Source organism: Meles meles, chromosome 9 (assembly GCF_922984935.1).
Source record: "Meles meles chromosome 9, mMelMel3.1 paternal haplotype, whole genome shotgun sequence".
In the NCBI taxonomy this organism is placed as follows: Eukaryota; Metazoa; Chordata; class Mammalia; order Carnivora; family Mustelidae; genus Meles; species Meles meles.
The window spans coordinates 36,923,376-37,031,881 of NC_060074.1; the positions used below are offsets into that span (position 1 = coordinate 36,923,376).

Below are 108,506 nucleotides of genomic sequence, written 5' to 3' on the forward strand. Positions count from 1 at the left end.
ATGACCTGAGGCGAAGGCAGTTGCTTAACCTACTGAGTCACCCATGCACCCAGTGATGTGTGTGTGTGTGTTTTTTTTTAATATTTTATTTATTTATTTGACAGGGAGAGAGGTCACAAGTAGGCAGAGAGGCAGGTAGAGAGAGAGGGAGAAACAGGCTCCCCACTGAGCAGAGAGCCCGATGCGGGGCTCGATCCCAGGACCCCGAGATCACGACCTGAGCCGAAGGCAGAGGCTTAAACCACTGAGCCACCCAGGCGCCCCGTGATGTGTGTTTTTAAATTGTATTTCGATTTTTTATAGACTCAAGAGCTTAGAGGGGATCTGACTGGTCATTGAATGCGTGTCCTTTTGCCAGACTGTGGTAGTCTATTCCTAATAGGAAAACAGTTTTATGAGCAAGATCTGTTTCCTTTACACCTAGAGCAAACTAGAGTTGACTTAATCCCCTATAGCCGTTATTCACTTGGAAGATACAAACTGAAATACAAATGACATTTTATGATTCAGATCATGAGTAGTACTTAAAAGGATTTAGATCTTTCAGAAGAATCTACTTCTTTCTTTCAGAGAAACTCCTAGATATAAAGGTGGGTTTAAGGTGTTGAAGCCAGTTCAAAGATAGAGTAGATCCTGCCTTAGAGTGGGGTGGGTTGTGTACAAGGAATTGTAATCCAAGGCCAAGTGTGATGCTTGCTGCAGCTGTTTCCAGCAGAGGTGGAGAGATAGTTCTCGAAAACACTCATAGTGGCTTCATAGCACTGAATCTCATGGCTTTCTTGCGAACTCTTCAGTGTATATTCTCTCTGCCTCTTTTGTTCTGTTTTGGACCAGAGCCAGAAAGTGGTAGAGGTCATTGTCCCTGCAATGTGAAGGTCAGCAATTGTTGTCTCTGCATTAATTTTCCTCATCTTTCGCCATAAGGCACACGTTTCTCAGGTGGACCCAGTACTGACAACAAAAAGATGGATCACAATTTAAGGAAAATATTTCTGTAGTTCAACTGAGTTTAGCAAATATTCATTTTTCATTCAAAATTCAAAATTCATTTTTCAATCTGAGGTTTCTGCCTTTGTTTTCAAATCCTTATAGGCCCTGCCTATACATTTCCCAATTATTCAGATAACCTAAATGAAGACCCATATTTTGCAATTAGATTACAGAGAGGAACATTCAAGAACTGAGGTGAAATGCAGGATGTGTGCCTTCCCAGTGCCCTTCCCATGCTTTCCAGTCCCTGTCACCAGAGCCCCCATACATGGATCCTGTGTGATTTTCTTGTGGATTTTGTGATAGCTTCATGTAGTGGGAATTATAGTGTGGACCACGCTCAGGAAGAAGAAGAGAGAGCTAAGTGTGTCGAGGAAAACCAGGAACCACACTGTGTACATGTGCCACATTGTGGATGCAACAGCAGCACATTTCTTTCATTCTGTGTGTCAACTTAGAATTTGAGGAAGCTCATCTCAGACCCTCTCCTCAAACCTTATCTTCTGAATTTCAAGGAGGAAAGGAACACTATCTTTTCAGGGGCTCCCTTTGGAGATTTTACTTGACATGGCTACTCAATTCATATATTGTTTGGTGATTTCATTGCATTTGGTCACTTCAGCCTATGTTTTTCAGGCTCTGCTCTGAGCGACAAGGAAATACTCCATGTGGACTCGTGGTGTTGGAGAAAGAATGTCCTTCTGAAGACAAACCACCAGGGCTTGTCTTCCCTCAACCCCAACTTCACCACCAGACCTAGCTGGGAGACCCCTGCCTCCTTTCTCTCTCAGCTCACTGCCAAACCAACCATGATGGATCAAGAATCTGTAAACCACAGAAAAGAGCCAGGGATCACTATGGGAAATTAATAGAAAGGGTGTTCAGGAACACATTTTATTGTGTGTATGTGTGGGCTCCTTCAGACAATGCTGAGGGGGTGGTATGAAAGTTTCCCAGTTTGATTATTTTGAATCTAATGCTCATCTTCTGACACTACATCTGAAAGTCTATTTTGTAGTTCGTAGTGGCTTACAGACAGACTTCCATGGCCCCTACATGGCTCCAGAAGAACTTCTGGAAGAGCTGCTTGGGAGGGTATGGATGCTTAGTGAGGTGGTGGCTGAATGAAAAGCACTCATGGACTACAGAGCTAATGGGCAAAGAGATGTGAGAGACTCAGGGCTTCCATTTATGTTGCCTGTTGGAGTAATTCTTAGGTATGAGGCCATGACAATCAGGATCAACATGCAGTAGAAAAAGACCCTAGGAGTAGACAAAAAGTGAGCATCATAAGCAATAAGCTTTAAAAGTGACAATGCTCTTAAGTGATCAAATGACTACGCAGGATCTGTATGAATATACATGCACTCAGACTGCTGTTGCTAAGATTCTATCAGAAGAGAGATTTGGGAAGAGTTTAGTTCATGACCTTCAGCTGCTAAGATAAAGGATGTGCCCCTGAGATCTTTGCTTCTTGATAGACCCACAATGGATTAGCCATTTACTAACCCATCTATATCTATTGCAAACAACTTATCTAGCTTTTTTTAAAAAAATATTTTATTTATTTGACAGAGAGAAATCACAACTAGGCAGAGAGGCAGGCAGAGAGAGAGGAGGAAGCAGACTCCCCGCAGAGCAGAGAGCCCGATGCGGGGCTTGATCCCAGGACCCTGAGATCATGACCTGAGCCAAAGGCAGAGGCTTTAACCCACTGAGCCACCCAAGCGCCCCAACTTATCTAGCTTTTGATTCACTGTTGTGTTCACCTATACACTACCTGCCTCATGTTGAGATTGAAATGCATTGTTCCCAAGGGACAGATAGTTTAGAGACTGGCAAAAAAACCAAACCAAAACAAAACAAAACAGGTCTTTGAGGCTGATTTAGTATAATTTATTAAGAAAAGAGTTGTTTTGAATTTACAGAATTGGCAATGCAATGGTAAAAACAGGACATAAATAAACACAAAGGCATTTCCAGAACACAAAACATTAGCTATCTTGATTCATTTTTGTCAAGGGCAATATTTGAAAGTTAATGGACAGAGGAGGCTGCCCATTTACTTCAGTTGGTGTTTATTAAAGGCAAAGAGGATAGAAACCACAGAACATAGGATTCCTACGGGCTGGTGACCAGGTTCAGGTGATGCTTGTGACTTAAAAGGCTGAAAGGAGCCGACAGAAAGGGAGGGGGAAGTCTTACCTACAGCATGGTTACCTGCAGCATCTTCCCCAGAGGCCGGCCAGCTGTCTAGCAGCAGCATTGCTTCTTGCAGCAGCACTTCTGCTGGCAACAGCCCTTCTGCTGGCAACAGCCCTTCCCACAGCCGCAGCCACACGACCCGCAGCCACACGAGCCACAGGAGCGGCGGCAGCAGCAGACCACGGGGGTGCTGCAGCAGCCCCCGCAGCAGCCGCAGCAGCAGGGGCAGCAGGCGGAGCAGCAGCCCACGCGGTAGCATCTGCAGGTGGTGCAGCTGCCACAGCCGCCACCGCAGCCGCCGCAGCCGCCGCAGCCACCGCCGCAGCCACCGCCGCAGCCGCCGCAGCCGCCACAACTTCCACAGCCACAGCACCCCATGGTGTCAGGAGAGAGGACTCAGGAGGGAGTAGAGAGGAGGAAAACTCAGGAGGTGAGAGAGGTCTGATGCCGCCTTCTGCTGGGGGAGCCCTTATATACCAGCACTGGGGGGAAAGCAGGAAGACACATGACAACTTCCTTGTCGCTATTTGGCTCTATTTACAGGAAAGAATCACATCTTCTCTTATTTGCTTCCCTTTTAGATATCTTTGTCTTCATCACGTTTAGTTTATTGTTTAAATAAAACCTTTATTCCAGTTTAACTTTGAAAAAAACCAGAAAGTTCTAGGGAGGCATCCTGGGAACCCGGAGTGTGGTGAAGCTCTCAACAGGAATGGGCTGAATCTCATCTTCCCACAATACCTGTGTCTGGGCCACACCCTGGGCCAGGTGATCTGTGAGCTCTCAGGGGCTGGCATGGTCCCTGAGCTCAAAGAGCTTGCAGTAGGAAGTAATCCTGGGAGCTGGGGATGTGGAAGGCCAGATGCCATCATTGCATTTGTTGACCAGTGAAAATTTCTGGAGCTGGAAACTTCGACTCCTTTCCTCTTCATGTGAAGCATACCAGTGTTCTTTCTCACACCCAGGTTCTAATGACTATTTTAAAACAGAAATAAATCCTCTTAAGAGTCATTTTAGTGATGTAAATGGACGAGGAATTAATTTTTAATTCTTGTTTTTGAATAGATAAGATCAGTTGATGTCTTCGCTAAGGAGTCTGACCTTGGAGATTTTGAAAGAAGGGTGGGAACTTTGAGGGGTGCAGGTACAGAGACCCAGAGATGCAAGGAGGGGCCCGATGTGGTGAGAAAAAGAGTGTGAAATATGGTGAAGTGTGCAGCCGTGGTCCTGGGTGGGATTGGAGGACTAGCGACCAACAAGGAGGTGATAGAAGCATAGACAAGAAAAACAAGAGCATCAGTGGGCTCCTCATCACGTGTGCTGTTGGAGAAGCCCTCTGGCCTCTCAGGGAGTTCTGCAGACCTTCATGGAGATTGTTGGTGGCCAACAGATGCCCCAAACTATGATTTATAACTGGCTTGCTGCCCAGAGCTTATTTTCCCAATCTGATGAGATTCTCCTTCAGGAATCCGAGTGAGAGGAAATGTTGTAAGGTCCCAGAGGCATGTTGGCATTGTTATTCATGATCTCAAACTATTTTTGAGGTTTGTAGACCAAAGCATGCATTTCAACCACCCAGCTGAGATGGGCTAGGTTTGGGGGATACAGTGGGGTAGGAGATATAGGAATAGGTTTGAGAGCTTTTAAGGAGGCACAATCACAGAATTCAGTGGAAGACCAGATATGGGGCTAAGAGAAAGAAGGGATTCAGAGCTTTTTAATGGATTGTCATCTGGATGGAGAAGACACAGTGGAGGAATGTAGCTTTTTTTGGTGGGGCTGGTGATTGGGTTGGGGAGATTATGCCTTGAGCCTGGGGCCTGGGACATGGCAGGAGCATGGAGCATGGAGGAGATTCTAAGTTGGAGGAAGGAATCTGGGAAATGCACATGGGAACTAAAGCCCTGGGTGTGGATGTGAGTACGAAGGGAGAGAGTGTAGCAGGAGAGACAGGAACATCAGGTCAAGATTTTCAATAGACAGCTTACAAGGTTGAGGAAGAAAAGAAGGTCATTTGGTTTAAAAACAGTCCACATCTCTTTGGAAATACAGCTGTGAATGTGTAACGTCACAAGAACTAATATGGCCCATTTAACGAGGTGTAAGTTTCATGAGAGTGATGTGAAAACCATTGGAAAGAAATGGCTTGTTCAATTTAGTTATTCATATGGACTCTACCTCTCTGAAGTTTCTGTTAGAGAGGGGTGGTTTCTGCTGATGATATGGAAAGAAACCCATTGAGGAGAGGCAGAAAAGGAGCGAGCAATAATTAAGCGCTTCTTTGTTCTAAATCTCAAAGGTCTGGGCGCCTGGGCAGCTCAGTTGGTTAAGCATCTGCCTTCAGTTCAGGTCATGATCCCAGAGTCCCGAGATCAAGTCCCGCATCTGGCTCCCAGCTCCATGGGGAGTCTACTTCTCCCTCTGACCTTTCCCCTCTCATGCTCTCTCTCACTCTCTCAAATAAATAAAATCCTTAAAAAATTTTAAAAAAAAATCTCAGCGGTTCATCTGTGTTTCTCTGGAAATGAAGACAACTCCAGAATGTTAGCATCTCTTTGCCTCTAAAATGACTTTAAGAAGAAAAGCTAAAATTAGAAAATGAACTGGGTCAAATATCACCCATAAGAACATAAACAAGGAATAGCCCTGGATGAGCTTCTTGTGGGAACTGCATTGGCAGCAATGAGGAAGGGCTGGGTCATGTGTCCTAGGTCACTCACTCCACCACCTTCCTCCTCAAGATGGTACATAAGGGGCTCCCCCAGCCGAAGGCGGCATCAGACCTCCCTCACCTCCTGAGTCTCCATCCTCACCTCTCCTGAGTCCTTACTCTCCTGACACCATGGGTTGCTGTGGCTGTGGAAGTTGTGGTGGCTGCGGTGGCTGCAGCAGTGGCTGCGGTGGCTGTGGCGGTGGCTGCGGTGGCTGCGGTGGCTGCAGTGGCGGCTGTGGCAGCTGTACCACCTGCAGATGCTACCGGGTCAACTGCTGTCCCTGCTGCACCGGCTGCTGCGGGTGCTGCTGCACTGTCCCCGTGGTCTGCTGCTGCCGCCGCTCCTGTGGCTGCAGCTCCTGTGGCTGTGGCTCATGTGGCCGCGGCTCGTGTGGCTGTGGGAAGGGCTGTTGCCAGCAGAAGTGCTGTTGCCAGCAGAAGTGCTGCTGCAAGAAGCAGTGCTGCTGCTAGTTGGTTGGTGCACAGGTGCTACCAGCACCCATCCACTTGGTAAGACTTCTGCCTTCCTGTTGCTCTTCTGCCACCTGATTGTCCTGAAAAAACCCTTTTCCTGTCTTTGGTGCCTTAAGTCCTTCCAATAGAAGAGTCCCTGAACTCAGAGATATCATCTAATGGAAGAAATATGGATGCAATGGAGCACCAGAGTAATTGCGCAAATTACTAATGAAATCATGATTCCGAATACTTGGTTTGATGGAAATATCCAGTGCCTTGCAGATTTGTCTTTGACCACTTTTTCCTGTCATCATGCATAGTCCTCCCCCACCCTGCCTTTTCTCCTTCCTAGTCATTACATAATAATCTCTAAATTTCCCTAATAAAATAAACACTAGAACCATAAAAGTGTTCTTTTTGTCTTTGTTGTGTTTGAGTGCATGGAATCCTGGTTTATTCTGAAACTTGAGAATTTACCTTTGCACAAAGTTTTTAAAACCCTTGTAGCTGTAGCAGGTTCAAAGCCCCAGCCAGGTCCTTGGCGACCACCATCTCCCTTCAGTGAAACTTCACTTGCCTGCCAGCCTCCTCCCTCCCTTACATCCTGGTGTGCCAACTCCCCGGGAGACACAGTCCCCGTGTACTGATATATGGGCATGGCCCTTCAGCAGGCATTAAACCCTATATGGGCATTCCCATCAGGACCCAAATACAGAATTTAATAATGGGCCCAAGACCATTTGGGCTTTCCATGGGGTCTCTTTTGTGTATCTAGTCAATCTTTCTCTTCTCCTCTTTCTGTTTTTTGGTGTATGCAGTTTTCTTCTTTCAATTGTTTCAGTAGGTAGTCAACATTTGATGATAACAGACATCTGAAACATTTCTAAATTTTTAAAATGCATTCAGTTGTCATAAATTCTGCCAGTGCCTCTGTCTTCTCAACTACATTCAGCAAAAGTAATACATGAAAAGAAGCCCTGGGGAAAGGGGGTTTTCGCTGCTTTTTCAAGGGGGGAATGTCTTTTCTTCCACTGCTTCAATTTCGTCCACAAGAGGATAACCTCTTTTCTTTTTCCTTCCCTTCCCCTTCTTTTCCTGTTCCTTTCTTTCTTCTCCTCCTCCCTCCTTGTCCTTTTCTTTCCTCTAATTATTTTCTACGGTTTTTTTTTTTCAACTGTTGAGATTCTGCTATTTTATTAGCAGTAGAGACCGTAGGCCAAGGAGATTTTGGATCACGATGGTTCAGTATTTTCACACATTGATGCATTTGTCCAAAAAGGGAAGAAGCTCTGCTGGATAACATGTTCAAATGAAATAAATTAACAACATCCCTGGGCTCAAAAACAAGATCTGCATCTCTGTGGACCAAACACAGAACAGAAATGCAGAATGCAAGTCTGCAGCCATGTCCTTGCTGGGATCTGGGTCTGGAAGTGGCCTGCAGACATGTGGAGGGTTGGAATATGATCACAGAGATCAGCTATTCCACACAGAGAGGGGATGATATAGCTAGGCTCACTTGAGATTTGGTGTGAGGGTGGGGCCCCTTCTGTCTTGAAAAAATCCTATGACTCTCTGCTGCCTAGGGTTCTGGCCTGTAAATTGATGTCCACCAGAGACATATGGATATAGTCCCAAGATCACTAATTGACTTAAATCATCCAGAGGCTTGAGAATAATCTATGATATCCCATTACACTATGGGATGAGGCTTGGATGTAGGGCAGGAGAATATAACAGCAAAACTTCTAGACAGGTAAAAGCCAAGGTGAGAGTTGAGGTAAGAAGAGAGAGTGAGAGAAATGAAAGTAGAAACAAAACACTTGGGAAGTTGGCAAAGTTTCAAAAACTCTTTGTAGTAGGAAGCTCTAACATGGTTCCCAGTGATCCCTGCCTCCTACTGTTCATACCCTTGTGAAATCAATCATTGTCCCTGGAGTACATGCTGGATATAGGGATTAAGGGACTAGTGAAGAGACTACCACAAAAGTGACAGGATGCCACATTCTTGATTAGGTTACAAAAATCTGTGACTTCCCTCTTTAAATTGATCCTTAATTTCTTGGCTTGCACACTTTGATGAAGTAAGCTGACATGTTGGAGAGGCCCACATGGCCAGGAACTGAGCACAGTCTCCAGTCAACAGCTAGCAAGGAGTTGAAGACTTCTGCTCAGTGGCCACGAGGAACGGAATCCTGCCAACAATTACATGAACTTTGAAATGCATTGTGCCCCAGTAAATGCCCTGCCTCCTTGAAATGACCACAGTCCAGTCAACACTTATCCTATGGAAGACCTTGAAGTAGAAGACTCAGCTAAGGTGTACCCAGATTTCTGACCCAGAAACTATGAGATAATAAATATGTGGTGTTTTAAGCCACAAGTGTTGGGGTAATTTGTTACAGAATACTAAATAACTAACACATTTGAAAACATCTAATGTTAGGAAAGGGCAACAAAATAAACTTGGAACATGAATTCATTTCAGATGAAACCGACTTTATAGAACTAACAATGTCTTTTTTTTTTAATTTTAAAAATTTATTTATTTTTTTCAGAGTAACAGTATTCATTGTTTTTGCACAACACCCATTGCTCCATGCAATACGTGCCCTCCCTATTACCCACCACTTGGTTCCCCCAACCTCCCACCCCCGCCCCTTCAAAACCCTCAGGTTGTTTTTCAGAGTCCATAGTCTCTCATGGTTCATCTCCCCTTCCAATTTCCCTCAGCTCCCTTCTCCTCTCCATCTCCCCATGTCCTCCATGTTTTTTGTTATGCTCCACAAATAAGTGAAACCATATGATACTTGACTCTCTCTGCTTGACTTATTTCACTCAGCATAATCACTTCCAGTCCCATCCATGTTGCTACAAAAGTTAGGTATTCATCCTTTCTTTCTTTCTTTTTTTTTTTTATAAACATATAATGTATTTTTATCTCCAGGGGTACAGGTCTGTGAATCACCAGGTTTACACACTTCACAGCACTCACAATAGCACATACCCTCCCCAATGTCCATAACCCCCTCCCCCTCTCCCAACCCCACCTCCCCCCAGCAATCCCCAGTTTGTTTTGTGAGATTAAGAGTCATTTATGGTTTGTCTCCCTCCCAATCCCATCTTGTTTCATTTATTCTTCTCCTGTCCCTCTAACCCCCCCATGTTGGATCTCCATGTCCTCATATCAGGGAGATCATATGATAGTTGTCTTTCTCTGATTGACTTATTTCACTAAGCATGATACCCTCTAGTTCCATCCACGTCATTGCAAATGGCAAGATTTCATTTCTTTTGATGGCTGCATAGTATTCCATTGTGTATATATACCACTTCTTCTTTATCCATTCATCTGTTGATGGACATCTAGGTTCTTTCCATAGTTTGGTTATTGTAGACATTGCTGCTATAAACATTCGGGTACACGTGCCCCTTCAGATCACTACATTTGTATCTTTAGGGTAAATACCAGTAGTGCAATTGCTGGGTCATAGGGTAGTTCTATTTTCAACATTTTGAGGAACCCCCATGCTGTTTTCCAGAGTGGTTGCACCAGCTTGCATTCCCACCATCAGTGTAGGAGGGTTCCCCTTTCTCCACACCCTCACCAGCATCTGTCATTTCCTGACTTGTTAACTTTAGCCATTCTGACTGTGTGAGGTGATATCTCCTTGTGGTTTTGATTTGTATTTCCCTGATGCCGAGTGACGTGGAGTACTTTTTCATGTGTCTGTTGGCCATCTGGATGTCTTCTTTGCAGAAATGTCTGTTCATGTCCTCTGCCCATTTCTTGATTGGATTGTTTGTTCTTTGGGTGTTGAGTTTGCTCAGTTCCTTATAGATTTTGGATACTAGCCCTTTATCTGATATGTCGTTTGCAAATATCTTCTCCCATTCTGTCAGTTGTCTTTTGGTTTTGGTAACTGTTTCCTTTGCTGTGCAAAAGCTTTTGATCTTGATGAAATCCCAACAGTTCATTTTTGCCCTTGCTTCCCTTGCCTTTGCCGATGTTCCTAGGAATATGTTGCTGCGGCTGAGGTCGAAGAGCTTGCTGCCTGTGTTCTCCTCAAGGATTTTGATGGATTCCTTTCTCACATTGAAGTCCTTCATCCATTTTGAGTCTATTTTCATGTGTGGTGTAAGGAAGTGGTCCAATTTCATTTTTCTGCATGTGGCTGTCCAATTTTCCCAGCATCATTTATTGAAGAGGCTGTCTTTTTTCCATTGGACGTTCTTTCCTGCTTTGTCAAAGATTAGTTGACCATAGAGTTGAGGGTCTATTTCTGGGCTCTCTATTCTGTTCCATTGATCTATGTGTCTGTTTTTCTGCCAGTACCATGCTGTCTTGATGATGACAGCTTTCTAATAGAACTTGAAGTCCGGAATTGTGATGTCACCAACTTTGGCTTTCTTTTTCAATATTCCTTTGGCTATTTGGGGTCTTTTCTGGTTCCATATAAATTTTAGGATAATTTGTTCCATTTCTTTGAAAAAAAAATGGATGGTATTTTGATAGGGATTGCATTAAATGTGTAGATTGCTTTAGGTAGCATAGACATTTTCACAATATTTATTCTTCCAATCCAGGAGCATGGAACATTTTTCCATTTTTTGGTGTCTTCCTCAATTTCTTTCATGAGTACTTTATAGTTTTCTGCGTATAGATTCTTAGTCTCTTTGGTTAGGTTTATTCCTAGGTATCTTATAATTTTGGGTGCAATTGTAAATAGGATTGACTCCTTAATTTCTCTTTCTTCTGTCTTGTTGTTGGTGTAGAGAAATGCAACTGATTTCTGTGCATTGATTTTATATCCTGACACTTTACTGAATTCCTGTACAAGTTCTAGCAGTTTTGGAGTGGAGTCTTTTGGGTTTTCCACATATAGTATCATATCATCTGCGAAGAGTGATAGTTTGACTTTTTCTTTGCCAATTTGGATGCCTTTAATTTCTTTTTGTTGTCTGATTGCTGAGGCTAGGACTTCAAGTACTATGTTGAATAGCAGTGGTGATAATGGACATCCCTGCCGTGTTCCTGACCTTAGCAGAAAAGCTTTCAGTTTTTCTCCATTGAGAATGATATTTGCGGTGGGTTTTACATAGATGGCTTTGATAATATTGAGGTATGTGCCCTCTATCCCTACACTTTGAAGAGTTTTGATCAGGAAGGGATGCTGTACTTTGTCAAATGCTTTTTCAGCATCTATTGAGAGTATCATATGGTTCTTGGTCTTTCTTTTGTTAATGTGTTCTATCACATTGATTGATTTGTGGATGTTGAACCAACCCTGCAGCCCTGGAATAAATCACACTTCGTCGTGGTGAATAATCCTTTTAATGTACTGTTCAATCCTATTGGCTAGTATTTTGGTGAGAATTTTTGCATCTGTGTTCATCAAGGATATTGGTCTGTAGTTCTCTTTTTTGGTGGGATCCTTGTCTGGTTTTGGGATCAAGGTGATGCTGGCCTCATAAAATGAGTTTGGAAGTTTTCCTTCCATTTCTATTTTGTGGAACAGTTTCAGGAGAATAGGAATTAGTTCTTCTTTAAATGTTTGGTAGAATTCCCCTGGGAAGCCGTCTGGCCCTGGGCTTTTGTTTGTTTGGAGATTTTTGATGACTGTTTCAATCTGCTTACTGGTTATGGGCCTCTTCAGGTTTTCTATTTCTTCCTGGTCCAGTTGTGGTAGTTTATATGTCTCTAGGAATGCATCCATTTCTTCCAGATTGTCAAATTTGTTGGCGTAGAGTTGCTCATAGTATGTTCTTATAATTGTCTGTATTTCTTTGGTGTTAGTTGTGATCTCTCCTCTTTCATTCATGATTTTATTTATTTGGGTCCTTTCTCTTTTCTTTTTGATAAGTCTGTCCAGGGGTTTATCAATCTTATTAATTCTTTCAAAGAACCAGCTCCTAGTTTCATTGATTTTTTTTTTTTTTTTTTTTTTGGTTTCTATTTCATTGATTTCTGCTCTGATCTTTATGATTTCTCTTCTCCTGCTGGGTTTAGGGTTTTTTCTTGTTCTTTCTCCAGCTCCTTTAGGTGTAGGGTTAGGTTGTGTACTTGAGACCTTTTGTGTTTCTTGAGAAAGGCTTGTATCGCTATATATTTTCCTCTCAGGACTGCCTTTGCTGTGTCCCACAGATTTTGAACTGTTGTGTTTTCATTATCATTTGTTTCCATGAATTTTTTAAATTCTTCTTTAATTTCCTGGTTGACCCGTTCACTCTTTAGAAGGATGCTGTTTAGTCTCCATGTATTTGGGTTCTTTCCAGCTTTCCTCTTGTGATTGAGTTCTAGCTTCAGAGCACTGTGGTCTGAAAATATGCAGGGAATGATCCTAATCTTTTGATACTGGTTGAGACCTGATTTGTGACCCAGGATGTGATCTCTACTGGAGAATGTTCCATGTGCACTAGAGAAGAATGAGTATTCTGTTGCTTTGGGATGAAATGTTCTGAATATATCTGTGATGTCCATCTGGTCCAGTGTGTCATTTAAGGCCTTTATTTCCTTGTTGATCTTTTGCTTGGATGATCTGTCCATTTCACTGAGGGGAGTGTTAAAGTCCCCTACTATTATTGTATTATTATTGATGTGTTTCTTTGATTTTGTTATTAATTGGTTTATATAGTTGGCTGCTCCCATGTTAGGGGCATAGATATTTAAAATTGTTAGATCTTCTTGTTGGACAGACCCTTGAGTATGATATAGTGTCCTTCCTCATCTCTTATTATAGTCTTTGGCTTAAAATCTAATTGATCTGATATAAGGATTGCCACCCCAGCTTTCTTCTGATGCCCATTAGCATGGTAAATTGTTTTCCACCCCCTCACTTTAAATCTGGAGGTGTCTTCGCGTCTAAAATGAGTTTCTTGTAGGCAACATATTGATGGGTTTTGTTTTTTTATCCATTCTGATACCCTGTGTTTTTTGATTGGGGCATTTAGCCCATTAACATTCAGGGTAACTATTGAGAGATATGAATTTAGTGCCATTATTTGTCTGTAAGGCGACTGTTACTGTATATTGTCTCTGTACCTTTCTGATCTACTACTTTTAGGCTCTCTCTTTGCTTAGAGGACCCCTTTCAATATTTCCTGTAGAGCTGGTTTGGTGTTTGCAAATTCTTTCAGTTTTTGTTTGTCTCGGAAGCTTTTGATCTCTCCTTCTATTTTCAATGATAGCCTAGCTGGATAAGTATTCTTGGCTGCATGTTTTTCTTTTTTAGTGCTCTGAATATATCATGCCAGCTCTTTCTGGCCTGCCAGGTCTCTGTGGATAAGTCTGCTCCCAATAAATATTTTGATCATTGTATGTTACAGACTTCTTTTCCCAGGCTGCTTTCAGGATTTTCTCTTTGTCACTAAGACTTGTGAATTTTACTATTAGGTGACGGGGTGTGGACCTATTCTTGTTGACTTTGAGGGGGGTTCTCTGCACCTCCTGGATTTTGATGCTTGTTCCCTTTGCCATATTAGGAAAATTCTCTCCAATAATTCTCTCCAATAGACCTTCTTCTCCCCTCTCTCTTTCTTCTTCTTCTGGAATCCCAATTATTCTAATGTTGTTTCATCTTATGGTGTCACTTATCTCTCGAATTCTCACCTCCTGGTCCCGTAGCTGTTTGTCTCTCTTTTGCTCGGCTTCTTTATTTTCTGTCATTTGGTCTTCTATATCACTAATTCTTTCTTCTGCCTCATCTATCCTAGCAGAGAGAGCCTCCATTTTTGATTGCACCTCATTAATAGCTTTTTTGATTTCAACTTGGTTAGATTTTAGTTCTTTAATTTCTCCAGAAAGGGCTTTTATATCTCCAGAGAGGGTTTCTTTAATATCTTCCATGCCTTTTTCGAGCCCAGATAGAACATTCAGAATCGTCATTCTGAATTCTTGATCTGACATATTACCAATGTCTGTGTTGATTAGGTCCCTAGCCTTCGGTATTGCCTCTTGTTCTTTTGTTTGTGGTGATTTTTTCCGCCTTGTCATTTTGTCCAGATAAGAGGATATGAAGGATCAAATAAAATACTAAAAGGGTGGTAAAGACCCCAGAAAAATGCGCTATAGCCAAATCAGAAGAGATCTCAAATTGTGGGGGGGGGGGGGGGGGGAGAAAGGGGATAAAAAGAGGTCCAGAAAAAAAAAAGGAAAAAAAATTAAAAAATAAAACAAATAAAGAAAAAATATAAAAAAGAAAGAAAAAAATATATATTTAGATAAACTAGTCAAAAAACATTAAAAAAGAAAAGGGTAAAAGTTTTAAAAAATTTAGCAGAAGAAGAAAAAAGAAAGAAAAAAAAATTGAAAAAAAATTGAATTAACCGCAAGACTAAAGAATCATGGGGAGAAAGCCATGAGTTCCCTGCTTTGCTTTCTCCTCCTCTGGAATTCCGCTGCTGTCTTAGGAATTGAACCTCCTTTCCTTGATAGATGAACTTCGTCCTGGCTGGATATTTTGTTGATCTTCTGGGGGAGGGGCCTGTTGTAGTGACTCTCAAGTGTTTTTGCCCGAGGCAGAATTGCACCACCCTTACCAGGAGCTCGACTAAGTAATCCGCTCGGGTTCACTTTTGGGAGCTTCTGTTCCCTGAACGCTTTCCGTAGAGTTCCGGAGGACGGGAATGAAAATGGCGGCCTCCTAGTCTCCGGCCTGGAGGAGCCGAGAGCTTGGGGTCCCACTCCTTAGCGTGACCCCAGAGGACAGCACCCAATCACTCCTGTATCCCCAGCCTCTAGCCGCGCTCCGAGCTCACCCAGCCCGTGACCAGTTCAAGGTAACCCCGAGCTGAGAGCTCCATCCTCGGCCTTGTCTCTGTAGCCGGCTTCTCCATTCTAATACCTGTGAACTCTGTGACACTCCGACACCCCCGATCCTTCTGTGACCCTGTGGGACCTGGGGCCACGCTGACCCCGTGTGGGCTTCACCCCGGTTTAGCCTCTGGAGCAATGTCCCTCAGTGGAACAGACTCTTAAAAGTCCCGATGTTGTGCTCTGTTGCTCCCCCGCTTGCCTGGAGCCGGCCCCTCCCCCTGCGGTCAATCTTCCCGTCGTTTTAGATTCACTTCTCCGCCAGTCCTATCTTTCAGAAAGTGGTTGATTTTCTGTTTCTAGAATTGCTGTTCTTCTCTTCGATCTCCTGTTGGATTTGTAGGTGTTGCAATGTTTAGATAAGCTATCGAGCTGATCTCCTGCTACCTGATGTAGTCTCAGCCTGCTACTTCTCCACCATCTTGACTCCTCTCCCTCCCTAACAATGTCTTTAAACAATATTTTTTGGATCCTTAAAACAATAAATAAGAGAATGACTTCCATTTAAAAATGAAGGATATATTGTGAAAATCAGGTAAAAACAAAATAATGGGTTGCTATCAAAATCCTGGGAACAAAAAAAAATATGAGTTGAAATAAAAACTCAAGCAACAAAATAAGACACTATCAAAGAGAGAATTTGTGATTTTCAAGATGGATATCAGGTGTTCGCTTAGCACACAACAGAGAGAAACAGTCCCAGAATAGAAATTGAAGTAGTCTGTCTTGACATGAAATCTAATCTGGGAAAAAGGTTTTGAAGACTTTCCCAGTAGGGCTGCTTCTTATGCCCAAGGATATCTTTCTACTACCATCAAACTTATTCATGTTGGACTTATATTCCAGATACATTTGGATGGATTAAATTTCAGGCAACTTTTACTCTACTAAAAATATTGGGATCCAAATTATCATGAAGCAGTGGTAGCATTTTCCACTACAACTATTACTGAATATTGAATTTCTTAAAATTAATTAGAACACTTTGGATCATACAGATCAAGTAAGAATTCAGTAAACAGTTTATCTTTTTCTTTTCTATGGATTACCAACTAGCCAACACCATAATTCTCTGTGAGTTAGACTATTATGACCACTGCTTTGACTCCATTGTCCATTATGGTAACAACACCCATCTTGTCTTTAGCAACTAAGTGCCTCCATATTAGCCCCTGTCTCCCTAGGATCCTTTGATCTCCATTGTATATAAGTATCCCAGTTCATTGGTGACAGTTCAGTTCCCACTTAAATTGTTGATTTGTAGAACAAAGCAAGCACAGAGTTCTTCTAGCATGCTGGGCTGTTCTCCTGAATGTATTCACACAGTTATGGTAGAAGGTGTGTCTTCTGGATCCTCCCAAGTTGGGTGAACAAATCCACATGATAAATCCACTCTAACATCATAGTTTCCTTAAGCTTTTGAACACCTTCTTCTAGAACATACCAAGGCAGTTCTGGCATTTCAGCTCATTTAGTGTGTTCCACCTGTGACTTCATGTTTCAGCTAACCAACCAAACTGGCAACCCATATCAACAAATTCTGCTTGATCCAACTTTATGTTCCTTCTACCATGATCCCACATCCTTAAGATCCATTCCCACACATATTATCTAGATTTCTGTTTATAAAAACTGGGAGAATCATATAGCTCTTTTGTAGCATAATGCATCTCCACACATTTTGTACTATCCCTTTTGGGGTCTGCTGAAACTTGAGTCTATTTATGGGTTTAGAGACGAAGAGGGGTACTGGGGGGTAGGTCTGAAACTCAGCAATGTCTTGCTACCTCAGTGGATGCCATTATAGGACTACCTCATTAGGCAGGGGTGGAAGGACAGCTTCTAATGGCAAAGACTTGGCTGATCTAGGGCTTAGATATCCCCAGCTTTATTGAGATCTGACCATGTGTCCCCATTCCAGTTTTCAGGATTCCATTCATTCCCAGTGAATGTCCTCACTTTATCAGAAGATACCCTGCAAGGTCAGGAATTCAATTTGCACTGTAAAGCAGCCAATGGCAGAATGAGACTCTTGGTTTGATTATCAGAAATCTGTGCTCTGTGGCTGCAGGAGATAACAGTTTATTTCAGGGAATATATTACAGCTTTCAGGTCATTAATGCAAGCACTCGAGCTGGGAATTTGAAGCCCTGGGCCCACCCTTTTTTCCTCCCTTATTTTCTCCAGTGCTGCCAGGAGTAACCACCCAATTCCATTTTTCTCTTTAGTTTAACTAAAATAGTCTAAGTTGACAAATACATGACAATTCAGAACATCACCTGCTATAGGTACTGCTGAATGTTGACCTCCCCACCCCCAAATTTAAGTTCATCTGGAACCTATAAATGTGACTTAATTAGGGTTGACCTAAATCCAATATGGTTGGCCTCCTTATACTAAGAGGAGACTTTGGACATAGAGACAAGGGTACATAGGGAAAACATCATGTGATAACAGAGGAATAGATTGGAGTGATGTGTCTACAAGCCAAGGGATGTTAAGAATTACCAGCAACTGCTCAAAGCTAGGAAGAGTCAAGGAAGGATCATTTCCTAGATATTTTCAGAGAGAAAGTATGGGTCCACCAACACCTTGATTTTAGACTTCTAGCCTCCAGAACTGTGAGAAAAGAAGTTTTTGTTGTTTTAAGTGACTCAATTTGTGGTCATTTGTTATAAGGAACATTATATTAGGAAACTAAAAAGTTTTGATTAAGAGTATCCAATGGTGACACTTATGCGTCTAAAACCACATCATGCTGTGACTACTAGTGCCTTCTTTATGATCGGAAACAGATTCACAGTGGCTTTAAATCTAACTAGATCAGAAAACAAGTTCCAGAAAACCCAGAAGCTATAAAGAAAAGTCTTTCTTAAAAATCTGTCCTCTACAACCACTCCTGGTATCAAAATCTGTATCAATCAGAATTCAGCCTGAGAAACAACCAGTGGAGATATGTATTAAAAAATTTATTTAAAGGAGTTGACTTACTTGATTGGGGGAGCTGGGGAGGCCAAGTCCAAAATTCACAGGGCAGGTCATCAGGACAGGTAGGCTAGAATTCTCAGGCATGTCCTCAGATGGAACTTCTTCCTCTGGGAAGGCTCAGTTCTGCTCTTAAGGCCTTCCAACTGATGGAATTGGGCCCATCCAGGTTATTTAGGGTAATCTCCCTTACTTAAAGTCAACTGATTATGAACTTTGATCACATCTACAAAATATATCACAGCAACACTTTGATTAGTACTTGTTTGAATAAATAAGGAACTTGAGAATCTAGTCAGGATGACACATAAGACTGTCACAAATTACAACAAACCTATCCATTAGTTTGAAAAGAATTGGTATCATTACAATATTCAATCTTTTCATGTAAGGTCATTGTAAAGTTTAATAAAAAAAGTTTTTCCTTATTTTTTTGGCCTAATTTTATAGGAATTAAGTGATTTCCCCCATTCTAACTTTTTTCATAGTATATAGTATGAGTATGAATATAGTATATGAGTATATACTATATATATATATACTATATATATATAGTATATAGTATATAGTATATAGTATATAGTATATATATATATAGTATATAGTATATATATATATATACTATATATATATAGTATATAGAATATGAGTATAGTATGAGTATGAATCATAATGGTTATCACATGTTGATCAATTACTATGTATCAGGCTTGCATGAGAAACTTTTTTATCTACTATTCAAAATCAAAACAAATTACACTTTTATAGGTTGGGCACAAAAAGCCAGTATATATCATTCACTCTGTGATATTTCATGTTTCTGCTCTTGGATGGTCCCATTTGTCTGATTTTCACGTTCTTTTGGGGTGGACTCAAAAGTATTAAAAATATTTAGGGTCCCAGTTGCTCACCAAGGCCATAAAGATGGCTGGTTTCAACTTGGTTGACTAGTTTTTGGTTGTATCCAGTTCATCAGCCCATAGCAGAGATTTTCATGCAGTGTTGATAAGGTTGATGATAATCCTGTCTTTTATGGTATCTTAATCTAGGACAAAAAATTAAAATGTCGTGTAGTGTAGCACCATATATTTTCAGAGTTGTCCACCCTTTGAATCCATGATAGGAGGGACCAGGCTAAAACTGTGTTACTGTGTTCATACCAGACATTGAGTTCTCCGGTTCACTTGGATTCTGACCAGTAGCAGTAGACCTACATTTTTCCTTTTCTCATTTGGCTGAACAGATTATGTAAATGCTTCTCACCAGGAAATTCCAGCAATAATAAAAAAATAACTCCCATAAATTAAAAACTACAAAAGAAAAATAAATTAATGAATGACATTAAAATGGGTATTCAACACTGAAGGTAAATACTGATGTTTTATTACTAGCTGGGAGATTTTAAATAGGTCATGGATTCTCTCTCTGCCTCCATTTTCTCAACTGTAAAATTAGAATAGAATAGAATAGAATAGAACTGTAAAATTAGAATAATAACAATATTTACACATTTGTTGTGAGGATTAAATGAGTTATTACATATAAGATATATAGAACAATACCCATGTAGTAGAATTCAATTAGTGTTAACTGTCTGTGCTTCTGAAACTCTCCATCTATATAAAGTATAGTCTTCCTTCTTGCTTGCCTTCTTTTTTCACATTCACATTTAGTGTATGAAATTGGGATTTTATTTTTTTCTTAGAATATAACATGCTTGACAGTATTCTATCCAAAAAAATAAAAAGAAAAAGAAAGAAGACAGCATATTTATTCAAAATATTGAAATGATACTAATAGATGTACAGAAGTTTAGAAATTGTATATGTTTCCAATGAATCGATGAAATGTTTAATCATTTTTAACGATTCTTCTTAGATATACAGATCAAGAGGTCTTAATTATGTTTTATCTTTTAAAAAATTTGACTGTATTTGCTTTTAAAATTTTTGTTTGCATGGTATGAGTTTTTCTTCCTTCCCCCCCTCCAAACTTCACATGTCTTTGTAATTTTAAATGTGTCTTCTGTAAATAGACTATAGTTGTAACCCTTTAAGAATCTAACCTGAAAATATATTTTTATTTTTTCCCCCTGGGTTGTTCAGCTTTGAATGCTTGATTTTTATTTTTGGAAAATTATAAACATTCATAAAAGTGGACAGGACAGTATCGAAATGCCCATGAATCCATGACCTGTTTTCATCAATCACCAACTCATAGTCACTCTTGTTTCTACAATTCCTCAATCACTTACCCTTTCCCCTCGCAGATTAATTTGAATCCAGTATCATATAATGTAATAAGTATTTCAACTTGTATCTTTAAAAAGAGGGACGCACAAAAGCGTCACCATGAATCATTAATACACCTAAAATATTAGCAATTGTTTAATGTCTTCTACTCAGTATTCAAGTTTCCCTGCTTGTCTCATAATATTTTTAGTTTCTAGGTATGAATCAGTATTCAAATAAGATCCACACATTGTGATTGATTACTGAATTTCTCAAGACACTATTGATCTTTTTTAAAAATTTTATTTGTTGAAAAACTAATTTCCCAGATGTTGGGTATTTTTGGTGATAATCCTGGGTGTCATGTAATGAGTTCTTTTGCTTCTCCTATTTCCTGTAAATTGGCGGTCCAACCTATGAGTTAATTTGTTATTTTAGTGACAACTAGCATATTTGTGTTTTTTGCCACCATATTTTTCCAATTTTTCATGCTCCTTAATTTTCCCCTCCTTTCTTGAGCTCTTTCGTGTGACTCTTTTTCCATAAACTATTTAATTCCTCTCTTCTGTATAAAGATTGCATAATCTACTTCTAATTTTTTTCATGGTTACACTTGAAATATTGACTCTTAAATAAACAAATCAGTAATGTATAAAGGTGATGGTGGTGGGAGTTGTCTGCCTTGGGTATGGGCAGTAAGTGGGGAGAATTCTGCAGAGAATTTTAAAACTATAATAAAACTGATTAAAAGTCTGTTGCATCTCATTATCATCATGCTGCAGCAATTTAAACAATGCTGGTGATGAAATCCGCCTCCCTACCAGATGGACTCCCAACCCGTTCTCTGCTTAGTGTGTCGCCCTAGCAGTTTCTAATCAATAATTCCTCCCCTCCTCCAGAAGAGCACAAAAATCCTGAGTTTTGAACATCCTCTACTGATATATACTATTGTTGTCCAGTACTTTGGGCATCTTTTTAAAAAACTCCTCAAGATATAAAATGTAAGTATTATTGTTTTATTTTTTACTTTCAAAGATTTTATTTATTTATTTCTTTATTTTGGAGAGGATGGGGAGGGGCAGAGGGAAAAGGAGGGAGAGAACATCTCAAGCAGACTCCAAGCTGACTGCAGAGTCCGACAGGGAGCGCCATCCCAGGACCCTGAGATCATGACTTGAGCTAAAATCAAGCGTTGGATGCTTAACTGACTGAGCCACCCAGATGCCCCTAAGTATTAATGATTAGTGTTTGTTTAGATTTACTCACATCTTTAGTTCTTTTTTCACATTCCTTCTTTTGGGAATACCTTCCTTTTGGGATAATTTTCCTTCTTCCTCAAATGCATACTTTAGAAATTGTTTTTGTAAAGTTTGTTGATGATAACACACTGATTCTATTTCCATTTGTCTGAAAATGTCCTTGTTTTACTCTTATTTTTATAACATAGTTTCTCTTTGTCTATGATTCTGGGCTGGCCATTATTCTCTGTAACACTTGAAGCCATTGCTTTGCTGGCTTCTACTGTAAGCTACTGACAGGTCCACTATCGACCACCTATAGCTGATTTCTCTTTCTCTAATTTTAAGATTTCTTTTTTCTTGGTTTTCTGCATTTAACCATAGTGTGCTTATATATGAATTTCTTTTTACTTACTCTTTTTGAGATTTTTGGGGCTTCTTTCTTAATTCTGAGAATACTTCTGGAAAATTCTCAGTGAATATTTCTTTTTTAGCATCTCTTTACTGCTTTTATTATCTCCTCAAGGAATTCCAGATAGGTATTTGTTAAAATTTCTCAGTTTTGTCTCCACGTGTGTTAATATTCCCACTTCCCTCTTTCTTTGCTGCATTCTTGGTGATTTTTTCCCCATTCAGCAATTTTTCCTATTATGTGTCTAACTTGCTCTTAACATATTTAAGTTTCTAATCTCATGAGTTCTATTTTTCCCAAATATTCACAAGCATTCATGAAGTACCTCATTCCATTCTCATGTTATTATTTTCCTTTGTGTACAAGCCTGTCAAACATCTTTATATTCTAATGCAATTCCTCTGTCTCATATCTTTGTCAGTCTGATTCTTTTTATTATTTCACTTGGCTTGCTCATGCTACTTTATATCCAGGCACGATTTTGAACTTTTAAAAAAATAATCTCATATTTGGTGGCATTTTATCTGTGGCATTTTTTTTTCTTTTGATTTCTGTATTGAAGGACAGTCTTTCCAGAGAACATTTGTTTTGATACGTACAGGTACCTGGGAGCCATTATCAACCAGGGCCATTTTAAACTAAATATTCAGCTGTAGGAAAAGAAAAAAAATGTTTAGCCTGTAGAAACTGGGCCCTAGAATTATGTGAGTGCTGGCTTATGAAAGCAAATTTCCAGGGTAAATTCCTCTGATACCACCCAGATTCATTTTCTTTGTTGGCGTTTCCCCCATAATTTCATGTTTTGTTTCTGCTTCACCACTCACGGAGGATATAGCTTTCCGGGTTGCCACTAAAACCAAAATTTCAGGTCGCTGGGAGAATCAGCAGATGCTTGAGCACATGAGAGATTCAGTGCTTCCTTATCTATCTGGTTTCCTGTTCTTGCTTTGACCTCTGCGGAGTGTTCTTATTTCTTACCAATTCAGCCATTTATTTTTTTTTTAAAGATTTTATTTATTTATTTGACAGAGAGATCACAAGTAGGCAGCGAGGCAGGCAGAGAGAGAGAGAGAGGGAAGCAGGCTCCCTGCTGAGCAGAGAGCCCCATGCGGGACTTGATCCCAGGACCCTGAGATCATGACCTGAGCCGAAGGCAGCGGCTTAACCCACTGAGCCACCCAGGTGCCCCAGCCATTTATTTAAAAAAAAATCTTAAATTTATATCCAGGAGTTTTAGGTGTTTTGTAATGTAAAGGACTTTTTCTGATATCCAGTTTATTGTTGCTTTAATGGAAATAAGCCTTTCTTATTTTAGTATTTCTTAAATTCTATAGCTCTTAATAGAAGTAAGTCTTTCTTAATTTAATATTAAAAAATACACTACACTTGTTCACTTTAAACTTCAAACAATGTGGACACTACCCTTCTTCTCCTTCTTCAAACACAAACCCTCAACCCCACTCCTCTCAAGGTATTTGCCTTCAGACCATTTTCACTAGAACAGAAAAGAAAACAAGACAATGTCTGAAGATCAGGACTCAAACTCATTGAAAATCTGTATAGGCAGTTATTTTGTTTGATAATTAAAATCTGGGCTCACCTTCAGTTACTCTTTAAGATTCCAAAATGGTTTATGAAATAGTGAAACCCAAATCCCACAGACCATACATCTCACATGTTATGAGTTAATGAATGCAGCCTGAAAACATTCATCTGAGCTATCTAGACTGGCCAACAGTCCATGCTTTAAATACATCAAAAAATCTCAGAATTGATATGGGAGGCTGCCCAGAATCCAAAGGAATCCCCATTCCATGCACTCAAAATAATAGCATCACTGTTTTACTTTTTGTGAGATAATCTTTCTGTTTAGAGTACCCCTTCCCTTATTAAGCCCTTTGGGGTTAAAACTAAAACTCCATTTTCATGATTCTAATTTTTATTTAATTTAAGGCAGCCAAAAGTACCAGTTATCCTAGCTAGATAATCTAATGGAGTATGTAATCAGGGATCCATCTTGTCCCTGAGTAGCTGAGTGCGGTGGCTTTCTGCCAAGAGATCTGGGGAGGATCATTTCTCATTTCTCCATGAGGACATGGAAGATAGAGCAGAGCAGCAGCTGTTGTTTCCATGACATCGAGGGGTCACTTTGTACCAGTGGCCTTCCCCTTTTCTTTTTCTTGTGTGCTTCCCCAACTTGCTGGTTACTTCCAAATATGACACTTTGGCATGTGAATGTTTTTTAACTGAAGGAGTCTGAGACACAGCAGGTGCAGGAAGGACTTTCTGACCTTCCTTTGGAGCAGGTTGTAAGAACAGAGTGTCTACACCCGGAGGAAAGGAACATCCTTATCTCCAAAGATAAAGGGACACAGAGAGGAATCTGAATGAACAGGCAGAGTGAAGTTCCCCCAATTTACTATTCTTAGTTCATATCTTTTTTGTCCTATCATATTTTTTTCATAAATTTCCACCCTTTATCAAATCTAGCATAAAAACATTCAGGTTCAACTATTACTTGGGGTCTTCACTTCCTTATGAAGGTTCCTATGTTACACAAAACTTAAATCAAATACATTTGTATGCTTTTGCTAATTTGTTTTTGTTACAGAGACGCAGCTGAGAACCAAACTGGGTAAAAGGAAACAGTATTTTTCCTCCCTGACAGGATCAAGAGTTGCTTTTCATGTTAAGCTTCAAAATCATCCAGGGAGGAGGCTGGTGAAAGTAATGAGATTCATGAATGGGAGTTGAATGAATGTCAACTCTCTAAATCAATAAAAAATTGATGATTACCAGTGTGGTCTCCATTCCAAAGGGCATCTCTGCAAACTGAAGGGTGGAACCAGGTGGGGAGTGAGAGGAATGCAGGTATGTAGTAACAGGTAACCAACCTGTGAGTAATTTGGGTGTTTTCATGTGAAACCTAACAAAGGGATTATTTTTTAAAGATTTTATTTGTTTACTTATTTTGGGGGGGGGGGTAGAGTAAGCATACAGGGGGAGGAGCAAAGGGAGAGGGTGAAGGGTATAATTTCCAGAAGATTATCTGCTGAGTGTAGAGCCTGATGCCAGGCTCCATCTCAAGACCATGAGATCATAACCTGAGCTGAAACCAAGAGTCAGATGCTTAACTGACTGAGCCACTCAGGTGCCCCTCAAAAGGATTATTTTTTAAAAAGTTAACCTTTTTGGATTTGTGTGATTCCTCACCCCCTCCCTCTAAAACTCCCTCATATTTACACCTACGAATTCCACCTATTTTTTAAAAACAAAATTCCCCCAGAAAATTATTTTATACATCAGTGTACCACAGTATGTTCTTATGCCTTCAGTAAAGCGATATTTTAAAGTTACTGCTTCTTACATAACTAGCTAAATTACTCCTTAGCTTTTTCTAGATGAGGTAAAAAGATTCCTTTAGCTGCTTTCATGGGCATTTTTGAGTAATATTCAAAGATATACGTGGAACCTCGTTTTAAGATCTCCCTGGTCCTTTTAAATTGAGACATCTATAAAAGCCTATGTTGGGATAACAGGCTGAGAAATAATGAGGAAATGAAGGAATTAGTTCAGGATGCCTCAATGCAGATTTCTTTCTACTGAATCTCTATGTCCTATGAAAATGCTGACTTAGGTTGTAGTTTCTATTTTTTAGATTCCAATCTTTTAAAATGGCACTTGAAATTATATTAAGAAGCTCATGGGGTATCATTAAGTGCATAACCAATGATAAATGGACATTTATGATTGAGACTTGGGAGTTATTAATCAATATAACTCTATATTCTTGGTTTTCTGAAGTTTAATCCAAGCGTATTTCATTAGATTCCTACCCAAAATCAATTTTAAGAAGCCTGCTTTTCAAACCCAGAAATCTGCAGTAACACTTTTTTGTCTGGGGGATATTTGACAGAAATAGGTGTTGTTTTCCCTTATGCCTTTGGACTGTATATTTTGTGCTTACCCTGCTCTGGCACCTGGGGAAACTAGTACTTTAGGAGTTGAGTTTTACTTTACCTAACTTACATGAAAGAATCTCAAAGAAAGTTGTTGTAGCATTGAGGATAGTGGCAGAGATGATAAGACAAGATAGAAATACAAAGAAAAGATTTTAGAGGCGTGCCCTGAATCTAGATTTCCCTTGGTTGAGAAGATAAAAGGATTTGGAAATCTTGGCTTATCAGCGGAAATAAAAATGAAGCTGGACTTTTTCTGCCAAACTTAATTTTCACCCCTGGCTTTGGATGTCCACGTGAACTCCCCTGAAAGATCAAAATTTATTGATTTTCCCACAAAGCTGTCATTTAAATCAGGTTACACAAAATAGTGCAAGGAGGAGGACAGACAGACTGACAGGGAATTTTCTTCTTACGTTCTGGGTTGCCTCCTTCAGTTCTAGGAATTCATTAATTTCAGATTAAGACTCAATGGATTTGTGGAAAAATAAAGGAGATATCTGGAGGATATTACTGCAGAAGTCCTCAGAAAAGGTAAGTGCATCCTAACAGTACTGACTCATGTGAGTAACTCTTGTTTCTTTCTATTAAGAAAGGAGAGAGATATATCTATGTATTGAGTACACTATGACCTGGGAATAGTATATTTTACAGGCAGGCATCTAATCTGTATAAGAACTCATGAAGTGGGTATTATGTTTTCCATTCTACTGAAGAGAAAACAGACATTAAAAAAAGAAATTACAGGAGGCACCCGGGTGGCTCTGTTGGTTAAGGGTCTGCCTTCAGCTCAGGTCATGGTCCCAGGGTCCTGGGATCGAATCCCATATCAGTCTCCTTGCCCAGTGGGGAGTTTGCTTTTCCCTCTCCCTCTGTGCTCTCTCAGGTAATAAATAAAATCTTAAAAAAAATTGTATCTCTAGGGGAAGAATGAGGAAGTGTGTGGCAGGTACAGATGAAATAAGATTGGCCATAAATTTGAGTGATGGATGCCTGGGATATCATGCCACTATTCTTTCTAGTTTTATAATAGAATTAATAGTTCTTAAGAAATCACTCATAAACATCAAGATTTATATCCATACTTTGTTGATTTCAGCCTTGTGCTCTCTTGATCACATCACATACCCAATGATTTCTAAAAAGCTGGAAAGCTGGATGATAAACTAGGAATTTAAATTTTATTTTAGAAAGTAACAACTGATCTCTTTATGTCCTCAAAAAGACCCGAGTCTATAGTATTCTTAGTTTTAATATTTATTCAGTGAAGGTATCTTTCCTTCTGTTAAACTAGTTTGAGATTAAAATAGATTTCTTAAATATTACTCATTCAATTGTGTATCCTGAAATGATTTCTTCTTCTTTTTGTTTTTAAAGAAGATGACTCAGTATTCTAAACATTTGCATTAGGTATGTGTAGAGACAGGTAAATCTACCATTTTGTCCATGAGACTGAGTAGGCTTATGAAATCTCTGAACTAAGCATGCATAAGATTGAACTTTAACCAGGGCAAGAAAAACCTTTAGCTGTGGGTAATGAGAACCACTTAAACTGGAATGACTTTATGTGTCTATTTTAGGTAATGCTTTCATTCTTTCACCTGCTCAATGAAAAGGTCACCTGTTTAATGAAAAAGTTTCCTAAGAAATAGAATGTATCTTAACTACATCGTATTTATATCTCTTAGTATAAAATTATTCCATTGAAGACGCCATGCTAAATGAAAACAAGCCAGAAATAAAAGGCTATGTCTCTATGATTCCATTCATATGACTTCTTAAAATGACAAAGTGATAGGGATTGAAAACCCATCAATGGGTTGGGGAGGTAGCTGGAGAGAAGCAGTTGACAGCAAAGGGGGGCAGGCATTGTCTGGCTGAAGGGGCAGTTCTTTATTTTCATGTGGTGGTGGCTACACAGCTGTGTGTTTGCCCAAATTAATAGAACTGTAAATAAATATTTTATATGTCAATTTATTTTATGAAAATTATATCTCAGTAAGTTCAATTACTGTGTGTAATATAAACATATGTATGTGTGTGTATAGTTTTCAAAGTATACCTCTGTGTCAGTGAGGGTACAGAGGCATGCCTTTACCTGGATGCTGACCGGAAGCCCCAGTCCCTGGTTGTCAACCACAGCTACAGTCATGACAGTTTGGATCACCAGGGCAATGAAGGTGTTGATTCCGAACACCAGGGCATAGCGTTCCACACTGAGATTAACAGCAACCTGAAATCTAAAAGTGTACAAATGGAAAGAGTTTTGAAAATCACATATATGGGCTTTTATTTTGTTTATTTTTTTTAAGATTTTTTTTTTCTTTTTTTATTCATTTGGGAGAGAGAGAAAGCAGAGAGAGCACACAAGTGACAGTGGGGAGAGGCAGAGCAAGAATGAGAAGCAGACTACTTGATGACTAGGGAGCCCTATTCAGGGCTTGATGCGGGGCTCGATCCCAGGACTCTGGGATCATGACCTGAGCTGAAGGCAAATGCTTAACCCACGGAGCCACCCAGGTGTCCACATATGTAGGCTTTTGAATACAGAGCAGAGAGTTGTGTTGTTTCCAAGATTTGTCTCCCCTCAGGCAGCCCAGGCTTTTGCTGAAGTTCTTGCTGAAAAGTTCTTCTAGCAGAAAAAGGAAGAAGGGTAAATGGAATAGTGAGGTGTTATATTTTTAACATTCCATGTGATGTGATATATTATAAGAACTTAAAACTAATTAACCTTCTCTAAAATTAAGCCAAATATTCCAAATGTTCTGCAACTAAGGAACACTGAACATTATTGGACATGGATATGGTTTAACAGTCACTCTTTAACCTTAATATATCAATGAGTAAATCACAAGTCAATTTGATGAGTTTTTACTTATTTGGATTCTCTTCTGGATCATTGGCTGTCTACATTAGCAGTTTCAGAGTCTAACAGATGAATTTTTCTCTGGAAAACTCACAAATTATTTGCTCTCACAGTTGGTTCAGTCTGGCTGTTAGTTCATTTTAAATAAATGATTTAGTCAGGCAAGACTGACATATATGCATTCAAATTCTTCCATCTAGTTTAACTAAAATATTTATAACCTGAATTTATTTAAAAATATGAAAACAAATGGAAAATTTTAAACAATTTTTACATCCTCTCCCCAAATCCTCACATTAAAAAACAAATATAAACATTTTAAAATTATGTGATTCAATTAAAATGTATTATTTCAGTGCAAAACATTACCAACATAACAAAACCCATAAATTATCCTAGATCCCACAAAGCGAATATAACATGTGGTCCAGGTGAGCCTTATAATTTCAGGAGTTTTTTGCTCAGCTAACTAATTTTCCTTTGGGGGGGAAAATGCTATACTAGATAGATGCTCTTAAAACCTAGATTAAATCAAATGGCAGATTCTCTTTTAGTATACAGATTATTCCAAGTTGGAATCTTGATTTAATCTGTACAGATTAAATTAATGTCTGTACAGATGATTAAATAAAGTATCAGTGATTACTTTGTTTTGGATAAGACCTTTATATGTGGTAGATTCAGATAGAGGCATAATGATGACATCACGCTCAGCGTGGCATTGAATGCTAAGCTTTTTCAGACTAAACCCAAAAATTATTGTCCCAGGTAACTGAAATGACAAGGAATCATACTATCTAAAACCCTTTTCAGAGCTCCTACTGGGTCATTTCTGCATAGGCATAAATCTACCATGCTGAGTACACTGCTCGGGGCTAATAAATTCTTGGGAACTGAATTGTATTCATGTTCTGTTAGGCAATTAACACTAAATACAGATAAGCCTGTAAGATAGTCTGTAATTTAAAGATAGAACCACTTTGAAATTTTATTTGATCATTTATGTTCCATATATTATGGCATTATGGGATTGAATTTACCCATTTACCCTGTATGTTAAAGGAAAGTCATAGGAACAATTTATAAAGCAAAGAAAAACATTGCTTTTTGCCCATAAAAAAATCCAATAGCCTAAAGCTTTTTTTAAAATGTTATATTATTGTATTTGTTCATAGTTTTTTTTTTTTTTAAAGATTTTATTTATTTGAGAGAGAGAGAACATGAGCAGGAAAAGAGACAGACGGAGAGGGAGAGAGAAGTGGACTCTCCGATGGGCAGGGAGCTCATCATAGGACTTGATTCCAGGACCCCAGAATCATGACCTGAGCTGAAAGCAGATGCCTAACAGACTGAGTCACCCAGGTACCCCTTGCTTATTGTTATTGTTGTTGTTTTCCAGAAATGCTAACAAAATGTTCATTATGAAGCAGGGACTTCATGGGCATATCAGTGCACGAGCATGATTCTACTTTCACTCCAACAGGGAATACTTAACTGGACCCAGATAACAGCGTTGATTAATATTAATTAAATTTATCACTTTTGTCATGAAACAGAAATATGAAGTAAATATCTTCTTTTGTAGAATAATCAGATTCTTTATATGAACTTCTTGTATCACATGATGGTTGAAACCATGGATGGTCAATCACCTTAGAATTTCTTCCAAATCTGAACTCTAACCCTTTGCATTAGAAATACACTTATCCTACACATGCTAAATTTATTTTAAAATTTTCTTAGAAGTTGGAGTAGTAAAAAGATGTAAGTGAGGTTACAGAGACTGGATTCACCTACAGAGAAAATGATATTCTATTAGTATTCTGAAGTTGGACATGAGAGTGATAATTTCATTTAGCACCAAATTTCGTGGATATTTGATGTCAAGTTCTCTTCCCCACCCCCGGTGAGTGTGTATCCTAACACTAAGATACTATTTGTTGAGTCCTGCCCAGTAATTAGGTAATTTAATTAATGTAACCAAAGTTAATTACATCTAAAACAATACCCCTTTTCACTAAGCTTATCAGTCATCTGACTGAATTGACAAATTAGATGAAAGATGATCATTGAGCTTTATGTAGAATGCTCTGAACATACTGTCTGGGAAAACCCTCACAATCAAAATATGAGTTCCATCTTCATGGCATCTCAGAATCTCAGCATTCTTACTATTCCTATAGTTTAACCCTCGCTTCCTCATGTCTATAATAAATCATTCTGAGAATTTCTCAAAACACCAAAACATTTGGGTTGTTTGTTTTTTCCTAAACCGTCTCATATTCTGACAGTTAATCTTACAATTTTTTTTCAAATTTTCCTATTTGTTTCTCAAATAGAGCAAATTGACTCGCTTCACAGTATGCAATAAATGTGCAGATGGCTGTGAACCAATCTGTTCTGAAATATTCAAGAATAATATACTTTTTACTTTTTCACTATGCGAAAGCTGTGGTCAACAACAGTAAAAATAACTCTGAAAAAAATATTTTTACTAGTTTGCAAGGTCTCCATCTTCCTAAATGTAGCCATTGGGCATTAAATCAAACTATTTTAGGTTTGACTTAAGTTCATTTTCCTAATCAAGAGTTAGACTGCTGAGAGTAAATGAAACCTTTCAAATAATTTCAAAATAAAAGTGGGGGAAGATAGAGATCTCCTTATCAGGATATTGATGGTCAGAAAAGACTAAAATAACAAAAAGAAAATAACAGGGCAAGCCAAAAATCATACTATTCTATAAAGAAAATGTAAGTATAGCAAAGTTGCTGAAAATCAAATAAAAATAGAAAATCTTAGAAACAGCCAAAAGCAAAATTATCATCACATTTAGAGGAAGAACAACAATGAAAATGACAACAAACTCCTTAAGGCAAGCTGGAAGACAATGGAATAATAATAAATCCTTAAAGTGTTGAATGGGGGAAAAACACTATCAACTTAGAATTCCAATCAGCAAAAATATACTTTAAAATGACATAAAAATATACTTTAAAATGACATATACTCATAAAATGACATTATGTCATATGTCAAATAAATATAATTTGAGCAAAATTGTCACCAGGTGGCTTGTACTAAAGGAAATGTTAAAACAAGTTTTCAGAGTGCCTGGGTGGCTTGGTTGGTTAAGTGTGCCTTCAGCTCAGGTCATGATCCTGGAGTCCCAGGATTGAGTCCTACATCAGGCTCCCTGCTCAGTGGGGAGTCTGTTTCTCCCTCTGACCTCTCCCCTCTCATGCTCCCTCTCTCTCATTCTCTTTCTCTCTCTCAAATAAATAAATAAATAAATAAATAAATAAAATCTTTAAAAAACAATAAGTTTTCAGGCTCAGGGAATGAATAGCAGATGGAAACATGGATCTACAGAAAGAAATGAGAAGAATTGGGAATTGTAAATCTATGAGTAAATATAAAAGATGATTTTTTGGTCCTAGTTAAAAACATTTTTTCCTGTTTAAAGTAAATAGAATAATAACGTATTGTAGGGTTTATTTATTTTTTATTTTTTAAAAAATATTTTATTTATTAATTTGACAGAGATCACAAGCAGGCAGAGAGGCAGGCAGAGAGAGAAGAGGAAGCAGGCTCCCCGCTGAGCAGAGAGCCCAATGCGGGGCTCAATCCTAGGACCCTGAGACCATGACCTGAGCCGAAGGCAGAGGCTTTAACCCACTGAGCCACCCAGTTGCCCCTATTGTAGGGTTTATAACAGAAACTGAAGTAAAATCTCTAAAACAGTACAAGGCACAGGGAGTAAATGGAATTATGTTGCTGTAAAGTATTTACACATGCAGTAGTATAATATTAATTTAACAAAAACTGATGAGTTAAAAATCTAATCCCACTAAAAACATAAAGACTTACCCACGAAAAATAAGAAAAGTCATTAAAAAGAAAGCTCAATTAACTTCAAAAGAGGAATAAAGACAAATGAATAGGTGGGACAAATATTAAACAAATAACAAACTGGTAGATATAAACTCAACTGTAAGTTACATGGAGTTCATGGGTGAGCCTCTTGAATGTACAAATTAATGTTTTAAATGAATGTTTATTCATTTTTTGAATATATAATTAATGCTTTTGATCAAATCTGGGAACTTTCTCACCATTATCACAACACTTTTTTCTCCTTTATGTTCACTTCTTCTGGGACTTCATAATGCATATATTGATATAGTTTTTTGTGTTCCATAGGTCTCTAAGAAAAATTTAAGGCCAAAGAGCATGTCCAAGATTATACAGCTGATATTAGGTCAAGGAAAATATTTTTAGATGTTTGCTTTGTCTTTGATCAACTTCCTAATTAAAATTAAACATACTGCCACACAGGAAATGATGAGCAATACCTACCTAGTCCTTTTAAAGGTATTCTCTAGGCAGCATTCATCACTTCCTTAGCTCATTTTCTTTCTATTCTAATTAATCAAGATCAAATATTCCCTATGTTTAAACTACTGTATGATTTAACGTTTCTTATTTTTATATGTAGTTTTATAGAACAGCTTCAGTTCTACAGCTGTTCTGAGACTACTTGATAATTTGTTTCAAAAAGAAACAGATGTGCTATGATTATTCAAGCAGGTAAAGGGTGAAAACTAAACTGAGTCAAAATTAGATACAATCACATCTCAATTTGTTGCTAAATAAAACAAAATCAAGTTGGAGAAATTAAAACTATGGTACACTGTTGGTGGGAATACAAAATGGTACAGCTAGTATGGAAAACAGTATGGAGGTCCCTCAACAAACTAAAAAAATAGAACTACCATACAATCCAGATTTTCCCACTTCTGAGTATTTATCCAAAATAATTGAAATCAGGACCTAGAAGAAATGAGAGCACTCCCATGGTCATTATACTGGTATTCATAATAACCAAGATGTGAAAACAACCTAAATGTCTGTAGATGGATTAATGAATAAAGAAAATGTGGTATATACGTACAACTGACTATAATTTAGTCTTTTAAAAAAAAGGAAATCCTGCAATATGGGACAATATGGGTACATCTTGGGAACACTCTGCTACATGAATTGTTTCAGTCATAGAAGGACATATGTTGCATGATTCCACTGATATGAGGTGTCTAAAATAATCAAATTCATAGAAGAAAGAATAGAATGGTAGTTTCTAGGGGCTGCGGGAAGAGGAAAATTAAGTTGCTACTTAATGTGTATAAATACGTATCTTTCAGTTATGCATCATAAATAGGTTCTAGAAGTCTGATGTATAGTATTGTACCTACAGATAGCAATCCTGCAGTGTGCACTTAAAAGTCTGCTAAGAGAGATAGATCTCATGTTACATGTTCTTACCAAATTAAAAAAAAAGAGGACTATAAATGAAAAGATCGATAAAATTATTCTGTTAAATAAATACAATAAAAAATATAAAAGATCAAAACCTCAGAGCATATTGCTATTTATTAATTATGAGAACTTTGAATTTTTTTGCCTGATTAATAACCTTAATCAAGTTCCAGGAGAAAGTCTATTAAAATAGGAATATAGTTGTCTCATATATTAAGCATTAAATATAACATTGCAAATGCTATTCAGAAAAACTAGAAGAATAAATAAAGAAACCTGTTCTGTTGCTTGAGATTTAGATAAAGAAATGATAAATACTTACACTGCTATCGTTATGAGAAGCATGTAACTTGACTTGAATATCACGAAACCAGCGTAGCACACCCAAATATTATTTGTGTAATGCATGAGAAATAGAGAACCTGCATCCACTGCTGAGAACATTGCCAGGGCCATCTCTCCCAGGAGATCCCAGTTGACTTTCACACAGCCTGCTGTGAAGGCTGCCAGAGCCCCTAGAAAGGAAGAAATTAATATATATTACATCTTGTCATTCCACACATACAAAGTAGGGTGCTGTTTTGTTAAAATTCACACTGGATGGCACTGAAGCATTTCCAGGCTATGGTAAGAAATGTTGACCAATCGTGAACGTTGATTGAATTGACAATCACTTGATCCAGCTCTGGGAAGTGCGCATATCTTTTTCTCTTAAAGTTTGAAATAGACCAACTGAATTTGGGTCTCCATAAATCACAGACTGGAAAGGCCCCAGAGAGGCCATTTTTTTCTTTCTTCTTCCCTTTGCAGAAGATAAAACTTGGGTTCAGAAACCTGGTGTTAAACAAAAACAAATCCAGACTTTGATAGGGGGAGGCTTTATTCAGAAGAAAGGGTTGCAATAGGAAGGACACCCTGATTGCCGAAATCTGCAACCATCTTAACATCAAACAGAAAAAGGGTTTTCTTTTATAGTGTAATCCTTCGCTGTAGGGCAAGCAGCCATAAATGGGATCTTTGGAGAGGAAGCTGGACAAGGAAGGGGAAACGATCAGTGGAGACTGACAGGATTTGTCCTGCTGTGGTCCATTTTCAGAAGTTGATGGGGGCTGGGGCACATTCCACCTTGTGTTGTGTTTACTCAGAGTTGGGGCAAGCAAATGTAAGGGGTCTGTAATAAGGAAAGGAGCCTGACTCAAGTTCAGTCAAGACAAAGCACTGTGGAAGGAACAGTCAGTTGTGAACACTTGGTGACCAAGTGAGGCACCAGGTTCTTCAGACTGAATACCAGCCCTTGCTACCATGTCCTTTTCTGTGCTGTGTAACAGATGTTCTAGCAGGAAGGGATTCTCTCTCTCTGTCCTTATCACTGTTTTCTCTATCTTCTCTATAACATTGATTTAAAAATTTCCTCAAATCCCTAAAACATACCCATCTTCTTTTTAAGAATTCTCTCTATACATTTACCCCATTTGTTGGTTTAATCATTCCCCGCCTTGTTGACTCATTCGTTCACTACTCACTCATCAAATGTTTTTGAGCTTCTCTGTGAGAAAATATGGTGGTACACTTTGGATCCTTGTTCTTGAAAATAATATAGCCTACTGGAGAAATGAGATATATCAATTTTTTCATTTTAATAGTGTTGTGACAGAATTGTAGAAATGCTGACCTTAAGTCAAATTTGAACTAATCATAACCTAGTGGTTCTCACAAAGGCATTTTTGTCCTTCAGGGGAGAGATGGCAATATTTGAAGACAATTTTGGTTGTCATGACTTATCAGGGGTGTGGGGTGGTGCTGGTGGTGGTATGTTAATGGGATCTAGTGGGTTGGGGCCAATGATGCTGTGGAACATCTTACAAAGCACAGGACAGCCCCCCATGACAAAGAATTTCCCTGCCAAGAATGTCAGTATTGCTGAGGATGAGAAACTCGGACCCAAGCCCTACATGTAGTCACAAGACATACCCCTGGGACATATTCATGTGATGATATGTATTATATGGATGTACATATCATGTGTTCCTACATCGTGCTGTGAATGAAGTAATCAGTTGTCAGGTTTCTTGCTACCCTTAGCTTTCTTTCTTAAAGACATGGCTTAATTTACATGAGGCGTTAGGTCAGCAAACCAGTCTACTTCACCTGGTTCTGCCTAAAAATTTGACACTAATTAGGGTCCTCGCAATCACAAAGAGACTAAAGAAAAGTTGTGTTTGGGGAGCTTTTAAAGAATGAATTTTACACACATATTACTTTTCTTGCACATGCCTTCAGTAAGGGTACATTATCTAAAGAGAAGATTGTTTTCTCCCTTCTCCCAAGGAGCAAGTCCTTAGAGAGGAAAAGGGTTTAAGATAAACAAATCCTAGAACAGGTTTCTAGGAGTCAAAATGGAATTTTTAGAAAGGGAAGTGAGAAGAATATTATCTCAACAATAGACCCTGAAATGTTCAATAAATATATGGGTGTGGAACACCCCAACTTCAAAAATAATATCTTCAAAGTCTTATTTGATGTGAAAGCTTTGTTATATCAGGAAAAACCATGTGCATTGTTGGGCTCACTTTAAAGACAGCTCTGGGCTCTACCGTTCAAACTCTAGAGGATTAACTCTGTGTCAACCCACCTTCCCTTCTCTTCACCTCATTCTCTTTGGAAAAGGATTTTAAACTTCACAAAATATGTTCTGGGAAAAAGGAAGAGTCTGTGGATGAGAATCTAAGAACCCCCAAACCACTGTAGCTTCTCAGCTAGGAGGGAGGTTTTTGAAAGTAGAAAGCCCAGAATGGGGTTGAGGGGGAATCCTGTAGCAGAAACTGGAAACCCTCATTCTCCCAGAGATCCTCTTAGGGTCACTCAGTCTCGCTGCCTCCTGCTGCACAAAATGCAATATCAGAAATCCATCAATAGATAAATAAGGTTGAAGCAAACACTTAACCAGTCAGCTCCAGGAGAAGGAATAAATAAATACTCAGGAACACACGTATCCTCTTGGAGCTCCTGCCTCTCCCAACATGTCACACCCTGCCTTTCTCCTTTCCTAGCACTCTCTGTCTCCCGCTGCCATTTTCTCCACACTCAAAGATTGCTATTTGTTAAGAGCTACTGTGGAGAGACACAATTCTTACTGCTTCTTACTAATGTCAAATGAATGAAAGTATATTGTGTAGGAACGACCAGAGAGAACATTATACAAGGTAATACAATAAGCAAGCTGTGGAGAAGAAATGGGATGAAAGATTATAACAATCCCGTTTTGATTCACTATTATTCCAGAAAAAATATGGATATAATAGGGAATGGGGGAAGCTGAGTAGAGAAAATAATCTTAATCAGAAGGCAGCAAGTTTTGGCAAATCTCCGCATGTAGAGTTAAGAAAAGATATAAATAAATTATTTAAGTCATCTCAAAGGGAACCTTTGAATGATAAAGTAGCTCATAGAACAGTAGCTTTCAAACTTCTTTGACCATAGCCTGAAAAAAAGAAATAGGTTTTATATGTCCACCAGTACATACATATTTGTATGTAAACAGTTTTCACAAAACAGACCTTATCCCTATAAGCTGCTGTGCTCTGTATTCTATTCTAATTTTCTATTCTGTTCTTTGATTTAAAAATGCTGGTCAGAAATCCACTACATTGATTTCAAAATCTGTATTCTACAAAGGGACAGAGAGTAAATATTTTAGGCTTGCAGACCACATAGCCTTCTTTGTTTTTATTTGGTTGCTTGCCTGGATTTATTATTTTTACAATCCTTGGCATATATTATTTTTTCCTTTACAACCCCTTAAAAATGTAAAAATTATTAGCTCTCATGGGTCCTGGGCCATCGTTTGCCCACCTCTATTAATAGTTTGCAAACCACAGTTTAACAATTAGAATTAAAGAGCAGTTAGAGAGGAAAGTGATTTGGTAGCTTAACCTTAAACCATTCAACTCTTTACAGCCAAGCCAGGTTCGGCCAGTGGGACAGAAATTTGCAGTCCCTGTTTCTAGGGGGTAGGTAAAACTTTATTTTCCAAGGATAACTTTGTCAATCTTCCCTTATATACATTGCTTTTTTTAAATTTCGTGTAAAAACTCTTTTTTTCCACAGAGTATTTGGTATTCAGTATTGAAGTCAATACAATGAATCTAAGAGTGTGATTTGGAAGACTATATTTCTTGCACTAAGAACAATAACTGTTCTGAAAAGGTAAAGTCTAGTATGCTGACCTCCAAAGGTTGCAAGGGCTTCTACTGCTCCATTATAGATTGTAGAACTCTGGGACGGTGCCTTGTAATCCCACAGGATTTAAACATAGTTCAAAACCTGATTAAAACCTGCTGTGGAGAAGGCCCATCACAGGGACCAGTAAAAAAGTTGCTCTGAGGAGTAGCACTCCTTCAGATCTTGGAACCACTGCACAAAAACACTCAAAGTTAACAATTTCTGGCTTTGGAGTGCTTAACGAACCATCATCCAAATTCCTTGAAAAGGTGAATATTTCTTGGCAGACCGGTTTGTGAGCCTTTTGAGGTTCCTCTTAAGAAAACATCTCTTCCTTTTGGTTTTGGAGGAGCCCCTGTGCTGGGTTTTGCATGAAAAAACATGCTCTTCTTAGGCATTGGTAGGAGAAGTAAGAAAAGAAAGGCCACAGAGACGGAGGCCAAAGATATGACATTGAGGTAAAAGTATGAGAGGCTGGCCAGGCACACCAGGAGCTGGGCCAGCACCGAGGCCGCTGTGTAGGCCACCAGCGTGATGCTCCTGCAGTAGCCGCTCACTTTCTGGTAGTGCTCAGGGTTGACCACGCTGTAAATGTAGGCGTAGTAGGCCACCTCAGTGGCAGGGACTGTCCCATAGAAGAACTCCACCACCTGCATGGCTCTTAATCCTTGGCCAAATACAAGAAACAGCCAGGTGATGATGAAGCTGACTCCTTGCTGGATGATGACTGGCTTGTAGTGGACATAATTGGTGAGGATGAACACGGAGAGCAGCAGCACCAGGTAAGAGTATGTCCAGATTGGGAAGATCTCATTTGTGATCTGTAAGATTAAATGGGGAAGGGGCATAAGGACCAAAGCACTGGAAGTGAAACACACCATAGATCTCTGACATAATATATTATCCAAAGGACATGTATCCTTCCTAGGACACATTGCTTGGCCCACGTCAATTTGATACTTCACGTGAGTTTCTGACAATACAGTGGAAAGTCATGGGAAATGGAAATTCAAGGAAAACAAATGGCCCAAATCATGGATATTCCTAACATGTGGGTTCCCCCCTCCAGTATAAAGGAAGAGCAGTTATTGTTCTTACATTTTAAAATGGAATATCATCTGCATAAGCCACTGAGGCTGGGAAAGAGGCCATAATGCATATGTTAGGCTTACCAGCTTTCCCTAGGGCACTGTAGGGCTGCTCACCTGCTGTTGCTTGTCCTTTTGAAATAGTTGACTCTTCTTCAATAAGGTTAAAAAGAATGTTTTGGCAGAACCTAATTGTATTTGCCTTTGATCCGCATCAGTATGTAAAATGTGCAGACCATCAAGAGATCATCTGGGTCATCAGGAACACATAGGACAAATGATCAGTTCAAGACCGAATATCAGAAGAAGGAATGTTAGTCTGTCTTCTGTTCTTCCTCATTCTTGGCCTTACTCTCTTGGGCTGCTTTGGAGGAGCCATTAGAAACCAGTTAGTATCTCTCTTGTTTAAGTCAGCTTTGGCCACATTTTTCAAGGAAGGAGTCGGTGGTATCTGCCAATCATTTGAGCCCATCAATAGAACATAATTATTTTAGCTTCTATAAGCTGAATCTATAGTGGGTGGGAAATGATGTAAAGAAGGCTGGGGTAGACCCCGTTAATCCTTCTCAGATCCCAGGGTCTCAGATCACTGATGTAAACCTGCCAACTTACTGAGCCCGAGAGTGTGTTTTGACCTAACCTGTGCCCTGACTCCTTGAGTTCTCAGGTCACCTTCTACCTAAGTGTTCTTATAGTTTGGTAGAACTTCATTCTGGCTCTTCCCGACATTAGGTGTAGTCACTAACCCGGAAAAAGCTACGTTCCAGATCTGTTTTTAGGGACTGTCCCTGGACTCTAAATCCAGTCCAAGGGTATCTCCCAGACAAACCTGTCTGCACCTACTGGCATTCAAGATTGGCATGTACCTTTTTAATTGGGAAGGAAAACGGTGGATGGGTTTAGAGGGAGGACTTCCCTTGGTGTCTGGTAGGGACATGAGGCTGTTTTTCGGGAGAGGAAGGCCAAGGGAGATATAATTGTAACAACCCATCTGCTGAATAACCAACCTGTAAAAATGGGTGTGACATTTTTTTCCTAAGGAAATTGAATCTATACAGCGCTTTGTCTGATCTTGTTATTTTCAGTGATTAAAGGGAAGGTTCTTAAATTTTAGTGTGTAGCTGATTTACCTGGAAGGTTTATTAAAAACCAGACATTTAGACTCAGTAGATCCACGGTAGGGCCTGAAAATGAACATTTCTAACAAGTTATCCAGGTAATGCTCTTGCATGGGTTGAAGGACCATGCTTTGAAAAACACTGACTCATAGGCTCCTGAGGATTACATCCTATGACCTGACTAAAAGCCAAAAATAGCCTTCATATTTACACATAAAGAGGAAAAAAAATCTTCAGAGGATTTTTTCATCTGCTTTTTCCTAGTTTTTCCCCTGTAAATCTTATACTATCCTCTAAGGTTTGTGCTTATATCTAGGTATGGCTGCTTTATTTTATAAACAATGATATCTAGGAGTATTGCTTTTATACAGCTCAAAGGTTGTTTTGAACTCACCCCATTTGTGTGGTAGCAAAGAGTTTTATATTTTAAATGACAAATACACAGAAATCATGAAGGCCCATTTGTTCGTCTTTGAGATTGTAAGAAGTGTTGATATTTTGCTCCCACCCAAGGCTTTAGACATTGGTTCTAACAAGACATAAATCTAAGATAAGCACGTTTGTAAACTTACCACACTGAGGCTTATATTTTTATCTGGTCCTGCTAAATAAGGTACGACAAATGGTTCTGATGGTTTCATCATTGAGAAACATCCAAAGCAGCAGAGGTTTACTGTGGGGGAAAACCCAGGAATGGCTTGGTGATGTCTGGCAACAATTCATGGATGGTTAAACTGTTGGAGAAAAAAGAAAAAAGGAAGTCTGAAGATTGATGTTTTTTTTTCATAAAACTTATGTTCTCTTCCCCATGCTCCATTTGTCCTATGGTCTTAAAAATGACAAAAAGAAAATTGTGTGACAGTAAATACACGTATCACAGGTCAAAATACAGGGACTTGAGTCTTGTCTTTGGATTTTTTGCTTTAAAGAGAAAACTAATGGTTACCTGAAAACACAGCAGTAAAGGGGTTAAGTTTCATCTCAGCTGGAGTGGCGGGTTCACTGAGGAAAATTTACTCCCCAGTACCGCAAGCCAGTGGGTTTCTCCTGTAATCTTTTTCAGTAGAAAGGAGTCAGGGAATTTCTCCTCAGGCAGAAATCTTGGGCATAAGATAAGATTGGTGGAATTTTGATAAATGTAGTTGCTAAGCAAACATCTGCTTCATCCCCCCTGTCATGAGCCTATTACCCTGTAGCAGCTGATGAACTGGAAATTCATTTTAATGAGTACTTTAAAATGGTGAATAAAATAGCCTTTGGGGAGTGAAGATTTATAAAGCAGATAGACCCCTTGCTTTTTCTAAGAATGAAACTCAAGGTGAACCTTGGTTTAGCTTAAGAAACCTCCACAGATTTGCATTGTCATCCACCCAGGTGACTTGATTTGTTTTAAATATCTCTCTTCAGAAGAACTCCATGACGTCTAGACAATATGGCATCATGGATGAAATTCAACAACACTTAAAAGTATTTCTCTGAGGTGATACTTAGCACTTGCTCTGTTCCTGTTTTTTTGCTGCTTACATTGTTAATACTGAAACGTGAGAACTTAAGTTCAGGAGGATAAGCCTTAAAGTCTGCTGAGGGAATGTACGTGCAGCCCTGAGGAAGGCAGTAGACTGCTCTGAGAGAACGTCACTCACTCAGTCATTAACCGTTTCCTCCCTGAAGCTTCCAGACCCTCTCCAGCTTTTCTTCCTCCTTCATCTATGCTTCCTCTCAGTCACAGCCCTGACATAGCAGGGTGCCCTGACGGTCAAGGGCAGGGCTCTGGAGTCAGTAAGGTCCAAATTCTTCCTGCTAATTACAAGCTTGTAAACTATGTCAAGTTACCGACCTCTTTAGTACCTCAGATTTCTCATCTGTAAAGTGGGGATGATGATACCTACCTCGTGTTGTAAAGATTACACGCATTACTACACGCTAGAACAATGCCAGTCAGTAAGCACACACTATGCGTTCTGTGGAAGGCATGGCTTTGGAAGACACTGAGGTGCCTTTGACGTGCACATCTGTTTGTTACCCTGGCAGTTAGGGGGGCAGGAGGCAGGGATTCATTTTTGTCACTGAGTCTAACACACAATTTCACACATCAAAAGTCTCCTGGAAATGTTTGTTCACAGTATAGCCATTGGGCCAAACATGGTTTCTAACTGACCAGAACAATTCAAATAATAATAAGGAGATATTTCCCAAGTTTCCTAATTACTTAAAGTTGTTCTCTGGAGTAGGAAATACAAGCCACTGTTTGCTTTTCAAGAATATGGAAGTTTGGGGCGCCTGGGTGACTCACTGGGTTAAGCCTCTGCCTTCAGCTCAGGTCATGATCTCAGGCTCCTGGGATTGAGCCCCGCATCAGGCTCTCAGCTCAGCAGGGAGCCTGCTTCCCTCTCTCTCTGCCTGCCTCTCTGCTTACTTATCATCTCTCCCTCTGTCAAATAAAGAAATAAAATCTTAAAAAAAAAGAAAAAGAACATAGAGGTTACTCTTTTTTTCCCTAAAGATTTATTTATTTATTTGAGGGGGGCAGGGAGATAATCCCAGGTAGAACCCCCACCACCATCCCGCTGAGCGTGGAGCCTGATGTGGGGCTCAATCCCAAGAACCTTGAGACCATGACCTGAGCTGAAACCAAGTGTCAGTCATTTAACGAACTGAGCCCTCAGATGCCCCTGGAGGTTACCATGAAAATAGTTTTGGATCAACGAAACAAGAATTTCCTGGTGAGAAGAACACGGCTTTTGCAGTTGAGAAATTCAAATCTGGACTACATCTTTTGAGCTGACACAGTTTCTTAAAGGGCCGAGGCCCCCGTTGTCCTCATCTGGGCAGGTGGGTAACTTCCCATTCCACCTCAGATGTTGGCAGCCGGTTTGTCAAAGACTGTTGAACTCAAGATGGGTGGATTGGTTGGTCTGACTAGAATATGGAATCCGTTACCACCACCATGGGAAGATTCACATGACAAGTGATCATGTGGAGAACAGCCAGAACAAATCCTCTCGAATTTGAAATTGGGAGGGCTGCTCTCAGGATGGGCTCCAAGTTGGCCCCCTGCTGGTGTCCTCACTTACTGCAAAAGAACCCTTCGTTTTCATTTTCTCTGTGGTGCTCTGCCTGCATAGCCCCTCTGAATTGAAGGGCTTTCCTTATGGCCTGTGGAAAACTAATGGCTCCCTGTGGAGAACCTTGAAACCATGAGGCGTGTGCTATTCCTTAATATGTGGTCTCCCCTGAGATTGACGGGTGTGAAGAACCCAACATGATAGATGCAAACATTCCTTCCTTAGACCTCCTTTTTAAATTCCAAGGCATTTCCCCCTTTTTAAAATTAATGGTGGGGTTACAGCTTTAAAAAAGAGACAAATACTGAATTTACAGTCTCAGGTTACTCTAGTGGTGTGATTTTTAATAGTTCAAGCAGGTGATAATTCTTAGTTGATTTTTAACCTGTTGCTTCAAAGGTCATTGGAAATTAGTTAAAATGTTACCAAACAAAGGCCCTGATTTGCTTAGTTATGTCAAAATGTAAATTTCTAGTCTTCTGGAAGAGGACGTTGGGTGCACTGAACACAGTGGGCTTCTGTTTCAGGACACAGGTGCATCCCAGATGTTTCAGGTTGGGAGTTCTGCAGCTTCGGGGCCCTTGCTGTTTGAGGAGCAGGTGCACTGCCATGAGTGGGTGGACATTTAATAAGTATCCCAGCTATTACTGTGATGTGGACCTTCTGATAGATGTGTTTTCTGCTGTACTTAACATAGCTGGCTGAACTTAGTCAAATTCCTTTGCCTGAGTGTCACTGATTAAAAGAAGGTAACAGTGATCTACTTTGTTATTTGTGAAGAGTACATGAGATCAACAGGAAAGGACTCAGGACACTGCCTAACACAGTAAATACCAGTGTCTTTCCCTGGTCTTTCTTTGAGAGTCTGGTCTAGTCCCAGTGACACAGGAAATCACACCACCAATGAATCCCCGATAAAGTAACAGCTCATAATGTTAGACCCACGTAAGTTGAATTATTGATCATCAGTACACAATGTAGGAATAATTTCAAAATTAATTTAAGAGAATAAGAAGACACTGAAAGAGTAAGTTTACAATTTAAGATTGCAAGGAAAACTATTTCTTTAAGGAATTAAATTGTCTGAAAGCCCTTTATACATACTAACTTACATATGAGAGAACATAAGTCATTCTTACTTGTCTTTTAATCAGACCTTTACAGTCTGCCATAAAGGGAACATAATCAATTTAGTTAGGTTTTGCTCAAAACACATGCTGTCCATACCTATACTTCTCCATTTAAATGTTTTACTAAATTCATTTAGATTCTTGTCTAAATTAGTGAACATTTAGTGGACATACTTTTTAAAGAATTAGGAGAAAATGATCTCTATATTCCAGCTCACCATGACTCAGTATTAAAATTTGTTGTTGTTGCTTTTTTAATCTAGATGACTTAAGTTAGCTTTTCCATGTCAACATTTTCCATCTGAACCTTGCTCTGCCCTTTCTAACCAGCTGTGTTGGTTAATACACACTGACCAAAATCACCATTTTTAATGGTGATTAGACAGATTTCTTTCTAATTGACTTTCAGTGGTCATATCACTCATCTTGCTATTGGATGCTATCAGGTAAGATTAGGGACTCATTTCAATGGCATGGTTCCCTTACACCCAGGAAATCACAAGGATTAATGAATTGTTGAGACCAGTTTTGATACTGGGAAGTGATGTGGTGCTGTAACAAACATAGAAACATGGAAGTGACTTTGGACTGGAAAATGGGTAGAGGCTGGAAGAATTGTGAGGTATTAGATAGAAAAAAATCTAGAATGCCTTGAAGATATTGTTGGTAGAAATATTGCCATTATATGCACTTCTGTTGAGGGCTCAGAAAGAAGAGAGGAGGAGTGCTACAGAGAAAGCGTCTATTGTTTTAGAGAAGACGTATCTCACCAGGAATAGAATGTTGCTAGAAATATGAACGGTAAAGGTGTTTCTGATGATGTCCTAGATGGGAAGGAGAAACATGTTATTGGACACTGGAAGAAAGGTGATTTTGTTCTAAAATGACAAAGAACACAGTTAAATTATGTTTTGTTGTTGGAAAGAAAGTAGAACTTGTAAGCAATGAATCTTGCTTGGAGATAACTTTGCTTGGAGAGTTCCAAGCAGTGTTGAAGGTAGCCTGGCTTCTCCTTGCTGCTTATAATAAAATGTGAGAGAAAGGAAAGAAATTGAGGGAAGAATTCCAAAGCAAAAAGGAATCAGCATTCAGTGACTTGGAATATTCTCAGCCAATCTATATAGCCTACTTTATAAACAGCGCCAACAGTGTGGCTGGACCATCACTGGCTAAAGAGCTCAGGTGTTTGGCGGATGGATCCAATCAACCATCTTGGTAGAAGCCAGGAATGGAGATGGGGTTATCCTGGAAAGTCCATAGAGGACCCTCTGGTCTGATGGCTTGGACCTCTGTGAATTGCATTCTACTGGTATAAAACTGAGAATGTTATACCAGTAGAATCACTACCAGCTTGGCTTAATAGGGGCAGAAGCAGCATGAAACAAAAAAGTGAATGAGTCTGAGAGCAGAGGCACAGATGCAGAAGTTTGGGCTGATGAGACCCCCTCAGGCCTATAGGGTGAGGCTGCTGTCCTATCAGACCCAGAGGACAGAGCATTGAGCCACAAGAAATTATTCTCAGGTCTTGAAATCTAATGGAACTTGCCCTGCTGGATTTTAAGTCTTCCTTGGGACCTATTACCCACCTTTTCCCTTCTAATTTCTCCTATTTGGAATGAGAATGTCTACCCTATGCCATGATAATTGTATTTTATAAGCAGATACCTTGTTCTCTGATTGACAGATGGAGGGGGATTTTACCAAAGGTTGAGTCATACCTCGGGTCTCACCCATAGTGATTTATATGATTTAAATGATGAAATTTGGGACTCTGAATCGATGATATTTAGATGATAGCCTGGATGTAGAGTGGATACTGGGATAGTTAAGACATTTGGGAATGTTGGAAATGGGGTAAATGTAATTTTGTATGTGGGGGGGGGTGTGAATTTTGGGAGGCCAGAAGGTGGACTGTTAAGGGTTGAATTGTGTCCCCACCCAAAAAATATGTTGAAGTCCTAATTCCCAGTACGCTAAAATGGAACTTACTTGGAAACAGGGTTGTTGCAGATATAGTTAGTTAAGATGAGGTCATCCTAGAGTAGGGTGGGCCTTTATTCCGATATGAGTGAGACGCTCATAAGGAGAGACACAGATACAGAGACCCACAGGGAGAAGGTGGCCATGTGCCAACAAAGGGAAAGATTGGAATGATACATCTACAAACCAAGGAACAGTTAAGTATTTCCAGGAAACACCTTAAGTTGGTAGAGGCAAGGAAGGCTCTTCCCTACGGCCTTCAGAGGGAGAAGGGACCTACTGACACCTTAGTTCTAAGCTTCTAGTCTCCAGAACTATGAGAGAGGCAATCAATTCCTGATATTTTAAACCACCCAGCTTTGTGGTGCTTTGCAGCCACATTAGGAAGCTGATATTGATTATAATACACCTAATTTGAAATTTTTAAAATTTAAATTCAATTAATTAACATATAGTATATTATTAGTTTCAGAGGTAGAGGTCAGTGACTCATCAGTTGGATATAACACCCAGTGCTTATCACATCATGTGCCCTCCTTAATCCCTATCACCCAGTTACCCTACCCCCTCACTCGTCCCCTCTAGCAACCCTCAGTTTGTTCCCTAGAGTTCAGAGTCTCTCGTGGTTTGTCTCTTTCTCTGTTTTCATCTTATTTTATTTTTCCCTCCCTTTCCTTTGTAATTTGAATTTTTGATAATTTGGACAAAATGTATGATATATTACACTTCAAAATTTTTCATTGAATATATTCTATCCTGGATTCCCTTGTATTCATACTTTCATTATTGTTAACTATAAATAGGTCAAACAAGTCTTTACTTACATATTGAGTGAAATTTCCCAGTTCATTTTTGTAGCTACCTATTAAGTATTTTCACCTGGGTAATAAACATTGGTTATACCCCATAAATTAGTGGTTCAAAAAACTGAAATGTTCTCATTGTATGAGTTGCAGAAATGATAAAAGAGTGTCTCACCCTTTTAGGTCACCAGCCTAAGCAGACTGTAATTTTTAAATAAAAATTTATAAATTTCCTTAGAGCTTAGTCATTACTCATAAGTTTATTTTGTATTGATGTTCCCACTGAGATACTGATGTCGATAATGACAGCACTCCTTTTTACTGGGTCTTCTTTATCAAATTATTGAGTTTTAGAAATGAGTGTGCCACAATGGTAATGAAGGTGTCTTTTGTACAGGAGGCTGGTGTTCTCAGGGTACGTTTGGTTGGGTTTGTGCTTTCAGCTAACAGAAACTTCAGTCACCCCAAGTAGTCAGGAAGCCTTTGGGGAAGGAAGAAAAAGGAAGGAAGCTAGTTCTGTTGTAGTTGTAGTAAAATTGTTCTAACTCACTCGTTCACCCGTATTTGGTCTGCCTGGTCTGAACAGAGCAGATTCACCATGGCGGGCCAGGAAAAAGACTTTTGATGGAAAGACCATCTTGTGTATGTATTAAATGCAAGTTAGAGTTACAGAGTTTTCACCACTACTTCACAATGCAAACCCTATGTTTTACGATGGGCATTACCATTACAGAAATTTTCTTTAAAGAAAAGTGGGACAGGCTCATTCTAGAACCTTCTTTTGTCATTCATGGCAATGCTACAGATAAATTGGGTCCAGTGGTATTGTGGAGCGGTTGTAACTCATACTGAGTCTGAAAGAATGGCGTAAAGTGAAAATTGTCGAGCGAGTCCCAGGTAGAGAAACTCCTTTGTGAATTTTCGGTTGTCAACCGAGCTGTTCCAACATTTTTTTTTTTTTTCTTAATTGAAAGTGACATGGTACTCCCACCTAAGGGTGATGGGCTGAGCTGTGATTTTGCTTCTCATTTGGAGAAGGTGTTTCAACACCAACTGTCGGGTCTCTTCTCCACTTACTGATTCAGCATGTCTTGGCAGGGAGGGGTTGAGACAGAATTTTCATTTTTAACACGTAGCCAGGTGGTGCTGACCATTAGGGACCTCATTTTGAGAATCACAGATTAGCCAACAGCAGTTTGGGGGGCCACTCTGAGGCTGGAAATTTGAAAGAGATTTCTGTAGTAGTTTTAGCTTTATTCTCTTTGAGTATTAGGCACTAGAGGGCAGTGTGATCCCAGCAGACAGCCGATGATGTCACCGCAAATCCAGACCTCTGTTTCAGCCCAGGCATCTCTGATTTTTATCTGCTTTGCTTATTGATGGTTAACATAGGAATTTAGTTATTTTTATTATTTTTTCACATAGGAATTTATATGTCAGAAAGGTTCTACTGCCAAAAATAAATTTAAAAGTTGTTTTCTCTCCAGTCCCTTCTTTTTGAAGTCCTAGGGCCTGCTAGCTAGACAGCAGGGGTGATTTTATGTCCCATTATTCAGACAGCTTTAGTACTGAAAGATAAATTGGCTCCTTAGAGTCCGGTTTTCTGATAGTGTTTGCAATGCACTCAAATTCTATTCACAACAGAGACAGAGTTTTGAGACCAAATAAGTTCAGAAGCATTAGGTTAAATAAAGTTATATGAGTTCCTTTGCTGGAGTGTTCCTCAGAGTCTTTATTTGTACACTGGAAATTCTTGAGAGGAGGATGTGGAATGCAAGTCCACTACAAGTATTTTGGAAAGAATCACCAATCTGGTCCTAATTCTTCATTTTTCTAGAAGTCGAGACCGGAAGATAACATGGCTGCTGGGTAGTGACAGGGCCTGTCTCCTGAGTGCGGCTCAATGTACTTCCCACGGGATACACCTACAGGCCTGCGTGCAATGACAAAGCCCATGTGGGTTAATGTGCTTCCTGTTTGGGGCCACGAGTCTTCCTACTCCACCTGTTGGACCACTCCTCCTCCAGGTGCGTGCAGGCTGCGCCCCACACCTTCCAACAGATGGGGCTCCAAGGCCCCTTCTTAGACAGAGTCCTTCTCAGGACACCCTGTCCAAAACTTTTTTTTTCTCCTGTCGGTAATGCTTTGTCACCACTTGCTATATATTAATATGCTTAATGGTTTTTGTCCATTTCTGCCTTTTAAAATAGAAGAGCCAGAATCATCCTGGTGTCTACTATATTCATATTTAGTAGGTGCTCGATTAACATTTTTTGAGTAAATTATATAGTGTTAGCAAAGTATATAACCTGAGATTGATTATTGTATCAGTCAGGGTTCTCCAGAGAAATAGAATCAATAGGAGTTATATATGTTATGGGTTAAAATGACAAAAGCTAGTGTGTTTTATGAAATGGTTCTAATAGGACCCAGATAACCTAAGTGCTATATGAATTTACAGACAAATTTCCACTTGCATTTCTGGGCTTAAAAGTACAATATCTGACACTATCTAGTAATTGTTTAAATTTAATGGTATTTTATTTGTATACATCCTGGTATATTACAGAATATTCTCACAGGCTTCAGGAAGTTTGGATTTAAATGTTATTAAGGTGATAAGTATTTACGTTTATCCAAAGGCCTCTCTGAGAAGGGATTCTACCCTGGGTTTTACTGCAGTTAAGGTAACTGCCTTGGAAAATACTAGCCACTTCTTTATTTTCCATCTTCTGAATCTCGCAGGAGCGCTTTCATGAGCAGACTGACCCAAAGGCGTTCACACTTACTTGCCAGTAACAATCCACGGGTCCTCTGGTAATTGCACTCTGAAGGAAGGTTAGAGATAATGCTCACCATGGAAGAAGATGTTCTCTGGAAAAGAGTGAATAGCGTTGAGTGGAATCTTGGCTTTGGGAGGGGCGACCTTCCAGGTGACGTCATGTAATCTACCACCCACTCTATCCCTTCACAAGGGGGGCCCACATGAAGGTTGATTAATTTGAAGATCTATTAGATTGATTGTCCTCTTCCTTGAGGTAAAGTAAATACTGATCCAGTTTATATTAATAAAGCTCTTACTTAAGCAGAGTAGGAGGCAATAGAAATCAGAAACTGAATTACGTCAGAATGACAACAATGAAAAATATTTGCCAGAGGTTAAATTGAGATAACTGCTTTCCACTGACTTCTACTTCACAGAAAGTAGGGATTTGCTCTCCCAGATGGAATGCTTTTGGGGTTTTCTAGGTCTTTCTTGTGTAGTTGATGAAGTGATTATCTGTGGAGTCACGGATGAGCCTTACTGAGAGTCACCTGTTTTCTGTGCTCCTAGAAACCCACGCTCTTCTTTAATTCATTATGTTTCTGTCTAGCCTGGCTATGGGTTGTTTGCCCAACTCTGTATTTGAACGTGGAGCTGAACTTCTGGTCTTTTCTTCTCCATGACTTTCAGGGACCTATAGCTATTTCTACTATCCTGGAGACGTTGTAATCCCTTTGCCCTCTGAATTTTGGTTTGAGAAAACCAGAGATCAACCTAATAGAAGAAACACAATCGCCAACTTGATGGGGATGGAGAAAGATCTTAGCTTTTGTGGAGAGAAGAGGAGAAGAATAGGCAAAAGTGCCAGGATTGAGCGAGAACATAGAAATGGAGGAGGCGATAATAAGAGAGAAGGGGATGCAAGTTATTCCCTGCAGCTAAGGAGAGTGATAATTCTGCTAGTATTTTCCAGGATCTTGAGTTCAAATATCAGCCCCATCATTTTCTAGCTGTGATTTCGGGTGTCCACATGTGGTAGTTGATACTGTCCTTGACCCGCCAGGCTGTCTCCAGACAATGTTCATTTCTTCAGAACTCACTTAACTTGACCACTTCATCGTTGTCTACTTGCTGATATTCACTGACTTCCCCATCTCTCTTCCTCTGTCTTCCAAATCCTTGGCCTCAATTCTTCAACCCAAGTCCTGCTATTATTTTACAGTTCATCAATATCCACCTGAAATGCATCTCACCTTCCCAGTTCCTCAGTCTTCTCATCTGCAGGGACTCCTTTTCCATGCTGTCTCCGTTCCCCATTCTCATGGCCACACCTTATTCTCCCTCTAATAAGGGACCTCTTCAACTGGCTCTATTTACAATCACCTCTTCTTGCTTAAATCATCAGCTACCTTGGTCATACCATTCCTTAGCTCCATTGGGATGTCTCTGTTTTGCTTCCAACATCTCAGCCTTCTCCTTTCCTTCTTTCCCTTGTAATTTCTACAATAATCATACCAATGCCCTAAATTCCATTGACTGTCCATGTTTTGATCACATCTGTGTGGGGGAAAAAACCTCATCTTCAGGTTTTTTCAGGGTACATTTCTTAGTTGGTGATTTTGCATTACTGATCTTGTCTTTTAGACTCAAAACTAAGTTCTCCTTTAGGGCTTTCCCCATGTTCCACGGAGATACTAGAGTGCCCTTCTAAGAGAGGATACAGGAATCTCCTATATGCAATTTTCAACAGCTACTCAGAGATCCTCTGGATTTTGATGCACCCCTAATCTGATGACCACTCTGATACCTCCACCCAGACTGCTTTCCCAAAAAGGGACCACTTGAGTGTCAGGTCTGCATGCTGCCTGGGTTAGTGATGCACAAGGGGGGCATGGGAAGGTTACATGGTTCAAAAGACATATACACACAAGTATCTGAAATTCTTCAGCCCACAGAAAACTCTCATCCCCTCCATAACCCCTGGAAGCTCCTGTGTGGTCAAATACAACCTGTCTTCTTCTGATACCACTTTAGTTTGAATAACCACCTGTAAATATCACTTCTAGGGACCTACTTCAATTTGGTTGTGCCTGTCTGTCCACATTTCCTGAGATTTCAAGTGCTCAGCCTGTGCTCCAAATATGCAATTCTCTACCAAAACCAAATTAATTCTTCCTAACCCATATTATCAATAAGCATATAAAAAAATACTGCTAGGAGGGGCGCCTGGGTGGCTCAGTGGGTTAAGCCACTGCCTTCGGCTCGGGTCATGATCTCAGGGTCCTGGGATCGAGTCCCGCATCGGGCTCTCTGCTCAGCGGGGAGCCTGCTTCCCTCTCTCTCTCTCTGCCTGCCTCTCTGTCTACTTGTGATCTCTCTCTGTCAAATAAATAAATAAAAAATCTTAAAAAAAAAATACTGCTAGGAGGTGCCATTGACCGTAATACCTGCTTGGATAGACATTTATACAACATACTTTCTATGCCTTGTTTTTAATTCTCTGAAAATTTCACAAAGTAGATATCACCTCCACATGGCAGTTGAGAAAGCAGCCATTCCAGGAGAGATAATGTGACTGGCTCAGGGTCATGCAGTTTAGAATCCAGTTCTGTAAGAATGCAAGGCTTGAACTCTTCTTCTTCTACCTGGTGGATGGGGCATGCTGGTCTTGTTTCCTTCTTGCATTCCCTTCAAGTTGTTTCATGGTCTTGTTTACTTTCTCCTCTGTCCTTGCTGGCTATTCCCCAAATTAGAACTGTGTCATATACAACTTAAGGTTGCCATGTAAAATGATGAACATTGGGATACATGGATGGTGCAGTTCGTTGAGCTTCTGACTATTGATTTTGGCTCAGGTCGTGGTCTCAAGGTCGTAAGATGGAGAGCCCCCCATGTCCAGCTCCCCACTTGGCAGGGAGTCTGCTTGAGATTCTCTCCTTCTCCTTCTGCCCCTCCATGTTTGTGAGCACACACTCTCTCTAATAAATAGATAAATCTGAACAAAAGAAAATGATGAGCATCATTAAATGTCACATATTACCCCAACTGATAATAAACGTAGCATGCGTTCTCTTTTTCTTATTGAAGTGTAGTTGACATCCAATATCCTGTTAGTTTCATATGTACATCATAATGATTTAATATTTTTAGACATTATAAAATGATCCTCACAATAAGTGTAGTTACTATTTGTCACCATACAAATTTATTATAATAATATTATTATATTCATTATGCTGTATAATAGATTTCCATGGTTTATTTATTTTGAAACTGGAAGTTTGTACCTCTTTATCATTTCACCTGTTTTGTCCAACTCCAGCCCCTCCTCCTCTATTTTATGTATCTGTGAGTCTGTTTCTGTTTTGTTTTATTTATTTATTTTGTTATCTGGATTCCACATATAAGTGAAATCATACAGTATTTGTTTTCCTGTGTTTGACTTATTTCCCTCAGCATAGTACCCCCCCACCCCAGGTCCATCTATGTTGTTACAAAAGGCAAGACTTCATTCTTTTCATGGCTGAGGAAGGCAGCAGGCATCCTTGAAATCAGTTCAATGGACATTTACAGAAGTTGTTTTGAGGATGCTTTGCCTTTATTGTTACACCTAATAGTGTACAATTTTGAGTAAATGTTGCAGCCCTGTCCAACCCTGGACAAATTCTAAAAAGCAATGACATTTAAACTATTATTTGACTCATGTACCTTCTCCATGACAAGAAGTAGAAATCAGAATTCTATACAAATCATTATTTTGCTGTTGCCCTCTCTGTTCTGATATGCTCCCACCCCACCCTGGAATGAATACTTTCCCATACTTTCTTTTATCGTATGAAGATAAAGCAAGAGTGGTCCTGTATTTGGTGGAACCAGTGTCTATAGCAAACACTAGAAAAGTGTCTTTCATCAGCTGCTTTCTCCAGCAGATAAATTAAAATTTGTGCGGGCTTACCTTTGTGGTCTTAAAAGCGAGAGGAGAGGAGGCTTTATACAAAAGGAGATCATTAGTCAGCAAAAACCAAAATTCACAAGATGAGCGTGGCGGTCTGTCCTCCGCTCCACTGGGACACAAAGCCAGCTGCCATCAGCCATGATCTCAAAGTTCTGGTCTGTAGGGCAGACCCGTAACACCTGCAGAACACCTTGATTGAGCAATGAAGCACGCCGAGGCACGCCGTGGCATGCTATCCTCGGCAGACAGTGTTCCTTATCCCAGAGTAAGGAGACCTCCACTTCTGCATCAGCAGGGAATTGATCTCTCCTGGTATTAAACACAAATCCCTGCTATCATATTAACAACCGCTTAGAGATACTACGTTTTTGGGTTTTCTCAGCACCAAATTTTGTGAGTGGCCAGAAGACCAGTCAAACATTCCTGCTATTACTTCACTAGCTTCCCATGATATGATAATCTCACTTCCCCCACCCCCCAACCTCATCCAAAGTCCTATTTGCTTCCTGGAACCTCTCATCCAGTTGAATTTTTGAGTGTGCACACTTGCCTTTCTCTTCCGTGACATTTGACTTTAATTCCTATCTCCAAAGCTAGATGCGTTTTGCCCCCTTCCATTTCCTTCGAGAAAGACTCCCTTTCTAGGATCTCCAAAGCAATTTTTGGTCTCTCAGTGGAGAGATTCAGGTATCCGCCTCCCTCTCTTGCCGCTGCTAACGTCCTGTCCCATTTTTCCTGCCCTATCACTTATGACCTGTTTTTGAGCCACTTCCAGACGTTGGTAGCTGGCTCCTGGCCAGCATGTTTCTCCCTCTATGTGGGTGTAGCTCACAGGGCTGGCATTCATCCACCAGTCAAGCACTGTGGATTTCATATAATAACCTCAAAGCTCACATGCGTTCTTAGGTCAGTTGTCCTTATAATCATTTCAAAAGACAGAAAAGGAAAGAAACAAAAAAAGGATAAGGTTCTCATTTTGTGTTTAGTGGAAGGGAACAGAGTGTGGGATGTGCCTCCTCCCCAAATACTCTGTGAATTTGCTGTGGGTACTGCAGCCTCCCCTGAGCCCCCAAGAGTCATCTCTTAGCTTTCTTTTTTTCAAATTTAAATTCAATTTAGCCAGCATCTAGTACATCATTAGGTTCAGATATCGTATTCAATAATTCATCAGTTGCATAAAGCACCTGGTGTTCATCACATCATATGCCCTCCTTAAAGCCCGTCGCCCAATTACCCCATGCCCCCACCTTCCTCTGCTCCAGCAGCCCTCAGTTTGTTTCCTATAGGGGTGGCTGGGTGGATCAGTTGGTTAAGCATCTGCCTTTGACTCAGGTCATGATCCCGGGGTCCTAGGATCAAGCCCCGCGTCAGGCTCGATGCTCAGTAGGGAGCCTGGCTTCTCCCTCTTCCTCTACCCCCTCCCTGCCCATGCTCTCTCTCTCTCAGATGAATGAATAAAATCTTTAAAAAAAAAAATCCCTTAGTTTCCTGAGTCACCTTGCCTGCCGAAGAGAAACTCCAGTGTGATACCTCTAGTAACATGGTCTATGGAGTGGACAGAGCTAAGTTCTCTAATACTGTTTTGCACCGCCCCCGTCCCACTTTATATTTTTTCTTTAATTCTGAAGGTCTGGAAGAGCTAAACTGGTGAAAATAAGTTTGTAAAATGACTTGCTTCCCGTTGCCTAAAAGCTGACATTATTTGGCAACTATGCTTTACACCCTTCCTTATAACCCACCAATTCCTACAGTGTCCCTAGAATAAATTCTAACTAGAAAGTTACAGACTGACACTAGGGAAGCGGTCTACCAAAATTGGGTACCTGACAATGGAAATGTAAGCATTTAGTTAAGTTGCCCATACCTTCACATAAAATAACATTTTAATTTACTTTCTAGTGTTCAAGCAGAAAAACCGTGGTAAATTTAGATTAAAGCCAGCATATGTTGTTTTAATCTGGGCCAGGATCTGCTGGACCAGAAGCTGATGCTAGAGGAAGTAAGGAGAGTTGTTTAATTTCTGTTTCTCTGCTGCAAATAGAAAATGAAGAAGCCTGGGTTTTTGAAACTTTCTGATTAAAAATAAGCTAACTGCAGGAACGAGAACAATGTCTGGTTCAGACCAAGCACTGAATTAATAATTAATAAAAATGTTCTACTACTTAGAATCTCCACTAGGGCAGTTCAAGGTTTTCAGCCTCGCACAGACAGTTTATTCTCCTTTTGCCATTAGAGCAATGGCTGTCATTTCCAAAACTCAAAACATATGCTCTGCACTGTAATTAGGCAGTACCATGAGATATTTGAATTGCGACTGTCCTAGGAAAATGCCACTAATGTGGTCTCTCAATCAAAACTCAGGCAGCTCAAGAAAATATGTATGCTTGGACAGCTCACATTTAGAAAGGTAGTCATTACTAGTAATATCAGCCAAGACTTACCAAGCCTTTACTGTGTGCTGAGTGCTCTTGGGTACTTGATATATACGTCTTTGCTCATTTAATCCTCACAAAAATCCCATGAAGTAAGACTGCTCTTGTCCCCATTTTATAGGTGAGAATACTGGGGTGCAAAAACCGTGAAGCAAACTCCCCCGAGTCATGCAGCCCTCAGGAATGTTTTCAGTGGGACAGATTGATGGCATGAACCAAAATCCCCCAGAAGCTCCATCAAATGCCACTCCAGACCTTCCCATTCCTTCTTGCATTGTCAGGGAGACAGGAGGTTGGCAAATTCAACAAGCTATCTTTTCTCAGTTCTGCTTGTTTTTCTTCCTTTCCGGATGAGTTCTGCTCTCTGCCTCTCCCACTGCCAATGCTGGAGATTGCCCAGCCCCCAGTCCTCTGAACCACTTCCCTCCCTGCCAAACTGTCAGGGCATAGTCCAGACATCCAGGGATACACCCCCTGAAGCCAACTTCCCCTGTAAAGTCCAACAGAGACTTAATGTTTGGATCTAGATCTTTTTGAGAATATGGGTGGCTGGGGAAAAAAATGCAAGCCAACATCTTCCCCAGACTGCCAAAATCAAAGGAACTTAATTCAGAATTTCTTCAGAATTTTGTGCTCAGTGGCTCAAAGTCCTAGAACCACAGACTCAGAGAAGACCCCCAGGGCAGCCTCCCTCCCACTCAGTGTAGATACAACCAGAACCCTTCCACGCTACCCTTCCCAGCTGCCCCCTGGCCTCCCACAGGTGATGTTTTTCTGCCTCCGAAAGAGTAAAGGAACATCCAATCAATGATCAGGTCAGAATATTGTTGCTTTCATCTTGCTTTTTTACTTTTCAACTGAATATGAGGTGTTTTGATACATAGGACAGAATCTGCATCAGGAAAGAACGAGACGGATGCACATTTTGCCAGTTATCTGAGTCTAGCTTTTCGTTACCAGGGAGCTATTTTCCAGATCTAGACATTGCAGATATCTAAAAGCAACAGGAAATAATTCTTAGGGACCGGCATGCAAGTGAATCCTGTTCAGTTGAGGGACCATCCTCCTTCCACGTGGCAAAAACTCTCAATGTTTCCAGGAAGCATATAAATGAGAAGGAACTCTCGATTCTTTTCTAGATGTTGGAATAAGTAATAAGGAAGAAGCTATTTGTCAGGGGTGGTGATGGTGAGGGGAGAAACAAGTGAAGGAGGTGAAAAAATTAGAAGAAATTAATAAGTAAAAAATGCAGAAAATTGCAGAAAACAACCTGAAGCGATCCTGCTTGTGTTCTGCTATGGCAAGTGGGTGCACCTGTCCCCTTGGCCAAGGGAAATGGTACGCTTGCGCCGCAGCCACGCAAACTCAGAGAGGCTGGGAGGCCCGGCCAGGCCACCGGCCACTGCTCCCAGACACCTTCAGTTTTCCATGACGTTGGCAGGCACTTCCCTTGGACCTTTCAACACCCGCTACCGTGCGTGCCCCTTCCTGAAAGACCCGGTGACCCTGCTTATTTGTCAAATGCGCCTCACGTGCCCCTTCACGTGACACTTTCCTTAAACTGGATCTAAATATTTCACCGAAATCAAGGGCCTAGTATAGACAAAGGGCAAGTGTAGACAAGGTAGAACCATAACTTTTTCTTCTCAGAAATATTTACTCTCTTGTCATTTCGAGCCCCTTACTTCTGTTATTTGTTTATGAAGTCTGTTTGTCGTTTCCATGAGGACTTCTATGTACAAAACAAAGCATTTTACGTATTTCTCCATAAGGTGTTACAACCAGTCAAGAAACCCCACACCTTACAAAGCAAATCTATGTTTTAATATTAAAAAAACTTTCTCTTTAATGAGATACCGAATGAAAAAATACTCTTGTCTTCTGCGTTTGTTCCTTTTGATTATACATGTACATTTAGGTTACTCACGCATATTACAAAAAAAATGAAAAAAAAATCAGAATGGTTACATGTGAAAAAAAAAAAAAAATCTCGGGGCTCCTGGGTGGCTCAGTGGGTTAAGGCCTCTGCCTTCAGCTCAGGTCATGATCCGGGTGTTCTGGGATGGAGCCCCACATCGGGCTCACTGCTCTGCGGACAGCCTGCTTCCTCCTCTCTCTGCCTGCCCCTCTGCCTACTTGTGATCTGTCAAGTAAATAAATAAAATATTAAAAAAAAATCTCCAGCTCCTTATTCTTTGATGCTAATTTATATCGCAAGAGGCTAAACAGTTTTTAAAAGTTAGCATTTCAATTTTGGTTATGGGTAATTTACGTGGCACAAGCATCAAAAGCCGTGGAAAGATGCCTTTTTCTCCCCATTCCTCATTACTCCATAGCAGGTAACTGTTAGCAGTTTTGTTTGTCCTTCCAGAAAAGTTGTATGTGTGTATAGAAGCTGATGGAAGTGTTTTCCACCTTAATTTTGCACAAATAGTGAACTACCATACTCATTATTTTGTCACTTGACTTTTCCCACGTAATAATTGATTTTAGAGACTTTTATCACTATGTAAGTCTCTTCCTCAATTTTTAATCCAGTTAATATTATTACAAGTAAATATATTGATGCACCATAATACATTTTCCCTGTCTCGATATAATGACATTTAAATAGTTTCTAATCCTTTGTTCTCGGAAACACTACTGTAATGAAAAACGCCTGTGCGAGTCATTTCCCAGGCAGGAAGTTCATCAGTAGAGTATATTTCTACCAGAGAATTCTATAGGTGGAATTCATAAATTGGGAGAGTGCAGAGTTTTCCTTCATAGCAATGAAGCAAATTTATACCCCTCCCACCCATCTTTGAGACTGCCTGTTGACTCATCCCCAGAGAACCAAGTGTATAGTTACACTCTTGGATTATTTTTTAGTCTGCCAGGTGAAAAATGGTATCTCATTGTACCTTAATAAACGTTTCCCTCATGAGTTAATTTAAATATCTACATGTCCGGGCCATTTGTATTTTGCCTTCTCTGAATTCCCTGTTCACATACTTTGCCCACTTTTCAATCAGGTAACTGATCTTTTTCTTATCAGTTGGTATTCATTCTTTCTAAATTAAGGAAAGCAGCTTTGAAGTGTTGCAATATTTACTGCAGATTATCATTTGTCTTTTGGGTTTATTTGCAGTGACTTTTCTTCCATATGTTAAGTTTAGTTTTATGCTGTCAATTCACTTTATTGCATAACTTCAAGGTTTTATAATACTTTAGAAAGATTTGAGGTTATAAAATAACGTTTATATTTTTTCCCTAGTATTTTTGTGGTTTCTTTAAGTTTCATTCTTTTCTTTCTTAAAAAATTTTTTTAAAAAATTTATTTGACAGAGACAGAGACAGCCAGAGAGGGAATATAAGCAGGGGAAGTGGGAGAGGGAGAAGCAGGCTTCCCACTGAGTAGGGAACCCCATGTGGAACTCGATCCCAGACTCTGGAGTCATGACCCAAGCTGAAGCTTAATGACTGAGCCACCCAGGTGCCCTTTTTTTTTTTCTTTTAAATCTGTGCTTTAATACATATATATTACATATGGACGGGGGTTTTTCTATCATTCTTGGGCACAACTTTGTTTTCCTTGAAGAAAATTGTCCCAATTTATTAAATATTTCATCTTTTTCTTCGTTTTGTATGAGAGGCTATCTTAATCATAGTCTAACCCATTAGGAACTAAGGATTGATTCAGAACGCTTTACTCTTTTCCAGTGGACTGTCTCTTCATGTTGCTATGTTACTGCAGATAAAAGTTTAAATAGAATTTTATTCTCTGCAAATAATTTAATTTCATTTTCCCGCTTGACAAAGTATTTTCTTGGTTCTTCTTTGTTAATGTTCCAAATACAATTTAGAATCACTGGTTCTGGGGAAAAAATGTATTTTTTTCCTCCAGGATAGGATTTACCTTATAAATTCATTTAGAAAGCATGATCATAGGGGAAGAGAGGGGAAAGTAAAATGACAAAACCAGAGAGAGACACAAACCATAACAGACTCTTAACTGTCAGAAGCAAAGTGAGGGTTGCTGGAGGGGAGAGGGGTGAGGGAATGGGACAACTGGGTGATGGACATGTAATGAGCTCTGGATATTATATAAAACTGATGAATCACAGACCTGAACCTCTGAAGCAAATAACGCATTATATGTTAACAAAAAAAAAAAAAAAAAAGGAAAGCATTATATGTTTATATATTTTTTCTTGTTAACCAAGACCAAGATACGCTTTTTCATGTGTTTAGGTGTTACCTTGTAATCTACAGAAGTGTTTGTAGGCATATTAATATATGCCTTACATATTTATTAAATAGATTGCATGTAATTATTTTGTATTATTTTTGTCCTACCATACATTGGGTCTTTTACTCCCATGCATCTTCTAAATGGTCATTGTATCATGAAGGCAGTTGATTTCTATATGCTTTCTATATACTGCGATTTCAGTTTTTAGCTGAGTCTCCTGGGTGTATACTTGCTTTTGGAATAGTGAGAGTTTTACTTTCTTTTCCAGTTCTCATTTTTTTTTTGTTTGTGTAATTGTGTTGGCTCATACGTCTAGTATAATAAATTAAATCAGGAGAATAACAGTGATCACCCTTTCCTTGGTTTTGTTGTAAGTAGGAATGTCATTGGTTTTCTCTACTAAAGTAAGTGTTGGCTTTGGGGGTGAATTTTATTTTCAGTCCAGTAATCGAATTTTAGAATTTGGAGAGAAGTATATTTGAAACATAAATCTTGAATCAGTATTCTTTATTTCCATGACAGACTGCTCCATGTGTCCTCTTTTGAAGTTTCAAAGGACACAAGCACAGACGATTCTCAGCACAATTCATCAAAAATTTAGAAAGGCTCTTTAGTATTTTTGCACACCTTATTTTATGTAGCACAATCCCTGCCATTTAAAAAGTCGGTGTACCCCCTCTTCAGTGTTTTCTTACAAAAACTTTTAGTAACTCTGGGAATTTCTACTTAAGGTTTTCTATTTTAGAGATCACACTGACACAGCATTGAAACACCCATCTAGGGTCATAGTAGGGAGAAAACTCACTGCCTCCCCTAGGGCCCTCAGCAATTGACTTGAATGTCATTCTGTGGGCACAGAAGAATGTCGGGCTATTCCTGAGGTCAAGTTTCAACAACAAAGCTCAGCAGAACACAAAGTAAAAAGTAATCATGACAGAATTAAATTGGTGATATAATCAAATAATAGCTTATGAAATACCATGTAGTCAGGATTGAAGAAAGGTCCTTAGAAATGGGACCAGACCTTGAAATTCTCGCAGAGAACTGCAAGTAAATAGAAATACACTTAATAAAAGGAGGCAAATGGTTATGTGATTAAAAAAAAAAAGTCCATCTCTTGCCTGTTTTGGTAAGATAAAATACCTAAACCCAGCAAAGGGGTCAGTCCAGTTAATATTTCTGCTTACGAATGGGGAACATAAACTGCAGGTTGATTTGGAGTTTTCTCGTGGTTTGTTCCCAAGCCATTTATATGTCCTAGGGAGTAACCAAAACCAGAACTTCCCAATCCTTGCTACTCGCTGGAGTACCCAACGTCAGTTATTTGACCGAGATGACGGGTCTTGTCAACTGCATCCAGCTGGGCACGTAGTGTCTGGTCTAAAACTAAGATTTTGTTGTGGTTTTGAAAAGGTTCATTGAAATTCAGGTTTTGGAAGTGTGCTGGTTTATGGCGCTCGGTGACTTTGTGACCAAGAAGGTTCTTGTTCAGTGGATGCAGTGGCTGCCGTAAGGTCAGAGCTTTGTTCCTGTGATGACGTTCCTTGGTCCCTCTGGGTGGAGCTCATCTGGATTCTGACTTGCTGGAGAGCTCTGTGCTTGTTTTTGACATTTGGTTGAGTAGATGATGTACGTGCTTCTCATTAGAAAAATGGCAGCAATAACTGCGAAATAACTCCCATAAACTAAAAACTAGAGAAAAACAAATGGAATTAATTAGACACACATAAAATATGACTGTGTATACCACTGATAATACGCAGTCATGGCACTGATTCGCTTGGACTGTAGGATAACTAAGACCTAGGACTTTAACATATGTCATTTAGATTTGCACAATATTTTCTTCTATCTTAGAAGAATCAGCTATAAAAGTGTAAGAAATGCAGTAACTAAGAATGTGGGCTCTGGAGCCAAGGTTACTTGGGTTCAAATCCCAGTTAACACCACCAAAGTGAAAAAAACACTAAATCCCACTGAGCTATGTGTTTACGTCTGTAGGGTAGTGCAATGCTATGAGTAAATTTTATATAATGAGGCTACTTCTTACATGCTTTTCCCGCCCTTTCCCAGATCCAAATGTAAAATGTGAAATTGGGCTAATTTCAGGTCCTACAGTAGAGTAGGGAAAAGGAACTGAGCTCTGCAGCCAAGTACCATTTCTAGTCAAATCTCCTAACTCTTGGAAGGGGATGATGGGAGGAAGAGCAGACATACAGGGGACACAATGACCGGAGTAGCACCAGATGAGGCGTTAGGAGCCAAAGGCAAAAGCTAATCGACTGTGCTTATGGCTGAAAACCTGTGTTACAATATGATAATTAAGGAATTGCTTATTTTAAAATTTGCCCAACTAAGCAATTCAAGAAATTAAATATTGGATGTAGTGGAAAAACCTTTCAGATTACCTCAGTATTCTACATTCCCACAACTACCTGACTAGGAAAACAGCAATATTGGAGCTTACCTGAATGCTGATTGGCAGGTTGAGTCCTTTCTGATCTACAACGATCACAGTCATAATGGTCTGAATTACCAGTGCCATGAAGGTGTTCATTCCAAACACCAGGGCGTAGCGTTCCACACTCAGGTTAACTGCAATCTGAAATCTGTCAATGAATGTTGAATTATACACAAGGGACTCTTATATTTAAAAAACAGAAACTGAAGATAAAAGTGATGTCTTGTTACCAATACTCTGTCTAAATCTCCTCCAGTTTAGACAAACAGGGAGAGCAAAGAAAGGGAATTAATTTAAGAAATACAGATGGAGGCTGAATTAAAATACCCATTGAGGAAATACAGCACAATTACTCCAATCCAATTTAATTCTTTCAGAGTGAAAACTAAATATTCTAAGTTCTCATAACCTGAGAATATTCAATGCTATCTGGTTTTAGATACTGTTTCACAGAGAATTTTTATGAAAATGCCAGCAATATCCCACCTGTGGAATCATTTGGAGAGTTATTCTTTTTACTGTCAATTGTATCAACAGTTTCAAATTTAGGTAGGTGAGGTATTTATTCTTTGGAAGATCGAGATCTTGGCTGGCTGTGCAATCGAGTGAATCTGTAATTAGTTTGTTTTTAATAATTATGTAGATTTTGACATCTTACAACTCACGAATGACTGGCTAGTGTATGTTAGTATGTTATTTAGAGCTCTTCTGTGGAACAAAGGCAAAAGACTTTGGGTTCTGAAGATTCTTAAAATGAAAAGAAGCAATATAATCCTACCTTAACAATGTCCTCTCGCATGAAGAGAGAAACTTAAGAGACATGAGTTTGATTCATTAAACTGACATATTTCCATTAAAAAAGTAAACTTGCCAACAAGCTTATTCTCTTTCTTTTGTTCCATGATCTTTTCGAAGTCTACTTATATTTCTGTGTTTCGTCAATTCCTTATCAAACATTTTTGACATATTAAATCCCAAAACTTTTTTTTTTTTTAATTTATTTGCCAGACTGAGAGAGAGAGTACATACAAGCAGGCAGAGAGGCAGGCAGAGGCAGCGAGAGAAGCAGGCTCCCTGCCGAGCAAGGAGCCTGATGCGGGACTGGATCCCAGGACCCCGGGATCATGACCTGAGCTGAAGGCAGCAGAGCCCAAGGCAACGGCTTAACGGCGTCCCTAAATCCCAAAACTTAACAAAGTTTCTGGCTCTACTTCTTTCAAATGATTTGAAATTCAAATATTTCTTATCTCTTTTGGTTAATACCAAAGCCCATTTCCTATAGTCAGCTGCCTCTGAACTTACATATGGAACAAAACATTTTTCATTGTTAAAAAATGATTTCTGGGATATACAGTTTTTTATAATCGTTGCATCTACTTTTTTCAATATCCAATTTTTTATAACTTGCTCAGCCTACTTTGCTTCACACAAAAGTACATACCTGGAATGACACAAACAACTAAATGAAATTAACAATAAACTTAATCATTCAAAATCAGACTGCACCACACCTTGTTAGGGCAAAAAGTCTGAAATAAAAATCACAATCATTGCTTTCGGTTATGAACCCACAGAACTCTTTTTTTCTTTGATGACTAATCTTAGTAACATTCACAGGGCAAATAGTTAAGTGAAAACATGGCTTAACTGCATCCCACTTAATATATAATCAACATTTAAAATACTGCAATTGATTAAAATCCTTCCAAAGTTCTGCGAGGAACTATAGAAATGCTACTGAAGAGAGAATATGGTGTGGTTTCAGGAGTGGAGAGAAATGGTTGGTAGTACTTACACTGCTATGGTTATAAGAAGCATATAGCTGGACTTGAATATCAGATAGCCAGCATAGCATGCCCAAATGTCGGTCGTGTAATGCGTGAGGAACAGAGAGCCTGCACTAATGATGGAGAAGATGGCTAGAGCCAGCTCCCCCAGAAGATCCCAGTTGACTTTCACATAGCCCACTGCAAAGGCAGCCACGGCCCCTGAAAAAGAAACATTAAGGGAGCTCCAACATATTGACTTTGCACGTGGGATAGGTCAACATGCTCTCTTTACAAAGCCACATCTCAGGCAAATCTACAAGGTGAATACGTGGCTTTCACAGAAACGGTGTGATCCACCTAAATGTGGATTTATCCTTTTCTCAACCATGTTTTCTTTTAGCTTCTCTCTTTACCTCCTCTTCTTTCAGTCCGGTAGTTGCCACAATTTTAATTGGCATCTGCTGCATGCCCTGCAGAGCACCCTGGAGAGGGCCCAGAAAGGTTCTTTAGAAAGGGGTCAGAAAGGTTCACAGCAGCGTGGGGAGGAATGATACACAAACCCAGTCACTTGCTACAACATGCAAGGGGCCGGGACAGACAAGAGTGAAAGGGCTGCTCTGGTAGTATACCCAGCCTGTCCATACTTGTCTTTCTGGTTCATCGTTTATTGTACATTTTTTCAATGGGTTAAGGATGTGCTGCACTGGGTAGAAAAGTTGAGTCTTCACCTTAACCTTCTGGTCTCTATCTCAGTGTCTTTGAGATCTGGTCTCATTTACTTGAGATTTTCAGTGAACTCTGTATTGACTTACGGAGTTTAAGAGATTGGATAATTGGCAGTCATGACAGTTAGTATTTATAGTTCTTTTTATCAAAATGAAAGGTAAAACATTTTATCAAAACGAAAGGTATTTATGTTTCAAATCACTGATATTTGATTAACTTTTCCATGTGTGAGCCAGGAAAGAATCAGTGCTACAAAGGAAATAAAATTCTTTCCCCTCTCCCCTAGAATTTGGAACATAGGAGAAAGAATTTCAGTGAACCAATTCCAGCACAGTCCTGGTGTGCAGAAGTTAAGGTGAAGCCTCCCAAGAGAGAGACAATAAGAGAACAGACACCACATGAGTTTTTTGAAACTTTTGGTAAATGAGGGTGTGGAAATCTCCTACTTCCTAGAAAATATCTTTAAAGTCTCAGTTGAATTAAAGTTTCCACTTATCAGGATATAAATATTTATTGTAGAGTAAACTTCAAAGGCAGATTTCCTTCTGATATTGGAATCTTGACTCTCACATTTATTTCACTTCTCACTTAAATCTCTTAAGAAAGCTACTATGGGAAATTTTTGGTGTGGAACCTAGAATTGCTAAAGGTGGGCACTAGCTAAATCAAGTCCTTTATTAAGAAAACTCTTCCCATTATAATTTGGAAGGCTTGACAGTCCAATCTATTTTACTAAAATAATAAAATTTCCTTACTTATATACAAGGTGAGTATTTTCCTTTGGATATAAAAACAACCCGGAAGAAGAAGTGGCGTTATTAACCCCTTTCCTGATGGTGAATTGGAATCTTAAGAATTTGCCCAGAATTTAATCATTTGGTGCTTAATCCTGAGCTCTTGAGTTATTTGGCTATAATTCTGCCACATTGAATAGAAGTGTCATGGTCCTCTTTTTCTTTTTTACAGTGACTTCTATTTAAAAAAAAAAATTTAATACACCCCTCCAAACAGAACCAGTTTACCACCATGGATTTAGCAACTGAAGACATTAAAGGAAGATAAATCTATGTCTGCTTACCTCCAAAGGTTGCAATAGCTTCTACCGCCCCATTATAGACAAAAGAACTCTGGGACGGTGCCTTGTAATCCCACAGGATTTGAACATAGTTCAAAACCTGGTTAAAACCTGCTGTGGAGAAGGCCCACCATAGGGACCAGTAAAATAGTCGCTTGGAAGAGTAGCACTCCTTCAGATCTTGGAACCACTGCACAAAAACATTCAATGCTACATTTCGTGGCATCGGGCTGCTCAAAGGACCACCATCCAGGTTCCCTGAAATGGTGGGTATTTCGGAAGTGGGCTTCTCTTCACCGCCTGGTGTGTTAATTTTGTAAGGTGCATCTGACGCCTCATTTTTGTTCGGTTGCTTCCGTATTTCTTTGCTGGATTTTGCATGGAAAAACATGCTCTTCTTGGGCATTGGCAGGAAAAGGGACAAAACAAAGGCCACAGAGACGGAGGCCAAGGATATGACATTGAGGTAAAAGTACGAGAGGCTGGCCAGGGACACCAGGAGCTGGGCCAGCACCGAGGCTGCTGTGTAGGCCACCAGCGTGATGCTCCTGCAGTAGCCGCTCACTTTCTGGTAGTGCTCCGGGCTGACCACGCTGTAAATGTAGGCATAGTAGGCCACCTCGGTGGCGGTGACCATCCCATAGAAGAACTCCACCACCTGCATGGCCTTCACTCCCTGGCCAAACAAGAGCAGCAACCACGTGATGATGAAGCTGACTCCTTGCAGGATGATGACTGGCTTGTAGCGGACATAATCGGTGAGGACAAACACAGGGAGCAGCAGCACCAGGTAAGAGTATGTCCAGATTGGGAAGATCTCATTTGTGATCTGTGAGGTTGAAAAGTGGAGCACGTGACCGTAAGGCACCGAGAGGTGAAAGCAGTACCTTTTTCGGTAGTACGTTACTAAGGTACAGGTGGCTTGCCCAATGGCAAATTCCATATCCAGTTGGATGGGATGTTCTTCATATTATGGAAAAGCACGAGAGAAAACTGATTTTCCAGGAAGAGAGAGCTCCTCCCCCTTCTCCAAAACAAAACCAATTTATAAATGTATGTACCTCCCAACATAGTAATGTATTTGCTTAATGTGCAATCTGAACTCTCTTAAAGTTAAGTAGTATATATATTTGAGTTAAATTAATTTAAAATGCTCAACAGACACTTTGGACTTTTCCAGGCTCTTCAAAAATACCATTCCTTCTTGTTCAAAGATTTTTAACATCAGACAGAGTGGCTACAAAATTAGAAGAAGTGACAATCTTTTTGTTTATTTGATCCATCACCATGTCATAAATGTCTACAGTCTAATGAACACATGTGAAGACAGCAAAGAGTAAATAACCTCGCAGAATTACAAAGCGGGAAAAAGTAATGCATTGGATTTTCCTCCTGGCCAAATTTGCTGGGTTCCCAAAGCCTTTTCCCTCCCAGTTCTACTGGTTTATCTCTGCTTACTCAATTCTGGCCTCAATTTGATGTGGGTATTTCACAGCTATCATCAGAAATGCTGCGGACCTCAAAACAAAATGTTTTGTGCCTCTGTTGTCCACAGCAACCTCCGTGGACCCCAAAGTCAATGACGAGGGAAAGTTCAGTGATTGGAAAGGCTAGTGGGACTGAGTGGCACCTTGGAACCTGGGTACATTAACTGGTTCATAGTGGTTGGAGAAGCAGACCCCACTGGGTTCACTGTTTGATTTGGGACCTGTATTTGTTAGTCCTTTGTTTTGTCTTCATCACCATAGGCTTCTACCTGGAGAAAACTGGAAACACAGCTGTGGCAAACTGATCTTACATCACCGCACAACAAGCTTGCTTTTCTGTCTGTAGCACCTCATCACCAAATTAACGAGTATTGAGGAGCCTTCCAGGTGAAGCCACAGTCTGCAGGACTTTCGTGGCTCTGGCTGGAGATGGGGATAAAACCAGCGCAGGGTAATTCTCCAATTGGATGACTGCGTTTTCTTGTTGTACTTATTATAAAAAAGGACGTGAATCTTTGAAGTAAAAGAATTTGGCCATCCGGGGAAGATAAAACTGAGATAAAGCTGTTAATGTCTCACTGGCTGGTTGATAGTTTCTCACAACTGAGTAACTATCCTCAAGAACTGATATGATTCTTTATCAGATCCTGCTTATACCCCTGCAGCCCAAAAGTTTGTGAGGACTGGAGGCCTGGCAGAGATTTTACTCTAGGATTAGTATAACAGAATCAACTGAGCCCTCCCTGAAAGTTACCATGGGTTAAGACTAATGGTAGAACTCCATAAAAGTTAAAATATTTATTAAACATATAATGTGCTACTGTTCCCATTTTTTTAAGTGTGAGGAGGGAAAAGTAGTTTGAATCATTGTATTAAATGGCAAATATCATGAAAATGAGATCACTGAGGTCAATGGGTTAATGTCTCAAGTAAAATGAAGCCCTAACCCCACATCCTGTTCAAATCCTGTAAAATTAAACCATGTTAAGATATGTCTTTATGTGGGTGCCTGGGTGGCTCAGTGGGTTAAAGCCTCTGCCTTTGGCTCAGGTCATGATCCCAGGGTCCTGGGATCAAGCCCTACATCGGGCTCTCTGCTCAGTGGGGAGCCTGCTTCCCCCACTCTCTCTGCCTGCTGCTCTGCCTACTTGTGATCTCTGTCAAATAAATAAATAAAATATTAAAAAAATATGTCTGTATGTATATTAACTTACCTCTGAGCTGGTCAGGTTTTTATCTGGTCCAGATAAATACGGTATAAGGAAGGGTTCTGAGGGTCTCATCATGGAGAAAAATCCAAATAAGCACAGGATCACCGTGGGATAAATCCAGGAATGACTTGATGAAGTTCTGAAACAATCCATGGCTGATCAAATGGAAACAAAGTCAAAATTAGCTGATGTTTAATTACTTTTGGCATCCTGGATATAACGAAAAACCGATCTCTAAATATTTTGTGAAAGGATAAAGTTACATCTGTCTGCATTTGAAATGGAAAGGTGAGTGATGAATTGTTCTCAAATATTCCTTAGGGCTCCAGTCAAACCATCCTCTGCCAGTGGGCTTCTTACTCATTATTGCTGGGACAGTTACACCTCCTTAGTGTTCTTCATCATGAACATGGTAAGGAGTACTTACTAATAAGTGATAAACATGGGTTAATTAATACTTGAAAGTAAGTAAAACATTGGCTGGTGAGTTATTGGTGTCCATGTGGTAGGTCAAGTACCTCTAGGAGGTCAAATCCAGCTTACCGCAGATTTAGTGGCTCAAGTTACTACTAATCTGCTCACTCTCTTTTGTACTGTGACCCTGGAATCTTCCACACACTGAATGGCATGTGTTTATTTGTAGATTTATCTCCCCATTAGACTTTCCCTTGCATTGTATGGTGCTTGACACATAAACATATGTCCAAGATACTTTTGTTAGGTGTCTTGAATCTGATAATCTATAATTCTTCAGTTAAAACAAGCCAGATAAAGATCTGACTGACCACTTTTCCCTATTTCTCCCCATTCCAGACTGAGGCTAAGTCTACTTTGGGAAGGCAAGGCATCAGTCTGTAGACTGCTCTTCTCCTTTTCATTACCACTGGACCCATTTCTTTTCTCTGTCTGCAGTTTCACACCACTCAGTGGGGCAGGGAGCTAATTAATAGTTCATGGTTTTTTTTCTAAGCCACAAATAAAATTGCTTGAAATTCAAACTTCAGACAGAAAATCCAAAGGAGAATCTGAAACAGGAAAATTCCCTCTCATTCCTTCATATTTGGGATAAAACTCACTGTAGGATGCTTTTCTGCATGTTATCTAATTAAGTCCTCATAATAACTGTAAAATAGATAGCATTCTCCCAAATTCCCAGGTGAGCATATGAGAGATCCAAGGTATCCTACAACTGGCTTCAAACCACATGGTCAAGATTTGAATCCAGATCTCTAGGAATTCTCTCTGGGTCCTCTCCTGTGCTCTACTCTGCCTCATTTTGGTGGCCCTTCTTCCTGGGCTGCTGGCAGCAACCTAATGACAACCTTTCCTTGCAGTGAGGAATCTTTAGGATGAGTGTGTTCATGAAAACACTTTCTTTCCTCACTGCAAGGGAAGGATCTCTCATTGAGATTCCAGGACCAACAGTAGTTTGAAAGTGGACCCGAGAGAGAGAAAGTGAGGCTCACTCCAGAAGAGCAAGTCCCTGGATGCAATTCCAGGTATCCAAGAAAAGGAATTTGTTAGGGGTTAGGGAGGTGTGGAGGACCTACTGGACCACCCTATCTTTTCACAAATTGACCCCAGACAATGGCATAGTCCTCTCAAGTTAAATGAGGGGAACGCTGTCTCTGTTTATGTCAACAAGACCCTTTATGGAAACAATGCAGAAACAATGGAAATCAGAATTTGGATGGGATTATAATTGTGAGTAATGCTGACAATGTGAAAATTTTGCTAAAAGCATACTGAGTTTGACTGTCCTCAGCCTTCAATGTCTGGGATTTATCCCTTCCTGAGTTGTTGCTAGAAACATTGGCAAACTACTGGGGCCTTCTTTTTTTTTGAGTCAGTTCTTATAGAAAAGTCTGTCATGGGAAGGCAAGTACTGAGGCTTGGCTATCTTTCAAAGCATGGTCTTAATGGGGTAACATCTGCTGACTCTACATTTAGAACATTCTCTCCATCTATGCTGACCGTAGATTGTCTGCTACCTTCAAGTCATCATCTTCATGCATCTCAGAGAACTAGGTCCACTCCTATGGTTCCCTGAGGTGTTAAGAGTCCCATGGATTATCTATCCCTTCATCTCATTACTATCCTAATACTCCTACCCAATGGCATTTGGTTGGAAAGGTCACACAGTAAAAGACGGTCTATGTCCCATGAGAGTGTAAGCAGAAGGGCAGGACTTTTTGTTCGGTTGGTTCATGGCTCTATGCTTAGTGCCTATAAGAGTGTCCAACACATGGTATGTCTTCCAGAAGGAAAAGGATGAAGGTCAAACCTCACCACTGAGAACTAGTAAAGCTTTGTCTGCGTTTCCAGAGTGTACTGCTAGCTGCATCAGGTGAAGGCCAAGGAGGTCTTTAATTCTACAAGTGTCTCAAGTTCAGTTGTGCATCTAAAATGGGGGAATGATCCTAACTACATGTGTGGGCTTTCTGTGAGCACCAAGCACCTTGACTGATATCTGGAGGCACCATGTTGGGCATAGAGTGACAAACACATGCCATCTCTCTTCCCTTTTCTCTCTTCATGTTGGAGGATCCAAAGTGATTCTGGCTTAATGAGGCAAAAACAAGGGAAGATCTCTGACCGTAGTTGAAAACTGAGAAGGATCTGGGGGGCTCCATCTGCATCCTGGGATGCTGGGCTTCCTTTCCTTGCTCCTTTTCCACCTCCTTCCCACAGAAAAAAAAAACGCAGGCTCCAAAGCTAGATTTTCTGCCAGAGGAAATAAGATAAGGCATCTAACCAAACATTAGCAGGAATCCTTTAGCCCGGGGAGGACTGGGCAGAGCAGCAGGAGTAACCAGACCCTTTCCCAGGCCAAGTCTTGCCTTCAGCTTGCAGGGCTCCAGCCTGGTCACTGCCTGCTGGGAGACTTCTCAGAGGCGAGTATCTGGCTGTTCTTTCCCCTTCCCCTAGCCCAGGGTCTCTCTGTCTAGCACTGGCCTCATTCCAGAATCCTTTCCTACTCTGGCCACTTAACAAAGACCTTGTGAACTTGACTCGCCCATCAGATTGCCTGGGGATTGGATAAATAGGGACTCCTGGACTCCATACCTAACATGTGGCTCAGGAGGCCAGGGAATCTGCATTTTTACAGAATGATTCTGACACAGGAGGCCCAAGGACCACTTGGCCCCTTCCATGCCCTGGGGCAAACTGGCTGCATGCCACAGCCTTGCAGCTTAACAAGGTGGAGGGGAAGTGGATGGAAATTGTCCAGGAAGTTTTTGCAAAACTACACATAGACATGCGACCCTGAAATTCTTTTCTGGCTTTCCAGGCCCTGAAGAGTCCAGGACAGCTGGAAACATTCTCAGGTGACTCTGATGTTTTGGACATGCCTCTCACACTCTGTCTGCCCCTACCCACGAACCCTTTCATGTGCACGAATCATACTCCCTGTTTGTGACCCATTCCTTCCCAGGCAGCTGAAAGCCTTTTCCAGTAGGGGCCCTGGAGTGTCTGTGTCTCACTCTGAATAAATACCATGCAGTACACAGGTATCTGAAATTCTCCAGCCCAGCATGATCTTTCACCTACCATCTGAAGGCAGTGATTCTTCTCTTATGTAAGAAGCTGCAAGTCACACAGGTAAAATGACAGCAATCTATCAGCTATTGTCTGCTTGGCTCCTGCTTTATACCAAATATTGTATTTGTTGCTGTACATAATTATTGTCTCTAGTCCTTAGAACAATCCTAATTATATACATTATACATATTGATCTATAATTATGTTTTATATAATAATTATATAAGATATTTATTATATAAATAATTATAATTATTAAATTCGGTTTTATTAAATATAATTATATGATATAATATATATATATTTTTTAAGATTTTATTCTTTTGACAGAGACACAGTGAGAGAAGGAACAGAAGCAGGGGGAGTGGGAGAAGGAGAAGCAGGCTTCCGGCTGAGTAGGAAGCCCAATTCGGGGCTTGATCCCAGGACCCTGGGATCATGACGTGAGCAGAAGGCAGACGCTTAATGAGTGAGCTACCCAGGCACTCCTATAATATATATTTATTATATTTAATATTATATGTAGTTGATGCTTAACAGGTTTGAACTGAATGGGTCCACTTATAGGCAGGTTTTTTTTTTTAAATAAATACAGTACAGTACTGTAACTCTATTTCCTCTTCCTTATGGTTTTCGTCTCTAGCTTACTTTATTGTAAGAATACAGTATAAAGGGGCGCCTGGGTGGCTCAGTCGGTTAAGCATCTGCCTTCAGCTCAGGTCATGATCTCAGGTTCCCTGCTCAGTGGGGAGCCTCCTTCTCTTTCTGCCTGATCCTCCCCCTGCTTGTGCGCTCTCTCTCTCTGACAAATAAATAAAAACTTAAAAACAAAAGAATACAGTATATAATACATATAACATACAAAATATGTGTTAATCGACTTTTGTTATCAGGAAGGTATCTGGTCCACAGTAGGCTATTCATAGTTCAGGTTTGGGAGAGTCAAAAGTTGTAAGTGGATTTTCAACCGTGTAGAGGGTTGGCATTCCTAATCCTTATGTTGTTCAAGGATCAATTGTAATTACATATTTTCAATAAGTATCTGAAGTGTCCCCAGTTTCTCAGATATACGGGAATGGAGCCTCCTCAAACCTCATGGCCACTCAGCTAAGAAAGGCTGGTTGAGTTCAGGGTCAGGTCTGTTGCGCTAAGTTTGTATCTTCCCTCTACTCCGGTGGGTGGATGCCTCCTACTTCTGTGGCTCAGTTCCCGCATCCTGGGTATTTTCCTCTCGTTTCCTCACTGGCCATCCACACAGGCACTGTCAACGTGGCCTCTAGGTTTCCAACCGAACAATCTGCCCAAATCATTCCCTCTCTCCTGGAGAAACCTCTGGCTAATGGTCTCATAAATTTTGAAAGTACTGATCACCGTCTTTTATTTTTGTCTTACTGGGGAGACGCCGCTCTTTGGGGCCATCATGACTCAGACAATCATACTCAAATTACAGAGTGTGTAATTTCTACACTTTGGAAAATTATTTCATTTTTTTTTTCCTCCACAGGTTTGTGAGGTAGACAGAGAAGATGGTATTGGCCTCCTTTTATAGATGAGGAAATCGAGGGCCGGAGGCAGTAATGTGTGTTTGCAGGTTTTCACCTTTAACCAACATTAGAGCCTGGACTTGTGCTTGGTTTTCCCAATTCCAAGTTCAGTAATCTTTCCTCCCTTTTGAGATACCTAGTCATACCCTGGAGCTTCCAATTCCCACTTATTTTAGAATAATGTTTTTCAGATCGTGGGTGGTGAAAAAATTTAGTGCGTTGCAAACAGGATTTTTTTTTTAATGTCCTTTTCGCAGTTAAAATATAATAGTATCAAAGTACACCATAGAGTGAGGCTAATTTTTTCTGAGCTTTTTTGGGGTTATCAGTATAGAAATATACAAGAATGATTACAATGTAGATTACATCTTTCTGTGGGACACAGTCATGGGATTAGAAGTTGCAGAGGAAAAGGGCACCAGGGTGGCTCAGTTGGTTAAGTGTCCGACTCCTGATTTCCACTCAGGTCACAAGCTCAGGGTCGTGAGATTGAGTCCCATGTCCAGCTCTGCACTGGGTATGGAGCCTGCTTAAGATTCTCTCTCTCCTGGGGCGCCTGGGTGGCTCAGTGGGTTGAAGCCTCTGCCTTTGGCTCAGGTCGTGGTCCCGGGGTCCTGGGATCGAGCTCCACATGGGGCTCTCTGCTCAGTGGGGAGCCCTGCTTCCTCCCCTCTCTCTCTCTCTGCCTGCCTCTCTGCCTGCTTGTGATCTGTCAAATAAATAAGTAAAATCTTAAAAAAAAATTCTTTCTTTCCTTTTCTCTCCGCTCCTCCCCCATGCTCACCTAAGCTCTCTCTCTCAGAAAAAAAAGAAAAGAAAAAAAAAGTTGCAGAGGAAAATATAGGACTAAATATTTATTCATGTCTCTCAGAAGCATCCCTGTTAAGGTCATCATAGAATACATGTTCTCTTTGGGAGGGTCTCAGCCTTCACAGCAAAGCACCATCCTGTAAAAAACTGTCCTTTTGCTACTTTTCCATTTATCACTATTTTTGACCTTGTAATTTTATTCTTCTCCTAGAGAATACTCTAAACCTTCCCTCATTTCATTGATTCTTATTCAAGGACAGGAATCAGATTGATTTTCTCACTTGACGCTTCTGAAAGCGAGATGTTGATCCTTCTCCTTGCTGTGTTTTCCAAATAAGATAATCCTCTTCAAAGTTGCTCCTGTAGTAGTAATTCTCATATATGACTATCTGCTCCAGTACCACTTTTCAAAAGCACAAGAACATCATATGGGCAGTTGCTTAAGAGATAATATAATAAAAGTATATTCTTTAAACAAAAGTCAGCTTATCGGACTATCCTGATTTGAAAGCTATAGTGAAAATGCCAGAAATTACACAAAAGGCTGAGAGAATCAGCTGCTCCTTCTGGAGGAGACATGGAGCAGCAGCTACATCTCACCCAGAGCTTACCTGGGGCAGCTGGACCGTGTGGGAGAGCGCTTCAGAGGTCTAGCAACAGCAGACGGAGGAGGTGAACGCTGGGCATTAGCCTCTGGTGGCCCCGGGCGGGGTGCAGTCTCTTTGCTCCGCCTGCCCAGTGGACTAGAGAGCACCTACTTCTGACCTAGTTGCACCATCTGCACACGTGCAACACATCACGTGGGCCCCAGTGGTCAATGGGCCACACGCACTGTTGGGGTTACCAGCCAGCACATGTGACCTTCTATGAGCTTGGGAGACCTCGAACAACTTTGCACTGGGAAGTGACCCATCTAAATTACCCTGGAAATGATCTGTTCCTCACTCTTTTTGCTGGTAAGAAAATAATGATGATTTTTCCATTAAAATTCACTAAGGACCCTCCAGAAAGAGTCTGGTCTCTTCTCTCAGTCTCTACTTGGGGTCTATTTCTGGAAGGCCACCTACTTCTGCTGCCACTTCCCTTTCTTCAGGGTCCATGGGATGCTGTAGCCTTCTTCAGAATCACAGTTCCCGTCTCAGGGCCAGTGGCGCAATGGATAACGCGTCTGACTACAGAATCACAGTTCCCTGGTGAGTGTAGCGAGACCAACTTTGTTTTATGGTGCTCATAGACCTTTCCCCATCTCCTAAAAAAAGTTCAAGGATTACTTGTGTTTCAGCGATGATCAAGTTGTGCTGGGTAGCTTCTCATTATTTTTATTCTCGTCTTCCTTAGAACAACTTCTTTTTATTCATCCTCTTATATGTGTTTCCAGCCTCTTGCTATCAGAGTTCAAGTTTTTATCTGTGCTTTCATACCAATTATTACCATATTATTGACTTTCCCCCTTTTTTTAATTTTATTCCTTTAACCACGTCTTTAAATCTTTCCAACTGGCTTCAGGCCAGTATCTTTTTTGTATGAATATGCATAGCTTTAATAATAATAATCATAACTATTATTTGACTTATAATAATGTCCTCAAAATTACCCACTTACTTATATTGACCACAAAAGAAGTTCACTGGTCATTATAATCCTATGGTATGGAGAAAAGAAAACTTTTTGTTTATCGCTGCCAGGATCCCCATTTGGATTGAGTTGTAAGGTAAACCTAGACTCACATTTCCTGGTTGCTGAAGTCTATAGCCAGTCACTTGGCTGTATTTCCTTAACTAACTTAAAGACTCATTGCATGAACTAAACCTTTTCCATATTTGTCCTTTAAAAATTTTCATGTGTTTTTCATTGATGCCCTTGAGAACTGTATTGGGCCTGTGCCAATGTAGACCTTATCTAAGTGGCAAGCACAGAAAATGTCCAATTTCCTAAACAATAGGCTATACATGTGTACTACTGTGTATATATATGAGAACTTTGTGGCCACAAATATTTCTAGGAGTGTATTTCCATTTGCATATAATAGGCAACTATTAAAAAGCAAGAACTATAGAAACTGGCACACACTGTTGGGCCTCCTGTCTCCTTGAGGCCTGGGTGGACCTCCTAAGTTAGGGGGACTTTAGGGTGATCAGATTCCTCAGCCCACTCTGAGAAAATGAAATTCTCCTCCCACTGCTAGGGCCTTCAGAGCTGTGGCCTCCCTGAAGCCAGGGACAAGATGATCGATCAAAGCAAAGATGTTTCCCAAATGTGGTTTTTCCAAAGGTTTCCCACAACCGAGGGTCTGGTGTATCAGAGACTAAGTCAGCAGAAAGGACCATTTCCTCAAATCCTCTTCTGTGTTTGTTTAGAAGATGCTGCCAAAACTAACTGAGGTGCTAATATGTTTGGAGGAAACTATGTAGAATCCCCAGTCTCCACTCAATTCCTGTTCGATTCTCCCTACTAAACATTTCAGTCATCTCAGAAAGGGTGCTTGACAAGGCAACCAGCCTCTGACAATGGGCTGGCCTAATTTTCACACTCTTCTCCAGAACCTTTACTGCAGTCAAAACATCAATTTCCAGTAACACAGCCTCAGGTTGGCAATTTAAAATAACCATGAATCTCACCACCTCTAAATGCCAAAGGACGTGAGACAGCAGGTCAAGAGATGATATCTGCAAAGGGTTTCACTCCCCAAGCTCCAAAACTGTTTTAAAAATAGAGTGAGGGCCAGTATTGGTCCCATTTTCCAAAAACTCACCGTTCAGGTTTTTCAACGCTGCTGGAGCCAAGCCCCTCACCAGAGAGAAGCAAACCCAAAATCTGACTACTGAGAACTGAAATATGTGCTGTCACTGAGGGCAGAGTATAACACTAATTGTGCCTTTCAATCTACTTGCTACTAATGGAGAAGAGAATAGGACTTTGAGTGAAAACATCCAAATAAAGGGAGGGACTGTCTGCTTAAGTTAAGCCAGCCATTTCGGGAGACAGGCATGGGGAAGTGATCCCAGGGAGTTGCTTAATTACCATTCCTCTGTTGCAAAATCAGGGATGGGAGGGTGGTTTCACCAATTTCCAGTATCTTAGCCTTCATCTTACTTAAAATGCATTTCACTGATCTCTACTTCACTCCATACGCCAAAACTAATTTGACGTCATCTATTCTAGGAACCACAGAGTAACCTCTAGGGAAAACAGATGATTATGACACAGGGGTTGCAAAATGTGTCACCGAAATGTAAGAAAGACTCGACTTAAATCTATAAATTGGATTTCATCAGAAAACTGTATCTGCTAATCAACAGATACCATTAGGAAAATGGGAAGGAAAACCACAGGGAACACTTTACAACCACTACAACACCTAAGCACAAAAAGAGGAGCAAACCAAATGTTAGCAAAGATTTAGAATTCATACACATTGCTTGTGGGAAAGTAAAATGATACCAAGAACTCTTTGGAAAACCATTTGATACTCTATACAAGAAAATTCACATACTCACAATAGTGAAAAAACAGGAAGAAGCTGAAATGTCCATTAAAAGTGAATGGACAATATTATACATTTAAACAACAAATACTTCTTTAATCAGCAATAAGAAACACTGAACTACTGTACAACTTGCGTGAATATTTAAAAAGTTATGCTCTGTCAAAAAGAATCCAGACAGAAAACTGTGATTCCATTAATGTATATAAAGTCCTAAAACCAGCAGAACTAACCTACAATGTAGAAACTGGATCAGTAGCCCAGGGTGGGAGATAGGGGAGGAACTGACTGCAGTAGAGTACAAGGGAACTTTCTGGAGTGATGAAACACCCTTTATCTTGATGAGCTATGGATACATGGGTGTATATAATTACAAACACTCAAACTTAAAATCTATACTTTATATTATATGTAAATTATACCTCAAGTAAAAAAAAAATACATTCTACTCCCTCTCCCCTACCCCTTAAAAACATTTCACTCTGTGGGACTCTCTGAGGCCTTGGACTTTTCCTATTATTGTAAGCACTGAGGTTTTTCAAACTCTACATAGGATGGGCGCCTGGGTGGCTAAGTGGGTTAAGCCGCTGCCTTTGGCTCAGGTCATGATCTCAGGGTCCTGGGATTGAGTCCTGCATGGGGCTCTCTGCTTGGCAGGGAGCCTGCTTCCCCTTCTCTCTCTGCCTGCTTGTGATCTCTCTCTCTCTGTCAAATAAATAAATAAAATATTTAAAAAAATAATAAAAAAATTCTACATGGGACAGTCTGAAAACAGAACAGCATCTTTCTAACTGGGTCTTCCCTAGAAAATTTAGAACAGAAACTGTGCCCACAAATCAGAGCTAGGACAGACCCACAAGCTTTGGAAGCCTGGTCACACAGAACATCCTTCGAAATAATACAAAGAGAAATCAGAGTTACCTGTTTCTTTTGTGTCCTGAGCTTATTTCTTTCTAAAACCGAGTCCAGTTTCCTGCCTTCAGATCCAACTCCTGCTCCTTCCTGATGTTCCCCACTGGGAGTCCCTGTCCCATTGCCCCTCCCTCTCTTGGGAGTCTGGAGTCCTTCAGAACTGAGCTGTCAAGAGCAATGGCTTTATACACCAGAGCCCACCCCCTTCTGAGGGCTTGCGACACAGGAACCCACCTCTTCCGCAGCCACCCTCTTTTTGGAATCTCATTAGAAGGAAAAACCCCAAACAGAGAAACAGATCTTTGTGAAACACAGACAGAGAGGTAAACATATCAAAAACACTTTTTCCTGAATGTTAGAACTAAAATAATATAGTTTTTCTCGAATTTTCTATTAAGCGACTTAGAATCTCAGGAAACCAGGAAGTAGAACTATCACCTACCATCCACTCATAAGGCTTTCTGTATCCCCCCCTCCATCTAGCCTCCAAGGGGGAAAAAAAATGACAAAAGCAAACACTAGGGAAGTTTGTGGAAATGAAGCTCTCCACACAACTTCAAAAAGCATGAATTAGGTATGAACTGCATACTCAACATGCAGGCCAGAAGAGTTCTTCTTCTGGTCAAGACCACCGCAGGAGCAGATCCAAGTGATCTTTTAAACACATGCTTCAGATTCCATTTTGTCATCTATGGCATCATTCTTTTTGGCTCGTGTGAAACATCTGCTGATGAAGTCATCATCCCCTTCCACGCTTCATCCTTCATCACCTCATCCTTTTCCAAAAATTATCTTTTTTTTTTTTTTAAGATTATTTAAGAGAGAGGGGTGGGGGGGGTAGAGGGAGAGAAAGAGAATCCTGAAGAAGATCATCCCCCCTAAAGCGTGACACGAGGCTCGATCTCATGTCCCTGAGGTCATGACCTGAGCTGAAATCAAGAGCTGGATGCTTAACCATCTGAGTCACCAAGACACCCCCCAAAATGATCTTTTCATACTTGTTACCATTCATCATGTCTCTAGCCTATCCAAATAACTTCCAATTTATTCCTTTATTCTAAATGATTTGCTAATAGTTGTTAATAACTGAATGGGCTATTCAAAACTCTGACATCTTACTTCAGACCTTCCTGGCTTTAGGTTTTATCCCCCACTCTCTTTTCAGGTTTGGGTTTGTGGTGGCCATGGTTCAGTGGAAAAAACATAACTTTGGAGTCTGAAGCTCCAGTTCCTCCTCACCTCACCCGTTTGTGGCAAGTACTTAAGCTCCTCAAGTCTGTTCTTAAAATGTGGATAACCAGACGCCTGGGTGGCTCAGTTGGTTAAGCATTTGCCTTTGGCTCATGATCCCAGGGTCCTGGGATGAGCCCCACATCAGACTCCCGGCTCAGTGGGGAGCCTGCTTCTCCCTTTCCCTTGGCCTGGCACTCCGCCTGCTTGTGCGCTCTCTTTCTCTCTCTCTCAAATACTAAAAAAGAAACAAATGTGGACAACCACACCCACCTCACGAGGTTGTTCAGGAACTGCTCAGTCTCGTTCTAGGCACATAGCAGTTGCTCAATAAAGCTTCCTTCCCATCTGCTTCCTGTCAACACACGTAGCAAATTCAACCAGAATGAACACAGCTGGACACTCATAGATCAGATAGTGTAATTTCAGAAATCAGACACAGTAAATAACTTCACCTAAATTCATTTAAATATTTATCCTTGAATTACCCAACTTTTAGAAAACATTGATAATCTCTGACCAATACTGACTGAGCAAACCTAGTATTTTCATTCATTTCAGCTACTTCCAAGGCAGTGTGAAGAAAAACATATTCAGAAGTTAGTTATGTTTTGATCTATTTAAAATATGTACTTTGGGTGCCTGGGTGGCTCAGAGGGTTAAAGCCTCTGCCTTCTGCTCAGGTTGTGAGCCCAGGGTCCTGGGATGGAGCCCCGCATCAGGCCCTCTGCTCAGCAGGGAGCCTGCTTCCCTTCCCCTCTCTCTGCCTGCCTCTGCCTACTTGTGATACCTGTCTGTCAAATAAAAATAAATAAATAAATAAAATCTTTTAAAAAAAAATGTACCTTAATGAAAACACACCTTTTCCTTAGGAGATACAAATGTGTTCCAGTCTTGATAGCAGCAAAGCCAGTTCTGTATGAATATTTGTAGAGAACATTTTCTTCACCCTTTTCAAACTTTAAGCAATCCAAATCCTCACATCTATTGCACATTTATAGCGGCAATCCTGACTTGACAAATAATTAGGTATCCTTCCCAGAAATATTATTGTAAGATATGGTTGTGTTTTCCTTTAATCTCAATTAACGTAGTCTCTAAATAGAGTCCCATGTCCCTTCATTTCCAAGTCCCATTTTTCTCACTGGGGCCTTTTTCTCCGTTCTTGGGTTGGAATCTAGAATTCTGCGCTCAAGTTTCCTTTCAATTAGAAGCTGTGCACGTGGGTATAACGATGGGGGATGCTGGCCCTTTACCGGGGGTCCTGGTCTCATTTAATCGGCTTGGCAGATGGCTGAAAGTGAGATTCTTGCAGACCTAGTTGGGGAGCCTCTGCACAGGGCAGGCAGGAGAGCCACAGGGGCCGCAGAGCGACGTCGCCCAGGGCGCGCGATGGAATCCAGGCCGGTCCCAACCTGTCCACTCCCGCGCAGGGACTCGTCCCGCCCGCGCCGCGGAAACTGGAAGACAGAGGAGTGCTGCGGCCCAGGGGTGATGGTGTTTCTGCCAGAAATTCTCCTCCCACAGCTAGTCTTACCTAGAGGAGGGGGTGTCTGGTCGCCAGATCGCTCACATCCCCAGAGAACAAGCCCCCGGGACAGGACCCCTCGGCCGACCCACCGGGTGAGGCTTGGCGCAGACTGTAGGGGCGGGGGCGGGAGCCTGCCACACAGAGTTCCGAACCCCGCCCCGACGTTTTGCATATGCTAACTAGAGGCCTCCTGAACCTTTAAACTCAGAGGAGGAAATCTGAGGTCTGTGGACAAAAGCTTACCTGGTATCCCAGGTACTGGAACCCGAAAGGAGCAACTTACAGTAATAGCCTGACATATCAATTAACAAAGCAGCATGAACTGAATACAGTGTGCATCTATTTATAAATATGTCCTTGCCTATAAATCCGTTTACTTTTCCCCAAAACTTGTAAGAGGCACAGTTAAGATGCCCATCCTGCACTGAAGTGAGGCAGAAAGCAGTGGGGCTAGTGAATGGAGAAGTCTGGATTTTTGTTGGGGCATCCTGGCTCCAGAGTTAATGTTTATAGTCACTGTGCTTTTATTTTATTTTGTTTTGTTTTATTTTATTATTTTATTTTTAAGGTTGTGAGGTGGCATAGTTTTCTTATGCTTTGAGAAATTTCCAACACAAATAGTTCAACTATTAAAAGGTTTTTGTTAGGCAGAGCTGGTTTAAAAAAAAAAAAAAGCATTATGAAGTTCTCATTGATTAAAATGGGGGAAAAACAAAAACAAAAACCTTTTTCATTATCTGTTGGTAAATGGAAAACCCTCCCCAAAGATAAATACTGTTTGGTTTCTAGTACTCTGACTGGAAGTGAAATTGATTACAAGTCTCCCATGTGTTTTGGGGTCACTGTCCTGTTTTTGACTTGGATTTTCTATTTTCACCTTCCTATGATTTGCAGAAAATTGATTTATAAATTACCAGTCTACCCACTGGGAGTGGGAGTACCCTGCTCATTGTGCAATAGAGTGCGCTTGTATGTTGACTGACAGGCCTTCCCAGAGGACATCAGAATTTTCTTAAAGGTCCAGGGTGTCACAGTTTCCTCCACAACCTTCTGCGAAGAGAGGACCTCATTTTGGACCTCGAGTTTCCTTCTGTATTTCTCTGATAGCCCTTGGCCATAGTCTAAATCAGAGAGATGATGAGGAACTCATTCACTTGAAGGAATGTAAACGTATTTGCTGATTAGGTAACAGGAGGTCTGTATTTCATTATGTATTAGCCACTGGTGGGAGGGGTATAGATGAGGTCATAGATGATAAGAGACTCTTAATGTTGATAATTGTTAACTTGGGTGATGGTTCCTAAGAAGCTGTTGTACTATATTCTCCACTTCTGTTTATATTTGGCATGTTTCATAATAATAAAAAAAAGTTTACAAAATCATTTATTCATTAAGAAGCTATTTATGGGGGCGCCTGGGTGGCTCAGTGGGTTAAGCCTTTGCCTTCGGCTCAGGTCATGATCCCAGGGTCCTGGGATTGAGCCCTGCATCGGGCTCTCTGCTCAACAGGAAGCTTGCTCCCCCGCCCTGCCCCCGCCTTTCCCTCTGCCTACTTGTGATCTCTGCCAAATAAATAAATAAAATCTAAAAAAAAAAAAAAAAAGAAACTATTTATGGGCACCTGGGTGGCTCAGTCAATTAAGTGTCTGCCTTTGGCTGAGGTCAAGATGTTGGGATCATAGGATCAAGCCCTAAGCCCTAAGCTCTCTGCTGAGCAGAGAGCCTGTTTGTCCCTTCTGCCCTTCCCCATTGGCTCCCGACCATGCTCTCTCTCTCTCTCTCTTCTCTCAAATGAATAAATAAATAAAATCTTTTTAAAAAGCAGCAATTTATTGGATGTATATTATGTGCCAGATGCTGTTCAAGGTGCTTGAAATATTTTCAATGAACAAAAGAGTGAGAAATCTTTACTTTGCAGAATGTACATTTGTGTATGGGATGAGACAGAGGGGATACCGTGGGTCAACATGATAAATTCCTGCATTTTATGGTATGTTAGAAAGTGTTAGGTGCTATGGAAAAGAAAAAAAGAAGACAGAGTAGAGATCAGATGAGGATGTAGAAAATGGAGGAGAGGAATAGCATCATGCACTGGGGTGTCCATGGTGAGCAAACACACAGAGGATGAGAGGGAGTCACTAGGAAGAGAATAAAAGTTTATTAGGGAGGATGGGTGCTCATGTCAAATGCAATGGGAGACAGGGAAAAAAGCTCTGTGGAAAATGTCAACCACTCACTTGGTCATCTTACCCAACAAATGAATTAAGTGTCGCTTATGGTGAATGTCTTTTATGGTGGTACTCAGCTGTACAGTGATGTACACTAAAATCTATTTGAATCATTGACAAGGAGTGGAGAAAGGGTGATCAAAGGAGCCTGACATAGGATGCTGTTTTGTAATTGACTCTTCCTCTCCCTCTCAGACATCAACTTCAAAGGCTTGTTCTTCTTTAGATCCCTGGTGCTTGGCTTCATACCTAACACACAGCACGTACATACCTGCTGAGTGAATGAATGAGTGAGTGAAATGTACAGAGCAATGGAGTGAAACGCGATCTGCAATGTGGGGTGGTCCAACACTTACAACCAGAATTCAGCTGCAGACACAGATATCAGGAAGACGTGTAAGAGAGCCAGGAATTTCCCTCAATGACACAACAACCGAAAGTTGGGGTTCTACCTGCCCCACCCCCGATTTCTATCTTTACTGTAAAACCCATTATAGCACAGTATAGGACCAATCACCCATGAACTGAAGCCTACCCCAAGTCTTTAAATATCACCATTTGTCTCCTGCTCCATTGACCTCAGTCATGGGAGGGTACACATCTTATACAACAGAGAGACACATTAGAATAATGTGAACAATTTTTTTTTATTAAGAATTACTTTTTTTTACAGAGACATAGAAATGGAAAGAAGTTAGCAAATGTACAATAGAAATGCTCATCATAAATAATTTTTTGAAGAAAATGAAATATGAACTATCATGATTTTCTTTTATCAAGCTTATAATATAAATAGATGTTTGACCTGGGTGCCCGTGTTCCCACTCCCTAAGGCTGATGATATACACTGTTCCTTTATCTTGCTTCCAGATGGAGACAAGATTTCAAAGATGACAGAGAATAGTTACCTGCTGGAGGTTACCTTCTGGAAAATACAGGGAGAAGAAATTGGTGTCACCATGCTAGCACACTGAAGGGGAAGAATCAGCCCTAAAACTCAGAGCACAAGGACAGAATGAGCAGCTCTAAGACATCAAAGTAATAGGACAGCAGCAAGCAGGCAGGAGGGATGGAGGAAGGTCTTACCAAACGCCGTGAGCAAAGCCCCAGACATCGCCCACGCTAGACATAGAGCTGACTGGCCGCCTAGCAGCAGCACTGCTTCTTGCAGCAGCACTTCTGCTGGCAACAGCCCTTCTGCTGGCAACAACCCTTCCCACAGCCGCAGCCACACGACCCGCAGCCACACGAGCCACAGGAGCGGCGGCAGCAGCAGACCACGGGGGTACTGCAGCAGCCCCCGCAGCAGCCGCAGCAGCAGGGGCAGCAGGCGGAGCAGCAGCCCACGCGGTAGCATCTGCAGGTGGTGCAGCTGCCACAGCCGCCACCGCAGCCACCGCAGCCACCGCCGCAGCCACCGCAGCCGCCACAACTTCCACAGCCACAACACCCCATGGTGTCAGGAAAGTAAGGACTCAGGAGAGGTGAGGATGGAGACTCAGGAGGTGAGGGAGGTCTGGTGCCCTGTGCTTCACGGACCCTTATATACCTGCTTCTGGGCCCAACCCCGGGCATGTGGCCACTTCCTTGTGGAAGTTTGCACCAGCTTCCTTGGCTGAATTTCACAAGACCCTGAATGTATTTCCTCATTGAGCACCTCTGACTTCACAGAATTGTTTTAGCATTTACTTCTTCCTCCAGTTGTGCTTTTAATAAACAACATATTTCTGAAATGTTTAATCTAGTTTGCGTCGAGCAGTCTTCAAGTGCAAGGATGACCGGCACAGGAGTCTCCCGGGATGAAAGCTCATGCATTCTGGGAGCATCAGGGTCTCTTAGCCAAGTGATCGTCTTTCCCTGGGTTACAGGAGAACCTTTCTCTGCTCGCAGGTAGTCTTTGCTGAATGTCAGAGAAGGTGGGATCTCCCTTAGGGAAGCAAAGTTCCCGTTTGCTTCTTTTTACGTGTCATAAAGTTCTCAGGCTACAACATCCAGAAGTTTTCTCATTGATTTTCAGATTCACTTGGTCCTTGACTCATGGGTCAAAAGATGGGAAGGTCACTTGGAAAGGGATTGTTCTGGGGCTGGAGGGCTTGTGATGCTGTAATTTAAAAAGAGCTTCCCGCACCAGCTCACATCTCCCTGTGTTCTGTGCTCATGGGGTAGTGGGTGGAGCCAAGTTGGCTCCAAGGCCCAGGAAAACCATGGTCCCTCCGTGCCTCAGTTTCCTTCGTTTAGGTTAAGTCATGTCTATTTTTTTTAAAGTAGACTATATATGTGTGTGTGTATAAATACACACACACACACACACACACACACCCCACGGAATCTTTTTTTAAATTTAAACCAATTAATGAACGTATAATGTATTATTAGTTTCAGAGTAAAGTAGACTATATTTTTTAGACCAGTTTTAGGCTCACAGCAAAACTGATCTGAAGGTTCTGAGATTTCCCATATACTCCCTGTCCCCATACGCAGCCTCCCCCCAACCATCAGTGTCCCACCCAAGTGGGACAGTTGTCACAATGGAGGAACCTAACTCGATGTGTCGTTATCTCCTGAAGTCCACTGTTTTCTCTCCGGCTTGCTTTTGGTGTTATAAATTCCCTGAGTTTTGGCAAATGTATAATGACAGGTAGCCACCATTATAGTATCACACAGAGCCGTGTTCTGCCTATTTGTCCCTGTTTCTCTACAAATCTGTCTCCAGTTTTAACTTTTCCAGAATGTCTCATTGAAATAATTCACGTTTAATTTGAAAAACGTGCAGTGCACACTTGAACAACTCAGGTTGGAACTCCATGGTTTCACTTGTAAGTGCATTTTTTTTTTATAAATACAGTACAGTTGTGTAAATGTATTTTCTCTGCTCTGTGATTTCCTTTTTCCTTTTTTTTTTTAAGGTTTTTATTTATTTGACTCACAGAGAGAGCTCACAAGTAGGCAGAGCAGCAGGCAGAGAGAGAGGGGGAAGCAGGCTCCCCGCCAAGCAGGGAGTCCGACGCGGGGCTTGATCCCAAGACCCTGGGCTTGTGACCCCAACCAAAGGCAGAGGCTAACCATCTGAGCCACGCAGGCACGCCACTGCCTTGTGATTTTCTTAACAGCGTTTTCTTTTCTCTAGCTTATTTAAAGTAAGAACATAGTATATAATATATATAACATATAAAACAGGTGAGTCGATGTTTTATGTTATCAGTAAGGCTTCTAGTCAACAGTAGGCTATTAGTAGTTAAGTTTTCAGGAAGTAAAAGGTTATAGTTTAAACTGTGTGTGTGTGTGGGGGGGGGTGGTTTGGTGACCCAATCCTGCATTGTTCAAGGGTCAACTGTATACAGTTTATGCCCTGCCTAGCTTTGTGTCACCAGGCCTAAAATAATCCCAGTAAAATCTTGACTATTACATATTGAGGTTCACAATAAATGTAGCAACCTTACTTTGTCACTGTGGCTTCCATTTCTAGTTTTCGTAGAAGAAAGAAACTAATCACATGTACCTTATCGTGGTTAGTGTCTGCGCAGTCCTAGGAGGTAAATGCCATTAGCACTGGTCAGAGGGGTCAAGGTACATGCTGAGTGTCACATCTGGGGTCTGAGCCAGGATTCAGGCTCAACTCTGCTTCACCTTGGCTGAGCATAACAAAGGGACAACTATGTCCCTTCAATTATAAGATCTGCTCTGTTTTCTCAGAACCTACTGCTGACATGTCCAGGCTCTGTTTTCCCTTTCGGCTATAACTTTGAGACTCAATATCACTCGCAGGGATTACAACTAGTTCCTGTCATATTTAACGTATGTTGGGTAGAGTAGTGGTCCTCCGAGGCTATGCTTCTCTGCAGAAATGCCTGCAGTGAATCACCCATCCCTTCTGAAGGAGCTCCCACGTTTCATGATCACTTGAGTTCCCTCTGCAAATGTCACCATAGGTTGCAAAGCCTAAGGAAATGGCACATGACCTTGGCCTTCACAACTAAGTTTAATTTCTTGGATTTTTTTATATTCAGAAAGATACTATGACTGGTTATTAAAAAAAATTATATTTCAAGAAGGATACCTCACCACTCCTATTTTCCTCACCTGTGGCCTTTTGAGAGCTTTCTGGTCTTATCCAAAGCTCACCTGAAACATGTTGTGTCATCATTTCCCACAAAGCATTGCACACTCCTTTCTTGCCACTTTTTCTACTCCTTTTTTCTGCCGTCATGTTGCCATATTACATACTTTGTGTTCCTGACCGGACTGAGCTCCTTGAAGTCTGGGGTCATATTTTATTTATATTTTCATTCCTGTATCAGGAACACAGAAGTGAACTGAGAAAGGGACATTGGTGGGAGGTGAGTTCAAAATGCATCAGCTGAAATCCTATCCCCCATTGTGATGGTATTAGGAGGTGGGGCCTTTGGGAGGGAATCAGGTCATGAGGGTGGAGCCCTCGTGAATGGGATTAGTGCCCTTACTCAGGGACCCCAGAGAGTTCTCACCTCCTCTTTTCCACGATGTGGAGATACATGGAGAAGTCAGCAACCATGAAGAGGGCTCTCACCAAAACCCACCATGGGGGCATTCTGCTCTTGGATTTCCAGCCTCCAGAACTGTGAGTGTTTATAAGGCACCCAGTGTTTGGTATTGTGTTCAAGCAGCCCAAACTAAGACAGATGTGATCAGGCAAAGGAATTTGGGCCAAAAATCTTATCACACTGAAGGTTTCCAAAATGACACTGAGGAGGACGGAGTGGCAGATCTTGGAAAAGATGGGGCCTTCTTACCCAGCGTGTTAGCAACAGGAACAGAGGGGGAAGGAGGCATGGGATATAAGCCTCAGGCCAAAGTTCCAAGATGGCAGATTCGTCCAGGCATTCTCCCAGCTCTGTTTTTATGGCCTCTTTCCTATTTCTTGGATCACTACCTTTCTATTCCCTGCAACCAAGGTCTCTTGGAAACCATTTTGAGCTCCCTGGGGTACAGCATAGTATACAAAGTTTTTGTCCCCAGGCCCCTTTGCCTGGCTTCCTGTCTCTTCAGCCATGTTTGTGCAACCAGGAGTCAGAGGCAAGCCTGCCGCTTCAGCAAGTTGCCCACCCCTTTCAAACATCACCAAGCATAGCCTGCATTTCTCTGTATTCCATTTTCCCCCTCCCATGGGGGTGAAAGGTAGAATGCTGGGTTGTGCTGACAGGCAAAACAGCAGAGACTCATGTGGCTTTTTGTTTTGTTTTGATTTTGTGCTGTGCTCTACTTCATGTTTTAAAAGGGGCTAGGATTTCATTTTGTTGGCATCACTAGCATTTCCTGTGATTTTTCTTACTACTGACCGCCTGCCTCCCTGTGGTATTTGACACAAAAGAAAGTGATGAGAGCACAAATCAAGTGACTCCATCCAACAAACATTTTTTGAGCTCTGGCCTCTTGTCAGTATTGTGGCAGGGATCAGTCGGCATGGGCGAGCCCCTCCCTGGCCTCACTCACCAGCCACCCCACATATTCCACCCCTTCTGAATCATATGTCCTGGGGGTTCTCTTCAGAAATTTAAAAAGAGAGAAGAATTTCATACAAAATCCTTTTGCGTGGCGTTGCGAGAGGGGGAGGGGGTTATGGACATTGGGGAGGGTATGTGCTATGGTGAGTGCTGTGAAGTGTGTAAACCTGGCGATTCACAGACCTGTACCCCTGGGGATAAAAATACATTATATGTTTATAAAAAAAAAAAAAGAAAGAAAGGATGAATACCCAACTTTTGTAGCAACATGGACGGGACTGATTATGCTGAGTGAAATAAGTCAAGCAGAGAGAGTCAAGTATCATATGGTTTCACTTATTTGTGGAGCATAACAAAGAACATGGAGAACATGGGGAGATGGAGAGGAGAAGGGAGTTGAGGGAAATTGGAAGGGGAGATGAACCATGAGAGACTATGGACTCTGAAAAACAACCTGAGGGTTTTGAAGGGTCAGGGGTGGGAGGTTGGGGGAACCAGGTGGTGGGTAATAGGGAGGGCACGTATTGCATGGAGCACTGGGTGTTGTGCAAAAACAATGAAAACTGTTACGCTGAAAAAATAAATAAATAAATTTAAAAAAAAATCCTTTTGCGGACTTCAAGGGCTAGTTCTGAACTTGCCTCCTTTGCCCAAGTGTTAGGATACGGGATATTTCCCTTACATTTTGGTAGTGCTCTGGATCTCAATAGGGGGCTATTTTGCCCATGTTTGGAGACATTTGGGTTGTCATCACTGAGTGAGAGTTTGCCATAATTAGTCAGAGGCCAGGAATGCTGCTCAGTATCCTAGAATACATAGGACACTCCCCACGACAAGGAGCTGTCTGGCTCAAAATGTCAGTGCCACCAAGGTTAAGAACCCTTACCACTGCTTTATCTTCCCAAAGTATTTTCCAAAGAATTTTCTCAGCTATTATTTCAAAGCAATATAGTCACCTGAGACTCACCCCAAAAAAAATACTTCTCAATAATGAAGAAGCATTCAGCCCCTGGCATGGATGATGTTCTGTGCTGGGAGGTTCCATGATAGACCGTTTTGTGCCATTATTTGGTGCATGTTTTAGAACAGGATCTAAGGCTGAGTGTATGGTCACTCATAGGAGACCACAGGAAACAGGCAAAATGGGTCATGTCAGTAGCTTTCAAATATACCCTGAATATGAATTTAAAAAGAGATGCACATAGTTAAAATTTTCTCTTCATCTGCCTGCCATTGCGGGCATACCATTTTTCAGGTAATTTCTTCTTAGACTGCAGTTGATATCCCAAGCACTCAGATTCATGTTTTGTTGTAATTAGGAAATGTTTTTGTATTTTAAATGCAATAGGAATCATAAAAGAGGAGCCGTTGCAAATATTTACTTGTGCTTTCTGAGCAGCCTCCTAAGGTGAAAGGTACTACACAGCAGTACACCGTGGCCGGCTGGACAGCTGTGCAGCAGGGAGTGAGACTTTCATTCTTCGGTAAACATCTCTGATGAAGGTAGCAAGGTTGATTCTGCAGTCGGCAAGGACATTCAGCCTGATGCTCCTTTTATTTCTCCAGTCTTCGGTAAGAGGACTTCTGGGCTGGGCACGGAAAAAGCCCCCTTCCCGATGTTCATTGTCGTTGCGCGTCAGCCCATTGGTTCAGCCCCAGGATGTTGTGCTGCGTGGGTTTTCTTAGCATGTACATGGTTGTTGACAGCATCCCCTTTTCCATGGCTCCCAGGAGCCCTTGCTGGAATTTTTAGGGCATTTATTTGACTTAGAAAAATAAACAAATAACCTAATAAATCCAGCCAACATCACAAAAAGGGAAGTAATTAATAGATTATGAGATTTTTCCCATGATGACTGAACTAAATAGCACAGGGAAGTGGTCATGTGTCTCACTGTCCCTACCCCCAGATTGGGTATATAAGGGGCTCCCCCAGCAGAAGGCGGCATCAGACCTTCCTCACCTCCTGAGTCTCCATCCTCACCTCTCCTGAGTCCTTACTCTCCTGACACCATGGGTTGCTGTGGCTGTGGAAGTTGTGGCGGCTGCGGTGGCTGCGGCGGTGGCTGCGGCGGTGGCTGCGGTGGCTGCGGTGGCGGCTGTGGCAGCTGCACCACCTGCAGATGCTACCGTGTGGGCTGCTGCTCCGCCTGCTGCCCCTGCTGCTGCGGCTGCTGCGGGGGCTGCTGCAGTACCCCCGTGGTCTGCTGCTGCCGCCGCTCCTGTGGCTCATGTGGCTGCAGGTCGTGTGGCTGTGGCTCATGTGGCTGCGCCTGTGGGAAGGGCTGTTGCCAGCAGAAGTGCTGTTGCCAGCAGAAGTGCTGCTGCAAGAAGCAGTGCTGCTGCTAGGCGGCCGGCTGGCTTCTGGGAAGATGCTGCAGGTAACTGTCCCATTAATAAGATTTTCTTTCTTCTTGACAGTCCTCCCGGATTTGAATGTCACCAAGGGTGACATGACACTGGTTATCAGGCTAAGGAGTTTAATACAGATCACCTGGTCCCTGAGATCCTGCCTCTAAATGGAAAACACTAACACAATCCCCCATCCATCGCCGAAGTGTGAGCCCAACAAAATAGAGTGATGATTGTTAATGCTATCCTTTCTTGAAATGTGAGCGCTGAAATGTGTGTTTCTACTCCTTTCCTCCTCTTCTTGTGGCTTCTGTATCCCAAATCTTTGCTAGTTTCTGTTTCTGTAAACCTAAGACAATGATTTTCCCAATAAACCACATAAAACTGACATTCAAAGTCTCACCAATGTCTCCTCTCTTGTCCTTACTCGACAGTGTCTCATCCGAGGATGTGATTACACCCATCAAAGTAAGATCCCTGGTGTGTTTGGGATAGATGCGGAGTAAGTAATGGGTAATCTGTCATTAATAGGTTTTCATAGGATGGTCATAATTTGGTGGCTTCAAGTATCCTCCTGTGCAAGCCAGCAAAAGATTCTGGCAACACTGTATCAATATTCTCTCTCCACCTCTGGATTCCACTTTTCTCAAAGATTTTGCTCTCAGTGTCTACAGTCAGGGGAAATTCAACACCTAAAGCAATGCATACTTATTTAGGTTTTAGTTATTTCTGTCTGGTCCTATTAACAACATAAAATCTGACTGCATATTAATGAGAATTTTTATTCCATCACCAGGGCTAGTTAACTGTCTTTGTCAGGTTGTGGTCACAAAATACTAGTGTGATCACAAGAGAATAAATCTATTAGTAAATACTGTGAGTTACCCAAATACTTTCTTTACTTAGACTATATTCTGTCATATCAAAATATACTATAAGAATTGAAAAATTAAAATGTCACAATGAGAGAGGACACCTGGATGGCTCAGCGGGTTAAGCATCTGACTCCTGATTTCTGCTCAGGTCAGGATCTCAGAATCATGAGGTCCAGCCCCACGTGGGGCTCAGCAGGGAGTCCGCTTGAGGATTCCTTCCCTCTCTCTCTCCCCCTTTGCCCCTCCCTCCACTCATTCTTTCTTTTTCTCTACATAAATAAAATCTTTAAAATGCCGCAATGGGTTGTCTTCAGACCACATGTCTCAGTGTCCCTTGAAGGCGAAACTACACACAGTGTATGTAATTGATAAGCCCACATTCAGAATGCAGTACCCTTTCATAGAAATGACGCTTTAGACTTTTCTACTTAATCTGTTTCTTGTGGAAAGCAAGGGACGGAGACAGGGGCAGAAGGGCACAGCTCAATATTTCAGGCAGCCCACAAGATCTCGGGTCCTCTCTCTCTCTTTCATGCAGGAAGTACTCAAGGACAGCAACTGCTTCAGAACATCGCCCTCAACAGAACAGGGGGAGACCCCAGCATAGGGATCAAGGGAAAAGCACACACCAAATTCCAGTGTCTGGGACGCTTCTGCAGACACCCTGCCGGGGTTAACATGACTCAAGCAGAAATGGGTACCTCCTGCCTGGTGCAAGTCTATATTCACAAACACCCAGAGGATGGTGGGTGATACTGCCTGCTGGGAGGAGCATTACTTATTACCACTTGCCAGCCTTCACATTAATGTGTACATCAAAGGAACGAGAAAATAGTATGAAATAGATGAATTTGCTTCATCATACCGCTGGGGACCACCAACTCGGACAGACACTCCTGGGCATGGTGGGACAGAGGAAAATAATTCAGGGCTGGGAGCATTCCTGCACTAACGGCAGGAGATTAGGTCTGAGTGATACATGTTTACTTCTTAGGATAACAGGGAAATAAGACATGGGGACCAGCAGCATGGTATTTTTTATAGATACACTATTTTACAAATGCATAGAGAGTAACTACAGTGTGTTAGACACTGTTCTAGGCACTAAGAGTACATCAGTGAACAAGACATATAAAAGGTCTCATTTTCAGGGTGTCTGGGTGGCTCAGGGGGTTAAAGCCTCTGTCTTTGGCTCAGGTCATGATCTCAGGGTCCTGGGATGGAGACCCGCATCAGGCTCTCTGCTCAGCAGGGAGCCTGCTTCCTCCTCTCTCTCTGCCTGCCTCTCTGCCTACTTGGGACCTCTGTCTGTCAAATAAATAAATAAAATCTTAAAAAAAAAAAAGGTCTATTCTCATAGACCTAACATCCTAGTCGTGGGAGAGAGATAGTAACACTAAGGAAATGAGTATATCATATGGTATGTTAGAGACCAAAGACTGAACATACAAATGGTCAATGACTGAACCTTATACAAAAACAGAACTCTCACCTATAATCAGCAGCAATCAGGCAGGAAACCAGCCTTTATCTAAGCAAGTTGCGCAGGCAGCCCATCTTCTACCTGCAGGTCAGATTTCCAGAAACCTGATCATTATCTCCAGCAAACAATCCAGGAAGTCAAGTGATAAATCCTGTAATAATCGGCCCCAGCTGGTCAGGACCTGATCAGTCACTGGCAGCTTCCCAGATTTCTGTCCCTGCTTGCAACTTAGGACCAACTAGAGAGAGCCAGATATGCCCCGCTTCAACCAGTCACATAGGAGGCCCTGCTGCTAGTTAGCCTGCCTCCACCTTCCTCTGGTCACAGGCTCCCATCAGGGCACACTGGGAGCCTCTCCTTTTCCACCTGAAAGCCTCTGCCAAAATGCAAGCCAGAATCCCTTTGCTGTAGTGAGCTCTGAATAAATAACCTTTGTTCTTGTTGATCTTCCTTTACTTCCACGAGACTTAACTCCACACTTGGCGCGTGTAGGAATTCTCCCACACATGCTCTAGCAGATAGATACAAAAATGTTCATAGCAGCACTGTCAAAAACAGCAAAACCCCAGAAGCAATGGAAATTCCCCTCATCCAGAGAGTAGATGAACAAATGAATTTTAGTGTATTCACGGGAAGGATTGTATATATATGTCATAAATCCATGCCCAAAGAAAAGCAAAGAAAGGATGAGCATAGGTTTTAGGGTAAGGACTAACCTGGGTGTAAGGGTCCAGAAGAAAGGGTTGGGGTGGTGAGGAATCTTTTAGACCATGATGTCAAGGCTTTATCCTGTTACATTATCCAAATAATTGGCAAACTAAATAAAGAAGGCTATGTTTGGAGTATATTAAGAACCAGAGGTTACAGTCCATTGTTTTCTGTGCCATAGAGGTCCTTAAAAAATAAAGTATGTTAAAATGTTATGTCATGAGGTCATGGTGAAGGTGGGAGACATCTGAGCACAGAACAGGAAGTGCGGAGGGCGTGAGGTGTCCAGTTGTCAGGGTCAAGAGCGCTGTGGACTCCGGGACTATAAGCAGAGGAGAGGGTTGGGAGCAGGTGTTCAGCAAGGTGGTGGGGGTGGGGGGGTTAGGAATTGCATCTCAACTGTCAGTCCAGGTCATTGCAAACTTCAACCTGGCTGTGAGTGTCCTAGGCCCCCTGAGGAGGGCAAGTTAGAGATAAGATCACCTGACTTTCTGTGCAGAAAGATTACTGTAACCTTACCTTAAGCGTACCCTTAAGCGGGGTGGGTGCCGCTCCACCCTGAGGAAGCTCTTTTGGGGGGCGGGGGAGTGGAGGGGGCAGTGAGAGAGTCCCTCAGGGCACGAGGACCTGGCTGATATTTCGTTTGCTGTGCTGCTTTGGAGCTGTTTGGGTGGACCTGTTTCTCTTCAGGCACCTACTTGCCTGGGGCAGGGGTGGGGATGGGAGGGGACACAGTGTGGGTCTCCTCCTGTTCAAGCCCAGTGTCACAGATGGTCTGGAGCACTGGCCTTGGGTCTCTAGAAAAGATGTTCCAGTTCAACTTTAACCCCCCAGTGAAGGAGAGAGTGTGAAAATGAGTACGACAGAGTTACCCACTTTTCAACAGAGACGCAATATTCCCAGACCGCATCCCACGTGTGGCTTGGAATTAAATACTCCAAACATCAGGAGGTAGGGCTGTTGGTTAATTGAGTTCTTAGGTCATTGTCCTGCTGTGACCCTGGGGGCAGGAGGCAGGCCCTATCCTGGAGGATAGGAATAAAGTGGAATTTACCCTGATGGGAACGATTTTCCCACCTTCCACCATCTGGGCCAGCCCTGACAGATTTCAGAATAGGACACCAGGTGAGGCCCTGCCTGGGGCGGGTGAATCCTTCTTCTTTCAATGGAGTTGAATTGTGGTCTGTGACTTCAAAGGGAGCAAAGATGCTGGTGGGCCTCCTGAAGGAAGAGGAGGGGTAGGCAGTAAGGTGGAAGGAGGTGGGAAGAGGTGGAAGGAGGTGGGAAGAGGTGTGAAGAGCCTGGCTTGTATGTGATCGTGGTTTTAAATCACGCCCTGTTATCTTTGAACCTGCAGAGACTTGCTATTAGTTGTAATCTGAGGCCTGAAAGGTCATGGGGAATTAAAGCAAGATTCTGCTCCACCCTTGGGATGAAGAGAGAAGGGAGTGGGCCCAGTGGTTGTAAGATCCGTGGACACACAGGGCACCCTGCCCTCAGCCCAGCAGGGACCTCTGCGAGCCAGTTGGGGGCAGCGGAGGAGCTCCCTGGCGATGTGGGTGGGAGTGGGGTGAATAGGGGCAGCTGTGCCTAGAGTGGGATCTGGAACCCTAGGGATCTCTCAGGACACGCTGAGCAAGAGAGTGCCCAGGGCGGTGCAGCAGTGACCACCCGAGGGACTGAATTCCAGCCAATGCTTGGGGCAGAGCCAGCCATGATCACTGCATTTCTCCCTCTCTCATCCTCCCTCGCCCCTCTGCTCAAGCGTGCACGCATGAGCTCTCTCTCAAATAAATAAAATAAATCTTTAAAAAATAATATATAGGGGCGCCTTGGTGGCTCAGTGGGTTAAAGCCTCTGCCTTCGGCTCAGGTCTGATCCCAGGGTCCTGGGATCAAGCCTCGCATCCGGCTATCTGCTCAGCAGGGAGCCTGCTTCCTCCTCTCTCTCTGCCTGCCTCTGCCTACTTCTGATCTCTGTCTGTCAAATACATAAATAAAATATTTTTTAAAAAAATATGGAATCCAAATGGTTATTATGCAGATTAAGTGAGTCAGTGCCTGGCACAAAATAAAACTTCAATAAATGTTAGCTATACATTACATCTTTTCTCACTTCTGATTATTTCCTTGGAGCAAAGTCTTAAAGGTGGACTGAATAAATCAAAGATTACCCATGCTTTGCTGATAAAAGTTATAAATTTGCTCTCTATAAAATGTTTATCAGTTATTCCCAGCCACTGTGACTGAAGATTTTAACTCTGCAACCAACACTAGATATGATTAAAACAATGTTTTGTTAATATAGCAGATGGGAAAATTAATGTTTTGCTTATTAGTGAAGTTCACTGTAAAAAAAACCTCACAAAAACCCAACCTTAAACTTGTATCATGAAATCCCATGGACCTAGCTTTAACAATGATTAATTCATAGCCAATTATTTTGAAACAAATCTGTAAGAATTAAAGTATAACCACAACACCATTAACCTAACAATTAAGAATGCTTCTTTTTTAAAGAGAGAGAGAGAGAAAGAGAGAGAAAACAAGCCAAGGTGGGGGAGGAGCTGAGTGACAGGGAAAGAGAGAATCCTAAGCAGGCCCCATGCCCAGTTTCAGAGCCTGATTCAGGGTCTCTATCTCACAACTCTGAGATCATGACCTGAGCCAAAATCAAGAGCTGGACACGTAACTGACTGAACCACCCAGGGGTCCCTAAGAATAATTTTTAATTAATATCTCTTAATAATTAGTTATGTTCAAACTTCCCTAAATATCTTCTTTAAGGGGCGCCTGGGTGGCTCAGTGGATTAAGCCGCTGCCTTCGGCTCGGGTCATGATCTCAGGGTCCTGAGATCGAGCCCCGCGTCGGGCTCTCTGCTCCACAGGGAGCCTGCTTCCTCCTCTCTCTCTGCCTGCCTCTCTGCCTACTTGTGATCTCTCTCTGTCAAATACATAAAAAAAACTTTAAAAAAAAAGTATCTTCTTTAAAACAGTTAACTTACACCAGTTAGAATGGCCAAAATTAACATGATAAGAAACAAGTGTTGGAGAGGATGTGGAGAAAGGGGAACCCTCTTACACTATTGGTGGGAATGCAAGTTGGTGCAGCCACTTTGGAAAACAGTGTGGAGATTCCTTAAGAAATTAAAAATAGAGCTACCCTGTGACCCTGCAATTGCACTACTGGGTATTTACCCCAAAGATACTATGTAGTGAAAAGAAGGGCCATATGCACCCCAATGTTCATAGCAGCAATGGCCACAATCCCCAAACTGTGGAAAGAGCCAAGATGCCTTTCAACAGATGAATGGATAAAGAAGATGTGGTCCACATATACAATGGAATATTATGCCTCCATCAGAAAGGATGAATACCCAAACTTTGGTATCAACATGGACATGGACGGATCTGGAGGAGATTATGCTGAGTGAAATAAGTCAAGCAGAGAAAGTCAATTATCATATGCTTTCACTTACTTGTGGAGCATAAGGAATAACATGCAGGACATTGGGAAAAGGAAAGGAGAAATGAATTGGGGGAAATCAGAGGGGGAGATGAACTGTGAGAGACTATGGGCTCTGAGAAACAAACTGAGGGTTTTGGAGGGGAGAGGGGTGAGGAGATGGGTGAGCCTGGTGGTAGGTATTAAGGAGGGTACCTATTGCAAGGAGTACTGGGTGTGGTGTATAAACAATGAATCTTGGAACACTGAAAAAATAAAAAAAATTAAAAAAAATTAAAATAGAAAAATAAAAAATAAAAACAGTTGTCTAGTTAGAATTCTAAGAAGACTCATGTACCCTTAGAATGGTCGAAACCTTTCCTATCTATTTTAACTCTAGTTTCCCCTGCAGCCCTCTCTGTGTCCTTGTAATTTGTCTTTGCTGTACAGTGGGTTAGTTTTCCATGGCTGAGTTCTGGAGTTGGAATCATTTAACACTCTGGAATTCCAGTAATCAGATCTAGTGGCCTGTTAGGATTCCGTATCTAGTTTTGGATAAGTTTGCTTCATTGGTGGTATTGAATTCATCTATCAAGAGATACATCATTCTATTGTCTCACTCTGTGTGATATTGGCATCCCTGGCTAGTCACTACGGACATCCATGAACTCATTAGGACTGCCTTTTCCTTCCTCTTCGTTACCTGGGCTCTGTCTGCCAAGGCAAATATCCTCTTCTCAACTCTTTGGTTACTCTGAGGTATGTTTTACTTACAAAAGGCAGAATAAATGCCTGATTCTCCACCCCACCATTTTTAAAAACCAGTTTCAAAATAATGTGTTAATTTTCTGGCATCTTCCAAAGATGACTATGAGTTTTACTTTTTGTTTTTTGGTATTATTATGAACTCATGTATTTAAAAATATCTAATGTGTTCAGTACATCGCAGTTATTATTTTTTTTGATGCTCAAATTGTCACCTCAATGTGACTCCATTACACTTTGTAGCTTCCTGTTTTCCAGAGTGACAAGATGTTTAGGATTCAACTTGTGCATTTCATGACCAAACCAGGAATCGCCCATTTTTCAAGGAGCCCTGGTTTATTATTTTTTTTTAAATGTGTGATTCTGTCCTTTGTACATTTTTTCCCATATGGATTTGTAAGAACTCTTTACAGATGAAGATATTTATCCTTTGTCTGTCAGATGAGCATATGTAGTTTTCCCAGTTAAAAAAAATTGAGACTTCATGTTGAGTTATGTTAATGTTTTTCTTATTAGTGAAGAAATGTTGAGTTCATATTGAGTTGTTGGCAGATGTTTAAATATAAATTGTACATATTAATATTTTTCTTATGCATTTTGGTCTTGGTGCCATAATAAGCAAGACCTTCCCCATTCTAGGAATATAAAACTATTCTCCAGTAGATTTTATACTACATCATGGTTTTAATTTTTATATTTCAATATAAAGTATAAGTATTGAAATATCTTTATATAAATATTAAAATATAAAAAGATCCATCTGGGGGTGCCTGGGTGGCTCAGTGTGTTGAGCTTCTGCCTTTGGCTCAGGTCATGATCTCAGGGTCCTGGGATCAAGCCCCACAATGGGCTCTCTGCTCCGCAGGGAGTCTGCTTCTCCGTCTCTCTCTGCCTGCCTCTTTGCCTACTTAGGATCTCTCTCTGTCAAATAAATAAATCTAAAAAAAAAAACAAAACAAAAAACTCAACAAAACAAAACAAAAAAAGATCATCTGGAATTTATGGAGATTTGGTGTGATGTAAAGTTTTTATTTAAAAAAAAGTCACTGTTATACTATAGTTATGCATGATGGTACCATTGACAGAAGCTAGAGTAAGAATATATGGGACTGGCTGGGTGATGGACATTGGGGAGGGTATGTGCTATGGTGAGTGCTGTGAATTATATAAGACTGATGAATCACAGACCTGTACCCTTGAAACACATAACACATTATATGTTAATTAAAAAAACTAAAATTAAAATTAAAAAATAATACATGGGACCTCTACATAATATTTTTAAAATTATAAATCTACACGATTTTTAAAATAATGGAAAAAATCATTTTTTTTGTTGTTGCTATTGGTATCCCAGTTTATATTTCCAAACGGTTAGCTAAATGTCTAATTGCTTAGGTATCTTAGTGGTGAATATGAGGAAATTAGACACAAAATTGGCTATTACGTGGTCATTAAAAACAGTTTCTATAAAGCAAATATTCAATATAAGGGCAATTATATACAATTAAATGGTAAGTCAAAAATCAGAATAAAACCTATGTATTTGTAATACTCTTCATTTTGTTATATAAATACATAGAAAATAACACCAAGTTTATTAAAAGGGAAAGAATAGCTTAACAATGACAAAATCTGGTGGACATCATATTAATTAGCTGATTGAATTTAACATCACCACTAAGGGATAAACAGACATCACATACTTTCCAATAGCATGTTCTGAGGGGGAAAAAAAAATCACACGTGTAGTATTCCTGCAAATGTGTTTAACCTGAATTTTATCATGAGGGAACAAACAAATTCATTCTGAGGGTGATTTTGCAAGAACAACTTGCCAGGACAAAAATAAAATGTTGGGGGACCATTCTAGATAAAAGCCAACTTAAAATACATCTTTGGTTGGAGCCAGGTTGACATTATTAAAATTGTCAATACAAACTACAAGGCATTCCTGGGATAGAGAAACTGAAGATTGTATTTACATAGCAGTATGTATGACTATTAAGTTTCTTAAGTGTGAAAAGTGTGTTGTAGTTTTACGGAAGATCTCTTTTGGAAAATACATGCTAGGAGTCAAGTTTGTTAAGGGTAAAGTTTCATATTTGCAACTTATTCTCAAATGACGGGGAGAGAGAAAACTAAAATTCTGACAAAATTTTCCTTGTTGGTGAACTTAAATGAGTAGTATCTTACTGTGATATTTTCACAACTTTCCTGTAGATTTGTGCTCTAAAATAAAAATATTGGGGAAAAAAAAATAAAGCCTAGGAAACAGTGGCAGGAAATACAACAGGTGCAAGTGGTTATTACAAGCAATGTTAACTTTCATGCTTAGAATTTTATATATTTTGGGAGACCTGGGTGGCTCAGTCAGTTAAGCATCTGCCTTCGGCTCAGGTCATGATCCCAGGGTCCTGGGATCAAGTACCACATCAGGCTCCTTGCTCAGCAGGGTTCTTGCTTCTGCTCTGCCTGCTGTTCTCTCTGCTTGTGCTCGTTCTCTCTCTCTCTCTCTCTTTCTGACAAATAAATAAAATCTTTAAAAAAGGAATTTTCTGTATTTTGAAATTGTTTATAATGAATTTACATTATTTTAAATTCAGAAAAAAATGTTTTGAAAGAAGGAGGGAGTTACCACTCTGTTTCCTCCATTTTTGTCTCTGAATGTTTCAGGTCAGTTTCCCCAGTCTGAAGTCATGGTAGGTTGCTACCGCCCCTCTGAACAATTTGTTGCTTAAACTATAGCCCCTGGAGGATTTTACTAGTTGCCAAGCACATTTAGATATGGCCTTAAGAAAAACATGTATTGGCAACAGGTCTTTGGGGAGAAGGACGACTGTGAAGCTGGGCAGCTGGGGATGCCCAGCTCGCTCAGGGCGGAACACCACCCCTTCACAGAAGCCGGCTGGCCCTGGGCGGAACGCTGCCTGCTTCAGGGAAGCCGAGCACCTGGGAACTCCTGGTCAGCTCAGGGTGGAACGAAATACCGCCTGCTTCCCTTTTCCGTTGTCGCTCCTTTCTCTTCCCAGAAGTGCCCGGTGTCTTTTAGATGGGTTCTTTGAGTGTGCTTGGTTAACTATAAACTTTATCCTCCTCCTTGCTGTTGTCCACAAGACATGTGACTAGCGTTTGACCTTCATCGATTCTTCTGTTGGCTATTGTTTCTATCTAATAAAAGTGAGACTGGGGAGTTGCTCGTGGCCGCAGTCTTTTCAACTGTTGCCCCCTGCTCCCAATCTCTTGAAGCTGACTTGTTTGTGCCTAATTCTTCTCCCGTCTTCGCGGACTGGAAGCAGCAGTAGGTGGACACAGGGAAGAAGTGAGGACAGCGTTTCATGTCTCTGGGTGGCATCTCCCCACATTTGGTAAAGCGTTCTTATCCATGGAGAGTGGAACCATCTTCACTTCTGTCGCGAGTGTGTTTGGGGACTAGCTCCTCTCATCTGGGTGTGTTTCCTTAGAAATCTGAGGGACAGTGCAGGTCCAATTCCCCAACTAAAGAGCATCTTAAGGACCTATAGGAATTTGAAAACCTGCAGAGAACAAGTTTAGGGTGGATTATTTAATGAAACCTTTGGATTAACCTAACTTGATTATAAGACTTCCCTGACTGTTTCCCAAATTGCTTTACTTTCAACCCAAAGTCTGAGACACTGAACACTTTGGCCAGCTGGAAGTCAGAGACACCTGTGTCCCACACAGCAGTGAAGGCACTGGCACAGCCACAATTTTGCCTGGACTCTGTCAGCCTCAGACCCAGAACCGTGTGTGTAATTGAAGAGACACAGTGAGTCCCTGGAGGCGGAAGAATTCAGAGCACCTCTCTCTTTGGGTATGAACATTCCCCTAAGCATTAATACTTCTCTGGGGGAGGTGATGTCACAGGAACACTATAATGCTTGGGGGTGCTCATGCTGTCCAAAGCCTGTGGGATTTCCATCAGTTAGGTTTTTCTTTCTAAAATCAACCTAATCCATTTTGCCCCCCCCCATAGCCACCCCACTCATGCACACCTTTCTGATAACACCTTTCCCTTGACTGCATGTTATAATATTTTGGGTGAGTTTCTAGTCACATAAATGATTTCGTTGAGCTCTCAAATCACCCCTTCTAAGCCCTTCTAAGTTCACAAGAATCTCACCCCCCCCTTTTAAAAAAAATTTATTTATTCATTTGCAAGAAAGAGAGAGAGCAGGGAGACTGACGATGTGGGTCTGGATCCCAGGACCTGGAGATCATGATCTGAGCTGAAGGCAGATGCTTAACTATCCAGACACCATGGGATCTCACTCTTTTTTTTTTTTTTTAATTTTATTTATTTACTTGAGAGAGAGACAGAGATAGTGAGAGAGAGCTTAAGCAGGGAGGAGATGGAGAAGCAGGCTCCCCACCAAGCAGGGAGCCTGACCTGGGACTGGATCCCAGCACCCTGGGATTATGACCTGAGCCAAAGGCAGATGCTTAACTGACTGAGCCACCCAGTTATCCCAGAATCTCACTCTTTTTTGACAGCTATACAGTATTCTGATGTATAGATACAACATTTAATGTGACCTCAATGGCAAACATTTAGGTTTTTTCCTGGTCTTTAATTACACTGCAATGAATAACCTTGCCAATTATATGTCTTTGCCCAAGATGTGATATTTCTGTGTTGAAAGAAAGGCATGTGCTTTAAAAAAAAATGTGCAGATTGCTAAATTGCCATCCTGAGAAGCAGTACCATTTAGCATTTTCGCCAATATTGTAGAAAAGGGACAGTTTTTCCATGCCCATGCCAACAGATTGATATTCATTTTTCGAAGATAGCTAGTGGGGACTGGGGGAAAAAAAAACTCTTCCAGAGATTTTGAAGGACAAACTTCCTCATTATCCCTATCCATGCTTATTTCATGCAAGCTGATTATGGTGGTGTGTATGAAATCCTCTATGGGAAACCCCTTTTGCAAATGGGATGGCAGAGTTTTCCTCAAAGCTTCATAGCTCCAAAAGCTGATTTGTGTACATTTCATGTGAAAATAAAGTTCTAACTGAGGAGCAGTATTACTATTTCTTGTAAGGGAATATTTAGGTTGTAAACAGACCTGAGTTGGCTAAAAACTTCTGGGAATTAATTTTTTGTGGCTAAACCCAAATTTTAAATTCAACTGAGGAAATCCACTTGTCAAAAGGATGCTATTCCCAAGTCAAATTTAAATTGTGTACAAAATCTGTATTTTCATGAAATTATTTTGCCTTGGAAAGAATACGCATGGATGGCCATGATAGACGTCCTGGCCATGATAGACGTCCTGATGCCTGAGGTAGATTTTATCAGGCTCCATGTGTATGCTTCACTATTACTGTCAGTTTACGTAAGACCTTCTTGAAAAAAATGAAAATATTTCAGGTTACACTATAGATTTGAAACAAATAAAATAATGAAAAATATAATGTTGGTTAAATTTACAGAAGTAGGTGGCATTCACAACAAACGCAGGCAATCCCAGTGGAGCCCTTTCTTCCCGGCTCAACACCACCCGTTCATCCTCCCTGAGAGGTGACCACCAAATGAGAAGCTTTTGGGAGTCAGTGTTTTAAGGATGACCTAGTAGAGTTTACTAGAGATTATTAGTACTATAACTAGAAATACAAAGCAGCAGCCGAGAAATCAGGACTCCACTGTACTTAGAGATGAGAAAGGCAGACCCTGATGAACAGCCATGAACACAGAGTAAAATGATCCTACTGGTCTGAGCTCAGGGCTGCTGTGGGAGGCTCTTCTGGTGTTGGTTTAATGATTCCTTTTGGTTTAGATTCTTCTGAGGTGTGAAATGATGAGTCACCCAAAGCAAAAAGAGAAGACGCGCAAGCAAGGTCCCAACACAGAGCCCCAAGCGGTAAATCTCTCACAGCGGGGCAAGCAGCGGGTGAGCGGCAGGCCGGGACAGGCCGAGGGAGTCTGCCCCCCATGACTACTGCCTGGGGCAGGTGCCAGGCCTGCGTCTCCCAGGGTCAGCCGAACTGCCAGCATCTGCCAAGTGCAACAGCCACCAGCGCCACAGATGAATGATCTCCGTCTTTCTCCCCTGGTTGTACGAGACCTTCTTGCTAAGGCTTCTAGAAAGTAAAGACTCACCCACACTCCGGAGTGTGAGATACTTAACTGAAGAGAAAATTCCAGGACATTCTGGTGACAGGGAGACAGCGGGAGCAGACAGATGGGATGGAGGGGAGCCCTAGTGATGGGAGCAAGTAAACGCCCCAGCAACACCTGCACACCACCCGCCTACCAGCAGCACTGCTTCTTACAGCAGCTCTTCTGCTGGCAACAGCCCTTCCCACTGCTGCAGCCACGGCAGCCACAGCCAGAGGAGCCACATGAGCCACATGAGCCACAGCCACATGAGCTGCAGCTACAGGAGCGGCGGCAGCAGCAGACTGCGGGGTTACTGCAGCTGCCACCACAGCCACTGCTGCTGCCACTGCAGCCACTGCCGCCACCACCATAGCCACCACCATAGCCACCGCCACAGCCACCACTGCAGCCACTGCAGCTGCCACAACTTCCGCAGCCACAGCACCCCATGGTGTCAGGAGAGAGAGCGCAGGAGGGAGTAGAGAGGAGGAAAACTCAGGAGGTGAGAGCGGTCTGATGCTGCCTTCTGCTGGGGGAGCCCTTCATGTACCAAGTCTACAGGCTGAGCCAGCGCCTTGTTGTTTACCCGTCTTCCCAGGAAAGGTCTCACGGGACCTTTACTCCCTTCCTTGTTGAAGTCTCGGTCCCTCAACCTTGCTAATTTTAACCTTAACTGGTCTCTTAAATCTATACTTAGATTAGAACACACTTCTAACAGGTGTGTGCCCATGAGAACGTACATGTGTATGTATTTGCGCCAGGGCCTCCCCTAGTGCTTGGGCCCGTGTAAGTAGTCAGTGGACAGCTGTTGAGTTAAGTAAGTGCCTGAAATATTTAAGAACAATCCTTACATTTTACAGCCATGGTAAAATCCCATGTTTCCTACCCTAGAGCCAGGTAAAATCCCATGTTTCTGTATATACTTCTTAGTCATCATGGGTTTGAGGAAGGAAACAAACAAACCAACACTGTTTTTCTCTCTACTGGGTTTCACCATACACCTCTCTTGTTACAAAAAACTTTTGAAAGGATAAGTGAAAACTGGATTGAAAAGAGAAAAAAGTGGGCACCCCTAAATGTATTCTGTCTCCCCTTAAAACTCGGAGAGGCGTTTCCTGGCTCCCTGAGATTCTTCATTCACAAGAATTGATTGCTCATTAACATTTGCTTAAAACGTTGTATGATCTCGGACGCTAAAGATGTAATTGTGGGCAGCCTGCTCCGAAGTCATCAGCCAAGAGTGAAGTTTCTGCCGCTGTTTGTTAAAGGACTGAGGGAACAGAACATAAGAAAGGTTTCGTGGGGGTGGCTCGCTTTCTTCCGAGCCTCTCTCAGGTTGAAGACCGGTGGCCAGGCCCCCGTTTCAGACCAACCAAGGCCAGGAGAATGTTTATATGAAGTGATCGCTCTCCTCATGGCTGCCTCTGTGGCCCCAGAGAGCCTGCGGCTGGGACCAGGACTCCAGAGAGGCTGTTCTTGCTGGATTGTTGCGAGAACCCACCTCCTCCACTCCAGAAGACCTACCGGACAGGAAGCCACTACCCCCCAGTCTGTCTCCAGGCTTATGCTGCAGCTCTGGAGGGGACACAACCCCCCTCTGGCGGGTCTGCACCCCCCCCCAGAATGCTCGTGTCCCTGGATTTACAACGGACACCTCTCTTATAAACTTACTTTTTGAAAGCCAGAGAAGGAAGACTTAGAATGCCCTCCACGATCAACCGCCGGTCCACCAGAAGGCTGTCAGGCCGCTTCTGGCTCTCCATGTTGGTTGCCCGGCATCGTGGGAAAGCCCTGCCGTGGGCACGGGAACCCCATGAGAGTTCTCTGATGAATCCTGTCCGAGACCCACGCATCTTTGTCAGGCCCCTGGAACTACTTCTTTCCCTCCACTTTAGCCATCATTTTTCTACATTCCATCCGCAGACGATGCAACACACAATAATTTCATTCATAACAGAAAACTCAGAGTTTACTAAGCCTGCTGCTGTGCTAAAAATAGCAGTGTTACTATGGCAAGGGTGTTCAAGAAGGAAGTAAAGGAAAGGTCTTGTGAGATTCTTCCATGGAAACTGGGCTGAAAAATAAGGGGGGGTGCCAGTATATAAGGGGCTCCCCCAGCAGAAGGCGACATCAGACCTTCCTCACCTCCTGAGTCTCCATCCTCACCTCTCCTGAGTCCTTACTCTCCTCACACCATGGGGTGCTGTGGCTGTGGAAGTTGTGGTGGCTGCGGTGGCTGCAGCAGTGGCTGCGGTGGCTGTGGTGGCTGCAGTGGTGGCTGTGGCAGCTGCACC

The 108,506-nt window shown here is 41.2% G+C and overlaps 2 protein-coding genes, 1 long non-coding RNA gene and 1 pseudogene across 8 annotated transcripts in view; 1 reads left to right on the plus strand and 3 right to left on the minus strand.

Annotated features, from left to right (window-relative positions):
* LOC123950340 overlaps positions 1 to 2,982 on the plus strand; it is a 14,250-nt gene extending 11,268 nt beyond the window's left edge. The window contains exon 2 of the long non-coding RNA XR_006820222.1: positions 1,627 to 2,982. This is a non-coding gene — a long non-coding RNA (uncharacterized LOC123950340). The remainder of the gene's footprint in view (positions 1 to 1,626) is intronic.
* A 261-nt stretch (positions 2,983 to 3,243) lies between these two features.
* Positions 3,244 to 3,573, minus strand: LOC123950395 (small cysteine and glycine repeat-containing protein 7). The gene has a single exon (XM_046018202.1). It carries the CDS (start codon positions 3,571 to 3,573, stop codon positions 3,244 to 3,246), a length of 330 nt encoding a protein of 109 aa, XP_045874158.1.
* A 15,281-nt stretch (positions 3,574 to 18,854) lies between these two features.
* LOC123950526 lies at positions 18,855 to 54,987 on the minus strand (annotated as a pseudogene).
* Positions 54,988 to 61,465: 6,478 nt separating this feature from the next.
* Positions 61,466 to 82,873, minus strand: LOC123950524 (thiamine transporter 2-like). 6 transcript variants are annotated; one of them, XM_046018378.1, is made up of 7 exons: positions 82,087 to 82,873; positions 81,499 to 81,580; positions 69,706 to 69,857; positions 67,008 to 67,833; positions 65,230 to 65,422; positions 63,441 to 63,582; positions 61,466 to 62,665 (listed from the first exon to the last, which is right to left on the minus strand). In XM_046018378.1, the coding sequence occupies exons 3-7, from the start codon at positions 69,853 to 69,855 to the stop codon at positions 62,489 to 62,491; spliced, it is 1,488 nt and encodes a 495-aa protein (XP_045874334.1). In that variant the 5' UTR covers positions 69,856 to 69,857; positions 81,499 to 81,580; positions 82,087 to 82,873; the 3' UTR covers positions 61,466 to 62,488. The 6 variants fall into 6 exon arrangements, with proteins under 6 accessions (XP_045874334.1, XP_045874336.1, XP_045874335.1 ...); XM_046018380.1 differs by having other exon boundaries at positions 81,499 to 81,620; XM_046018379.1 differs by having other exon boundaries at positions 82,071 to 82,873.
* Positions 82,874 to 108,506: the final 25,633 nt, after the last annotated feature.

Coding starts and splice junctions, on each gene's coding strand:
- LOC123950395 (XM_046018202.1), bottom strand. CDS start 3,573: ATGGGGTGCTGTGGCTGTGGAAGTTGTGGCGGCTGCGGCGGCTGCGGC.
- LOC123950524 (XM_046018382.1), bottom strand. CDS start 69,855: ATGGATTGTTTCAGAACTTCATCAAGTCATTCCTGGATTTATCCCACG. Junction 67,834..69,705: donor AAAACCTGACCAGCTCAGAG/GTAAGTTAATAT, acceptor TCAACCTCACAG/ATCACAAATGAGATCTTCCC. Junction 62,666..63,440: donor ACCTGCCAATCAGCATTCAG/GTAAGCTCCAAT, acceptor GTTTTTCTCTAG/TTTTTAGTTTATGGGAGTTA.